This window comes from Manduca sexta, chromosome 21 (genome assembly GCF_014839805.1).
Source record: "Manduca sexta isolate Smith_Timp_Sample1 chromosome 21, JHU_Msex_v1.0, whole genome shotgun sequence".
NCBI classification, from domain to species: Eukaryota; Metazoa; Arthropoda; class Insecta; order Lepidoptera; family Sphingidae; genus Manduca; species Manduca sexta.
The window spans coordinates 12,386,218-12,508,133 of NC_051135.1; the positions used below are offsets into that span (position 1 = coordinate 12,386,218).

The 121,916-nt window shown below is 32.9% G+C and overlaps 3 protein-coding genes and 3 long non-coding RNA genes across 6 annotated transcripts; 3 read left to right on the forward strand and 3 right to left on the reverse strand.

Moving 5' to 3' along the window:
• Positions 1-4,771: 4,771 nt before the first annotated feature.
• Positions 4,772-12,800, reverse strand: LOC119190043. Its single transcript, XR_005112746.1, has 2 exons — positions 12,682-12,800; positions 4,772-9,749 (listed from the first exon to the last, which is right to left on the reverse strand). It is a non-coding gene; the product is annotated as an uncharacterized LOC119190043 (long non-coding RNA).
• A 30,184-nt stretch (positions 12,801-42,984) lies between these two features.
• LOC115447208 (zinc finger BED domain-containing protein 4) lies at positions 42,985-45,535 on the forward strand. Its single transcript, XM_030174200.2, has one exon. It carries the CDS (start codon positions 43,479-43,481, stop codon positions 45,162-45,164), a length of 1,686 nt encoding a protein of 561 aa, XP_030030060.1. The 5' UTR covers positions 42,985-43,478; the 3' UTR covers positions 45,165-45,535.
• A 1,691-nt stretch (positions 45,536-47,226) lies between these two features.
• LOC115447218 lies at positions 47,227-63,843 on the reverse strand. The gene is made up of 6 exons (XM_030174211.2): positions 63,528-63,843; positions 50,097-50,279; positions 49,142-49,372; positions 48,365-48,877; positions 48,007-48,228; positions 47,227-47,899 (listed from the first exon to the last, which is right to left on the reverse strand). Exons 2-6 carry the CDS (start codon positions 50,224-50,226, stop codon positions 47,688-47,690), a joined length of 1,308 nt encoding a protein of 435 aa, XP_030030071.2. The 5' UTR covers positions 50,227-50,279; positions 63,528-63,843; the 3' UTR covers positions 47,227-47,687.
• Positions 63,844-65,025: 1,182 nt separating this feature from the next.
• LOC115447312 lies at positions 65,026-82,128 on the forward strand. The gene is made up of 7 exons (XR_003938991.2): positions 65,026-65,464; positions 65,829-72,436; positions 74,559-74,791; positions 75,699-78,323; positions 78,465-80,591; positions 81,337-81,609; positions 81,743-82,128. It is a non-coding gene; the product is annotated as an uncharacterized LOC115447312 (long non-coding RNA).
• Positions 82,129-84,637: 2,509 nt separating this feature from the next.
• On the reverse strand, positions 84,638-86,074 carry LOC119190027. The gene is made up of 2 exons (XR_005112726.1): positions 85,510-86,074; positions 84,638-85,414 (listed from the first exon to the last, which is right to left on the reverse strand). It is a non-coding gene; the product is annotated as an uncharacterized LOC119190027 (long non-coding RNA).
• A 1,662-nt stretch (positions 86,075-87,736) lies between these two features.
• On the forward strand, positions 87,737-106,110 carry LOC119190098. Its single transcript, XM_037441156.1, has 9 exons — positions 87,737-87,764; positions 87,890-88,111; positions 93,688-93,810; positions 95,179-95,352; positions 97,062-97,235; positions 102,131-102,517; positions 102,968-103,243; positions 103,656-103,826; positions 105,309-106,110. Exons 1-9 carry the CDS (start codon positions 87,737-87,739, stop codon positions 105,515-105,517), a joined length of 1,764 nt encoding a protein of 587 aa, XP_037297053.1. The 3' UTR covers positions 105,518-106,110.
• The last annotated feature ends 15,806 nt before the right edge of the window (positions 106,111-121,916 follow it).

Sequence of the window (121,916 nt, forward strand, 5' to 3'; positions counted from 1 at the left end):
CCTGACACTAAATAAAGGTAGTTATAAAAAAATTATAGAAAAAGTGAGGCGTCGCGTCGCGTGAAATTTGGTAGATATGAAACACCAATTTTGTACAGCAAATATTCAAGAAGGGATGATTTATTAAAAGAAATAGACATTAGAACTTAAGATTAAAAATATTTATTAGAAAATCCATATCAATTTAATACAAAAATTACAAATAAAAAATCAAAAACAAAGAACGTACGTATTCAGAAGTGAACAACAACACTCTCTACATTATAAATACAGAGTCATTTTGACATAACTTTGGTAAATGAAACCACAACCTTTACTAACATTGTGCCAAAATTCATCCAAGTATAACGAATATTTCCAAAAAAAAAAACAGTTTTTCTTTTCTGATTTTTAGTCATTTTGTTGTATAGTGCGAACATAGCAAGCGCGTGAGTGTATTTCTGGCTGAAAGTTTGATGTTGCAGCGGCGTCGAATTCTCTTAGAGCAGTAGCAGCATTAAGGCGTGCAAAATTAAAATGACTTTAATAATATTTATTTTATTTGAAACTTACACTTTTTATTTTACGTATACACCTCAAGTAGCTTATTGTAAATTGTTATTTTCAAGAAGATACGTACGTGGATTAATTTAGTAACGCAATGTCAAAATGACCCTATAAACGAACACGATGAGGTCATTACATAAACATACCCGCCGCCACATTAAAAAGGTAGAAATTAAACTAGCAACAAATAATTATCTTAAATTGATTAATCTTCTGTTAAACTCTCATATAAAGTCCATCCTTGGTCCGGACGTACACAAGTGGATCATGATTATGTTGGTTGTCGCAGAACATAATGACGTCCTTGTTCAAATGCACTTTCGCTTTGCACTTCGCAGAGTTTTTCCTCGAACAGTACCAGTGCTTCTTGTTTGCTCGAGTAAATGTATAGCCGTTGAGCATCAAAAGGACACCGCCGCCCACCAGTTTGATGAGTTTCGCTTTAGCTGTAAGTAAACGATAACGTCAAGACTGATGTTAATACTTTACTGTTAATTGACTGCCTTGGTGGCGTAGTTGTACTGCATGCGCGGTACGGCAGCGCTCTGAGGTCCTGGGTTCCCAGGTCAGGAAAGGTGATATTTGGGATTTTACTGCATCAACCCAGAGTCTAGAATTTGTGTCCGATATGGCGATATAATCGCACCTACTTGTGCGCTATAAGTAATTTTCCCTGCCTTCTTGGCTAATCTTCGTTAAGACTGGCCTCCGAAGCGGAAATTCCTCCTCACCTGATTTTTTAAGCCGATTAAAAACGGGCAAAGTGATATTTGGGTTTTTCTGCTCAGTATCAGCCCGGAGTCTGGAATTTGTACCCGATATGGCGATAGGCTCGCCCCCTATCACATCATGGGACGGAACATACTTGGCGAAAAGTGGGTGCCCTAGTTGCGCCTCTGCATACCCCTTCGGGGATAAAATGCGTGATGTTATGTTATGTAAAAAACAGGTGAGGAGGATGCGCAAGGGTGTAAATATTAGAAGGCGGACCCTGGTAACAGACCAACAAACTCTAGACAGAAGAAGGTTTAAAACAACATTAGTATACTGAATATCTTTTATTATATGACACGGTAAATCAGTACCCAGTTCCAAGTACACCTTATTTACAATATTGCATTTTAAGGTTTTGAAAGAAAATAAAATACAGATGTTAATAAATTACTATATTCAGTTTATAAACCCCAACACTCTGATCGTTATATATATTATTTATTAATTGAGCTATCAACCTTTAATACTCTGGCAGCACAGCAACATAAAAAAAATAACGGTCAGAGTGATAGCAGTTACAAGTTGATATTTTAAAAAAATATATAAAATGAAAAAGAAGGGCCAGAGGGATTCCGACGTCTAAACGCGAGAAGGAATGGTCGTTATGTTGAAATAGTTTATCAAGTTCATTTCTAAGCCAGATTGGCAATTTCTTTTAAAATATATAAGTGCAACATAATTAAATACTTAATAATAGTGCTGGTTTCATTATTTGGAACGGTTGGACTGCTTATTACACATTAAATTATATTAAATCAGTCCATCTACTAAACCCTCATATAATACCCCTCCTTAGTGCGGACGTACACAAGCCGAGTATGATTATGTACATTATCGCAGAACACTATGACATCCTTGTCCAAATGCACCTTGGCTTTGCACTTTGAAGATTGTTTTTTCGAACAATACCAGTGTTTCTTATTTGTCGACGCAAATGTATAACCATTGACCATCAGAAGAACACTGCCGTTAGCCAAAGTGATGAATTTAGTTTCTTCTGTAAGAAAATAAGTTTCGTTTGTATTTTACAAGAGTTTATTACTTCAGTTAATACACTCATTGAAGAGAAAGCGCAAACCGAGCGAAGTCTATAAGAGTTAAAAGATGAACCCTGTCACTAGATCGAGATACATCAGTCAGAAGATTATTTTGACATTGTTGTACGCAGTTGTAGAGATGCATTCCAATCTGACGAACACACCGCCAACACGAATGTTTTTGCGTGGAAATCTGTTCGCGCGCCTCTCACAAGCCGCACATGGTCTGGCTACGCACTGCACGCGAGAAGACCTTGTGTACCGTCAGTCGTGATACCTCTTACGCAACCTTATGACAAGATGTATAAAGAGCACTCAGAAAATAACAAAGAGATCCAATCGTGCGAGTGTATACTTTATTCTTAATGAAAAATTACAGTTTTGTTTTAATAAGATAGTTTAGATATAGTCAGCAGGCATCATCATTACACTGGAGTTTAGACCACTGCAGCTCTATGATATATAATCAATCCTATATATTCAAAACGGACCTCCAATAAAACTTATTTATATTTATATACTTTGTTTAATATATTATAATATTTAAATACAATCATTATCTGAAACTTGTTGGTCTACTATACTTTAATATAAAACCCATCCTTGGTCCGAACGTACACGGGCGGAGGATGATTATGTTTGTTGTCGCAGAACACTATGACGTCATTATCTATGTGCACCCTGGCTTTGCACTTCGTAGCTTGCGTCCTCGAACAATACCAGTGCCTTTTCTTTGTTGAAAAAAAAGTATAACCATCTACCATCAGAAGAACACCGCCCTTGGCCAAAGTGATAAATTTCGCCTTTTCTGTAAGCAAAAGAACATAATTTATTTTTGAATATTTTGTGAGAATTAATTCTTTAAAGGCAATAGGTAGTAGGCAAAAGGTTTGTCTGAGAAGCAAATGCTAGACCGGGCGAAGTGGAGCTATAAGCCGAGTCCACCACTAAATCTAGATAATGTAACAGGAAGAAAACAATATAGAACAAAAATTGAATACTGAATTATGTCTTTAATTATATCAGTCTATAAACCATATTTCATAGTACATATAATTCTTACTTCAAAACATCAAATTCAATTGGTTGATCTACTGAACTTTCATATAAAGCCCATCCTTGGTTCGCAGATATACAGGCGGAGAATGGTTATGTTCGTTGTCGCAGAACACTATGACGTCATCGTCTAGGTGTACCTTCGCTTTGCACTTCGCACTTTGTTTTTTGGAACAATACCAATGTTTTTTGTTTGCGGGAGCAAATGTATAACCATCGAGCATCAGAAGAACACCTCCTTTGACCAAAGTGATGAATTTCACTGTTTCTGTAAGAAAACAAGTGTCAAGTCTATCTTTGATTTTCTATTAGAATTTATTACTTGAATCAATAGTTTCACTGAGGAGGACGTGCAAGACCAAGCGAAATGGAGCCATAGGAGTTAGACGGCAGATTCTAATAATATTCCAAGATAACCAGGCAGGAAAAAGATAGATAGAGGATAGTTTGTGAGCGTCCATCCAAAAGTGACGAATGCGCCACGAATGTGTTTACGAAAGGCTCTCGAGTGGCATGCGTGGAAATCAGCTGGAGGGCCTTCTGAGCCGCACGTGCTTTGACTACGCATCCCGCGGGAGCTGCGTTTCACATCCTGATTCAACAAAATTAACCTTACGGCAAGATATGTAAAGAGTGGAATAAAAGATCCTGAAAAATGCACCCGCGTAGCGTTCGTGCCCCAACCGAGCCATCAAGTAAAGATGCGCGGGAACATTGTCCATAAGCGTGACCGTTTCACTGATCCCCCAGTGGTGGTGGCGACAACCCGTTTTTTCCCCGCGAAAAAAAAATACTTTGACCTAATAAGAATTTAGATCGGTACTTTATTAATAAAAACAATTGTTTTTTTATTGTGGTGTGTTAAAACATGGATGCCAGTAATTATGTATTAACTGAACCGAAAAAGCATTTCATACGAACGATCAATAAAACTAATAGTAATAATTGCTTATAAATCTTATTTATTTACTTAGATATATTAATTTTGTTTAATATGTTATCTAAAATCTCACATAGAACCCATCCTTGGTCTGAACGTACACAGGCGGCGTATGATTGTGTTCGTTGTCGTAGAGCACGATGACGCCATTGTCCAGGTGGACCTTGGCTTTGCACTTCGAAGATTTTCTCGAACAATACCAATGTTTCTTGTTTGTTGAACCAAACGTGTAACCCTTGAACATCAGGAGAACACAACCGTTGACCAGAGTTATGAATTTTGCTTTTTCTGCAAAAAAAAACCTGATAAGTCATTCATGATTATATATCACAAAATATTTAGAGGCAATAGTCTAAGTGAGAAGCATGGCAAAGACCAGGGTAGCATAAGACATAAAGAATGATTCAGAACAACAATCGAGTATTCAATATCTTTAATCATAGTCTATAAAACTAGTTTAAGGATATGTAATTTTACATAAAATCATCCTCAATTGTTTAATCTACTTTACTTTCATATAAAACCCTTCCTTACTCCTGATGTACACAGGCGGAGCGTGGTTATGTTCGTTGTCGTAGTACGTTATGAGGTCATCCTCCATTTGCACCTTCGCTTTGCACTTCGTAGACTTTTTCCTCGAACAATACCAGTGTTTTCTGTTTGTTGAAGAAAAATATGTGTATCCCTTTAGCATCAAAAGAACGCTTCCGTTAAGGAGAGTAATGAATTCTGCTTTTTCTGTAAGAAGTTAACATTTATTGTTGTGATGTTTCATTCTTCATCTATTATCCAATTTTTTAATAGAATTTAGAAAAACTTAAATAAAATCTTTGAATTAATGACTAGCTTTTGTAGTACTAAAAACAGCTGTAATTTACTTTTATCATCTTTATTCTAAATCGTATATTTATATTAAAATGTACTAAGATGTTTTTATTACATAGATGCATAGAATAATTACTTAATAATTAGAGTATGCAGTTAAGTTCGACATTTCATGTTTTCTTTGTTTAGTCTGCATTTTTAATGACGTTTTGCAAATAGTCGTGTCATATAGTTACAAAATTGCACAACAGCGCACTATTTACTATAGACACATATGTATGTACCTGTACAGCTCTAGCAGCTCGCTTTGATACGGCCTGAGCGCCGACCGCCTCGTCGCCATGACAGCCGAATAAAATGCATTTATTTGTTTAAAAAATAAGTTACATAACGTATACTTATTACTAACGTATGAAATGAAACATTTTTGTCATTAACAGTTGGAGTATAATTTGTACATCGTCTTAAACACAGGAAGACATTTTATTTATAAAAATACAAAAGTTAGTACCCGACTAGCCGCGACAGTCGCTCAATTACCCTGCTTTCGTCTTGCCGGTATTGAGCTCGGACAATGTATTTATGTAATGAAAACATCTTAGTTAACATCCATATTTTACAACCTAAGTTATTATTTAACCTTCATGTAATATCCCTCTTTACTTTTAACGTAAACCGGCCGAGCATGAGTGTGCTGTGTCTCGCAGAACACGATGACGTCATTGTCCAGGTGCGCTCGCGCTTTGCACTTCATAGTTCTTTTTCTGGAACAGTACCAGTGTCTCTTGTTGACCGGCGCGAAAGTATAACCGTCTAACATTAAAAGAACACTGCCATTTGTCAAGGTTATATATTTTGCTTTTTCTGCAATAATATGTTACATTATAGTTTGATTTGTTATTGCAAAGCATGTAACCTGGTGGGTGTGTTGTATTTGACGTTGCGTAAATAACTATTCATTAGACTGTAAGAATATTTATTAACAGTTAAAGTTAAATCAATAAGGATTGACGTAACATAAACATCGTAATATTTATCGTAATTTTATCGTATACTTACGGTAAACATTTAGCCAAAATTGAGAAATAAGCGGTCTTTTGTATATTTTTACTCCAGGACGCTATTTTAGCCGTAACTGTCAATGACGTAACTGGTCATTACAGAGTGCTTAACGTATTAACAATAACAATGTTTTCAAAATTAGACGATACAAAATTAAAGAAATAATTACTACTGAATGTCTCGAGTCTAGACAAAAAACAGCCTTATATCTCCGATATATTCATTTAATTCAATTATTTTTGTAACTCACTTTGATATAAAACCCATCTTTATTTTTAATATACTTTGCACGACCGTGGTTATGTTCGCTGTTGTGGTAAACTATGACGTCATCATCCATGTGCACCCTCGCTTTGCACTTGGAGCCTCCTTTCTTAGAACAATACCAGTACTTTTTGTTCACTGGCCAGAATGTATAACCGTCTAGCATCAATAGAACAGTACCGTTGATCAGAGTGATATATTTAGCTGATGCTGTAAGATAAAATGGGAATAAAATTACGTCATTTTTCTTATCATTATCCTAAGAGTTTTTCTGAAACTTGGCATTCGCAAGACACCATAATAAAATTCTAAGTAAATTATTGGCCATTATATCGAAAATCTTTGATAACAATTTGGTTTTGCAACACGGCGCCTTAAATAAAAAAAAACTTAAACCAAATTATATTTTAAAATAAAAAAAGATTTTCATTTGAAATTTTAATTTATTAATAAGTTTTTAAAGTAAATCAAATTATACAGGGATACGATAAACCACTTCAAACACTTATATCTAATACTTCAATCTACTTTGATGTAATAACCCTCCTTACTTATAGTATAAGCAGGCGGAGGATGATTATGATCTTCTTTGCAATGCACAATGACGTCACCATCCAATTCTACTTTCGCATTACATTTCATGATTTGTTTACGCGAACAATACCACATTTTCTTTGTAGCTTTCCTATATGTGTATCGGTTCACCATCAGTAGTCTTAAACCGCTTATCAATGTGATGTACTTGGCCGTTTCTGCAAATAAATATATAATTCTTATTTCAATATGATTTTAAAAGTTTTTTTTTTTTTTTTTAATAAGAAAGGTAGAATGCATGCAAATATAATATACACTGATGAGGTACACTGCGTAAAACTCGAGTCGAATCCCGACTCCGTCAGCCTTATTCGATATAACAATGTAAATTCGTAACGCAGTCGTGTTGATCATGAAATTACCGTAGAATGATATTCTGTATGCCAATTTATATTATCTTAAATGCGACACGATGCGTTGCGTGCTTGTATCGGACTATCAAATTAACGTGAGGCAAAAAGAATAAGCACCCTGATGGCAACTGGGTTATATTGTGGTCATTGTATTACGAGCCAATATTTCGATAGATGGTAAACATCTGACGATCTTTGGAGCGAGTCGCTAACAAATATATGCCCCACACGAGTTTACCAACCAAAATCCCGCGATGGATTTCTTCGACCCGTTAGAGCTATGGGTTCTGTTAGGATGCCTGGTCGATCAATTACCTACATTGCATTGAAAGTTGCGGACACGTAAGAAACCACTAGTGATGGTAGGTTATTCACCAAGTTTATTACTTAACAGTTTCTACACCGATCCAGCAGCTTGGTCTAAATCCGAACTTTATTAAATTTGAATAACAGTGTGACGGAAACTTTTCATATCCGAGTTAGTAAAATAATACACGTTGAATCGATAACCTTCTCCTTTATTTGAAGTCGGTTAATTAACTTCATACTTTATTTTCACAACTCTTACGAGATATCTCTTGTCTTTCCATGTACGTTACTATAATTATACAAGCTTAGCGTAATTCTACTGCTTTAAATCGATGACTCCTAAGAAAATTGTCGTATCTGAAAAAATATCGATTTTAACTTTTAGCTTTCATTTTCTAAGTAGGTACCACTGGCGAAAGGTTCCTTATAACCAGATTCCTCCTAGCTTCCCTTTATATAGAATCTTATTATCGTTAGAACGATTTCTTTTTCTTCAAGTGCCTCTTCATTGTTGAAGGTTAGCCATCAGCTTCTTGTATTTATCTTTATCATTGGCTAAGCGGAACAGGTGTTCAACGGAGGTGATGCCGGTCCACTCCTGGTTGTTTCTCAAAAATTATACAATTTATTACTTAACCTGATAATCAAACTTCCTGGTCCGCAATCTATATAAGTGATTTATACAGTCAAGTTTTTGTAGCAAATGCTAACTAGGCTAATGGTTTTACGAAAATTACTAGGTTACAAACTCAATTTAAACCCAAAAATAGAAACAAAACTCACATCGTCTATTCGGATGTTTCTCAGTCACTATTTTTTCCTTCGCCCAGCGTGTCTTCCTCTCCACTTTGCCCATCATTATTAATTGTAGCGGCATATATCGTTCGTGCCTAAGCACGTCGCCGAGGTATCAGATATAGAACGATTTGCAGACTGCATTTATGAATATTAGTATCTATATGTTGTCGGGTTCCCGTTTGAAAAATTTCACATTTCGCCACTTAAGTATTATCAAACTCATTAAAAAAAAATGTTCATTTATTACCTTTTTTTCCCTATTGTTTTAGATACGATAGTTTTCTTAGAAGCTATCGACATTATATTCCCAAGATTGTATTTTATATTATATAATAATACATTTATAATACTAGTATCTAAATACATAAATCAAGTTGTAATAATTAAAATCAAATGATAAATGAATATAGCCTCCAGCTATGACTCTGGAATCTATTCGTATGACCATAGTGATGCAGACTTTATAATAGTATATCATGTATATATAGCCTGACCGGGAAAATATAACACCTCACCCCGTTGTGGTAAAATTTTGAACTAAGTTCTTTTAATGAAAACGTTAACTTTAAACCGTAAAAGTAAAATTGGTGACATAAAGGTAGCATTTTGTTTTCCTGATCAAGTTATAAAATTCGAATTCTTTTCTATATAGACGACTCAGGTTAATAAGAAGCCTTCTGACACCAAATCGGTTCAACTCGTCCACAGCATAGTCAATCTACTATGCCGCTGAAAATTGTACTGTACAATCCTGACATAAAGCCCAAATTTAATACTCATATTTATTTATTTATTTTATATTCTCCAGCAAATTATACATTAAGCTTACACAGGAGTAATATAACGATTGTCATATTCGATGCACAACCAACTTAAAGGACTACACAGCATTAATTAAAGTAATGAGTACATTCTAAACTTATATAATACTATAATTCAATTTACAATGATAAATCTACGGTGCCACTTTAATATAAAACCCTGCCTTACTTCTAGTGAACACTGGCGGAGCGTGATTATGTTCGTTATCGAAGTTTAGAATACTATCATTGTACACTACGACTTTTGCTTTACATTTCGTGCTTTGCTTCCTCGAACAATACCAGATTGTTTTGTTTGCTTGGGCGAAAGTGTAGCCGTTTAGCATCACCAGAACCCTTCCATTGGGTAGGGTGATGTAGGATGCTTTCGCTGTGGAAGATATATTGTATTAATACTCTATTCTGGGTTAAAAAGTTATTAAAACTTAATGCGATGTTTTCATAAACTATGAAATTGTGACGGAATAAAAAAAAATCTTAAAATAAATTTATTTACACAAAACATTATAATATAATATTATTAACAAATACAAAAATCTCAAAGTTAAACTTGCAACAAATAATCAACTATGCTGTATCCAACTTTTGTGCTATTTCAGAATTCAGAATATTGTATACAGATAATATGAAACTATTTGACAGTTGTAACAATAAAATAGGAAATGTACTTGATACTTTATACATAAACAATAATTATACAGTATTTATTATGCATTTTGTATGTATTTAAATTTATTGATTTACATATCTGTACTTTAGTTCAGGAATGGCATCGACAAATAATGCCAAAACTGTGCTTACCTAGTACCAAAGGTAGCCATAATAGGGGACCGGACAAATTTTCAGAAAGTGTTTTAAATTGATCATTGTGGATATAAATAGCCAAGAAAAATAGTATTTTGCACAAATAAAGCTTTAAAAGTACATAAAACCATGCCTAAATGTTAAATAGCTATAATTCCCGCGCAAACGCTACATTATGTCATTTCGTCTCGTGTGACGTCATACGTGGATAAAGCAACTTAACAAGTCTTGTCATTTGAACAGTGATTCAATAATGCCAGATTAGGGTTATTTACCCTAGATTTAGGGTAAAACAGAATCAGCAGGGTATTTTTTTTGGTAATTTTGGGGTAATTCTACGAGTTAAGGTATTAAAGCTATTGTTTCACGGTATTGTAATAAATATTGAGCTTAGAGAAAGATGTTTCATACAAACATTGTAGGCCATGAAACAATTATAATTTTTTATTCAACACAATTTTCGTGTACAGCTAGTTGTTCCTAATAAAATGAGATAATTAAATTAATAATTATTGAAGTGGAAGTGAAGAAAGACGTGGCGTCTGCATAGATAAGGATATAGAAAAAAAAAGTACCGAATTATTTATGATTGGTTTAAGGGTAAAATTTTAAATTCCAAATAATCCTGGGGTAAAGAGAAATTATGATCTGGCAACACTGCATAGACCGTGTTAATCTCAGGCAATCTCAGGTTACTGTGTAACAACCAGAATTCTATATAAATAAATATTCTATTCCATATCATGTGGCAGCGAAAACATAAATAAAAACATCTCATAACCATAACCTCCCTGGGTGTACAAATGATTTCATTAATTGAAATATTCATCGATTTATTTACCGAAACACTATTTATTATTTACTTACATCAAAGTGATCCTCACAGAACTAAATCGGTGAGTCTGCAGACATTCCGTCGTAGGTTCGTCTTGCTAACTGCAACCACTTTATTCGTATATCTGTTTTTCGTGGTACATCAATAAATAATTTGTTTGGTAAAGATATAGAAGTATTATTACATTCAGGTACGACGCACCAACGATATTTTTGCGGTCCATTATGATTAACGATTAAACAATCTGTAAACGTTAAGCTGGAAGATAGTAACAACGTCCCGTATAAATTAATATTAATTATTAGAGCAGTTCTGTGTCAAAAAACACATTTAAAGCATTAAAATAACCTGAGAAAATAACACAACGCGGTATGACATCCAGATGACGTCTCTTTGTTTACATTTTACCCACGTGTGACGTCATGCGCCGTGATTGGTGTTTCATTTACCGTAAAGAATAGACTAAAAATATTATAATTATTGTATTTTATTTATTGATTTAAAAATACAAATCACAACTCTTTTACAAAAACAAATATGAGATAATATTTTTAATATTACAAATTTTACTTTAAACTGAATTTCAGATTTTTTGGTAATACCTGTCCGGTACCCTATTATTTTCATTTTAACAAAGGCAAAAACGTGTATACACTTGGGCCTGAAGCCAAAATGCCTTCTACAAACTTTAGCAGTAATATTATGTATGGAAATGACACATCCTAGCAACAGACTGTTATTTAATCTTCATTTAAAGAGCTTGGTCGTAAATAAACAACCATGTCGCTACGTACAATCAACATTATCCGGTATTCACTCACTTTTAACGTTTTCAAAATATTTTTTAGTAAAGCCCGAGCCCTTTCCGACGCAGAAACTGATAAAAAAAACTCATCTATAATGCCCACATTAAAAGTACGAGGTCCACACCGCACATACTTCGATAAAACATGATGGACGTCTTCTTTAACTCCACAGTCGGAGCAATTTGGGGAGGCTGACGACCGCAAAAGATTTCTTATCTCATTGAAATATATCTTTTTTATTATTTATTTATTCATAGATACAACAATATAATTATTACATCAGTTCACGGCGGCCACTGAGCTAGGCTCCAGGCCCGTATCGCAGTAGACCAAATAAGAATTAATAATATGTACATACATTTTCATTAGGCAACAGAATCCGGTTCACATCTTAGTTATTATTAATGATAAAAAATAAATTTATACAGGGTCATTTTGACATTGCGTTACTAAATGAAACCACATACTTATCTACTTGAAAATAACACTGTACAATAAGTTACTTGAGCGATAGATGTAAAATAAAAAAGTGTAAGTTTCGAACAAATAATGATTAATAAAAAGTAATTTTAATTTTACACGCCCTAATGCCACTACTACTACTCTAAGATAATTCGTCGCAGCGACATCATACTTTCGATCAGAAATAATCCCACGCACACGCCATATTCGCATTAAACTACAAAATGATAAAAAAATCAGAAATCTAAAACCAGGATTTTTGGTGAAAATAATAGTTATTAATGGATGATTTTTGGTACAATGTCAGCAAAGGTGAAGTATATGTGGTTTCATTTGATAACGCAATGTCAAAATGACCCCGTAAAAATATATAATAGATGATCAAACGAACTTACCTGTACGTGAAGTTCGATCACTATTATATGAGTCGTTTCATTCGAAGATATAATTTATTTACCAAGTAGTCCCTTCATTCTACAGGCAACATCGCACGATTTTTTAGAATTTTTTTTTTTTTTTTACCCACACTACGTTTCTTCCGTCCTGTCGTTTCGGGATGGCTCATTTCGTTTAGAGTTTTTTTTTTTTTTTTTTTTATTATGAACAAAACTTCCGGGGTCAAAAACACACTTTATCCCACTCTTTGTTTTTGTAATGGGTGGTGAGGGTTCTTATATCTTCGAATGAAACGACTCATATAATAGTGATCGAACTTCACGTACAGGTAAGTTCGTTTGATCATCTATTATATAAGCGTCGTTTCATTCTTCAGATATAATTTATTTACCAAGTAGATTTTCAGAGAAACAAGTTTTGTTCAGGTACATCATGTAATCACAACCGATTTCTTAATGTAATAATTAACAATAAATTTTTAATACAATCAGTTCAACAACACTGCGTTTGGAAAATCATTATTGTTAATAATAGGGCGATCATAAAAACGAGCAAAAGTTGAGGATGTTTCAGTCCAACCAGCTGTTTTTCTAATAATGTCCACACTCAGGCCGCTGCCGCGGGCGGCTGACGTAGCAGCGTGTCGCGTGCTATGCGCGGTGAACGTGTTCACGTCTACGCCGCTTTCTGACAATACCTGCTTAATCCATCTGCTGATAGATTGAGATGTGGCAATTTTGTGGGGTTTCTTATAAGTTAATAATAGATTTCCTGCATTCGTTGTTCTCATATTTTTTGTGACAAAAATATAGTCTTTGAGAACTGAAGCAGGGCAAATATTTAAATTATCCCTGAAAAATGGTAAAAACAGTATTGGCTGATCTCGTCCGGCAGCAGAAGTCTTAATAATGTCTGTTATGGCTATCTTAACCCCACTCGAATCAAATGAAATATTTTCTAATTTAATTAATGAAAACGTTTGTACCCTGTGGGCTGTACAGAGTGCTAATAATATTACTAATTTTTTGGTAATTTTTTCTAAATTTAATTCCCGGTTGGGGTACCAATTGGCCACGTGATTAAGCACCAATTGTGGATTCCAAGTAAAGGAATACTTTGGTTTATTAGGTCTCAGTTTATACACTCCTTTCAATAATCGTTTTACACAATCATCTGTACCTACATTAAAGTTTAGAATCAAAGACAAAGCGGAGCGGTGACTGTTGAGGGAGCCATAACGGCAACCCTTATTAAATTGTTCTGTTAGAAAGGAGAGAACCGATGTTTTTGATGCACTAAATATGTCGATATTTCGTGAAGAACAAAACTGCCACCATAGTTTTAATGTGACATTATACTGTTTGATGGTGTTTTCGGCGAGCGAAGCCATCATGAGGTTCAATGAGCCATCCCGAAACGACAGGACGGAAGAAACGTAGTGTGGGTAAACAAAAAAAAAAAAAAAAAAAAAAATCTCTAAAAAATCGTGCGATGTTGCCTGTAGAATGAAGGGACTACTTGGTAAATAAATTATATCTGAAGAATGAAACGACGCTTATATAATTGGAAATACGTGCATGCAATGTGTGTGGGTGTGCGTATAAAAGCATCTTGCCTACCGCCGCAGGAACATAACATCTTACTACTCCGAGCTGTTGGTTTCTCCACCTTAAGCTACCTTTATGTAAAAACCATCACTATGCTTCTTATACGTGGGTCGCTCGTGGTTATGCTCATTGACCCAGTACAGCAGCAAGTCGTTGTCCACCTGAGCCTTCGCTTTACAGTTCTTTGACTGCTTCTTCGAACAGTACCAGTTCAATTTCGTGCTCTTCCAGAAAGTATAACCGTCCAGCATAAGCAGAACTCTGCCGTTCGCAAGCGTTATATATTTAACATTTTCTGTAAATAAAAAAAAAATGTACTTTAAATTATTTTATTTACAAATGTTCATAATTTTATTTCCAAACATGGCGTAATTTTCGAGGCACTGATGAAACGAATTTGTTATAAAATGACTTTATTAAAGAATCAAACTACACAATTAGACGCAAGGCGATCAGTTTTACTGACAGTTTTAACTGATCGCGTATACCTTTAAACATTTCAACTGATCTAAACATACATACAAGGTTACCCACAAATCTTTAGATAAGTACCACACGACAATTTTTTGTATACCGGTGGCGAGTGATCATGGTTGTTGTCAATGAAAACAGTTTCTGTCTCGTCGAAGTTCAAGAAGATTCTAGCCTTGCACCCCTTGCTTTTCTTTGAGCAGTAAAAATGCCTTGGCGTAGTCCGAGCGAAAGTGTATCCATCGACCATCAAAAGCCTTTTGTTCCCGTTTATGTTTATGAATTGTATATCTGTAAGGCAAAAAAAAATAGTTTTGTATCTACGTAATCAATGATGCTCTGTTTAATTAGTGCTAAAAAATATAAAGACTCATAATGACATTAATCAGTTTATTAATCCATAAACAATTAATGATAATTTTTTAAAAAATCTCTTACTTAATTTATATTAGTATTTTTTTTATCTGTCCCGCATGAACAAATCAGTTTTGAATGACATAAAGTTGTCAGTTTGATTTGATTGTAAGGCTGATGTAGCACGGTGTTAAAATTCTAAGTTATAAATGTCAACACATTAATAACAGCGAGATATTAGTATTACGATAATTTCTTTTTTAACTGTAATAAAATCTAAAGGTAAGCTATTTCGAATAATTAATTGCAAAAACATCACACATTTATCCCCGAAGGGGTATGCAGAGGCGCAACCAAGGCACCCACTTCTCGATAAATGTGTTCCGTCCCATGATGTGATAGTGAGCGAGCCTATTTTGTTGATTAATTAATAATAAGCCTTTTATTTCTAGCCAATTAAATTATATATTCAACAAATTTAAATTATATTAACTAAAACTAATTATAAAACAAGATTAGATAAAATTAATATTTAGTGTTTTTTTTAATATTTTGATTTTTTAATGAGTTGTGCAAGAACCCTTTTCAGGTAAAGGTCCCCTCCAGAGATTGCCATGCTTTCCTTTTGCTTGCTATCGTTACCCAGTCTCCACCAACTACGTGTGTGATTAATCTATATACAAGTATATAAAAATGAATCCCTACTTCCCTTGATCACGCCATCACGCGTGAACGGCTGGACCGATTTCACTATTTTTTTCTTTGTTGTGTTTGTTATTGTCAGGAGAAGGTTCTTATGATAGAAATAAATCATAAAATTGCGCGGAAAATTAGAAAATTTAAGAAAACTTAACGACAATATTAATTTTACATAACTGTCAGTGGTTTGAAATAACTGTCAGCGATCGACAGAATGCGCGCGCATACATAGTTAAGACAGGACAACGTCTGTCGGGTCAGCTAGTTAATTATAATTTCTAAATTAATTTAAATCTTGTAACACGAATTTCGATTCATCCAGAGATCTTCATATAGACTCCAGTTTTAAGTTGTTTATATAATGGCGGGTCGTGGTCATGATTTTCGTCAATAAAGACAGCGTCTGTGTTGTCCTTGTTTAAGAAGACTCTGGCTTTACATCCCTTGATCCTCTTAGAGCAGTGGTAATGCCTCGGCGAAGTTTTAGCAAATGTGTATTCGTTTAACATCAGTAACGTCTTATTTCCAGTAATTTTTATAAATTTGATGTCCGCTGAAAAATAAATGTATGTCAATGCTTTGCACGGTTCGACTGCGTAATGTTAATCTAGACATTTATATATATAAAAATATAAATGTACGTGTTATGATATTTTTATATACATGTAAGTGTATTTGTCTTTTTTTTTAAAGTTACTTTTATTTACAATTTATACATATCCTTAAAAGAAACAATGCATATAAAAAATGAATCACGCTCCAATAGCGAAGCTCAAGACCCAAGCCACCAGCTGTTGCGATTCAAAGTGGGGAATCCCCTCACAATTCGCGCCGTATCCAGCAATATAAGTGTATTTATTATACCTGACATAATAATTACGGTTCGGAAATGCCCATAATATGTTACTGCTCCCGGGACAATAATTGTCTGCTATAGAAAAAAGAGTATTACCCCACCTGGGTATCAAAGCTCAGGTCACAATCCATTTATGCTGCAAAGCGTGATTCCAAAATCTACTAAGGTTTACTGCTCCCGGAACAATCATTTATTCTCTGCTATAGGAAAAAAGAGTATTACCCCACCTGGGTACAACCAGGTCACAACCCATTTTGCAAAGCGTGATTCCAATATCTACTAAGTAAAAACGCATTATCGCTACCACCACCACTTGGAGGGTGAGTAGAATGGTTATGTTGGTTTCACCGGTCTTACGGCCCAATGTCGACACTCGGGAGTATTGCATCCGAGCGAGCATTGGACCGAGTCCCTAACCCCTATATACCCTACACCGGCATACCAACCAAAACCCGCGGTGGCCTTCTTCGGCGCATACGGGACGGCCCCGGGGTATCTTGTTGCACTAAGATAGCTGCACATTATTCTAAGCCTTAGAATGCATAAATGTATCAATGAAAATATCCTAGCAGTATAAAAACAAATAAATACAAAGTTATAATACCTTTATATATATTTTTCACGAAATAACGAGATTTTATCAAAACATATAAATGTTTTCGTAGAACTATAGGGGACCGTCCTATGCTTGATTTTGTACAATATTTTATATGTAACGGTTATTAATACGAAAAATAAGCTCTTCCGCGAAAACTGAATTAAAATTGGTTAAAAAATTAGCCAGTAATTCATATATTTAATATTGTAATGTGCAGAAGTGGGCGCGTTGTGGGGATATCGCTTCATCTCTTTTTTTCGCACGCGCAGTAATTCCCGATGACGTCACATATGGGTATTGCGCCTCTTTTCTGTTTCTTGTTACAGAAATTCCCCTCCCACCGAAATTCTAAGACTTATAACTTGTTGATTTTTTACCGCATTTTAATAATTCCTTCTGTGTTATAATATATAACGTAAATATTTGATAATAAGTAGTAAAGAAATAAAATGAATCCGGTACCCTTATACTTCCACAGTGTTATGTACGTTATCAGTTCGGTGTTAGGGTACAATTTAAGTCAGCTTAAACCAGATGCCGTTCGGAAGCTGTTTGTAGCGCGGCGGTTCATGATCGTGGTTATTGTTTATAAATACAATTTGTGTTTCGCGTTGATCGAAGAACACACGCGCCTTGCACCCCTTGGTCCTTTTGGAGCAGTAGTAATGCCTTGGCGTTGAATGCGTGAAGGTAAATCCGTCTACCATTAACAGTTTCTTGTTACCGATGATCGTAATGAACTGGATGTCTAAAAAAAATATTATGATTATAAATAATAATAAAAATTATGGGTTGAGAAGCTTAAACACTGGAAATTACTGACCTTCCCTTATCATGTTGACATTAAAATATAAATTGGAAATAACCACACTTAAGTCTAACTTCACCCACATACTTTTACACCTGAAGGAGTAAGTAAAGACGCTACAAATGCACCAATTGTTATTGCCAGTATTCCGTCCCGACACGTAATAGAGAGCGAACCCATCTGATACCGAAGACGAATTTCAGCCTCCGAACTAATACTGATTAGAAAAACCCATTATCCTGACCAGGAGATCGAATCCGAGACCTCGGCACTGCAGTCGTACTGTATCACAACTACGTCACGAGACAGTCAGGGTGACTTTTAATTCCCAGAAAGAAATATTCTATCTGAAGTTCTACAGAAAACTTGCCAAAAAAGTATTTCCTCCGATGAAGGGAATTTGACGAACGGTGATTAAAAAATCAATATTAAAAATAGTTATAAAATTTATTTATTTTCTATAAACAAACAATCCATTAATTTTAGTGGTAACTAGAGTAAAACATACCTACTGTTAAAACTTATTCTATAATATTTGGTAGGTTTCATAATAGGCTATGCCTTATTTGAGGAATACTAAATTATTACAAAGATTTTAGACATCGCTTAATTTAAATATGGCCAACATTTTTACTGAAAACAAAAACATAACATTAATTATTATGCTATATTAATGACAAACATCAGAAAACCATAAAAAAAACCGTGTAGTAAAAAAAAATCATTTCAGAAAATCAATGAAACAAGCCGAAGGCAGGGTAAAATGGCGCTCATTGAAGGACGCTTATGTTCAACAGTGGACAAAGATATAGGCTGATGATGATGATGCTGATGATGATGATGATTATGACGATGATGATGATAATGACTATGACGATGATGATGATATGAATAATCATTTACAGCTAAAAAAAATCCATAATTCATCTTTCTACAAAAATTACTAATTATATTCAAACCCGGAATATTGTCCCATCCTTCGCTCTGTAATATTTGCGGGTCGGAGGATGGTTGTGGGTCCCGACGATGGACTCCACTTTATTCATCTCGTTCAGTTTAATTCGAACGTTGCATCTGAATTTGGTAGCGGTGCAGACCCAGGTTTTACCTTTTTTTAACGTGAACGGGTACCCATTGCATAATAACTGTTTGCATCCCCTTTGCGATGTGATAATATCGATTTCTGTAAGTATTATATCGTTAGTAGTTAAGTTTTTATTGATCACTTTCAAAAAGGAATTTTATATTTTCAGTTTAATGTTATTTATTTGCGTTTCGAAAGATATTTGTCATCGATGTATAGGATTGTAAGATAGAAGTAAGTTTTTTCCTTAAGCCTTTAATTTTTTGAGTAGAATGTACACAAAAAACTACAGAGGCAGAAATAACATTCCGGTTTTGAGGTCTAAATAACAAAAAATAGTCGTTAAACTTTTTATTAGGGTTTTTATTTAATCCTAATTCTATCACGGCGGAGAAATTAGGCCCTTCAATAATATACCACATTAACTTCTGAACTTTACAAATATGCCTATACATGAAGTTTCTTTTAAAAGTTCCTTTTAATTTAATCCTCACGAGTTATTCTTTTTTTTGTATTTGCCTCTCCACTTGAGACATCAGTGCCGAGGAATGGAGTATTGTCAATTATTTGTAGTAAATTGAATTCATTGGAATTGGTTTCGGCTTGCAAGTTGCATATATCAATACGAAATGATGTATCAAGCAACCGTAGGACCAATTATATAATCATTTAATAACAAAAACGTTATCATCTATTCATAATAGACAAAAAGTTATTATTTTATGACTTCGAATTTCACCCATGGATATAAAAGTCAGTTTATATCCATGGGTTGTGTATTTTGTACTGTTGTACATTTTATATTATATAAATACATTTTAAATAAAATTTTGGTACTGATTAACATTTGTTTTATTACAATAGATTATTAGTTAACAACTAATGTACTGACAAACAATATTTATCAATAATACAATGATTTGTCTTTCAAACAACTTTAATCTCAAATGTTTTGGACAAGTTTGAATAAAGTTCATGTTTATATGGACTTATATCTCTTTGTACCTGCACGAGAAAATGAATTTGATCGAATTTCAGATTTAAGCTATATAATTTAACGTAATGAATACAATTAAGAACTCACAACTGTCTGTGTTTCACACGAAAATCGACTTAATATTTCATATTATATCCTATAATGTAAACATAAAATTAAAAATAAAGTATTCAATATTTCTTAACAAACAGTAAGGTTTAAACTTTACATCTTTATAATATGTACAGTCCATAATAAATTTTGCAATAAATTTAATAAATCCAAAAATATACATCTACCTCTATTGCACGTATCGTTCTAATTAAACATATTAAATTTTTCATCGCCAATTTCAAAACCTTCTTGAATATAAATAAAACATGACGGTTAACGACCAGCACGAAGGTACATCCTCGTATTTTGGCACCAACAGCACCAAATATACCGAAAAGATCTTTATTCAATATTCCGAACACCACCGATGATCTCAATTTAATATCTAATAGCAAACACTAGGATGTATTCATTATTCGGGCTCATTCGGAACCACTCGGGCCCACTCGGGTCGTATCAATGTGAGCTGCTAGGGCTGTGACTATATTAAATACTGCGCTGTTTTTATGTGCAATTTAGTTAGTCTATGACGCGTCTATTTGTAAAACGTCATTGAAAAAAACAGTTTCCGAATCGATTCTTGCTCTTACAATTTACAAGTCAAATCCGAACAAACGTGCCATCACTCAGTCTTATGAACGGCTTCGTGGGGTGGTTATGGGCCGTGTCCAAGCGGGTAATGTTGGCTTTGGCGTCTAACTTCAGTTTCGCTTTACATTTCTTATTTGAACACATCCAGTAACTGCCAGAGTTCTTTGAGAAAGTGAATCCGTCCACTAGGATCATATCTCTGCCCCTTTGCGATTTTACGATCTCGTATTTTATACCTAAAACAAAATATAAGGTCTTGTGACTTGCTTTTAGTATTTGAGAAATTAATGTTAAAATTGTTCTTCGGTTCACGGGACTCAATACTATACTATTATTGTATAAAATATAAAAATATCGTTATTCGTTGTTAGTTATAAAAAAACGTTACAAATAATTAATCATAAAGAGAAAATATTTTCAAAAATGTAATTCACAAATTTTAAATTCTCAGTTTTCGTTTTTCTTTACACAAAATAATATACTATAAGTCAATTTAAATAAAAAAGGAAAAAAACTTATAAACAAATAATATGATAATGAGTCTGTCTGTGCTAGACAAAAATCTACTATATCAATTAACCTTTCAACCATCGAGTCATACTATTTTACATATAAATAAAATACTGCTCCCATTTTAGCCAAGACTATTATATTCTTTAGTTACAAATCTCCTTATAATACTGTTATTAAACATTCTACAGTATAATAAAATATGTTCTAAACTACAGAAAACAGCAGGGTAAATAAAAATGCATTTAATACATAATGTTTTATTTGTAATACTAAAATTGATTGCAACAGATATGTTTAAGTATTCAATCATATATTATAAAGTGCTACCTACTTCTCTAAGGCGTGATAAAATTATTCCATAGATACTAAAATGTGAGAGAAATCTAGTACGACGTCTAATCACGTCATCTTATACTATCACCAGACCTTTTAAATATATATGTTATTATGTTGAAGGAGTTTCGGGCATATTTTTTGTTCTGACTTACTCGATATTTATCGTTATATTATGACTAAATTACACAAAATCAATATAAATTGTAGCCTATGTTTTATTCTGATCTATAACCAATATTACTGAAAAGTTTCATCTAAATCCGTTAAGTAGTTTTTTCGTGAAATAGGAACAAACATACATTCATCCTCACAAACTTTCGCATTTATAATATTAGTAGGATAGTATCAACAGCTACAATATTTTCATAAATAAGCAACTCGAAATATTTTAACGATTACAATTTGTTTCAAAACACTAAACAATAACTGCAATTTATCTCAACAGATATTTGTTCCCAGTGGGTGTATAGAGGTACTTCCTTTTTGGATGTATATGCACATTGTAAACGTATACCAATTGTCCTGTCTGATTAAACTTCAGCTTTGCCTTACATTTGGAGTTATTAGAACATTGCCAGCCAATACTCGACGCTCTGGAGAATGTGTAGCCGTCTAGAAGTATCAAATCATTGCCTCTTTGCGATTTAATGAACTCGTATTTGAACTCTGTGACAAAAATGATTATCGTGAACTTTCTGAAAATATTTCTCTTTAATTTACATTGTAAGTAATTATTAATTTAAGTAATTATTTAAAATTAATTTATTTATACTTCATTGTATAGACGTTTCAATTTTCTTGTATAAAAACGGTTTATAGAGATATCGATTTATTACATGCCTTATCACACAAAGAATACAATTACATATTGCATAGCGACACACAAGTTAGATTCATAAGCCACACACATAACCTGTCACACATGTCTTAATAGACATCATATCACGTCATCTTAAATTTTACATCATCACATCAGTTCAAGAAAAGATTTATTATTTTTTATTTGTTAAGGATTGCCAACCTCATTAAATATACATTTATACAATTACATACGATTACGAGGAAAAAATAAAACAATATTGGATCCGAATTCGCATAACAGGCAACCACAATATGCTCTAAGACAAAAAAAAGAAATTAAACAAGTCAAGATAAAAATGAGATCCATCGATAAATCATCCTATATACGTAAGTCTAATTCTATAAAGAAATTATTATTACTAAAATGCTATACAATTAAGTACTTATATTATTTCATAAATATTTTCTGAAATAGTTTAGTTCAATGAAAATAAAGATTTATGGCAAATATTAAGACTATTGTTTAGGAAGCGGCTGTAGAGGGCGTGATAAACTTAACCTAGATTTTCGCAAGAAAATGCAGCAGTCAAATATTATATAATAACTTATATGAATGTACCATCTTAAGTATATTTCGACTTAAGAGATTTTATATTGGCGTGATTTAACCTATCCTACAATAAGATACCTAAGTGTTATAGTTTTTTGTGAACATTTTCCACACTATTTAATAATAATTTTATAACTGGGCGACCGAACCACACAAACCTCTAGTTTACTAGTTACGTAGAAATAAAGTAAAATTGTAGTTTGACTATAAGGGGCCGTTTAAATATTACGTATCGCAATTTTTGAAAATATTTGAGACCCCACCCCCCATGTAACGCGCCGAACGTATATCTGTAACCCCCCTCCCTAAAAGTTACGTAACACTAAAGTGTCAATTTTTATATAATATTCACAATTATGTTACGCAAAGTACCGGAAAGGCGCTCAAAGACCTTTGTTATTGTTTTAAAATAGAAAAGTCTGTGTTACGTAACCCCCTCCCGCCCTGTAACGCATCGTAACGTTCTACAAGATCCCCGCTCCCCATCAAATTGCGTTACGTAATACTTGAACCGCCCCTAAGCTGCACTAAGCATTTCATCAATATCAATCAATCAGCCTGTCGCAGTCCACTGAACATAGGCCTCCAAGTGATCGCCTACCATTCCGTCATCCATTTCTTCAATATCCGTTTGAAAAATACAATTTAGTATCAACATTATCTCCCGGTAGCAAACACAAGGCTCTTCCTTTAATATAATAACAGCAATATTGTAAGTAGTGTTAAAAGAGTTAGTTTTTAAGGAAACTTAATTTGGTATTTTGATATATTTTAATACATACTTAATGGTTTCTTATATTTACAAATGTTATGACATTGAAATAAAACTATTTTGCAGATTTTATCGCGATCTGCCCCGTTACCACGAAAGCTGCAGTCTTCGAAACTTTGGGAGAAGATTATAATACAAAAACGCTATAAAACCACAAAATAGTTTCATTTAAATACATACTTCTTATACAACAGCAATCCATAAGCTGATTCAAGTCGGTAATAGTCGGTATCTTAATTTTCTATCATTCCTATTAATACGTTCCTGTGACTTTTATTAATTCGCCTGTCCATCTGCAGAACGTGGACTCCACTCTAGAAAATTCTACAACATAACATAATTACCGCGTGCTGTTAAGACATACTTCCTCCGCGGGTGAGTATGTTTATTATCAACGTATACAACTGTTCCCGCTGCATTTACTTTGACTTTTGCCCTGCACTGAGAGGTCTTAGAACAAGTCCAGGCAAAGTTTGACGATTTGACGTAAGTGTAGCCGTCTAGTAACATCATGTCTTTGCCTTTCTGCGATTTGATCATCTTGTATTCGTAATCTGTGCCAAAAACATACACATATTATACACTGACCCAAATATCACGGTAAATCAGTTATAATGGCATTCAAGCCCTTTTTATATATGAACAGGGTAGACAGAGATGTAATTTATGTCTCACTTTATTTAACCTTTCTCTAATCGTAACAAAATCATATTTTAAACCTATACAATGCACACACTTTATTTGTAAGGTGGAATATTAAAGGAAGTACAAAAGACAACCATATCAAATGTTTATTTTTTTAAATAGAAGAAAACCGTTTGTAATGAAAAGAAATAACTTATTTAAACCTGTTAAATGTAATACATTATTTATAATATTTAACATAGACATATTTTTTTACAAAACATATATCATAGCTCTAAACAACATTTATATCTACTTTTCGTAAAAGTCAGGAAACATACCATTAAAACTTTATATTTTAAAAACAAAACCTCATGGTATCAAAACGAAATTCCCATTCTCCGTAACGAAATATTTCCTTTTCGGATGGCGATGGGTGGGATCCTTGTAAACAATCATGCCATCATCATCGAGCCTCAACTTGGCACGACATCTAGCGATGGAGCATATCCATCGGTACCTGCTACAACTTATTTTGTGATAGGTATACCCGTCGCAGAGGATCAAGTCGTTTCCTCTCTTCCCTTTGATTATGTTGTAGCCTGTAATTTGCATATTAATAATACTTAAGCAGTAAGCTCAGATTGTAATAGTGAAGTCAGTCACAAAAGTAGCTGAACAAATTCAAAACATTAACTACAATCGATATTTATATATATATTTTTAAGTGAAACTTCTTCAGAATCGTTGTGATTTGAGATTCTATAGCATCACATAATGTCCACTACGAGTGACAGCATATCTTCTCTTCGGATGATCATGATCATTGTTCTTCTCTATTATTGCGCCAGATTTATCCAACCTCAACTTAGCCTTACACAGGCTGCTGACTGAACAGATCCATCGAGTTGTGCTGCTTTGGGAGAACGTGTATCCATCTAGGAGAATGAGATCCTTCCCTCTCTTCGAATTGATTAGTTTGTAATCATTATCTGTAAATTGTAGGTAAATTTATTTAGAAAGTCCAACGCCATATTGAATTCTCTGAAAGGTATTCTATGCTTATCTCCCTGAGATGTTGGATGTAAGTCTCAAAAGACACAGTAATATACGTTGGGAATTAAGGACGCAACCATTTTAAAACATTGGTAACATAAAATATATTTTTATGTCTTCCTTGAACTGGCAACTCTCTCCGCCTCGCGCCTTTTGCTCGCGGCTTCGTCCGAGTGAAGGAGTTTTCCAGGTTCTTTTTTTTCGACTTACTTGATATGTATCGTTATATTATGACCAAATTACCCAAAATCATTATAAATTGTAGCCTACGTGTTATTCTGATGTATAACCAATATTAGTATAAAGTTTCATCCAAATCCGTTCAGTAGTTTTTTCGTGAAAGAGGAACAAACATACATCCATAGATACATCCATCCTCACAAACTTTCGCATTTATAATAGTAGTAGGATACGCTTTTATATTTGAAACGTTCCTGGTTTGTTTAATTGCACCAGAATTCTTCAATATTAACTGCAGTCCTCTAGAATACCACTAGATTGGACATAAATAATTACACACATAGACTCACGTCTTTTATACCTGAAGGGGTAAGCAGAGGCGCAATTAGAGCGCCCACTTTCCGCCGCGTATATTTCGTCCCATAACGTGATGCCTATCGCCATATCAGACACAAATTCCAGACTCCGGGTTAATAGTGAATAGAAAAACCCAACATACCCGGGAATCAAACCCGAGATATCAGCACTGCAGGAATACGTCAGCTACACTAGTAATGTACGTAATTCCATTAAGTGACCTTCAGAAGCCCGAGATTTTGTGGTTGATGACTCATAAAGATTACAATTGGTACTCATCTTTATGGCATAAGCTCGGAAAGGAACAGCTGGGTCACCAGTAGTGTAACACTACTGAGATAGTCAATAATAATTTAAACAATAAAATTACTTATAATTACTCATTGACAATAATTACAAAGTATTTAAAACTTAAACAAAAATTAACAAACAGGCACTTTAGTACCAGAAAAAAAATACATTTAAAACATCTCAACACACTATAACATATAATAAGACCCATCGCAAGCGACATAGTAATTTCTTTTTGGGTGATTATGATTGTTGTTTTTAAATACAATGGCGCCCGTATCTTCCAAAATCAGTCTGGCCGCACACCCGGACTGCACCGAACAAGACCATCTACGTTGTCCAGCATGTTTGTATGTATAACCATCTAAGAAAATAAGGTCTTTGCCTTTCCTTGATTTCACAAATTTGTAGCCTTTATCTGTAATAGTTTAGTCAGTATTTATTTAAAATTACCTGAACATACGCTTAGCTTAGGACTTATAAAATCTCTAAAATGGAAGACTAGCATAAAAAGGCTTTTTGATGGGCCTCTATTATAACGTTTATTGATGGTAGGTCTTTTATATATGAAAGTCCGCCTGGGTAGGTACCACCGTAATATCTATTTCTGTCGCAAAGCAGCAGTGTGTAATCACTATTGTGTTCCGGTTTGAAGAACATTGTAGCCAGTATAACATAATAAGACTTAACATCTGATATCTCCGGATGGTGAGCGTAGTGGAATACAAAATACTTTGTAATTCAAGGTGTTGGTTGGTGTTTCTACTGTTTATGGGCGGTCGTATTGCTTACCATCAGGCGAACAGCAAGCTCGTCTCGTCATTCAAAGCAATAAAAAAAACCTAACAATAGATTACGATCATTTATATTCGTACAGATATTAGTGATGTGGTTGTTATTGTGGATGGAACGACTAATAAAACTATCAATTATTAATAAAATTTATAATTTCAAACGTAACTTACAGCAAAAAACGATATTCTAAACTAAAACAATCAAAATAATAACAACTCCTAAAAATTCAAATATCCAAACCAAAACTTTATCTTCCCACTGCTATAATAAGCACTGCTTATTATGTGACCAGGCAGAAATCACCGGTAATAATGTTCTATGTTTTTATTTTATTTTATCGTAATTTAAAATATATTTTTATTAATAAGTATAATCGTTATAATCTTCAGCATAGCATAAGAATACCATCAAATTATAATATATGAAAATAAAAGCATGTCATAAAACTATTCTTCAAACATTTTAGGTAGTCCTTAAGTTGTTCACAATGACTATATTATAATGTACCTATGTATATATCAAACTTAAATTACTGGTAGTAGGATATATTTAATATCCCCCCGGATTGCGACCACCGTACAAGTGTTAAAACTGGCCATAGCGGCTCACGTAAGTATGTCGCGTTCCGGAATCGGCCTGTGTATAAGCGAATCCAACAGACCAGCAAAATTGTGTCAACTACCGATTAGTAATCATCTCTCGTCAGTCGACATTCTATTGGACCCCACTCCACTTACCATCAAGGGCATCGGGGTCACTTTGTCGTGCCTTATAAAAACAAAATTGGAATTAAATATCTTTCAACTATTTCTATTGCTATAAATCAGCCAAAATATATTTCCTATGTATATAAATATTACAACGTAAAATATATGCCGTTCTTGGTAACAGTGTATTTCCTTTGAGAATGTGTGTGGATGTTGTTCATCGACACAATGATGCCCGAACTGTCCAGTTTTAATTTTGCCTTACATTTAGTGTTCACTGAGCAATACCAAAGGTTACATCTGACGTGGTAGAAGGTATATCCGTCTAGAAGGATGAGATCTTTACCTCGTTGAGAACGCACTATCCTGTAACCATGTTCTGTAATAATAAAATACATATTAATAATATCAGAAATATATTTTAAAGCCTTATACTACCGTGCTAAGCTCAAAAGTGGTATCTCAAAAAAATCTACATCTTGATTTTTATGTCGTCAGATTCCTATCATACCTATCCAATGAACTTACCTAAATAACGGTATATTGTTTAGAACTTGTTAAAAAATCTTAAAAGAGAACGGCAAAGTAAATCCGATAAGTTTGTTTTATCAGATTTCAGATAAAGCCGCCTTTGGATCCCCTAGATTAAATATGCGACGTAGCAACCGTCCAGTAGAGAACGCAATTTAAAAAAATAGACCAAATCCTGGATAATAATACAATGTATTTTTTATGATGAAAAAAACACAATATGAGTTTTATTCCGCGAGGACAACCATATAGCGGAAACTACGTACAGCACAAATTAACACAATACTAAAAGAGAAACAATAATAACTTCCTTCCTGTAACTTGGGGTCCTTCAAGAGGAGCAATTATGCAGGCCGGCATGACTGTGCCGAGCGTCCGCGGATGCTTGTATCTTTTGCCGGGCGACATTTTTTATTGGCTTCACTTCGCTTACCAGTGCAGTAAGCCACATTGCTGAACCTCATTAAAAAATTAAAAAATATATAAATTTTTCATTTCTGTAAAGATACTGATGATATAGGTCTCAAAACATAATATACACTCCGTCTTTGCTGATTGTGTAATTCCTAAGAGGAATTGGGTAAAAGGTATGTGTATGGTTGTTGTTTATATATAATATGTTTCCCGAGCTATCTAACTTCAATTTAGCTTTACATCCTGTCTTCACAGTACAGTACCAGTTGTCGTGGCTCCTGTAGTTAAAAGTATAGCCATCCACAAGGATGAGGCTTTTACCTCTTTGCGATTGTACTATTTGGTAAACATTGCCTGGAATTATGCAATAAATATAATATATGCCATCGATATATATGTAATACGTACTACATGTGGCGTTCGGAACACTCACTGTGTTCAACTGAATTGAACTGCAGTTCCTTCAAACTGACTTTAGTATGGTCAATGTTGACAGCTTGTGGTTGTGTACGGAGCGAAGTTCATGATATAAGAACTCGAGTCTAAATAAAAATCTGGATTTGAATAAAAAATATTAGTCAAATAAGTAAAATTATTTGTTGTTCAAGGGAATAAATAGGTTATAACAGTGACGTTTTGGTTGCCATTTTAGTTCAGATTTTGAACAAATAGTTTATGTCGACGTTCGTATCTATAGAATATACATCAATGATATATGCTATATATGGGTAGCTACTGAAATGTCTTAATTTTAGACTTGACTTACGTTTGTTAGCCTGATAAGGGTCGGCTTATACAAACACACCGGACTATTGCGTGAGCGCTTTAGGCGCTCGCAACCCTTGAACATTAAGCGACCATGCTGAAGGTAACCCACTAAGGGTTGCGAACCTCGGCTCAGGACGGTCACTGGGATGAAACATCAACGATTAGGGCTTAAATGTCTATTACTGCCGTTAAACAACATTGAACAATCACTACTGTGTACTAGTTAACAATATATTTTGGTTAGTGTACCAGGCATTATAAGGTTTAATATCTAATGTCACAAAGTGATGCACGCAGTGCCACGTAGTGAGAGATAGAGCTGATTTTCCATTATCAGATATTTTTTGTGACTGTTATTTCATTAGTCTAACAAAGAATGACAATAATAATTTGGCAATTTAATATCTGAAAATTATTGTTATTCGTTAAAATCCCAGGATATGTTCACTTTAAATGTGTAAATTAAAAAGAAATCCAGACTTTTTAGATTTATTCACTGTAATTACAATATATTATAGTTCCAACACATAATTTCATAACTTAATATAATATTTTTATTACATAATTAAATTTTAATTAAGAACAAGAGCAACGCAAATGTCATATAAATTACGAATTACGACATAATTATATTTGACTTTATGATCATTGTTTTCTAAAAAGCAGTCACACCTTAAAAAGTAAAATACAAAGTTAACTAGTAACAACTTAACTATTGCCATTTTCGTACTACGTGTGGATTTCTGACAAAGTTTTCGTATCTACATAACATTATAAAACAACAAAGAGAGAGCTACAAAGTAACAAGTTATTAAATTAAAGAAAAGTCTTCCGTAAAATTTGGTTTTGGCGCATACGCTCTTTTGCAGCTAAAGGGTCGGTATACTCCGTCGGTCGTAATAGTGTATTGCCTTTTGAAATGTGTATGGTTGTTATATGTAAATATAATTTTGCCCGAATCATCCAACTTTAACTTAGCCTTGCATCCCGATTTCACTGAACAGTACCATCGATTGTCATTCACGTGGGAAAAAGTGTATCCGTCTAAAAGAATGAGATTTTTCCCCCTTTGTGAACGGACTATTTGGTAACCGAAATCTGAAATGAGTAATGGTTATTATTATTCTTATTGCTAACAAATAGTAAGCTTCGTCGTGAACTGTAAGAGTAAAAGTATCGGTTTAAGTTAAAGCTATAATTGCCAAAACATAAGCGACGCTAAAATAAAAGGCATAAGCGCCAAACACAAATTCGATATAATAACGGTATTTGTATCATTATTACTATCAATGATGAGGCTAGCCGAGGGTTGAATATTTTATAATGAAACTAATTTATACACGGTTATAACAACCGTTCCTAAAAATCCTTTATAACAATCCTACTTAAAAATATGAAAGTTCTCAATTCGACATGTGCTCTTTTTAATATTTGTTAATTCAGAACATAATTTTTTATTGTCTTCAAAATTAGTAATCAGTATATCGCAAAATACGTGACATACATGGTCATACCTTTTGGTCAAATCGACTTACAAGTTTAATTTCTGTCCAACTGATTTAATTTATGTCCAATTGAAAGAGACTGTAGACCCGTGTATTTGATATAAATTTTAACTAGATACCTCTACGGTTCCAGAGAAAAAATGAACTTGATAGACAGTCTGACAAACAGACAGATGGACAACAAAGTAATCGAAGTTTTTTTTTAAAGATAGGAACCCAAAAAATGATACAATGATACAACGTAATGATTCTTATTTTTAATAATTAACACTAGAACAATGTAAATACAATTAACTAGCATATTATAATCGTAGTGTCTAGGTAAAAACTAGTTTTCCCTCCACACTTCTGACATATTTCCTCGGTCCATGCGTGTGGATGTTATAAAGATGGGTTATCACACCTTCGGAGTTCATTCTCATGTTGGCCCTGCATTTGTTCTTTTTTACGGAGCACACCCAAATGTTGAAGTTCTGGCAAAATGTATAGCCGCCGATAATGATCAGCGTTTTCCCTCTTTGTGACTTAATAATTTCGTATTCTATTTCTGGAAATAAAGATCAGTGTTTTTAAATTCACTGTTAAGTTAAAAAATATACTTATTATGTCTTTTACAAATATACATGTATATTACAAAATTAATCATAATGTTGAGATAGTAAAAATGAAAATTAAATTATGGCACTGCCGAAGCAATAATTGTATAAATCAATTTTTGACTTAGAGATAAAACACTCACTAGGTTAAAAAATATTTATTCATCAGGCTCATTACATCTACCATACGAATTTAAACCTTTTAGTAATTCAGGAACAACATATATACTATTCTTAATACCTAGTGCTAAGATACAGCTCATTCGTCTAGAATTGCTAAATGTACATAATTAAACATATCAAAAATTATCCACGCGGTAGGTACGTTATTTCTTTATATAAATCGACGAGAAACGAGCAAACTGCTCGCTTGAGAGTAAACAACAGACATTATAAACGGCAGAAGCATTAGCCAGAGTTTCGACTACTACTTTATTGGAAAATTCAAAGTTTTATTCATCATCCATTATATTAATACTAATGTCCCGTCTCGGCACCTAGTGAAGTTCCTCGGCGCGTGCGTGTGTTCGTTGTTGATCCTGACGATCTTCCCCTCGGGATTGATCCTCATGCTGGCCTTACACCTGTTCTTCCTGACCGAGCACACCCAGTGCCCGAAGTCTATGTGGGAGAACGAATACCCTCCCACCACCAACAACTTCTTACCTTTCTGTGACCGCGCGACCTCGTACGATATCTCTGCAAGACGTTGAGAATTTGTATATTAATGTAGTTTCAAAAATACGCACACACAAACAAAGGCGCAAGCGCGTCCACTTTATACCGTCCGTATTCCACTCCGAGATGTGAGAATATCGAGCATAAATTTCAGATTCTGAACTGATACTGAAAATGAAAACCCAATATGACATTCGCCGACACGGGATTCGAACCGGAGACCTCATAACAGTAGTCGTACTACGCACCCAATATAACTACGCCACCAGGCAATCAATATAATACATGCTAGTCTCTCCATTCATGTCGGATTGTCGTCTCACCGCATTATGGGAGTGAAGGGAAAAACAGGTGCACTCTCTATGCATCTGTTTATTGCGCACACACCCATGCATTATATGCCCTGCGTACCTAGCTAATCTCCATTGAGGTAAGCCACCGTGTCCGAAATTCGGCTAGAAGAGGATTCTTTGTACTTTTTTTTTGTTTTGAGTTTAAGGCACCTAATCTCTCGTCCAATTTGTAGAGACAAGCCTAGCTCCACCACTGTTCATCTGTGCTCATGAGTCCATGACTTATGCCTCTTATTATAACCCTTCTATAAACATCGGCATGTTCCCTTTCTCGAACTGCCTAACTGTATAACGTTGATAGAAGTTAAAATCAATTATTTAAGTAGGCGATAAAGGATTGAATGCAACATGATCTGTATTGAAACTTACATTACGCCCGCTCCTTACCAATAAATGGATTTTAGTGTAAAGGTTATAAAATCATCATTAAAGCCAGTATAAAAAACATAAAGACTGTAACTACATAATTATTATCTTCAATCTCAGTTATTCGCTTGTTTCCAAATTCAAAATCTGTTTATAATTTTTAACCCACTTCAAAAAAGGAGGCAGGTATCAATAAATCACCGACTCCAAAATTGGTAACATTTCTGACTTTTGTCAAAGTATGTGAGTATTTTTTTATACTGGCATCGCAAATGATCCCACCTGATAGTAAATGGAGTGGGGTCCAATAAATTGTCGACTGACGAAAAATGATTACCCCTCGGCAGTCGATACAATTATGCCGGCCTGTTGGAACCGCATAATTCTATGTAAACTATTGCTTGCTTTAGCGATTAAAGACAACATCGTGAGGAAAACCTGCATACTTGAGAATTGCACAATAATATCGAACGTGTATGTAATCTGCCAACCCCCACAAGCCTAGCGAGATGGACTAAAGCCTAAACCCTGACAGTAGCCAAGGACCGTGCCCAACAGTCGGACAGTATCATAGTATAGGGCTATTATTATTAATATTATATTTGGAAATTCGTCCCCTAAGAAGTCAAGTCAAAAGAAATAGTAATCAATAAAACAAACAGTATTAAAGTAACGGCCTTATATTTAAATAACATTTCATATCTCATATTAACTAAACACAATTTTCATTTCCTTAAATCATAGTTATTCCATCTTACATACATTTTTATTTTAATAGTATATTTTTCATAAGAAATTAAAATATAATACATAATATTTTATTTGAATTTGTACATATTATGATTCTAACTTAGGCTATTTAATGTGCGTACTTGAACATTACAGTAATAACCTGTATTTCACCAGCTGTCAAAACACTTTTCCCCTTGACAAATATAACAATTTAATTTGTTCTAGTGAAGCGACGGATTGATATTCTAAATCTTAGGTAGTTAATCTTAATATCATATCAAAATTAACAACTTCTACAACACATCACAAGGAACTAAACAGTATGTACCTTATTTATAAACACCTAAAACGTCTGCGGTCTGTCATACTGCAGCCCGGAAGCCAAAACGTCATTAAAAAAAAATACGAACAAAACCTCCGCCGAACTTACAAAATTATGCTCCTTCTTAATTATCAACGATATCAGGCCCATTTTATGATATCTCAAAGTCAAAAATATCACTAATAATTATCAAAGTGCAGTATCATTTTTGGTTTTTGTAGACGACAGCATTTAGGTAGCGGACGGCAGAATTGTTGTCCAATGTTTTGTCTCTCTTCCACTGACGCTAAATACCTTAAGCAAGTTAAGACAAAATACTGAATATTTAAAAAATAATAGTCAAAAATATATACATTACTCTTATTAAACGAAACATTTAAATAATTTATTCAAAAATAACAATTGCAGCACGGATGCCAAACATTGCTATTGGTGACTTTACTAGTATCAAAGATACGAAATAATAAATATACTGCACGTCCTAATATTATTTCTTCATATACAGAAAGTAAATTCAATTAACTACTCTGCTAATGTAAACGCATCTGAAAGTTCTTGCGCATTATATTGCTTCGAGAACTTGCTAGTGGCAAATAAAAATCAATTCAATAAAATAAAAATTAAACGGTATCAATGCACAACAAACTGCACTCTTCTTTTTTACAGGCGTAAATCCGTTTAAAGATTTCTGCCGGACTCGCCGGTATAAACCGTCCTACCGATTAAAACCCCGCCATTCGACTCTCTCCCTAATATCGAAGGTCGCAGGGTGCACAAATACATGCAACCGTAACCAACAAACTGCACTCTAGCTATTATGCTATACAGACGTGCCTAAACCTTCACATACATACCACAAGCCAACTTCATATACGTCGGTGGGTCGTGATTATGCTCAGTCACTGTGTACATGATGGCTCCCTGCCGATCCAGTTTCACGCGGGCCCTGCAGCCATAGTTCTTCCTCACACAGTAAAAGTTCTGCGAGTCTCCCTGCCTCGAAAACGAATATCGCCTGTACATGAGCGCCGTCTTCCCGCGCTCTGTCGTGAATATCTCGTATTCATCTGAAAGTTAAACGCAAATACAATATTTCCCACTCATATGTATTTCTTTAAAGTCGATGGGAGAAGGCCTCGTGGCTGTAGGTCTGACGCATTGGGCGTCTGACCAGATCCAAACCGCTCTTGACTGTACTTCTATTTCTTTAAAGTTGATGGGAGAAGGCCTCGTGGCCTTTGGTCTGACCAGATCCACACCACTCTTGACAGTTTACAGCGCCCTCCATACCACCAGAGACAGAAACAGATGGAGAAAGGTCCTTCGTGAGAAAGTGATACAGAAGGGACGTCACGACCCCGATATTGAGGAATACGACGCGGAGAGATCTTTCTATTTGATTAATTTCGTTGCGGGATAATGACAAATTAGTTTCCCCTGAGATTTGCCGAGCTTCACTCTTCGGTGTCATAAAATGCGTGCCACTGCTTGATGGCTTACAGGAGTTGTAGTGGTGGTTGTGAGGGCGGGAAAGTCTCACAAATACAATAACTTACACATATCGGTTTACGCTTCTTAATTAATAGTGTATTCGATAAGCCCACGAGGATAGCTGTCAGGGAAAAATATTTGAAAATACGGACTGTAGTTTCATTGACGATATTGCTCAGGTTGAATCCAAATTAAGATTCATTGTTTGTTCAAAATAAGTACGATAGAAATTTTAATGTCATCTAGTGATAGGATGTTTTAATAAAAGAGCTACTGCGTGCAATCTACAAGCCATCATGCACTTATGAGTTTTTTCTTTTAAAGAGACCAAGAAAGATAGATTTTGCATACATCAAACAGAATAGACACAAGATTTACAAAGGACATAATAGATTAAATAAAACATAAAATTAAACAAATTAACTTTTATTAGATTCTTATAGTATTTTCTGATTTGTAAATATCTTTACAAGACATTGTAATACATAACATTTTGAAACATATTAAGTACTTATTTAAATTTAATGAGCATCACAGATTCTAAGCGGCTATCGCCTTATTAGTGGTGGAAATAACTACCGAGATAGAGTTAAAAACCAGCGCTAATACACGAACACACCCCATTTTTAACAGATATTATTCAGATGAAGATAAGCAAAAAGGATTCAGCCCACAAAATGACACGTTTGAAATAGTGAAGATTAAAGTTTAAATCGTATTTTTAATAAGTTCAAATTGACATATTTTGACTAAGATGTTTTTACTAATGAAAAATATAGTCTATAAGACTAGAGCTAATTTGGCGTATTCGGCCCATTTTCGACCATAATGTGAGTCGAATCCTTTTTACGTATCTAAGTCCATTTATGATATTCCTGTTAATACAACAGGTTCTGTATCATTTTCTAAACGACATTTATACTTTCTTGTTTTTTCTTTCCATAACATCCTAGCTTTTCGTTTTTCCCGACACCTTTCATAACTCTTAACAGTTCCTCTTTGCTTCTTCTTTTCGTATTTCTTTCTTTTTTTATCTTGTTGTATCGCATACATTTCGGGATCGTTTTTTATACGTTGGTATCGTAATCTTTCTGCTAGGCGCTTTTTAGCTAGACTTTCTTCACGTGTCAATTTCCTATACCTGCGATAGCCTGTAAAGAACATGTGTATGCATACGTTGTAGTAGGGACTTGAAAAATAATATAATATCCAATGCCGTATAGGTTCATAGCATGGAAGTACCCAACTTTCAACTCGGGACGCAAATCTCAAATTTTGATACACGAGCAAAGCAAAAATTTTTATGTTGTCCCAATAATTCAACACATTACATAAGTACTAACATACAAAAGTGCGGACTTGTATTGAATCCAGAGGCAGCTACCTTCCCCTACTCGCACCCCCCCCCCCCCCGCTCATAGGTAAGCCCACGCTTCATGATATATTTTTTTATAAATATTATAAAGTATATTACCACTCTATAACCCGTTATGACTTGCGAGCTCGACCGATGTATCCAGTTTATACAGTCCGGCTTTGTTCCAGTCGTCGCGTCGGCCCAAAACATAAAGGTCGATAAAAATGGCTACAGTTTCCTTCAAATTGAAACAATGCTTGGACAATGCTGTTTAGGACAAATATGAGTAAATCCACTGTATTTTTTATCCACCCAGGCAATCTTTTACATAAGAGCGATATTTTATTCATTAGCATTTCATATACAATTATATATTGTACATAGAAAGACTTAATGCAGTAGGTTTTCGCTCTAAGTCAACCTTAGGGAGGCAGAGAAATAAACAAGGTAGATGCATCAAAGATAACTATGGCGGTATATAAATACAGCAATAAATATAAATAATACAATACATACAAATATCAATGAATTGTAAATATATTAAATGTAAACATAAAGTAAATAATAATACATAATATATATAGAATAAAGAAGGTGATAGTGGTAGTTAATATAACACTTATTTAAAGATTTCTAGGAAATATTAGATAGAAGTTTACTATAATATATTATGTGCTATGTTATCCTCTAACTAGAGAGACGGGCATTAAATATCTTAAGTTAAAAATTAAAAATATATATTTTTTTACATTACTTTAATAAGCATGAATATATATAAATATAATTATGCACAAACATTTTAACACAGCACAATAGTTTCCTTTTTTGGCGAATACAAAATAGAACCGTTTTTAAACTTTCGCTTATTAAGTATCGAAAGTAAACATCTATAAATTTATCGGTTTAGGATTTACTACATGAGTATATCTACAGTACAAAATACTTTAATTTCATTAAAAAAAAACACAGACCACAAAATTGCCTAGTTAGTAAAACTAAAATTCAAAAATGTTTTACAGTCATGAACGAGATCAAGATCTTTTACAAGTCACAAAATCAGAGGTTTGGGTACCCGATCCCAAATGGACTATTTCCATTAACATTTTTTTTATAAAAAAACTAAATATAAACCTGCTAAATAACAAATTACTTAGATATCGGTGTTTGAATGATAATTTTAGAACTTAAGCTCGGCTTAGACTATGAAACTATACATCGTACGTACACTTACTGTGTCCCCTGAGTATCTTATTTTGAATACGGGTGTCTCCGTTTGTGACATTAGTATGCAACCATATAAAAAATCCGCATCAAAATTAGTCAATTCGTATGAGTGCTACGATGTCACAGCGACATAGATACACTTTAAACTTTACCAACCCTCTTTTTTCGTCGGGGGTTAAAAACATAGAAGCTCGGTGTACTTATATGAGTGTACAATGTACAAGTCATACTCTAAACCAGACATTAAACACCAAAACAAACATTTTCTACCTTAACATTACGCTGGGTCACTATTACAAGGTTCTGTTATATTTGATGTGCAAATTGAAATATTATATATCACAACATTCTACATCTCCTTTATTGAAAATTTCCAATAGTCCCGAGACATGAATAAAGGGACAACCATGAATTATAGTCAAAATTTTATCAAAATAAATATTTTATCTCATTTTTTCAACATAAATAAAAATATATATAACACCTTGTCATAATTAGCCAGCGATTTATTGTAAATATACATTAGTAAACTTGCAATATATACTGTTTATTTTCGCCTAATCAACAATAACATAATGGGCAAAGACAGTAAATTCACAGACCTATGACTAGACACGACCTTAAAAATAACTAAATGCAACAACAATTTCATAAATATCAGCACTAGTGTTACTAGGTGATCCGATTAACGCGGGCCGTCCAGCTTTTCAGAGTTTTGGGGACGTATCCCGAGTTGCACCTGATCAGGACACCAAATGTCCCGATAAATCAATAAATTAATTAAAAATAATTAAGGTCAGTCGGAGGAAGTGCGCCATAAAATTTTCATAGCTGGATTCAATGCAAAATAATTTCTTTTTGTGCTGACTTAAGAATGTAATTTTATTAATTTAAGAATATTTGGTATTTTGTGATAACAACATATAGCCATTCAAGGAAATCGGACCATAAATTAATAATATTTTGCTCAAAGTAAAAAAAATGGTGGTAGGCGCACTTGCCTCTGGAAATGGGGTAAGTGCGCCTGTGTGAAAAAAAACGCCAATATGAAACATTATAAAGAAAACACTCACTTTAGTCCATAGAGAAATAAGTTTTACTCGCATTGCTCTTGGATAATTCTTAATCACTCAATATTATAACAAACTATGGCTGTCAAATCAAATTCGGGGTAAGTGCGCCATATATATGTAAATCAGGGCTTGAAAACATTTTAGAATTTTTTTTGATATATAATTTTTTGCTATGTTAGAGTTTTGTTGTGAATATGTTGGAATAAAAAAATGGTAGCCCTAATATAAAATCTATTTTATTTCTAAAAACTAAAAAAAAACATACAAAAAAGTGGGAATTAACAATTTTGAATGCATTATAACTCAATTACTTAGAATTTGGCCTTATGACATTTGATATGTTTTAGCTGCATTATATCCAGATAACGTGCCTGATCGAACAGTTGCAACCTATTCACGTAAAGTTGCTCTAGACCAAGGTATTTCAGTTTTTCTTTTGTAAAAACGAATTAACTAATACGCCCCTTTATTTAAGTCGACTCAAAACAAAAATACCTTGGAGTACAAAAAATCTGCTGTTAGGTATAACATTTTAATAATAATAATTCATATTAGTAAAACTTATTCTCAAAAAAGGTTGGTTATATATGGATCAGGGGCAAGTGCGCCATACGACTACTAAATGTGGCGCACTTGCCCTACTCGACAATTTTTAGGTACATTTTTTCGCATTGCTAAAAAACCCTTTATTTTAGTATATATAAATAAAATTCAGGCAGGAAGTTAAAATAAAAGGTTTAAACTATGTATTCACCTTACTGGTTTACAGAAATATGTTAAATATCTTGAAATATTTGATGTTATCTTTCACGGGGTCATCTCGGTTTACAGGTCTAAATGACACTTAAAATAAAATGGCGAATAAATCGTATTAAAATGAACATAGCCATTTATGTTTTTAGTGGAACTGTATTTCAGTTAGTAGCATAGATATAAGATTGCGGTAATTGTATAACATCAATAGTTTTCGATTTTTTTAGGGTAGGTGCACTTACCCCGTCGGCGCACTTGCCCCACCTGACCTTAAGTATTATGAAAATAATAAAGTACGCATCACATCACTAGCGCTGTATAGCGTTGTTTTGTTCTGTCGCTTAGACGCGACAGTACAGCGATCTGGGCTTCGATGTTAAAACAGATAATCAAATTAAAACCAATTTTAGCATGTCTTGCAGTATTTTAAGTGCGACCCGATCTACGATCCCGAATCCCTATTTGTTTTACTTTTTACCCCGATTTTAAACAAATAGGACCTGGCAACACTAATCAACACTCACATAATGTAATATTCAACGCATACTTAATTTTAACATGATTTCGCGACCAATCATCATACAACTTAACACCCTTTTCATACGATACCTATGATTCATATTTCATAGCCTTATGCTATATTTCACAAGTTCGATAATATAAAAAAAAAATATTTAAGTTACACGACCAATTCAATATCAACTTTGTACATAAACTACAAAGTCGATATTTCGACAAAAGACGATAATTTCACACCATTCATATGTTTCATATTATACAGATCGCGATTATGTTATAAATCTAGGACAAATTTCAAGTGCCGATTTTCAACCGTCAAAATAAAAGCTTTTAAATAAATATTCCACCCATTAACCACAATCCGCCTCAACAAAGAAGGCAAAAAAATCTTGATTTGTTACAACTGCAATTTAATTTGTCTGCGTCAATTTAAACCCAATAACTTATCTGATCCTCTAACATTTTCAATTCAACTTCATGTACGTCCCCGAAGCAGACACCATGTACCTCGGCGGAACGTGATTGTGGTACTCGTGAGCCCTGATGATAAGCCCATTCTTGTTCAACTTCACGCTGGCCTTACAACCGGTTGCCTTCTTGGAGCAGTAGAACAACCCTGGTGCTCGATTGTTCATGGAGAACGTATACCCGTTCAGCATTAGCAGTGGCTTGCCTCGTGCGGTTGGTATCATTGCGTATTTTACTGCAAGGTAAAAGAGTATTAGAAATAAATACACAACAATAACATACTCTAAACCACATATGAATGAAAAAAGATTGAGTATGGTCGGAATAGATCTATAACCCTTCTACTGATCCCCCAAATATAGGAACGGATTATAATTCTTTGAAAAACGTGGAGCTGTGGGTCCACCACCTGGATCACATTGGGAATTAATGCTTTACTAGACTAGACTAAGGTACGTAAAATGTCTACTAAAAGTAGCACGTAAACGCTCACTACTCGAATTAGGTTGCCATATTCTCCAACATTTCCTCTCAAGGATATCCTTGAAAGCTATTCTTTTACTATTACTATTTATACGGCAATCTTTTCTTTTCTTAGCTCTTATTAGTTCAGCGTATTTCTTGGAATCCTCTTTCATACGATAATAACGCATCTTCTCAGCTTCCCTTTTCTCTTCCAATCTTTCTTCTCTTGTTAGTTTCTTTTTTTTTACTTTTTTATACGTACTTTAATATGTAGAACTGAAAGCAAAGTGTTTGATTATTTATCGGTACAATTATTAAACAAAATGGGATTTCAAAATTCAACACTTACATTTGTGATGACAAACATTACTCAGCTCGGTGTAGTATTGTATAGACCAACACAATTCTAAGCACCTATGTTTAGTCTATTTCGTAGTGCTAACAGTGAGTCAAACTATCGTTGCGCATACGCATTACACAGGAGGCGCTTTGATTAATGTTATGCTACTAAATTAATTGATGGTCTGATACAAATGTCTGTCGCCAACAAATTTAAAGAAAATCACGAAAATGCCAGCTGCTTGTGTTCTGCCACATAGCGACACTTCATAGTCGCGTACCTATACATACTCACGCGATCTCGTCCTTAAAGGGCTATGCGGAGCCGCAATTAGTCTAGCAATTTTTCGTCATGTGTATTCTGTACTATGATGTGAAAGTGGCGATCACATCGCCATATTGGGCAAAAGTTCCACACTCCGGGCTAATACTAAGTAGAAATACCCATTATCACTTATTCGATGCGGGAATCCAACCCGAAACCTCTGTATCACAGTTATACCGCTGACCTTATTGCACTTACGCTAACGAGGCAGTCAAATCAGATTGAGATAAGTAGTACCAGATTAATGAATTAAAATAAAATTCCAAAATTGCCAACCCTATGCTTTAATGTAAACTGCGAATCCATTAGCTGAGTAAGGACTTATTGTTTGTGAATAATACGATTGTTACTTTCCCCCGTATCATATGTCATCATGATCCCAAAAAGTTATTTTTTCATCACTAAGTACCAACGCGAGTATCGAACTCGCTACTTGTTTTACAGACCGTTCATCACCCAATACGGAACAGTCGGAACATTATTGTAGCTGTAGAAATAGAAATCTAATCAAAATTACTGATACGAAGGAAACCGAACAATAATATACGTACTACGTACGATATAAGTACATCCATATAATTATGTTTTTTAATTTAATATTGCAGATTAAAATTGTTAATATACAATGTAATCCATTTTATCAGTAATATACCTTTCGCGGTAATATAAATAAGCCGAGTTTCAGGGAATATTTCGCGCACATTTTTTTAAAATTCATTCGATGCGGCACGACGGCAGACCTTAGCGGTGCGTGCGGGGCGGGGAAGGGGACAGACTGGTCCGCCGCGCCGGCCGGCCGCGTTTTTCCCGCGTTTCCCGCCAATAACTTATTTGCTTCCCTTTTTGACAGTTTGCGAATCGCGCTTGCACGGCGCACAACTAGTACTGTAACTCGGCATTAGTTCGCGCATTCCTGATCAGTTGTTTGTAAATACGATAACCACTTCGGAGTTCGTATTACTGTTTACTACGATTGAGTTATTATCTAGTGACGTGCTTATTAGGTATGTACTCTCCATGACGTATTTTAAGGACTCGAATCTCAAGGTGATTTGAAAAATAGACCAATGCTTGAGTATAAGTGTAATTGGGTTATTTACGATAGAATCTGTTAATAAGATTATTTACCAGTAAAAATAAAGTGGACAATGAGTAACCGAGTGCATACAAGCAAACGACGAAGTCATATATGGGACCATTTTAAATAAATAAACAAGAAAAGAGTGAAATGTGTACATTGCTTTCAAATAATTTGTGTCGGTGCGGTCATCTGAAGATTTGTTCAGACATATATCACGTAAACACAGCACAATAAGTATGACGCCGGTTAAAAAACCAGCTATAAAAATCGCTGAAACCAGCGGATACCATTCACCGGACTCGAGTTCATCTCGTTCTTCCACCATGCAAGTTGTTTCACCAACTATCTTACAAGGTACCGCAGACTTCCCAGCCATGGACAATAATGATTCAAAAATAAATTTAAACGTAAACTCATCCCTAGAGGTGGATCGCATACTGTTAAAAATGGTATGCAAAGACTATCATCCATTTGGTATCGTCGAAAAAGAAGGATTTAAACGGTTAATACAAGCACTAAATCCGAATTACAAGTTGCCAACAAAAAAAACATTGTCCAATCGTCTCCTGAATAAATACTATTACGAAGTTCGCTCGTTTGTAATAGAAGAAATTAACACTGCACAAGCAATTTGTATCACCACCGAAGGCTGGACATCTGTAAACAACGACTCATTTATAGATATCACAGCGCATTTTATAAACGAAGAAAACATTTCAAAAAGTTACTTTTTAGATTGTGTACAATATGCAAAAGACAATACAGCCAGCAATTTAACAACAAGTTTGCAATCTGTGTTTGAAACATGGGACATCCAAAATAAAATTGTTGTTATTGTCAGCGACAACACACCAAACTTAAGAAATGCTGTGAGATTGGGATGTTGGGAATCAATTGGTTGTTTCGCCCAAAAAGTAAATGTATTTTTACAAGATGCGCTGGGAATTAGAAACTTAGATGAGAATAATGCGACGCCTAATACAATCGCTGAAATAATTTCAAAGGTTAAAATTATAGTGCAATACTATAGGAACACTGCTCAAGCAAAGAAGAAATTAATGGAAGTAGCAAAAAATATTGGAATAGCAAAGTTTAAGTTGAAGCAAGGCTCTCCTATGAGCTGGAATAACACATATGAAATGTTAGACCAATTTTTAAAATTGAAAGAATGCATTATTTCTTCTTTGAGCATGTTGAGGGATGACCTTTTGCCATCTCAACATGAATGGGAAGTCATTGAAAGGGCAATGCCCATATTGAAGTTGTTTTATGATGTGACCACAGACATTTGTACTGAAAAATTAACACTTTCAAAAACACCATTTTATTATCAATTTATGATGAATCATATAATGGAACAAGATCAAATGTATTTCACAGAGGGTATACCTGGAGAAATTTCTCAACTAATCTGTAATTTAAAAGCAGAGTTTGCTAAATTGCAAGATCCTGAAACGGATATGATAACATCGGAAGCAACCATTTTAGACCCAAGATTTAGAAATTTAGCTTTCAAAAAGCCTGAAAATTATGAATGGGCGTTAAAACATTTAAAAGGCAAGTTAATATCCCAACAATCATACACATTCTCTCCAAAAATACTGTCTATATGGGATGACCTGGACTTAGAATATGCCTTATCCTTACCAGAAAACACCACAGCCCCTGGCATACTTGAGCTCGAAAAATACATGCAGGAGGAATATTTGCCTCGAGAAAAAGATCCCCTAGAATGGTGGGAAAAGAACAAAAATACATACCCACATCTTTATAAATATATGAAAATTAGATTATGTGTACAAGCTTCATCGGTTCCCTGTGATCAAATATTTGCAAGGGCAGGCCATGTCAGAGACAAGAATAGGTGCCGTCTAGGCCTTTCAAAATTGAACAAACTATTATTTTTGCATTACAATATGTGATTTAAAAAAAATAGTTATTTTCCTTTTCTATAGCTATATTCAAATGAATAACGCCAAAATAAAGCCACATACTAAAACTATTATTCCTAAATATCAATATTATCTGATTTTAATTAAATAATTACAATGTTATTATTGCTGCGCATTTGAAAATATCCCTGTTGGCAGATATTCCCCCATCTTTGATATGTAAATATCTTAAGGATATTCTTAAACAAAATATATTTTATTAATTACAATATGTGATTTTAACAAAATGATTATACAGTAATTAGTTAAAAAAAATATTGTTTGCTCACGGGTATTCGCCCATCTTTGTTATTTCTTTATTTGTTTTACTTATGCCAAAATAAAACTTTATTCAATTCTTATATGTAGTTTTTATTACCCGACTATGGCGAAGCAAGGAGGACTAATTTTTTTAACACAATGTATCTATCCATTTTATGTGCCACTCTATTATAAAGTACTTAAAATTATTGTCCTATAAAAATATAAAACAAGTGAAGTAAATTTCATTTATATAATATGAATTCGTAGCTATGCCAATGGTCGATTGTGGTGTTAACACTGATTATCGCTGCTCATCAAATGCATATCTATATCTATACTTTTATATAGAGCCGAAGAGTTTGTTTGATTGTTTGAACGCACTAAGCTCGGGAACTACTGTTTAAACTGATTTTTTTTTTGTGTTGTATAGCCGTTTCGCTATAACCAATAGGGGCGGAGCATCAATGAAAAATGTTTCAAAAACGGGGAAAAAATATTTTTGAGAGCTTCCTTTGCGTGCGCTGCGCAAATGGTTAGTTACACTAAAATCATGTATGAGGGAATAGGGGACCGGCCTATGCCTGATTTTGTACATTATTCTATATGTAATGGTTAATAATACGAAAAAGAAGCAATTCTGCGAAAATTGCATAAAAATTGGTTAAAAAATGAGCGAGTAATTCATAATTAAAATATTGTAATGTGCAGAAGTGGGCGCGATGTGGGGATATCGCTTCATCTCTTTTTTTTCGCACGCGTTGTATTTCCTGATGACGTCACATGTGGGTATTTCGTCTCTTTCCTGTTTCTTGTTAATTACCCCTTCCACCGAAATTCAAAGACTTATAACTTGTTGATTTTTTACCGTATTTTAATAATTCCTTCTGTGTTATAATTTGTATTATGTAAATATTTGATAATAGTAAAGAACAAAAAAGAGTCCGGTAACCTATTGTTCCCCTTAAAATGTTTTAAAAAAATGTATTTTATCGCATCAGCCTGCATGTTTAAACTCGATAAACTCGAAAAAGTACGCAACGGATTTCGATTAAATTTGGTATGGAAATAGTTTGAGACCCTGGGGAAAGATATGTCCTACTATCTACTACGGCTACCTACTTTCTATCCCGGAAAACCTTTCACATCGGCGAAGCTGCGAACAAAAGCTAAATTATTAAAAAAATAATTGGATATTATTGTGGCAAACACCACCATAAAAAAAATATTTCTCAAATTCGAGAGTATAATAATGGAATGCCGGGTTAGGGTGTTGGAATATGCCCGATTTTTCAGGAAAATGCCTGTATAAATAAATAAGTTGTAAATAATAAGTAAAAGACAAAAATAATAATTATAAGTATTTATTAATCAAATATGTTTTTTCAAGAAGTGTGATATTTTTAGAGACCATAATTTTTCGTATAATTGGCTGTCTCAGATCGATACGCAAGGTTGTCTAAATCTGAATGTGGTAAAGCCGTGTCATAACTTGGTATTCCTAATTGAGAGATGATTAGGGGTACCAAGGCCTTTTTCTATAAGTGCAAATTTGTCCATACGAGATTAATCGTTTTATTTTTTTTATTATAACCTCGAGTCGAAATCGAAGGTGTAAAATCAATCGGGAGTTCCGAAATATCGGGAACGGTATACCAGCTCTGTAATATCTCATTCATCAAATCATAAGTTTTCACTTAGGCACATTTTTTCAATTTTATTTTGATTTTACGTAACTCAGCTTTTTCATTTTTGACAACTGACAAAATTATTCCTCAAAACACATCAGAAAAACAAAAGAATAAGAGCACCGTTTATTAAACAAAAACCATCTGTCAGAATTTTCAAATATTATACAACTAAAACATGTTCAACGGTAAAGTTCTATTTACAAAATGTACTTCATGAAAATAATAAAAATTAGGAGTTTCATCGATAACTCGCATAACAACACACTTATCTCACTAAATATAAATAATTTGCGAAAACTAAACTAATTAGCAAAGTTTTGCCATTTTTACATTTTTTTACACACAGGGTTAAATTGTAATTTCTAAAACAAGCAGAAGTCCAGCTATTACTTAATAACAAAAAAATGTAATACACCATAATCTAAGTAAATTACAGACTTTATTTTTTTTAAACTTGAAATAGCATGTTACATATTTACACTTTTGTTAGTATTCAGCGCCGCTAGATCTATCATTTAAAATGTATATTGAAATATTGAAAGAATATAACATTATCATCTAATTATTCCTCATGTTCTTCCTCCATGCCCACGACAAAGTCACTGTCGGCGACTATTACAGACTCAGTTTCAATGGAAGTTACACCTCTGTGCGCCTCTTCGACATGCTTTGTTAGCATTTGGGAATTGTCACCACACAGAATGAACTTACTACATATCTTGCATTTGTAACAACCGTGTTCCAGCACTTCGAACTCCAGTTTAATTTCATCGTCTGCAAATATTAACAAATCTTATGTAATCTTGATGCATATTTTGAAATTGATAAATATTTTTCATTTTTAAAAGACTTTGAACGCCTTTAGCAGCACTACAACTTACCTATATCTGAATATGGAATTTTCTTCTTCTTACAATTGTCATAATGTGGCGCGTACTTGAGTATAAGCTCAAACTGCTGACGATGCATAATTGAAATATGCCTTTTCAAATTTGCAACACTCTTTGGGAATATGACAATATCTTTTTCACAAAACATGCATCTGTATAAGTTATCGTCGATTTCAAAAAAGAAGTTCCAAAAACACGTCTTATGTTTGCTTCCTGAAATATTTATTATTTTTATTATTAAATAATTTTAATATTACAATAATAATACATTCTTAAATACGTTGGAATCAACAAAAAAATCTGCTTTTATCTACATTTGCTTACATAAAACATAGCTTGGTCTACTTACGTGCTCCTGCAACATCTTTAACACAGAGCTCCTTGATTTTTTCTTCAATATTAGGATCGGTTAGAGACAAAGTTACAAATTCTATAGATTTGTTTAGAATAACATCACTATCATCCTTAAAAACTTCATCATCTACTAGCTCATTTTCTGTTTCAGGATCGGTTTTGTCCGAATCAGTTACATTTGTCTCTTTCCTTTCTATTTCATTAATTAGGTGATCAGTACTAAGCAAAGGATCATCTGAATCTAAATCTTCCACAAGATACTCTATAACTTCGAATTGTCCAGATTCTATTTCCTTTTTTTGTTTTTGTTCTTCTCTGTACGCTTTCACTTCACGTTGATAATAAAATGGATGTTTCGTACGGACATGTCTTTTCATGTTACTATTATCACCAACAGGCATTCTAAGTACTTTATGACAAACAGTACATTCACAACGTCTATCATCAAGCCTTCTAAGGAATCGTTTGACCCAACCTCGCCGTGCCCAGGGACGACTCTCGGAAACATCTAAAATGTGGGCCACCATTTAACACATTTCGTACACAGATACAAATATATCTTCAAATATTACAGAATATTAACTGTAAATGATTTTGAGTGTATGATTAGGAAAATATTGTCATTTAAAAGATGCTAAGTTTTGGTAATAGTTATTATAAATACTTAGCTTATCTACGATTATTAAAATAAGCATTTCCTATTGATTGATACATTAAATCACTAATAGTGTGTTTGTATTTCACCATACGTAGGTACTTAAAAAAAACATACCCTTCGCTGGTGGTTTAACCTCTTCGGAAGTCCGCCTTTCGTTTAGATATTGTCTGTAAACGTTCGGGTGTTTTTTCTCCAAATGCCTTGACTTATTGTGCTTCATAGTGATGCCACACACCTTGCATTTACACATGTTAGAGCCCATATCCTCATAGTATTCCCATAATGAACTTCTTTTTTTTCCGTCGAAACATTTACGGATTCTACGCGATTCCATAGCTTCTTTTACTGTTAGAAATGAAAATTGTAAATATTTGCGTAATGTTAATCGATACACTTCAAAGATTAACCAGGTTTGGTACTATAGATTAGCAGAAAATCAATGTAATTATAGTTTGTTGTTGCGTTTCGTGGAGTTATTTAAATAACCAGAGGCTAATATAATCACTTTCATTCTCACAATTATTTGTAGCCACGATAGTGTTCACGAGTAGTGCCGATCACCTGACGCTTGACCCTCTTAGCGATCTTTAATATTAAAAATAATGCTGGTATATTTTGAGATTTTATTTTAAAAGCTGAAGCAACCCTTACCTAGTTTATGCACTCAGCTAAAATGTCTTTTCTTGTTTTTTTAAACAGGTTCTCTACTGGTAGTAGGTCTCTCATATGTGAGTGTTCGCCTGGGTAGGTACCACCGCTATGTCTATTTCTGCCGCCAAGCAGCAGGGTGTAGTCACTGTTGTGTTCCGATTTGAAAGACTTTGTTGCCAGTGTGACTACTGAACATAACGGGACATAACATCTCACGTCTCAGAATGACGAGCGTAGTGGAATACCAACCAATACTTGGTAATTCAAAGTATTGGATGGTGTCTCTACTGTTTATGGGCGGTCGTATCGCTTACCATCAGGCGAACGGCAAGCTCGTCTGGTCATTCAAAGCAATAAAAAATAACAGATTTTTATGCTATAATTTCGTTCAATGTATAAATTTGCATTTAAGACTTACGTTCTTTTTGCCTACGTCTGTGTAAATTCACTTCTTTCTGCCACTGTATGTAAGCCTTAGGGTGGACACATCTAAGATGGCGTGGCATGTTCCCGTACATTATTTTATCGCACAGTCCACAACGAACCATATTGTCTTCCACGTCTTCAAAGAACCTCCAAAGGTAGCTCCTTTTGCGGCTGCCTTAAACATAAAAATATATTAAATTAGTTATGTGTTCGTTGATACCTTTTTTCTTGTAGGTTTAATAAATAATTACCATTTCTATCGGTATAGCTATTTTACGTTCTTTTACAGGGTGACTTGAAATATAACGTATTTCCAAATGTACGTACATACGGTCACAAGTAATCGCTTCTATAATGAAAAACCTTTCCGGAACACAATAGCTTTTGAGCAATTTAAGATTAGACTGAAAATAATTCAATAATAAAAAATCTACTGACTGAGATTGTTTTTTTCCTTGTTTTCTAGCACCTATTCAACATTTTAGTTTTACATAATAAACAATAATATGTTATAAATCTCCTATTATAGACTCTTGTTTTTGCATACCACAAGCAAACAGTACCGAGTGTAACGCGGAGGTGTACTGAGTTTTAATTACCTCTACAATCGTCTATCTCCGACGAACGCTGCTCTCACTGCAATCTTAAAATTTCATATATCTTAAATTGATCGTAAACTATTTAGTGCGGTTTTACTAGACAAAATCGATTGCTTTTGACGCAATCAACATGCTCTTAAGGAATACGTCATATTTCCAATCACCCTGTATATTACGTCAATTTTGAAATTTACGATACGTACTTCATTTCTCTCAGAATACATCACACAGCCTTTGAGCTATACCGTGACGTCGAAGAAATATTAGGTCTTTATATTAAAAAACGTACACCATAAAAATATTTATTTTTACACAATATGACAGATTTAAAAATATTCTTTTGGAACATATTTTAAACAAATAAAAAACTGCGAACATTATCTGATTATGCAGTTTACTTGAAGAAAAATGAAAGGAAATTACTAAGAAAATAAAACAAACAATAACGCCATAAGAAGTTTAATTTAAAGTTTAGAATTCAAGCGAAATACCTTAAAATATAATACTGAGTATTTTATAATATTAATATTGAGTATTTTAAAATTTTAACGTATTTTTTTATTTTTAAATTTTAACGTATTTGCCATTACAAATATAATAGTTAGGCGGTGGGTGTGAATGATCGAACTTGACATCTGGTTTGCCATCGGGAAACATCTTTACTCGCGATTTACAGCCAGATTTCACACTTGAGCAGTAGTAGAACACGGAATTATTTTTCTGCCAGTACGTATAACCGTTCATCATCAGCAAATCTTTGCCACGCGAGCTTGGAATGAACTTATAACCGTAATATTCTGAAATAAAATAGCGGTATCAAGTATACAGTTTGAACGAAAAGTACCTATAAATTTTGTTTTCACACGTATGAAATCATTTTTGATGAATTTATATTTTCTGAACTGCTTTGGTTTCTAATTAATGCTACGAGAAATTTATGCGACCGAATAATGCAGTCCAAATACAAACATTACTTATATTTGGGATTTCATAGAATTTGGTACTTCCTCAATCATCTCAAGGCGACTTCAATACGATTCTGTCTGAATCCTGGATTTAGTTTGGCCTAATCCAAACAATTTTGAATTTTATTCGCTATCTTTTGATTAATAAAAATCAATTTAAAAACAACTCCATTTATATTCCGGAAATGCATCTTCTGTACATTAATATTGCAAACATTTAAAACGATATTAAGTACCAAAAAATTATACACCGTTAATTTATTCACTTTCTTCACACCTTTATAAAATCATTGCAGTACAGTTTAAAAAATAATACAGCTCAGAATAAAATTTATTATTATAAATATATTGCAATTAAATACGTTGAACATTATTAAGTACCTGCTAATTTAAATACTAATTTAATTAGAAAACAATAAATAATAACAGATATATTACTATACAACGAGTGTAACATGTTTTTACTACTATAATTATAGAAAGAAAACATCCACCCAAACTCTTCTATGCTATAGATTTACATTACCCTCACGGACAATTGCAATACGCAATCCTAAATCACAGGTCGCTAAGTCCAGCACTCCCGTTACACCTACATACACTTCGCCGAAAACAGTGTTCTTTTAGTCCGACCAACCACGGCTGCCCACAAAACGTTACCAACGCCATCAATAATCTGAAATTACAAGCTGTCTTGATAACCCCAAAATATTCCACGATAATTCACGTAAAACATCTCACAATGCAGTCAATGTATTTATCCCTCGGATCAGAAGCCAACATGCAATACTGTTTGGCTGGAAACGTTGCGGACCTCGATCGAAGCTATTCATCCTGAGTCTCGCATACAAGAGACCTTAGTACCCTACAGTAGCGGAGAGTCTATATAACCCGATTTCTGTCGGCTTCACCTTCCGTAGAATTTATGTAGAATCTAATTATCATTAGAACGATTTGCAAACCATATTCATGCATATTAGTACCTAAATTTTTCTCAGGTTCTCTTTCAGAAAATGTCACCTTTCGCCACTAGTACCCTACTGTCATGGGCGTAGGTAGTCGTTTTCCATAGAAGACCTGTGTCCTAGATAAAATGACTCCTGTGTACTTGCAGATTTAAATTTTAGTCGTTTTACAAATTTATAGTAGTAGTAGTTTGCCTCAACATTTGTGAGTGGACAGACCATTAAGGAGCGTACTACCCAAGCCCCCTCTAGAAACATCTATTAAATTACACTTTCATGTAACCCCCGCAGTCCCAAACAACCTGTTTGGGTTCATGGGTGTGTATTTTAAAGGCGAACAATAAACCCTGTTTGATCTTCACATTGGCCTTACAGCCCAGCCTCTTCCGTTTCGAACAATAGTATATTCCGGAGGTACCATGCTGCCAGTAAGTATAGCCGTTGTATAACAGCAACCGACTGCCTTGTCGATTGAATATAAATGAATATTTTCTACGTCCTGAAATTGTAATTTTAGTTATTTTTTATCGAATTAGTCTAGTACTTAGTGTGAGAAATTATGGGACTCTCATAATATTACTAATATAACGATCGATGCGAATAATGAGGTGACAATAATTAATTTTATCTAGAAATGAAAAAAAAACGAAAAATGATCTTACCTTCTAACCAAAAATTAAAGAGATTAGATACAGATTGCAGACATTGTCAACCTCCGTGGCGGTGTTTGTGATTAAAACGTAGAGTTACCCGCTATATAGATAGTTTAACTAAAGCTGGCACGTTCATAATACATATTATACTAATACTATACACAGTGTGTTAAAAGATGTTCCATATAATTAAAGGGACAGATATGTAGATGCAACAAAACAACACCCTATAGTTTTTAACTTTATTGATGTGTGATTAAAGCGTTGTCATGACAACTCCCGTATGTGTGGACACTACACAGGCATATTTCATAAATGTGTTGTACGCGCCAGCTTTGATAATCTATGCCAGTTCTCAGCACATTTTATCGTTATAAAGGCATACAAAAAACAATAAAACGATCAACATACTATATTTCTCAAGCTTTTAATGAAAATGCTATTGGAGTATTTACAATTAATGTATAGGTATGGTATCCTATATCTTAAACATAAAATCTAACTGTGTACTTTAAAATATTGTCCTGATGCGAAAACATATTTAGGTGGCGCGTGAGTATGAGCATCAGCTATGTTTACTATACGGCCAGCTTTATCCAACTTTACACGAGCTTTGCAACCAGAATCCTTCTTCGAACAGTAGTAATGTACCGTATTATGCTGCTGGGAGAACGTGAAGCCGTTAACCATCAACAACGGCTTCCCTTTCTTCGTAGGTATGAAGCGGTAATCATAAACCTCTCTATCTAAAATTAATAAAATTGTACGTTATATTGTACGGAGTACGGTAACAATTTGTTTAGCTACTTAAACAGACCAGGGGCCTTATTCTCTATCTCGCACGTTATTTTAACAGTACGTAACAAGCACGTAACACAACGCATCATGTTTAGGACTATAGAAATTTGGCTTACAGAATACCATTCCACGCACATTTCTCGAAGATAACATGACACGGCCGCGTTACGCATTTACACTATCATACAGAATAAGGGCCCAGTAAGTAAGTTCGTCCCTAGTGGTACATCAACGGCTACCATAAATACTCAAGAAGCTGAATTATCATGAGTAACCTTGTCGATCATTTGTAAAGAAATAGCGTTTTGGGTTAACCAAACAGCAATTTCATAGTTGTGCGAAAAATATTTTTTAGTTCTTCAGTCGTATAAAATATGACCATAGTTACTGAGCCAGTTAATCCGTGTTGTAAAATTAAATGAGTGCAAAATGGCCATCAGTTTCTCAAATTGTTTTGATATTAAAAAAAACTATTCCTGTAATTAACAAGTCCAACATAATAACCATTAGAGTAAAACACAAAAATATATTTTTATATGAAAAATATTTATGAGTATAATTTCATAACAAACACTACAGCCGATCTAATAATGACTAAAACAAAGAATCAACTAAAAACAACGATAAAAAAATTACACACTTTATACTGTAGATCCTTTATTTCCAGGTAAATACTAACACATAAAAAATACAATAATTATTAAATTAATTGGATAGGATATAAAAGTAGAAGAAACAATTACTATACCACTATCATTTTACAAATACTATCATAAATAACCTTAATACAACGCCGACTAGCAATATAAATGTATTAGAAAAAATATCTCCTGAACATTATTTAAAATTATTATGACTACGCCATGTAGTATTATTGTGGAATTAACACGGATGCTTTAGAAATAAATTATAATTGAAATAGTAATGTAATAATAATTTATCCAATCGATCATCAAATAATAAAGATGTGGAAAGTTGATTAAAAATAGTTAGTACACATATTACCCCTACTTTAATCTTAGCTGCCTAAGATGAATGCCTCATTTTAGCACAACACAGGCTGATATGATATAATATAAAGCTATCCTAAAAATATTTAAACCTTCACATAAACATAGGAGGACCTTACTTATACAATTAAAATACACATAATAAAAACATTCAACTCTTTACTTTAATGTACCGTCCTGATATTAAAGCATATTTTGGTGGGTCGTGCGTATGTTTAATATCAGAAACTATTATCTTGCCCCATTGGTCGAGTTTCACGCGCGCTTTGCATCCATTGTCCTTCTTCGAACAGTAGAAATTCCTAGCTTTGTGCTGGGAATACGTAAATCCATGCAACATTAGTAAATCTCTGCCTCGCGGATTTGGTATGAACCGGTATGGTAAATCTGAAAATTTTAAAAAGGTTAGGAACTATAAATCCCTAAATGTACTTCCGTGAAGGTTGCTGGCACGCAGTTATTTAAAAACAAACATACTGTATATCGGTGTTGCGTATATGGAAACGTTTCATTATTATGTTATAGGTTGACGAGGCTGTATGGGCTAAAACTCTTTGCTTTCCCAATATAAAGAAAAATATATATATCTTATAGGTTATATGCAATCTTCTTGCAATATGGACTGCAAATTGCGGCGTCATTTTTGAGCGATCAACACACTTGCATGAACGGAATTTATGTATTTTAGTGTCCATTACTTTGTCGTGGTTTAATGAGACAAATAAAATGATTAACCTTTAGGTAAATGTTTCTTTGTTTATGAGTACCTCCTTACCTATTAGTTTTATGATTTAAACGGACAAAAAAAAACATCAACCAGCCAATAAAGATATATCTTCTTTTTTCTACTGATTTATTGATATACAATTATTATGAGATAGATAAACAAATTTATTGAGCAATATATTTCATTTCAAAATTAACATAGTCACACATATTGACTAGGTAATATTTTACACATAACATTAAGAAAATTAATATGAATAATTATTCGCTGTATGTAGCTCCGCACCTTAGCTTAAATATGAATTATTATAGAATATAAAAAACAAATATGTAATTAATTTCGTAATATTTTTTGCAGCGACGAGTTTTCGTGACTTTCATTTGAGGCTTCGCAATTTTAAACGTGTAGTTGGAAAACGTACGCATTTATTTACTATCAATAAAATTACCAAATAAAAACAATTTAAAAAAGCTTAAATACATCCCAGGTATTTTATATCTTGTGCCCATTGTGAACTCCGGTATTATGAATCTCATGCTCTGCACACAACGAAATATGTGATAATACTGTTACAAAGGTATATTATAATATTATTACTTACAAATTATGCATTATCAAAATACATATCATGAGCATTACATTGGTATTACATTCTGAATTTACAAATCTTTGATACATGATACAACTTAAGTACAATCCAAAAACGAATATTAACTGTCGATACTTAAACATTTCATTGATTTCGAGAATGGCTTGCATTACTAGTAGTCTATTAAAATGATTTATGATATTTCGTTTTAGTTTAATTGATTTCTTCCGATTTGAAAAAATAATACTATATTTACAGACAGTTCCACAACTGAAATGAAAAAATGTATAGTCTTCAATTATTTGAAGATCGCAACCAGTCCTATCCCAACTGAGTGCGCCTGTTCCCTCACAACTTGACATACTGCCCCTCTACCAGAGCGTACCTCGGTGGTTCGTGAGAATGGTTATCACCATAACTCACCAGCGTACCATCTGCGCACAGCCTCACGCGCGCCTTGCACCCATAGTCTTTCTTCGAGCAGTAGTAATACTTCAGCTTATGTTGGGAATACGTATAACCGTTCAGCATGAGCAGGTCCCTGCCTTTCCGTGGGTTCGGAATGAATCGGTAGTGCATCGCTGAAAATCGGGGAATTATAAGATTATGCCACATCACAAGTTTTAATACCTTGTTTAGGAGTACTCGCTTTCTATAAGGTAAAGCGCATAAGCCAATTATGTATTAACATTTGTGTGTATATAGATAACTTAGGCCCAAAAAAAGTAGAATGCTTTAATAAAAATAAATCCATGTGTAATAAATTGGCTTAACATTTCGATTTCCTTTAACATAGCATGCACACTGCGACGCAATGCATGCATGCATGATGCAATTTGCATCGTTTGAAGATATGTTACGACAAATGACGATATATTTCATTATTAAATAGTACAGTACGGCTATAAAAGCAGTGATGGAAATCTTGACAGTCTCACCATATCTTAATAAAAAACGCCGTTTGGTGAAACAAACCTTACATGTAAATCATAAATTATTTTTTTGTATTATTGTAGTATTTACTCCATAAATCATACTTATTCAACGAAGCACTATCTTCCACCATCCCTTTAGTTTAAATTTAATTGCAGTAGAAGCCCGATTAAAATTAAATAAAAACCTAGTTTTAATTTTGTATCTAAATATATTTTCAATATTACGCAAAATTACGGTTTTTACACAGCTATACGAATCAACACACGCGAAATAAAAAATATTCAATACAATACAAATCTATAAGTACAACTTTATTATAAAAAAATGTAAAACACAATAACTTATAAAATATAGGCAATAAAATAGATAAAAAAACATTGGAGCGTTTTAAAAAAAAAACCTTGCAGTAGAAGTGGAGTCAAACTAATATTAAATAGACAAGATGGGCAGTTCTATTAACTAACGTGACTTTCATAATTATAAATACTACTAACTAAGATATTATTACGATATGAGTCTTAAAGCAACGGTTCGTCATATTACAATTAGTATTCTACCCTTATTTCATACAATCATAGAAGCCACACTATACGATGGACAACGTATACAAAACCTGTACAACCGATATGAAAACGTCGCTATGACCGAGTTTTAACGTTTAACATCTCAATTGAATGGTAGTCGCAATAAATATTCGGATGAAAAATATATGACACAGTATCAGTAAATATGATGCATAAAAGTTCGAAAGCTCAAAATTGCTATCAACATCGAGTATCTCACACATATTTCCCCATAACTGAAATATGCGTTACAACCGAGGTATAAAGTGCAAAACGCCGTAATACAAACCGAACCTCAAAACGTAACATTGGTAATGATAAATGGTCAAAAATATTTACAAATTCATTTCACTACAGTGCATTATAATGTATAAAACAAAAATCTGGTTCAAGCGAGTAACGACTGTTTTAAACTGATTTAATATTTCCACCCTAAACGGTCTCCATCATTTAGCCAAAGGCATATTATAACTTAATATACTTCCCAGATACAAAAGCATACTTGGGCGGCTCGTGTTTATGATCGTTCCACGGCATGAGTGAGCCGTCGTCTAAAATTTTCACTCTAGCCTTACAACCGGAGTCCTTTTTGGAACAGTAATAGTTTGTCGTATTACGCAATTGGGAATACGTGAAACCCTTATACATTAGTAACTGCTTGCCCCTCGCTGTTGGTATGAAAGTGTACGTGAGATCATCTGAAAAAAAAATATAATTATAAACTGTACCTTACTAAATAATCAAAACTACACATTGATTTCACAACCTTCGAAACGCACATCAGATGACTCGGATCTATGCAAAACAAAAATGAAGATAAGTTTAGTTTAGCTCGCATAGCTGGGAAAATAACACATAGTACATAGCTGAGCTTACGTAATTTGCGCCTGCACACAAGTATAAACAAATATCTCGGCTGTTCGAGCTATGTTACACTAACTTAGCTCAGTTTCAACTTTGGAGTCTGCAACCCGCGTAAAACGAATTAACGCCATTACAGACAGATTATATCTTCGCAACGACAAACATTTAAATCACCCACAATTATTTGTATCTTTAAATATAATGCGAATGTCCTTCACAATTCCAGATATCTAAGATACAAATCCACCTTCATTCACAATCATACTTAAAAACTTTTAAGCCGTTTTCATTTGTTAATTTATTTAAATCGCTAATATCACGAAATTAAATATGCTAAATATAGGTAGCATTACGTACTGAAATCTGCACCATTCTATCATAATTCGAAGGTACAAGTACCGAAAGAAAAAGGTGCAAATAAATACCACAGCCTTAAATTAAATACATCTTCCACTTAGGACTTCACGGGTAACGTAGAAAACCACTCTATTCTAATTTCTATTCTAAGTGGGGTGAAGATATTTGTGCATCATTGTCCGCGGTGGGTGCGTGTGGTAGTAGTCAGCACTCTCGACCGCACCAACATCGTCAAGTCTCACCCGCACACGACAATTCCTCGTCTGTTTCATCGAACAATTGTTGGTCATTTTCATTTGATTGTATGTGTAACCGTTTATCACCAACAGATGTTTGCCACGCGGCGTTGGTACAAAATGAAAGTCACGGAATTCTGAAATATGTTATTTATGTAAAAATGAAACTACAGTCTATGAATCTTGTGTAAAGGATGCTTTTACAAACTATGATAGAACATAAAATTGGTGACTTATAATGTTACTGTTACAACCTCTTATTTTGGTAAATGTTAGGTTAAACTAGTAAATCTTAGGATTTATCAACATGAGATGCTAAATATCAATAATGCCATTTTAACTTAATTTCATTAGCGTATAAATATTTTATCCTTTGTTTGAATTACCGATCAGTCAACCTCTTAGAGGGTGCCGATTTTTTTTTGATAGAACTGAAACAAAAATTGGTGACCTATACGCAAAGGAGTTTTATGTTTATGTTATTGATTTTACAGCCTCTGTAACACAACTTATGATAACGGCTCTAAAACGAAAGACCAAAAGTTTATTTTCTCCACATGAACACAAACGTCGATTATTTTTATCATATTTGATCGTAGTACAAATGTCATACGCAGTACATTATTTTTAGGTCAATCATCATCATCATCAGCCGCAGGATGTCCACTGCTGAACATGGGCCTCCCCCAAAGATTTCCAGATCGACCTATTGGACCCGGCCCGCATCCAACGTCCTCCTGCGACTATTATGAGGTCATCTGTCCGCCTCGTGGGTGGACGTCCGACGCAGCGCTTTTAGGTCGATACAAGACTTAATTTTATTTCGAGTCATAATTATGAATTTGAATCAATCCGCTTTAGTTTGTAAATTATCTATTTATGATGGCTAGTTAAATAAAACTATTAATCCGTCTTCATTTATAATTAATTATTATTCGTCTTGGTTACAGTTTGACTAAATGCTAAAAGTGAAATATGCTAGTAAATATTACAATCTCCAATGCTTTAAAAGCATTCCACCAGGCACGTAACTTCAAATTAACTAACCATTTCAATGAAAAACTGTATACGTACAAAACCATTCTATTCCAAATTAGAGTGTAGATATTTATGCAATGTCCGCGGCGGATGCGTGTGATTGTAGTCAGCACTCACCACCGTGCCGGTGTCGTCGAGTTTCACCCGCGCGCGACATCTCCCCGACTGCTTCTTCGAACAATAGTAATTGTTGCTCAACTTCATTTGAGAGTATGTGTAGCCGTTTATCACCAACAGATGTTTGCCATGCGGCGTCGGTACAAAATGAAAGTCACCGAATTCTGAAATTATTTTTTAAATATCTTTACAATTTAAAAATGAGACCTTTGTTTACAAATGATGTATTAAAAAGCTGCTTTTATAAACAACGTATTCATCAACTAGAGTTCTACATAACATCACGCATTTATCCCCGAAGGGGTATGCAGAGGCGCAACTAGGGCACCCACTTTTCGCCAAGTATGTTCCGTCCCATGATGTGATAGGGGGCGAGCCTATCGCCATATCGGGCACAAATTCCAGACTCCGGGCTGATACTGAGCAGAAAAACCCAAATATCACTTTGCCCGACCCGGGATTCGAACCCAGGACCTCAGAGCGCTATTGTACCGGACATGCAATACAACTACGCCACCGAGGCAGTCTTCTAACTTCTTCTTCTAACTAGAGTTCTAGAGAACATAAAATCAGGTATATACACATACATTGTATATAGGGTGCTAAAATCATTACCCCCCTCGCTTTGCCGCAGTTGGGTAAAAAAATATAAAACTTGTTCATTTATTAAATTAAATATTTTCAAATTCCTACAGATGTATATATATCTATAAAATCGTTTCAAATAAATATTGACTTGAAATCCATAACACATTTTTAAAACAAAATTTAAGTCAAAACTTTGGTAGGAACAAGGAACATGTTTTTGACTATGACTAATCCAATACTTTATATCGCTCTGTCATACCAACATTATTTAATGGACTCATACTATTAAACATATTCATAATTTGATTAACGTCCCATCATCTGATGGCACAACATACTGTTTCTTCGGATGTTGATGTTCAAAAATATATTGTTCAACATATCTTGCTCTTGGCGTGAGCTTCAGCCTGGCCCGACAGTCGCCGGAAACTCGACGGAAACAATACCAATTGAGACTGTTCAACATACTAAATGTGTAACCACCCAATTGTAGAACAACTCTTCTCGTATTGTGCATATGTTGGTTAGAATGAAATGTAAGATCTAGTATAAAAATACTTCAATATACATTTTTAAATTATTTAATGATTTAATATTTTTATATAAAAAAATATTAAATGACTATATATTCATCTTATGAATATATAAAAAAATATTAAATGATCAAACATGCCTTTTGTTTGGACATATTAAAAATTCTCACCTTTTCCAACTGGGACATATACAGAACCTGTAATTTCATGAATATCTTTATTACCAAAAGTAGATTGTAATTATTTCAACAAACATTTTCATTATTTTTGGGTTAAAACAAATAAAAAATCATTAAGTGCAGTATATTTTAATTTACTAATAATATGGCTAATAGAGATAACTTTTACGTAATAAGATCTCCACCTTTTACCGTAATATCTACTCAGTTTAGAAGACAATTAAACATTTTAATGTATGGTCCAAATATTTAAGATCATTGTAGGCGGTCCGTTTTAAAAATTTGAGCTAGTTGTAAGTAGAGTATTCTTCAAATGTAACATACATACTGACAAAAGATATTATGTTCTTCAAGCGTTGTCATAATTATACTCATCTGCTTGTAATAAATTTAATAAAAAGACAATAAATATTGAAATCATTTATTAAAATATAATATATGTTTTATTAGCAATCATAAATGTAATAAAATACTACATGTGTGATGTTAATAAGACAAACACTCAGCTTATCTGATGGTATGAGACACAACTGGATATTTAGTTAATTAATTCATGCACAAAAGCAATACCATAAGTTTTAAAAATTGTAAGACATTGTGTAATATAGCACTGGGCTCTTAGTCATGAGTAATTTTAAGTTACATATATTTTTTATGTTTATTAGAGATACCATTAAATAACACATACAGTTCATTTTTTAATACAAATCCAACAAATTTTCATGGGTTGCGAGTGCCTAAAGCCCTCACCTAAAAATCTGGTGTGTTTGTATAAACTGGGCCTTACCAGGCTAACAAACAAAGGGTCATGTTAAAAACAAAAAACAGTGTATGTTTACACTGTAGGTATAGTGCACTGGCTATGACTTTTCTTATATCCTTTGAAAGCAGACAAGCTAACAGCCCACCTAGTGATATATGATTGCCGACAGAGAATGTCGGCAATTGTAGGGCCATAGCCAAACTGCTCACTGTAAAAACTTTTTGATCTGAAAATATCTTGAAGAACCTTCCAATTTATTGCAAAACACATATTAAACATGTTGTATGTAATATAGTTTGTAATAAAAACAATAAATAATATGTGGAAAAATTATAATTGACTACATAATTTGAACTTGTGTACCGAGCATAAATATTTTAAAATACTTACCTTTCTTAATTACATGTATATTAATGATATGAGGATTGACACAAACCTCATCTTAAGTACCATTAAACGCGTAATGCAATCTATATTGAATTTTCCCTCCAAAACTTTTAAGCAACTGAAAATTGCTTCATCATATGAAGAAATACACTTAAATTAAATTCCTATATGAATAGATACAAGAACATACATACATCAATGTTTTTGACATATTTTTTTTTATATAACCGACAATAAAAAAATATTATAGTTAATATGATAAAAGATTATATTTATTACTAGACCCATGTTAGATGTATTCGTATAAATTTCAAATACAATTATTCACCACAATGGTCACAACTAAGTACCAATACTAATAATATTGATACAAAAACAATAAATAATACTGCAGAAGGAACTTCAATAAATGATATTGCTGAAAAAAATTACAGATCTCCAAAATATCAACTGTACTATAAACATACACCCAAGTTCGTATTTTCTTCCTAAATAACAATAAATGTTATGTAGACAGAATGAAAATAAACAACATGCATTAGTTCTATGTACTCACCGATACCGCAGCAACTGGATACATCATAGTGGTCAGCACGCTCACAAAACACTATCACTCACTCTGTATAATTAAAATACACGAAAAAAGCACTAAAACACTTAGAAAAACACAAAATATCACAAAATATTTTTAGGTTATAATAACTAATATTCACAACACAGGTAAACATAGTACCCCACGTCCACAACTGTACAGTTTTTTTAACAGCGCTCCCTCATACATTGTTTCGAGACTCCACGGATAAATAATTTCGCGCGAAATGTTGATAATTTTATAAAATATAAATAAAATATTAATGACATATTTGACACAAGCAAATGTTTACAATGGACTAAAGCATAGCGTACATAGGTACACAGCTTTGCGTGGCGTTGATCGCATTTGGTGTTAATTAAAGTGTTTTTATGTAATCAAATCTGATCTTAATTTATGTAATAAATTCCAATCTTTTAAAATCTTTTTTTTTATAGTATTAATAATAATTACATTTTACAAAAAGTCTGGAAAACATATTTGATAGGTGTATTATTTTTAAATTCATTGTTTCGTTTTTCTTTCATTAAACAAGTATAATTTAAGTAGTTAGTCAGTATATTGTTTGACTTTTCCAATTAAAATAATTATATAAATATTATAATACGTATCATGTGTACTAAGCTTAAAAGTTTCATTTTTATTTTAGAGGCCATGCACGTTGCATCTAAAAAAGTAGCACGCAATAACTATTTCAACTCTTTACGAATTATATCATAACAAACTTGTTAACGACTGCTTTATGTATTTAAGATAAACCACTCACAATTAAATTATTCGTGCTTCAATCGTCGTATTCAATGGAACAATCCAGTCCATGACAATATTATATCATCGTGTATGGGCCCTTTAAAACTTTATTGTGATAAATTCACATATAAATAACGTTAAATGTAATGTACATCTTTCCGACAATACTATTTTATGAAATTTAAAGCGTACGAACTGCTAAATAGATTTGAATGCAATTTGGCACACGGATCGACCGTGAGGCTTCTTTTCATCCCGGAGATCTTAGACCACCTAGAAAAGGATGCGTCATGTGCGAATCAGCAGTGGCACGCATTTTATGACACCGAGCAGTGAAGCTCGGCAAATCTCAGGGAAAACTAATTAGTCATTATCCCGTAACGACATTATCAAATAGAAAGGTAGGGAAGAGTTGGAACAATTAATTGTCCACTTCCATCCAAAAGCATTATAGTTCGCCTTATGTATAGAAATAATAGCCCTTAGCTTACTATTGTAATTGGCTTTCCAACTTAAAGCCCTTTGTATAACTAATTGACGTCAAAGTGGGTAGTTTTTTAAAAATAAGTAAAATATTTATTGTTATTTTATCAAAATCCAATAAAAAGTTACCCGGAAAGCTGGTTTTATTTTTATGCGTTCAAAAAAATGAAAAAGCTTTCTATTTCGTAGTGGTTTGAAACAGTAATTTATTGTGCGTACAGTAAAAAGACTTGGCAACACTGGTAACGAGTGTGACGTTTTTGACGTTTCCTCGACGCTTGGGATAACCTAGAAATTTACTTGTTTATTTTGTTTAATTGTTTGTTTCATATCGAAATAGTGCGTTTTTTTATGTCATTCGTTTCGTTTCTAATTGAAAAGACTTCCTTGTTATTGTAGTGTACTGTTTTAAAAAGTTCGTTTCAGTGATATACCGTTATATAAATAACTTGGTTCGTTCTCAATCCATTATGATTATTACTCGGTTTTCTTGATATTGTCGATAAAATTATCATATTGGCCCATTAATAAGAATATTTGTAAGTGAGAAGTGTGTTTGTTTGTGTTGTGGTTGTGGTTTGGTGAATTTAGTTTTGACACAAGAAAGTTTTAAGTTGTGATCTCAGTGACAACAAATATTGAAAGGATGAAGCAGACTTCGCGCTCAGGTATGTACTTATGTAGGTTTTATATCCATAGTTTCTATTAATGTATGGTAATGTAATCCATTTTTAAATACATTACTTATCTAGAAAAACATGCTATCTTGATGTATACATTACATTGGGGCTAGTTAGAGATCATCAATAACTCAGCATATCAATAGCCATTTATAAAATAATTACACTTATAATTCAAAATAGTCTCCAATTTGATTCCAGGATATAAAAAGGCAAGCTGTCTTTTACACCCTTTATAGTAAACATAAAGGTGTTTTTTTAAACATGTTAATATTAAGTGAGATACTAAAACATTCAATAACCAATCATATGGTCCTGTATAGTTATATAATAATTATTTTTTTATTTTCAGGTAAGTCAAGCCACAGTTGCAGACTACAGCAACATAATTGGTAAGTGATTTGATTTTGTATAAATATAAAAATATGATTTTTCTTAAATAATGGCTGCACCGTTTTAATGGTTTTGCCAATGTTGAGTAAACAGATTGATAATACAATAAATATAAAAAGATATTATTCATGGTAATCAAAACCAAGGTTATCATTTTGAGTATAATGCATTATATGTAGTTTTTTTATACTTAAAATAATTTTATGAATGACCCTTTATTTTATATTTTTGATATATTACGAATTTAATTATAGTATTTTTTTAATTAATAATGTTTTTCTAGTAATGTAATTAAAACAGATTTTTTCTATTACCTTTTTTTTTCAATATGTTGTTTTGAAGTGATTATTATTTGAACATAGTCCATATTTTAAAATAGATGATAGTATTTAATTATATTTTTAAGTTCTATTTTTAAGTATAAGGTATCAAAAACGGTTAAACTATTAATTTTTATATGGGGAAAATGTTTGTATGCCAGATTATAAGGTAAGTAAAGAGAAATCTGGTATTTCAATTTTTTTTTGTTCTGGTGCAACCAAAATAGGATTTTATATCACTAATAAAATATAGAATAAAGTGAACACATAATATTTTTACAGGTGATAATATTTATTTATGTGATATAATCTAATTATTTCATTTGTGATTTTCTGTGTTTGCAGCAAATGTCTCACAATTTGTGTGTATACAATATACTTGTATGTTACATAGAGCATTAAAAATTTTATTGTCAAGTGGTTTTACTTTAATAACCCATTCTAAAGCAGGTCTCAAACTAGGAAGATGATATTGGATGCAAAATTGAGACTTGAGCACATAAGAATAAGAGCTTTCACTGTTATGTCGTCGATATCCCACAAGGGCTTATCCATGAGCATTTTAATGTTAATGGAATTCTGCAGATAATTTATTATGATCACCCAGACTTGGCACACTTTGGAGTACTTTACCGTTTCACAGTATTCAGTTTCACTGTCTTATTTTATGTTTTAAATAGTTAATAATGTATTAGGTTTACATTAAAATAAATTTATTACTGATACAACAGAGTGAAATTATTTCCATCTAAATTGGGCAATAAAGATGTAAGCAAATATATAACCCCTGATTTTGTCTGTATCTATACATATACTTGTTTAATAAAATAAATGAAATCTTTGTAATGTAATGTCATTATTTTATATTAAGTAATATATTATCCAAAATATTGAATTGTTGCTAATGTAAATTAAAACTACTCAAAACATATACAAATAAGCTAACATTTTTCAGCGAAATATGTTAACACGATACGTGGAGCTCAGCGCATTCTCTTCAACAATTATATATTTAGGCAGCAATGCAAGGCGTCAAAAGAAGGCATCAAGACATGGTATTGTATTGCATATGGAAGGTTTCAATGTCCATCCGTACTGAGCACAAATAACTTGCACCATATCATACAGATCAGGGGTAACCATAACCACCAGCCTCCAGAGATAATAACAGTTGCTGGTGGAACGGTACTTCAAACAGTGATACAAGGTAAAAGAAAAAAACCAGGTCCCACTCCAAGTCCTAAGACTAAAAGGGTAAGTATACAATTTCTAAAAAGGAATGCAAGTACATAATCTAGGGCAAGAGTTAATTTAATGAAATGATCATATGTAGGCATTCATTGCCGGATCTGTACTTGGGATCCGAGATAAAAAAGCGAGCTCCTCACACTTCCTGACGTCTATTGTGTTGTGCTCTTTAATTATCGACATTTTGTTTTATCAGGCTAATGTTTTAGAAAGTGTTTCTGTGAGCTCTTGTGATGGCTGTAAACTGCAATATGCAACTTCTAGAGTTTGTGGGTCAAAAAATAACATAAAAATGGGTCAATATTATACTTAATATAAGAAACATTCTGCTTAGTTGAAAGTCTAGCACTTAATATGTTGTTTGTTAATTGTGATATAATTTTGTTTAAGCTAAATTACTACCTATAGCTGCTTTTCATTTTAAGTTGTGATACAAGTTTTTAAATGAAGTATTAAACTTTTAACTCAATGCATGTTTTTAATGAGTGTATGTGATTTAACAAATCTCATAATTTTAATGTGTTTTTAAAAAAATGTTGATGTGCAATTCATCAGAAGCTTGATGAAGCTAGTATTAAAATAAACTGAAAAGTAAAATAGTGTATGATTTTAACTATGTCTAGAAGAATTGTGCCATATTAATTGTTGTGATTTTTTAATTTTAAACATTTTGTTACTATTTTTTATATTTATTTCTATTGTTTTTAGCATCTTAAGTCTGAGTTATGTGTAAGTTAAGAAATGTATAATTTTTATTGCATCATTGTCTAGAGTTTTACTAATAATGACTTTAAACCATTTACCTCCATTATCAGTGTTTTGAGATACATGATTTAAGTATGTGACAAAATATAATATTTTAATATTTAAACACCAATCTTCAATAGATTATATATTTTTGTATACATCCAGCAATAGAAGTGGATATAATAAGGCTTAAATATTGAAATTTGAATGCTGTTCTACAATGGAGTTAATGAAGTTAGCATTAACTGTGATTATTTACTATAAAATAGCATATAATAATGATGTTTGCAAACTCATTTTTTATCAAAAACCAATTTTTATCAATAACTCATTTTTTTTAACAAAAACTATTTTTTTTATCAGTAACTCATTTTATATTAATAGTTTCTGTTATACTTACTAATGTTAAAAATCGGACAAAAACGATCTGCAGTGCCAGGTCATAAAATAAACGGTATTTTTAATTTTATACTATTGATGTGACACACATAGTAATTATTATTATGTTTAAGTAATAGTTTTACTGTTCTTTATGGAATATTTAAAGGCATCTCATTTGCCAAATATGGAAGTAATATTGTAGTATCTGTACCTATTAGATAACTAAACTATATGTTGTTTGAATAGAGTAAATGTGAAATACATTTTGAAATATGTATTTAAAATATTGTTTTATTTCTCCCAATGTAAATATACTATAAATGTTTCATCTGCCTATTATGTTTGATATATCAACAATTGATTTTGGGTTAGATTCCCAATCGAGTAAGTAAAAGTTAGTATGGTTTCTCGGGAAAGTTGCTTGGAAATGGTATATCTACTCAATACCGATAGACCAACACCGCATCATGGTCAATATGATTTTTTCGACTTGTAAATTCATGAGTTTTCTTGTCTTTAACAAGGTGTGATCTTCTTATAACGAATATTTGATGGTACGTAATAATATAAATTATTTATATATTTTCAGAGGCTCTCATTATACCTTCAAGAAATAAACGCGGTCACGGTATGGTGTTGTTCAGAGGTTACACATACTCTTGGAGAAATTACAAAAAATACGGCAATTACTGGACATGTTCTAGTCACCATAAGAAAGGTTGTAAAGCAAACATCACCACAAACGAATCTGAGAAACCCTTTGAAGTTACGAAGTTCAATGCTGTACATAATCATCCGCCTCCGAAAATTAAATTATGCCCCGATGTAGAATATGTTGACACTTAATTTGTATATATTTTGTTATATTATATTTAATTTATGATGAATTAATTTTCACTTAAAGTAAATGATATTGATTATACTTAAGTGTACATTTAAAATTTATTGTATATTTGTTAATAAATTTGATGGTGGTTAATTTTAAACAATATACGTTAGAAACGAATTTTTACGTCTACATATGTGCAAATTTAATATATTGTTGGATTCACAAATTTTCAAGAACTCACCGTTTTTTCTACTGAATCTCGATATATGAAGAAAATTGATTGTTTTTAGATTAAGTGAAGGCAACAGTATATTTTTGTTTTGTAAATTCTGAATAACAATACGGATTTGTTGTGGGCCGTATGTTTTATAAAAGTAGTTCATAAGTCCTAATTTAATGTACAAACATGTTAATTAATTTACATTTTTATACAAGGTGTTGGTTTATAAATATAATTTAACATGACTGATGAAGTTTGTTCAATTAATAAAGATTTATATGAGTCGTTTATAAAACTAATTCTCTTTCTTCCCTAATATATGTACTGGTGTTTACTGTTCATCATAATTTTCAATTCAACAATTTTTGGTTTATGACTAAGTATCTGCCGAATACAATAAAAAAGATAAATCGCCATAATGGGTAACAGTTTTTGCTCGTTCTATTACTGGCTTCCGACTTTGAAAATTCCAGCGTCAATCACGTTATGTTGTTACAGGTATAGACTTTATAAAATCGAAAAAAGGTAACAATTTATTAGTGCACAAACAGTACACGTATGCCTTAAATAGCAAGAGTAAGAACAGAATGACTTGGACCTGCTCCTCTAGGTGTTCTAAAAAGTGTAACGCTCTGGTCGATTTGAATAAAAATGGGGTATTCTCGGTGATTAACGGTGAACACACCCACGAACCACCGGTTTTCTACCAAAACGAACGTGGAGAGTACATCAGGTTAACAAAAAGGAGACTCAGTCAGCTCAATCAAGAGGAAATGGAAGAGGAAAGTATAATCGAAAGATTAGAAGATGAAGTATAAATCATTCCTGACATGGACGTGCTGAAGGTTGTGTCTTCAGTGGTTATATTTAAAATAATAGTTTTAGGTCCAATTTACCATTATATATAAGAATATATGTTATTTTAAAGGGGTCATAAGATGTATGTTTTAAATATACTTAAACACAATTTATTTTTTGTTACTTAATAGTGTTTTATTTCATTTTCGTTTTTCATCTCAAAGAAGTTTAAGAAATCATTTATAAATACATACATAATTGGATAAATTAAATAATAAACAACGCTCTGTTTTCAAACAGCGTTCTTTATTTATTAGAGAAGGTGAATTTTATAAAAGACTCGAATTCTGAAGTACTTACCTTTCGATTTTTTTTTATTGTTATATTTATAAACAACAAACTATTGGTGCATGTAGCATACAATCTTGATCAACCTAGCGTGAGGTTTTACACTTAAAATACATCTAATTGGGCTTAGCATTAGCTATCTTTCTACAATTACCAATTAAAACTAAGTCTCCATTATTGTACGAGTTAGTTGCCAAGGTCATCATAAATTCTTAGACTATTTCCAGGCCTAGCATTACAGTCGAGCCGTGGGATGCCAATGCTTTATTACCGCAATCACGTGTTCAACATGAGTCATTGCACCAAGAGAGATAGGCACGTCAAATGGTACTGCTCATTGAGGACGGCAAAGGTGTGCAAGACTAACATTGTGACTGATTCTGATGGTTCAGTGGTCAGGCTAAGCGGCTGTCACAACCATAAGGCCAAGACAGAAAATGAAAGATTATTCTAGAAACGAGTGTTTTAATGTTTACAATCAGCAGATGTCGCGAGTTCAATGGGTTAATTTTTTAGCAGTATCTACTGATTGTGTTTCTTTTCTGCCATTTCTTTCCAGCGATGGTTGGTGCCTATAAATTACTTTTATGTGTTTCTGTATGTATTATGCCTGGTGTTTTGTTTTGTATTATACTTTCTGTGAAATAATGTAAGACAGCAGCTAATTTAAAAGGAATATTAGGTATCACGGAAAAATAAATATTTGATCAATTTATTTTAAGTACTTATTTAATATAAGACACCATTTCTTTGTCAAGTAGAATAGTTTTGTAAAAATACCAAAATACCTTCCTAATTACAGTTATTTCACAGGTCCGGTGCTTATAAAGGCGAAGAAGAAAGGAAAATACATCCTCCTATACAACAGCTTCACTTACTCGCGTATCACGAAGTCGAAGAAAGGAACGGTTTGGAAATGTACTAGCAGTAAAACAGACGAATGTAAAGCTACCGTTACCATAGATGATAATTTGAATGTTGTTGGCACCAAGGGTAGTCACACGCATCGAAAACAGACGCTAGAAGCTAAACCTAAACACGTATATTTTACTACTCAATGACAGTAAATTCATTTTTTTCATATAACCGTGTCCATCTTATACCATTTTATAAAAATGAAATAGTTTAGTTACTGAATTAATTTTACGAGTGGCCTATAAGTGACCTTTGACGACGATTATTTTCTTGTACGCCAGAATCCACGTTCTGTAGATTTTTTCGTTTGACAAGTAATATGTGTGTGATGAGTGATCTGCCTTCGCAAATTACTCGGGCCGGTGTAAAATAGATTTAAATTTGTCGCGAAATGTCATTTCCGGAATATACATTGTGCGTAATACATTTATATTTTCAAAGCATCAAAATATATTTTTATGTTTTTAATTTCTTTCTTCTTTTTATGTTTAATGGTCATTGAGATTACACTGTTATTGAAATGCCCTATAGATTAATTATATCTTGATTCTTGTAAGTGAATGCTTCGCTTTATTTGATTCGCTGATGCTTCGTTATCATGATCTTTGTGGATTGTTTGTGCATTGATCAATTTTGTTTTAATCAACACTGATTCATTGTTAACAGCATTTTATTTTTAATTACTTAACAATGTTGGTGTGACTAACAAATAATATTAACCTGTTTCTCTGTGTAAATCCATTTTTATATATTACCATCAGGTATGTAAGGATAAATATGTATATAATATCGTAACTATTATTGATAGAAAATCCATAAATATTTTATAAAAAATGTCTTAGACTTATTATTTACTCAAAGTAATATATATTATTTCATATTGATCGTATAATGTGCTAGTAGTGTACTTAAGAAACTTAATATTAGTATGATAATTACGTAAGCGGTATAAATTAATAGACATATCCATAATAAGCGAATATATATAAGGTCTAAAACCTTTTTATTATTTTTAAATAATTTAAATACTAACAAATCACTGACTAAGTAAGAATCTTTAATAAATCACGTTGTTCCGAGCTTATGGACGAAAATACTTCTTTACAATTGATGGTACATATATTAAACACAGATAATGTTTAATACCATGATTATTCTGGCACAATATACTGTTCCGTAACTCATTTTTTTGTGATAAAGTTGAGTGAAAATTTGCTTTTCAATCAAATGAAACTGTGAAGGTTGGGCCATTGACTTTTGGTATAAGTTGTCTGTTGGTTAAAGTAGTTTATACTATTATAATAGTTAAATATGCTTAGATTATGTTTATTTGCGAAACACATTTTTATTTTCTACCTCAGGTAAAGAAATGTATATTAGAAGCATTACATTTTTTAAAGTGTTTCAAATGCTCGTAAGAAGTGCCAATTTTCTATTATATATGTCTTATTTATAATTAAATGGTCTATTATGGCCTTTAGAATATCTTTAAAAGTTTGTTCGCTAGTTCTCTTTAAATTTAAATTTGATTTAATAGAAAAAAAAACAATCGAATTAACTTCTTATCTACCGTATACGTAAACTTTTAGATATTTTACATATTATTGTGTATAAATAATACTGCGTTTTCCAATCTCTACTAAGAAATGGGTGCTAGACCAATTTTACGTTATTGATTCCTTATCATTGTCAATATTTTTCATTCATCACCATTCCCACATTGCATTACAAATTTAAATTAGGAAGATAACATATTTCTTTGTATAACAATATTATATTTAAAAAAAAATTGCTCTATGTTTGTGGTTAGTTTTTTTTTTGGAATGTGCAGTCAAAGTATTTTTTAATGTTCAAAGATTCATTTGTGAGTTAACACTTGAAGGGATTTTATGAGGCTTATTAGATACTTTTAGACGTATTTCAGATATTTCAATTATTGTTCAAAAATTAGTATATTGAGTAGTTGCAAAATAATAAATATAATTATCAAAATTTCATTATATTGCGCGCAATAGGAACTATCTCGGCTGCATTTACGTATTAGAATAAGTATAGAATATTATGTCTGTTAGTTAATCAATGATATATTTTGAAAGCTTTTTTTTTCATATTAAATGTGTGTGAAACTATATTGCCTTTAATTCTAGTACATCAGCATCTATTAATTCTAAAATGTTTTTCTTAAAACATAAATGTTTCTGTGGGTCTTCAAATTAGATGCCATCTAAAAAGATATGAATCGTAAAGAAATTCTAGCAAGAAAAAGAAATAAGGATAAATAAAGATTATGAACGTACTAAATGTCATGCAACGTAAATATAAATATTTGAAATAATTAAGGTAAAATAAAAAGTATTAACGATTTGGTTCCTAGAGATCAGCGATCCATAAAAAGGAATGGATTTGAAACGGTAGCAAATATAGAAAGCTAAAGTCGATGCGAAATACTTTTTCGTTAATTTTAGTTTAAGGTTTAACCCAAATAGACAAATAAACGCGAAATATTTTTTCGTTAATTTTAATTTAAGGTTTAACCCAGTTTACGCATACCTATTGGCACAAAGTAGGATGCCGGTATTAAATGCACAAGAGAAAATATCTACGCAATGTTATGCACGAAGAGCGTTGTGAGATGAGTTGTAGCAAATAACGGTCACGGAGCTACTTGTTTTGCTTCAATTTGCTAATAGATGGCGTTTCGTACGATAATTTCTGCAGTGATTCTGTGCTGGTACATGAATAATGAAGTCGCGTATTGATATTTATAATAGTGTATACATTGACTTGTCTGTAAACTATCGCATCACGTTTTCAAAAACCTTATAATTTATCGTATTAGATCGACACTCAACAGTTTAATTCTGCCCTTGCTACATTTTGCAGTACTAGTGGTGACGGCGGTGGACGGCGCGCCACTACTGATCGTCCGAGGCTACTCCTTCAACCACCCCACACCAGTAGCTGGTGGCGAGCGTTGGATCTGCTCTGGGCGCGTCCGTTTCAACTGTGGTGTTTACGTCCTCGTCAACGATGATTATGAGCTTGTCAAGATCACCAAAGAGCATACCCATAAGCCGCCAGTATACGATAAAAATGCTGATGGCCTTTATAAATTGGTAGGCTAGACTGTTTAGATCTAAGTGGTTAGAATCGTTCATTACATTGCTGTGAAAGCGTCATTTAAGCTAAGGGTAATTTGGAAATGATTTTATTTAATTTGAATGTTTCAGAAATTTAATAAGCATAATAAATTATTTATTGTATAATGTATTTTCCGCCTCAAGAAGTTTTGGAAAAGTTTATTTTTTGGTCGACATTATTTGAAAATCAGTACAAATCCTTTTATATCATTTTTTAAAAATAAAATCAGAAAATAAAAGGAAAAACACGTCATTACCTGTTGACTTTAGGCTATACTTATAATTATTTGAGATAAATTGAATTAAGTCGCAAAAATTAAGTGATAAAGTGGTTTAAGTAAATGCTGTCCTTTAAAAGTATGTATTTTCGTATAGATCATAAATTTTGGCCGAACAGGGTATTGGTAAACGACATTATCAGTATTACTTCTATAAAGTGTTGTGAATTTGAAATTTTCGTGATTTACTGTTTACCGTAATTTATGTAGACTTCATTTAGTAATTATTTTAACTAAGCTATAATAGTGACAAAATCAACATTCAAAATAGATTTAAAAACACGCTATGTTCCCCATAATATATGTTCTTAGTGTCATAATGTTAGAGGCTTAATAATTTTACCGAAATTATTATTGTTATAGGTAGGGCTATTATAAAATAAAGTAACTACTGAATGTGAACCGAAAAATCGCTCGTAAGCTGTATTTAAAATGTAAAGTTGTATTATAAATGGTAAAATTGTTATCGAATTAAATGGTATTAAATCAATGATTACTGAAATACTTTAGACTTACATTTTATAATAACTAACGTTTAAAGGTGATTATAGGACTAAGGTTTTGTTTTAACAGACCTAAATCTAACTGTACCTTTTTGTCCACAGATAAATTTAAAAATTTTAATCCCATTCGGCACCGGCTTGATAAAAGAGATGGCCCTAGAGCGAAAATAAGGAGACGGTGCGTGGGGTGCTACAAAATGTACTCCACCCTCCACGGCAGCGTCAAAGCTAAGAACATGACCACGAAAGTGAACACCTACTGCTCCCAGTGTCCTGGCGAACCTTATTACTGTTCCCATTGCTTCCTCAAGAGCCATGGCTATCTCCTCCCCCGTCCTACTCCCTCGGTTGCTCTGAACGTGCTCAAAATCGAAGCACCGACCGGCGACGCATGAGTTTAGTCAACACGTATTGCACATTAGTGCGCTACGAAATTTTTTCTTATTACACCGGGAACACACATGTACCTTCAATTCTATATGTTTTTATAAGGCATTACTATCACTCGTCCATGTTACTTAGTGTTTATGCAATAGAGCGTGATTTATTAAAGGTTACGTTTGACTTGTAGTTAATTTTATCAGGTCTATCGTTGTGCTTCCTACAATGCTAGTTTGTTTTGTAGTGACGGCAAACTTTATTATTGGAATTTGTTCAAGGGGTTTTACATATTGATCTGTATTTTGTTAAATGAATTAAAATTAACAATGAATTTTGTTATGATTTAATGAAGAGTATACTATTTTGCATTTTTATTTAGGTGTGGAACACGAATTGTTTGCACAAAAGTGGATATTGTCTTTGTAGCTTAGTGTAAGAATATTGGTAGCTGCATCTGTATAAGCGTCTGGGTTTTAGTGTACTTAAGAGTCTGTATAAAATAATGATAATTTTCTTGATGTTTTTAATGTAATTTGTATGTTTTAATATTGAACCGACTGCGATCAGCTTCTGTATGTCATGAGATTAAGAGATGAATGTTATAAAGAGTTAAATATTTAGATAGGATATGTGGTGGGTATAAGAATTATTATTCGTAGTTACGATTTATTATTGTAATTAATATTATTTATTAGTTTAAATAAAATAACTATACTATCTAAAATGGCTTCTTTTTTCATTACCTACCTTTCATGACGAAATTTGTAAAATATTTTTTTTATTAGAAAATGAACTTGCAAATTTTATGTTAATGTATTGTAATAGAATTATGTAACATTATACTATTAAAATTCTTTTTTTTTGTTAGTGTAATGTTAATTAAAATATATTAAGTATGAAATCATGTTTTACGGCTGTAGTATAGCTATTGCGAATTTTATTTGTATTTATAGAATTATTGGTAAATTTTAAATTAATTTTATTCCCATGAATTATGTTTATTGAGATAAACTGATAGATACTTATCTCGATAAATTAACGTAGCTGCAGTTGCGAAGTATTGTAGAGTAGATATGTAATATTTAGACAAATCTGTATTTCGTTAGCAGCGGTAGTCCTAATCAGAATAAAGTGGGGTTGCCTTTCAGATTTTTTTCTTTCAGATAATTTTCCAGTGACTATTAGTTAAAGCAATTGGGTTAGGATATTTGGCCACTTGATGTCGTAACACTTAGCACCCATTTTGCTTTACTCTAGGACTACCGCTGAAACCTTAATATGCACAATCTGCTTTTCTAGAATATACTAGGGTTTTATTCTCTGCAGTTACAGTAATCTCTCTCTCAACGGGCAAAACATTTCTTATTGTAAACGGGTACACGTTCAAGAAAGAGTTTGGTTTGAAGAACGGAACACGATGGAGTTGCAACGAGCCAAGCCACACCAAGTGCAGCGTTTATATTCATGTTAACGAGAAATTTGAACTCGTCTTCATGGCCAATGCCCATACCCACGAACCGATATTGTGCCGCATGTTCCAAGACAGAATTATGTAGTACTTTTTCAATTACCTTTGATTATAAATAATGAGAATCATTAAGAATAGATAAGGTTTTTTTATGTTAAATTTGAAGTTCAAAACTTCATTCGAACGTCTGTTTTTAATCACAGAAAATCATTGAATGATTAAATTTATCAGCGCTTTATGCTCTAGCATAAATTTGTGTCTTAACAATTTTGTATTTATTTTGTGTCTTCTATTCATAAAAATAAAATTTTATGGTTTAATATATAACCATTGTATTCATTTGCTTTGTGTTTCACGATCCAGATTACTGCTTTATTTTATTATAGCAGATGTGACCCATGTAAGGGCTGTCTCAATAGGGGAGTATTACACCATGGATTTGCGAGCACATTTTATGCCATTGAATTTGTTAAAATCGAGCATATTTATCTTTAAAACACCAAACTTTGTTTAATATAATTTGTTATTATACAATTTTAAATGTGATGATATCTTGTTGACAGCTCAAAAGGCCTTGAAGAATAATGAAATTTTCACCACAATCATATACGAGGAAGGAATATCTGGCATAGACCCTCACAGCGATAACACGGCATTATTCGTAGACTCGCGGAAAGGGAAGACAATTCTCCAATACAATGGCCATAGATACAGAAAGGCGTATAAATCCAGGAACGGCACTCGATGGACTTGCTCAAAAAGCAAAAACTGCACAGCATTTCTGTATCTGAACGATGAAGATGAAATCATAATGGCTCATCAGAAGCACTTGCATCCTCGTCCTGTGATATTTGAAAACGTAGACTCAGAGCAGCATGGTGAGTTTATTGTTACTATTAAGTTTTTTTACCACTTCTATTTCGCTTTCTCTTTTCATTCTTTCTTTCTTCTTTTAGTTTAGTTTTAATATGGTTACCGAATTCTTGAATTATGAGATGTATTTTGTTATGTTGTAACAGATACAGCAGTCGTCATCACCTCTCGCAAAGGCAAGGAGATGTTACTGTTCCGTCAATATACCTATCGGAAGCAATATGACAAAGGCAACAGGGCTCGCTGGGTCTGCTCTACCCTGAAGAACTGTCACGCCTGTGTGTTTACAGACAGCTCTAATTACATCACGTCGGCATGCGAAGATCATTGCCACGACCCACCAAAATATTACATGAAACCAGATCATATACTCGATGCTATCAGAGAACCTATCATACTTGAAACTGATTAGTTGACGGTAGTTAGGAAGATTTCGGTGTTTATTTGTGTTAAGAAAATAGTACATAAATAGTAGTCCTTGATTAATGTGTTGATAAATCACATTTAATTACATTTGTATTTTCTGGTAACTTTTGTTATGTGGTTCCTTACTATTTTCTTAACATGAACTATTTGACTCAAACCAAGAAATAGTACGAGAAAATTAACATTTTAATTTGTTTCTTTTCAAAAACCAGAGTACTACTTATTGTATTTTATTGTAAACTAAGTAATATTGTCATACACCACTCAATATGCAATTTTCTGTACTTTATACTTCAAAGTTGTTATTACCATATAACAGTGAATTTTCTGTTGGCATATAGTACCCCTATAATAATTATATACTATAATTTTTTTTTTGCAATGAGTTTTGAAATTTTTTGTTTTACATTCATAGTAAAATCAATTTAAAATGTAAAAAATTCGTAATTGTTGATAGAGGAAGATAAAATAAGCTCATCGATATATTCATTTTAAAATCATTATCAAGTGTATTGGAGGTGTTTCCATTTTGTCGTTTATAACTAACAGTAAAAGGAATAAAATGTATTGTATGGGAATTTTTTAACCGACTTCAAGAAAGGAAAGTTCTCAATTCGGCCGTATTTTTTATGTATGTTGCCTTAGAACATTTTTTTTATATATTTAATGAAATCACCAGTTTGTATATTATGTTTATACAAAAGGTTAGTAAATAATTTTTTTAATATAAAATGCTAAGGAATATTTTTTGTACTTTAAGAAGCATGGAATTAACAATTTTCGGTGCATTTTCATCATGAAATTAACGAAACAATATTCAAATGATAAAAAAATTTAAACGATTACACTAAAGATGACATATTCCAGAAATATTATCTTTACTGTTCTGTGTTGTGTTTATTTTTTTCTGTTTATACTTATATTTTAAAGAGGAAAAGTTTGTGAGTTTGTTTGAAGATTTATAGGGGCTAAACTCTGGAAGTACTCAACTGATTTCAAATTGCTCACTAATACGAAGCTAAATTACTTCTGAGTGCTATAGGCTTTGTATCCCGGGAAAATATTTCACCCGGGCGGAGCTGCGGGCAAAAGCTAGTGTATTATAAATTACTAAAAGGTTGGCGAGCCATTTTTATGTAAAAAGCGATTTAAGTATTCGTCTTAGTTATTTTGTTTCAGAAACTACCATGATTTTGTAGTGGTCATGTCTACGTATTTTACAAATTATAACATGTCCTTATGAAATTTTCCAAATTAAATATCAGTGTGCAATAATAATGTTATTTTTTATTACATTTTCAAAATAAAGTCCTACATACTTTCACTGGCCTAATTAAATAAACGTACACTGATTTAACTTTTGAATCTGTTGCTTTACTATAACAAATCCTAATAAAATTAATCAATTCTTTAAAAAAAAATGTAACCAATAGTTACTTGGAATCTTAATACAAAAAAAATAAAATAATCTTAAGCTGGTCTTTTCCCTATATGATGATTTTACAACAGGATAAAGTCAAGAGAATCGCAACGGAATAAAATCGTCTAATTCATACGTCTAAACACCCAAAACAATGTTCGCAGATTCCAGTGAAGATGATTTTGCTGACCCGAAAACAGCATACTTCGTAGAAACCTCCAGAGGTGGTTTGATACTCATTTACAAAGGGTTCCGATACAGGAGAGAGCATAAAGTAAAAAGCGGTAGACGGTGGGTTTGCTCTGTTAACAAATACTGCAACGCCTTCCTCACCTTGACGGAGGACAACGAGATCACCAAAGTCCGTGCCAATCATAACCATCCGAAAACACCAATAAAGATACGTTTGTGATACATAGTATTTCTTGTAAGTACCTTTATGTACTAAGTACTTTCGAAACGTGGTCAAAGATCAAGTTAGAATTACTGGCATGGCTTGAAGAAATGAAGTTCTTGTATATTAAATATACTTATCAAAGTAATAAAAAATATTACAATAAACTCGTATTCACTGAAACTGACCTGTCCTCTTGTATACCTTAAGATTTTCTCTCTATTTAGCAAAAAAATATTTACGATTTTTATGTTTACGCAAATGTTCGACATTGACATAAAATTATTTTTACAAGGCGGACAGTTAGTGCTGTAAAATTTTTGAAACGTCGGAAGAAAATGATAATAAGTATAAAAATCGTAAAAATTCGTAATAATAGTTTTATTTTACGATACTTATGGAATAACTTATGTTCTATGTTTTGAAGTCAGGTCGTTGGTCCCTCACACCGTTAGAGTGCAACTCAGTGACATGTTAGTCGTGGAGACGGCGAGAACCGGTTTTCAGAAACGGCGGGCTAGATTCAACGCCCACACGCTTCCATTATGAAAGGCGATAATGTGAAAATTACGTTATAGATATCCAATATGGAGACGCATATAATTTATACATACATAAGTACAAGTATATGAATACCTATCTTAACCGGTCAATGTTACAGAAAATCGAGAATATTATTGTAAACCCAAAAATTTACAGTACACATTCAAGTAATAAATCGCAGTAAAAAAATAATAATTTTAAAATTGGGCCTAAATATAAAAAAAAATATTTTCAGACGACAGTGACGAGGATTACGATGAAAATTCAAAGGACGTGGCTATATTCTTGAAAACGCATAGAGGAAGCATGTTATTAAAGTTAAATGGATATAAATATCGTAAAACATATAAAACAAAACACGGGACACGCTGGGTTTGCTCGTCGAACAAGTATTGCTCAGCCCACCTGGTCGTGTCGGACATGGATGAGATCGTGGCGGCGTGCGAGGTCCACAATCATAATAAAACTAAATCTGCGAAGACTTTGGCAAAACCGCTTGCAAAAAAAGGTAATTTAACAACATTCACTTACACAATAAACTATATTTTATGATGAAGTAAATAAGATCTAAATTTATTGAGCATTTGAACCCCATTTAAATAATATTGCTGATTCTACCATCTATTTCTGTTATGAAACAGAAAAGGCAGTGCTGGTGATATCTCGCAACGGTAACATCAACTTAATACATAGAAAATTCGCCTATCGCAAGAAGTACTCCGGGACTGACAGAAGTCGATGGGTATGCGCCACGGAGAAGGCTTGCCGCGCCTGCATATTTGTAGACAATGATTACCACGTGGTCTCAGGCATTATGGACCACATGCACTCACCCCCGAAGATTCATAAAAGCCTCTCGGACCTCCCGCTATTAGATGAGAAAGGGAACAAAATCAACAAAGAAGACATATACAAACGTGATGAATCAAATTGAAAATTTATGTTTTTCTTTTACATTTTATGTTTTACGAAATTAAATGAAATTTTAATGTTTTTAATGTGTTAAGTCTATAAAAGGTTATATACAGATCTTGTTTTATTACAATTGACACTCTTAGTAAGTATGTAGATAATAAACAAACACAGGAACTCCAGTAATGTCAAAAAAAAGAATCAAAATTGATCAGAACTTAATCATAGATCTACTACAGTTATGGAACATTATGTAACTTGGCTATTTTGCTTGCTGTCTCTTTGTACTGTTTTGTGGTAAGTACATTAGCTTCTACCATACCAACTGTGCATTTTTCCAAGATGTAAAAAAGTACATGTCGGCCTCAGTCGTAAGAACCGCAAAAAATCATGTCAATTTCATTCTAGTAAAAAAAAAAAAGAACTCACCAACGGACACACTTTTGATATTAGTAGTAGTACAAAATATGTTTTATGTTATAATAATTAATGTGAATAGTATTCAGAGACTGATTGTCGAAATTGCTTAAAATATATTATATGACGGTTCTAAGTGCATACCTAATCCTTAAAGACAGAATGCGGTGCGTTTTATTTATTGCGATAAGTATCGACTCACTCATGGCGCTGAATAGTGATATCATCGTTTAGCAAATATTTTTATATGCCATATCTTCTGTTGGAGCTCTGTTTGGATTTGGTAAGGAATTATTTCGAGTACAACCTTACAACGATCAAAGAAATGTCTGGTAAACGGCCAATGAAAGAGAATTTCTGGTTGAGAAATATTCATAAACTAAAAATGTTAACGGCAAAGAATATATTATTAAGACTAGGAAAAATTGTTGCGACAAAAAATTTCAGCCCCATGAAATGCCACCAAAAATAAACATATAGCATCAAAGAAATTGTTTGATATTATGAAATCGCAATAAACATATTTTTTTCTTTGATAAAAGTACCTAGTGTAAGTATGTTTGTTAGAAGTAAACGCAGAATAACAGATTCAGTTAAAATTTGGCACACGGGTAAACTATGTTTTGGATTAAAAAGCAATTTATGTAAGGTTGCCTGTGTCCTGTTTTAGGGGCTTTAGTAATAGGAAAGGTTTTTTACACGGGAGAAGCCGCGGGCAACTCTTAGTCAATAATAAAAACAGTTAAAAAATATAGAAGCCTACTTACTACACGAGTTGCTAAAATGCTTGCCAATAAAAACGATACAACCTTCCGAAAACCTAGATCTAAAACCTACCAATATAGTTGAAGTAAGTCTAGATAAGTCAGCTTACATAATTTGAAGAGCATCAAAGTCTTTGTAAGGTAACGTCATAATTATTATTGCAGTAATTCAAATGATGTCAAAACGAGGCCGCCCGCTCATAATGTACAAAAAGTATACTTATTCCAAATATCCATATCCTCTCAAGAATGGTTGGAGGTGGTACTGTTCCAAGGTGAAGAATTGCAGAGCATACATCCTGACGACAGACGCCAACCACTTAGTAGCTGTGTCTGGAAAGCACAACCACGCCCCGCCCGCAGAAGACTTCCAGTTGAGAATACCGATTCGTCTTCCAGTGGGATCTTACTTTAATTTGTAATAGGCACAGAAAAATATCACTTTAAATGTCTTCCGCAGAATAGAATTCTATCAAGTGCAATGTCACTTCTCAGAGGCTTTAGCATAACTGAAGCAGCCCATACAAGACACGCGCTGTTCAGAATGAGAACGCAATCTGCACATTTTTTATGTCTACCTATGTAAATTATAGTGTGTTAGTGGTCAATTACCACAAAATAAGATATTTGTATTTGTTACTTAATGAGATCTTTCTTTTGAATGAATAATCTACATAGTTCCTTATATCCTAACAAACTATGTTTATTTTAAGAATTAAAAATAAATTATGTTAAAAGCTATATAAAATATTGATTCGTTTATTTGCAGCATTATGTTGTAGTGGCAATGTTCAGTTTTAATTTATGTAATAAAGCACTTGTATATTTTAGTAAATTATTAAACTAAAAATATATTTTTAACATGTTTTATTTTTCAAAATAGCTTTTTAATTCCTTCTGACATGGTTGCGAGACGGGATTAACCAGAAAAAAAAATGGTTTGAGGTAAATGCATTAAATATATTTAAAAAAAATTACATTAATTTATTAATTAAAACTATAAAGTAAATGATGCAAAAAAAATTGAGGTAGAAGAGTATTACACTTCAGTCTTAATATTTTATACCAGTTTTCACAAGGTAATTGAACATACTACATTAAAATAGTATACACTTTTTAAACATAAAGATCTTGATTCCGTCAAAAATTATGTATAAAAGGATACAAATTTCCAAATATGTAAGTGATATTTATTTTTTTACATTTTTAATAGCTAATTCACATTTTAAACAAGTAATTCTCTTACACCTGATGCTAAAAAGCCTTAACACTAGAAGACTGTAAATAAAAAACACTCAAATATGAACCAGATAATTGAAATTATAAAAGCTGTTACAATCAAGCATTCTGTAACTATTTGCTTTTCTTATCCAAATGTTGATGTAAATTACTTAATGGGTGTCTACATCTTTGATCAGAGTAAATAAACATACTTCTGTAATGAGGTATTTCTGCATATTCCCATAAGATATGGATATACAACTTATAATATGTATTAATTATAAATTAATTATCTTAGAATATTTACCACCCCTGTAATTCTTAAAAAAAAATTTACCACAAATATATTACCTTACCCGCTAAATGTAAAATAAACATTTTTAATTTTAGGTCTTGAGGTAGAAATGATAAATCAGTCTTATAATTTTATCATGAGCAGAAAAAGCTGAATTGAATTACAATATTTATAGCTAAAATAAATTAAGTACAAATACAAAAAAAATTCAGTCCCAAATGTGTTATTTGATTTCTCTACTAGTCTTTTATCAGTCTTCATTTTGAACATCAAAGGTTTTACATCATTTCAGAGTACCAAAACTTACAATCTAAACTCTTAATATATAACTATATGCAATTCATTTAATCTTAATTTTGTTATCCTACCAAAATGAAAAAAAAAGTATGAATTTGTAACAAATAATAAAAATTCTTTATGGTATGATTACTTTTAAATTAGCCTCTACATTTAAACAACTTTGAAGGAGCCATCCTTGCGCCGGTAGAATCCTGGAGGAGGATGATTGTGGTTGTTACGTACCCTTTTGATGAGGTTTCCAAGTCTGTGCACAACTGTTGTGACATCAACATGGCAGCCAGTTTTAGTACGAGATGTACAGTACCATTGTTTCTTTCCATAAGCCAGTTTGTTTTTTAGACGGAATGCAAATCCTTCGTAGACTAACAGCAAGCTTCCTTTTCTCGTTGGAATGAAGTTTGCAACTGAAAATATTATTTTTGTTAATAAAAGGGATCGAAACGACTTGCCTTATGACTATGATAGGTGCAATAGGTCAATAAACTATGCTAATTCTTACAAATATTCTCAAAACTTTTGGCCCCTTCACTCTTCTGAGGTAACTCATATCCCATGGAGATAAATAAAACGAAAGGAAAAATACATAATTATATTTATTTACAGTAACAAACTTTTATATCAGTGACTTAGTGCTAATACATTTTAGGGCCTCTACAGTCATTTATCGGCCGTGGTATTTTCGTAACAATTACCGATTCCTAATAGTGTTATTAAAATTATAATAAAATACTTTCTAAAAACAAACGCGCGCTTTCTTAACCTAAACAATTTCACAAAACAACACTTATATTTAATAACGCATACACAACTGTGTAATAACTTGCATAATTGACCGCAAAACTGTTTTATAAAGGTATTATTTATCAATACCTTACTAGCTAATTAAATAAATATGATCTAAAAGTCTAAAGAACTAACAAAATAAAGCCACTAGGTATATACGTCATATTACAATGTTGCATGTTGCAATGGTAAATTCCATGCTATAGATGGAAATAGCTATGACAAGTTCATTATGAACAAACGAGATGGCAATATAGAGTATGTTACAAATATGAGTTCTCTCATGGACATGAATCTGAACTAAAATTTACATTTCTAAACATAATATAAAAAAGCGTCACGTGAAGTGTTGCCAGGGTATTTGTCAAAAGTAGATTTTTGTTACCCTGACGTCTAGATACATTGTAAATCTGTGTAAATAGACACTTGTGGATTCGGGTTTGAAATAATTTTACTATATTTAATTATAAGGAATTTATTTACAGAGCTTATAAGATCGACAGATATTCATCATAAGAATTTCCTTAAGTTTATACACGTATGTCCTATTGATGCTGAAGTTGTTGTATGTACCTATTTCCTTTTAAAATTTAATATCGGCTAATAGAATAAAATTAAAGCTCTGAATCTGTACTATTATTATGTTTCTAATAAAATTTAAAGTTGTAAACGAAGAATTATATTTTTGTATTGTAATATTGGTCAAACTAGTGATTAAACGTCACATTTGATGTGCCGTAGGCATGAAATGTCATTGTCAGATATTTGTAAAATGTTTTGTGAATTGTGAGGAAGGATGAAAAACAGGGATTTGTTTCTTCGATATGCTTTATCTGGTCATATCTAATTACATTTATCACGATTTAATTATTTGTGCTAAGTAACATATTTTATGTGATAACTGAAACTGAGTGTTATAGCATACAAAAGATTTAAATTAAAAGTTTGGTTGTGGTGTGAGTTAAATAGTGTGTAGAGTTTGTGGCCCAAATTGAAGGTTTTCAATTAATTAAGGATTGTTGGTATTGTATCAGTCTGTAGAAGTGACTTTACTGCAAATCTATATTTGTGTAAACAATTCTTATATACAACATTGTTTATAATTTGTAAATTGTATAATTATTTTAAACTCATGTGTATTGAAAAACATAGATGAAAATAATTTTTTTTTATAAGGAAATAGTCTGTTTCCTGCTATAATCTTTTAAAATTATTTAATAATGAAACAACACCATGTAGTATTCTTCTGTGGTTCTACTAAGTAGGTACTGGTGTTAAATAAAACATAATAATGTGTAAATTTATGTATTATTGTAATTCCGTTAATTATCAACACATATTTTTCGTTATCTAAGGTAAATTTTAACATAACTTTACATAATGAACAACATACTTCTAAAATTAATACTACAAATACTCAAACTGTAGATATAAAATACTTACAAAAGTGTAAGTTTCATACAAAACAATACAAATAATTTTTAATTTTACCCACCTTGATACCGCTACTACTCTAAGAGAATTTGTTGCAGCAGCAACATCATATTTTCAGTTAGAAATATACTTACCATATGCACACACAATATTCATACTAAACTACAAAATTATCAAAAAATCAGGGGAGTAAAATTGAGGTTTTTGGTGATAATATTCCTTATCCATGGATGATTTTTGGCACAATTTTAGCAGTGGTAATAATTTATTAATGCAATGTCAACAACCCTGTATATAACCTTATAGAAATTCCATGAAATCAAAAGTAGGTACTATTAAAATTACACTATGCTAGTATAGTGGATAAAAAATTATGGAGAATACACAATGTTTAGCATTAATAGGCTTTTGATATAAAATATGTATTAATTGTTAAATATTATAAAATAAAATTAAAATGTAAAAAAAGTGAATTTCAGAAACATTATTTCTCACAACCTAATTAGAACATGATATTTAACTTTTCAGGAAACCAATGTATGGCTCACAGAAACGTTTACAATTAAATATTTAAAATTAATAGTGTGTTTATTTTCCTTCCTTCTATAAATATTTTGTTATAACATTGTTTTAACGCATTATAAAAGTGGCTTTATTTTCAGGTATATTCATAAACACAAGAGGGAATTCAAAACTGTTCATTTACCAGAACCACACATTCCGATTTATGTACAAAAAGGCATATGGAAGTCAGCTGTGGTACTGCTGGTATTTCTTCAGCCGTTGCTGTCCGGCAAAGCTGAGGATTAACAATGCAGGGAAAGTTACAGAGAGCATCGGAAGGCACAACCACGACCCTCCTACATGTTGGATGACTCCGGATGGTAAATCGTACAGCCTTCCCCCCCTTCCTGATAAGGGTACATCGTAATGTACTAATAAATAAAAAGTATTGCAAATTTGTGTTTCACTGCCTATTTTAGTTGTGAAATGAACGATTGCCTCTTTTGAGATTTAATTTGTGAGCGTGTTCATTGTTTTATGTAAATTAATTTAAGTTTGTTAGTGATAATATGTCTCTACAATGAAATTGGAAGTCTTTTTTCTGGCAAATTTTTTTGCTGATTTCTTATTTTCGTATATAATAGATCAATTTTTTATTGCCAACAAACTTTTTGATTTTAGTCAACAAACCTAATTCTATTATGGGCATAATTTATTATATATTTGCACCCTAGTGTTAAAATTATAATATATAACATAAAACTTGTTTTAATATAGTTATAAAATATATTCTACTTATGTTAACATCTTATTGACATTTATTGTGCATTTTTAAATGTTATTTTTACATGTATTTAAGTGGCTCCAAGACACTTTGCTTAAGTTATGTACTATGCCATGCCTGTAGTGGATTAATAAAATATGTTCCTCAGTATAGATGTGTAGTTATAAGATGATAGAAATATTGTTTGAAAATGTATCGGGAGAATTGTTGAATGTAACAAGAATTACGTCTCAAATTCTGCTTACTGTTGTATTACACTGCATTTCGGATGACATATAATATACTCACACACAAGTATAACACGTAACATAGGTAAATACATAGATATAACTTTTCATGTCTAATCTCATAAAATACTGAATGTATACTGCTGTGCAGGCAACGAAGCATAGTGCTATGCAAAGTTTGTAACATGGTAACAATGTGGGATGGATTTTCTTTAGAAAAATATATTTCAATTTAGTGCTATGCTGCGCTGCTTCGCGAACGCCAGACTTCTTAAGGAAATTTGGGTTTTACAACCCTCTATATTGAGCATGGATTTAAAAGTTTTTACACAGTAGTTTATATGGATGTTTGTCTTCACATTTTATTGTACTGATCCAGTTAAAAATATAAGTGGTATTGTCGCTTCTGAAACGGTACGTGAAATAATATTTAATACAATTCCATTAACTAAATACATGCTACAGGTTTTCTTGGTAACCAATCAACACTTGTTACTTAATATATTTAAATTTCTGTACCATATCCCGTCGACTAAGTGTGAATGGTCATTTTAATTCTGTATGTATTGAGTTAATGAAGCGAGTGGAGAGGATAACCAAAGAAAAGTGGGTTGTGTGGTGATATTGGTAGAAGTTTATATAACGACTGATAGAATTTAAAAACGAAATCAGATACCGACCCCACCTAAAGAAATGGAGGTAAAAATTAATACTGACTGTTTATCTTAACTAAGAAATATTGTTTCCGGAGCGATAGTATATTGTATTCAATCTAGCTGTAATGTAAAAAACCCATTGTAACAGCTCACCCGACGTATTTGATAACTTATCGTGTATCGTGGAATTACTACGATAATAGTGATCTAATCTCGCGCCTTGACTGTCCTATATTCTTATCCAGGGTTGCCTTACATTATATATGGTAGACAAACCCTGTAGTAATTAAGGTTTTTGAAAGCATATAACTACATATTTCAACAATTATTCGTGCAAGAGGAAAAATTTTCTGAATCTAGGTACTTAGGTACTATTGCGTTGTTTATAAACGTTTGTACGACGTATTTTAAATTAAACGGTTTTTTAAGTGTTGTCGGTTATCGCGGGCGTGTTCCATAAATCGAGTATAATAAAGCGATTCACATAATTCACATAACATGCACGACCTTCGCAGTTGAGTCCCCGCTTTGTTATTCTTCCCTTATCGTTTCATACAGTATATTTTTGTTACGCTCTTTGATTAAATATAACTATCGATGTTACAATGAGGGTACCCTATTATTTAGGCATACTTTTTGAAAGTGGAAATTCGTTTTTATTTGTACTGCTTTAATTTTTTCGCGCGAGTCTGTAATTTTTAAATGTGATTTGCACTTTACCTATACGTTTCCGTATAAGTTTTGTGAAATTGAGAACTTATGTGACTACTATGTGATATAATTAAGCATACCGAAGGCGTGAGAAAGATCAACGGGTGTTATTTTATTTTATGTGAAAAATGATGAATATTTGATATGAATTGTGCCCCACCTCCCTCCTAATATTTAATACTATTGTAAAACTTATGCGTTCCGTATTGTATTACAACCAAATAATATAAATTATAAGGTTTTAAATGCATCACCATTTTTTTATTTCAAAATTGCGTAGTATAAGTAACATGGACCTTATTTTGATTAATGGAAAGTCTTTTTTTAAACATAACTCTACGTTTGTTAACCTGGCAAGGGTCGGCTTATACAAACACACTTTACTAACCATCAGATGCTGCAGGGAGCACTGCAGTGTCCATACACAAAAACTACCAATATAATATTTTGTTTTACTAGTTTTGCTGTTTTGGTCGCCTTTTGAACGAACTTCTGTGATAAAATAAATCACAAAAGACCACTTGATTTATACGAACAATAACTAAATCACTGGACAAGTTTTGTAGTTATGCTGACTTAAGTAAGCGCTTTAGGCGTTCGCAACCCTTGAAAATTAAGCGACCATGCTGAGGGCAACCTCCTAAAGAGTTAAGAACCTCGGCTCGGGACGGTCACTGGGAGAGTATGAGACATCAAGAATAATGGTTGCGCGTAGTTGCAGCGAATTAACAATAAAGAAAAGAGATGTAATTTCGTTGTAGTACGAGGTGTGACACTCAGTGTGATAAACGTTGATTCAATTTATTAACAAAGAGCAAGACTGGTAATCTGAGAAGTTACTATAAGTTTTGTATTTGCAAACATATTACTATATTTCTTTGAGTATTTTTCACAATTTTGAAGTGTGCCATGATGGTGCTTTATTGTTGATAACAACTTTATAGGGTATAAGTGTCCCTTAATAGTAAAATACCACATAAAACCTTTCGAGGGAAACATCAGTTGTACCGTTCATGATAAGTTCTTGTCAATTAGCCTCTTGAGTTGTAGAAATATCTTAATCGGGGTTTCGTCGAATAGACATTAACTACAAAGATAGAAAACACATCGATGGTGATGCTTGAAGAATGGATAATATCTTCTGAGACTAATGCTGCTGTGGTAAACGAGAAGGCAGTATGTTATCTACACCTGGAGTTCTAGTAGCTCTGTTTACTTCTTCAGTGTTATCTCCTTTTCCGGATTCGTTATGGTGAAATCTGTAGTAAGTGTAAAAGTATTGGTCGAATTAAGTAGTTCGATAAAATTCCTAGTTTTGTAATTTCCGTTCTGCTATTTTGATATTTCATGCTGAAGATCCAATCTCTTTTCTGTCAGTATTTTCTTGTCTTTTCTTAATGCCATTGGCCGTCTAAATACATTTTCTCCTAGTCTCCGCAATCTGGAAGCATGGCAATCTTTCGCACGTTAACTTTAAATATTTTGTATATTTAGTTATGCCTCTTCTAACACTTCTTGTCTTTATGATCGTTGCTATTACTTTGGCTAAGTTTATCAACATTTTTTATTGTGCTGCCCATTAATAATATTGATTTATATTGCGTATTCTTTCTTCTATTTATGATTCTTGTACTGATAAGTTCTTGTTGAGTGTTTATCTTGTATGTTGACATCTTTTGCTTCTTCCATAGAGTCCTTTAATTATGCTTCTAATTCCTTTCCTTGGTGGCTTTGCCTTGAAAGATCTAATCTTTGTAGATGTTTTTAAGTTGAGTTTTATTCTCAAAATTCTATTATTGCTATTTATATTCAGCATTTACTGTATGTAAACTTTTTATAAATAAAATATTTATATATGACTACTAAGTGTAATGAAGATACAAAGGAAGCAAGGATTTTGGTACCATCGAAAATACATATGTACACATACTGAGGTAGGAGTTAACTCCAAAATAGTATGGTTGTAAAATTTTGTAGACTCGCAAGATTTGATTGATTTATTAAAAAGTTAATTAGTGATTTACAAGTATAATTATTTGAAAGGTAGGTATTAGGTACCCGATTCAGTCCTATATTCGCTTATTTATTTTTGTGAATACTTTAAGGTATTCACTTTGCAGGATGGCCGATTTTACGCGCCGCTCTCCTAGCCGATGACATTGGCCGTTTCTGGAAATATTAGGCTGCGCAGGCAGACTGGCAGAAGAGAAGCTTTGTCACGCCACGACTATTAAATTATTTTCTCTGGTGGCACGCAGTAAAAAATTTACTAAAATTATATTCTGTATTTATTGCGAATATAATGTTTTACACTAAAAAGGGCGTTTCACAATTAATTGGTATACATATATGTTAAATAAAGCTGATTACATTCAAAAAGTCATCGACACTAATATTACCGCATCCTCGTCGAAACCAGGCAACACGATCAAATCATGGTATATAATGATGATCTATTGATCTTTAAGATGCAAAGATATGTTGCCATTCCGCACTACGCGACTATGATTAAAGCTAAAATGGTAGGATTTTAGTCAGTAAGATGGTTTATACCGGTGCGTCCTGCAGAAATCCGTAAACGGATTTCTCCGTTTTTAAAAAAGTAATAAAGGAGGTCTGTGCCCAGTAGTGGGGACTTTAAAGAGAGTAGAGAGACTTTAAAGGTATTCAAGGCTGGATAAAGGCATTATCACGCCAATATAGACATTAAAGTTAAGGCCCACGTAATAGGGGTGAATTTAATGCCATTTATAGGGCTCAATACGCCGAGTTGCTACTGAACAGGAAACCCAAGATCACTAACTGACCCGGGGTTCAAACCAAAGACCTGAGATTGTCAGTCGTACCGCAATACGACTACTAACGATGCAGTCGACTTTAAATGTCGGGGTAAAATAACTCATTTCAAAAGCGAAACACCCTTTGAGCGTGTGGCGACGCAATGCGAAGCATTCACGACGGATCGATAAGAGCAGACGGCGTTGTTGGCTCAATTGATATTATTCAATCGATGGTTCTTCGTAATAGGACCGCATTCTGTCAAATAAGCACAGCTGAGTATAACTAAAGTGGTCGTTGAAAATTTTTGTCAACTGTTTCACGTTATGTGTATCTAATATGCTTTCCTCGTCACTTATCAATCTACTTTTTGTCTGATTTACTCGTAGGACTTCTTACTGCCCCTAATTATCAGAGCCGCATTTCCGTCTACATTTATTAACTGTCTCAGAAGACAATGAATTTAACTTTAATAATATTAGGAGCGAAATTTGTGAATAAGTAAATGCAGAAAGCGCTTAACAGTTTTGGAAGAAATGACACATAATAGAGTATATCCTAGATTAATATATAAACCACTTTTTATACTGACAAAATAAACAGTAACATTTTTATTCTGTAAAAGAACTGCGCGGGCGAAGGCGCGAGAAACACCTAGTGTTTAATAATACGATCGCATTACTACATTACTATCATAAAAAATATTCTTTGCATGCTGTTTTAATTGGTAATACAAACAAAATAAATTGTGCTAATATGACCCCAATATGTGATAATTAAAAGGGCCTTTAATATTACAGAATACATTGTGTTAGTAAAAGACCAAAGTTATATCCCACATCCGCGGCCGCCGCGCGAAGACCCACCGGAAAGGTTGGAGGGTGGACTAAAAAAGCACGTGATAATGCGACTATACCTCGGAGGCAAGAAGAAAATGCCTCAGCGATTGTGTAGAGTGTGTAGCGCGCACCAAAGGAAAAGCCTGACAAGTTTCATATGTGCCTCCTGTGGGGTATCATTGCATAGAGGAGACTGTTTCAACAGATATCACAGTTTAGAGAAATATTGAAATAAATATTTTGATTAATATTTCTGCTATTATTGTTACGCTCACGAAAAGAATTAAATTTTATTTAAGAATAAGAATTGCCAACTATAAATAGGGGCAAAGCGATAGTGCGGCCGATATCTTGTTCTTTTCTGTAGCTCTGTAGTGATGAACTTATCCGTCACAGAGCTTGCAATAAAGACCAATCAAAATTCTATAGTTTCTGGCCGTACTATCTGTGTATCTCTCTCAAACTTTATACCTACATTCAATCTCAGCTCAAAAGCTACAGTACATTGTCTTCTGTCTAAATAACAATGATGGATAGTTTCGGCACAACGTGGTCCAATTAAGGGCGGTGTGCGCTACACTGGGTAATTTTTATTCAATTGAAAATTAAGTTGGATATTGATTAAAAAACCATTACTGTGGAATTGGTCATGATTGCTGTCATGTCTCGAACTCACCGAAGAACTGATTGATCTCCAATATTACAATGATCTGTACAACTGAATGATGATTGAATACTGTTGCTAAGTAATTCCAGTCTTCTATGCGTCATCGCAACTTTTGCCAAATACATGTTAATAAGAGACTTTGTTTGTTACAAATTTTTTATTTCGAGTATGTAAAATATTTGTAATGATGGATGACGACATCGACTTCTGTATGGATCAATTTTGTTACTTTACAATACCCTTTTTGAAGAAGGTTTATTAAGTCGTCGTCTTCGTAAGCTAGGAACACTTCAGTAATATCAAACATTTCAATTAGGGATAGAAAAAAGAAAAAATATAAACTGAGAAGCAAATTTAAAAAAAAGATATTCAGTCCTGCGGCATCTGAGATCCCGGAGAGGCAAGAGAGGCGTACAAGATGGCTTGTGAAAATAGACCGCCCTGGGAATAAATCAAGCATGAAATGTTATATATGTTTGAGAACGGTTTGTGCTCAATGTATACGAACAAAATTGTATTTATGTAAAATATGCAACTAAAATATTTAAACAGAATTTATACAACATAAATATTTTTGTGCTTTTATTTAATTTACTTAATTGGACCTTAAAACGTTGTTTAGTTACGGCAATTCCTTCACAAAGTAATTTAGGAAATATGTGCAAAGATATAAAACAATATGTAAGAGACAGGAAAAAGTTCATAACAAATAAAAACGACGCATTAACCCCTTTTTGAGTTCTTAGACACAATTCTAATAAATTCATATATTATTTGCCTTTCAGAGCTTGTACGAGAGTATACGAAAAGTGGTAGACCAGTGTTAAGAGTAGGAGCATACAGATACATAGTGCACATTATGTCCGGGCGAAAGATCAGTTGGCAATGCTGCAAGCAGAAGCAAATGGGCTGCAAGGCCAGGCTCATAACCTTTGACTACGTCATCATCAGGAGTGGTGGTAAACATAACCATTAAAGTTGAATTTCGTTAGTAACCGATAATTTTTTTTTAATGTTCTATAGTCTAGGAATAATTGAGTTTTTTTATATGTTCATGTCAAAGTAACTTCTCCACCTGGTGGTAAGTGGAGTGGCGTCCAAAAGGTAATGAGTGATGACAATCTCTTGCCTGCCGACATAATTATGCAGTTCATAACTGGCTGCATAGTTGTATAAGGTGTAGAATAATTAGATAGATAATCGAATTCTTATTCTAATGTTCTTAAAATTAACTGTTAGTGACTCGCTCGGAGTGTAATCCTCCGAGTTACAACTATTCATTAGATTTAATTATTTACTGACTACCTGAAAACTGTACTTGATCTATGATTTAATTCAGAGTCCAATTTAGCTATTAGATATTAGTCAGCTACCAATAGCAATGTAAACTTGTTTCTATAGTCTAAACAGTTTTATTTCAAAGTGTAACGTCGAATAGAATTGTTATCAGTGTAGCTCGTTTGCGTGGGTCGTTATTTACGTTAGTTCCTACACTTGTTATCGCGGTGGTAGACCTGCGTCATTCTGTATCGGCGCGGTCTAAAGTCCGTGTGTACAAATAATACCGAAGGTTTTCCTCGGTGGAGTTTATCCCGTTCTCACGACATTCAACTGACATCATACTGACCCAGTACTGTGGAATACTAGCAAATGGAATGGTTTGAGGATAGGAACAAGTTTCGACGTCTTCTAGTATGTAGAATAACTGGAATGTTAAAGATTTTCGATTTAATTCTGTTTAAGTAATAAAAAAATATCTTTTAAGTTTGGTTACATTTTCGTTTTTATGTATGTTTAATTAAGTTTTTTTTTATTGTCCTTTGTATGATTCTGTGCATAAAAATATAAATTAATAGTGTCTTTTATTTACTTCCTTGCAACTCATAAATAATCAATTTTTATTAATGATGTTTGAATATGTACTGAGAGTATGGAAGCCTACTTAAAACATAATAAAAAGATATCCCCGAGATCAAATATAATTAAAAAAAAAGACTTTTGTTATAAATTATGTTGGTTCTGTTTCTTTAGTAATACATATCGATAATTATCTATCTATAGTCATCTTCTTAACTTGGTAAATGTATTTATACTATACAGCACTTTATATAAAAACCTCTCCTAGAACACTGCTTATAAAACAATTTATGAAATGTTTGGCGTGGCGTGGATTTACATTAAAAACTATTATTTTCTGGCGTAACGTATAATACATAATTAATTTATCAAAAGTTGCACGTCACGTCATGTAGCATGGGTGCCTCCTAAGCTAATCACCAGCTGTACTAAATTAGTTGGTTATCTACACAGATTTTGTGATGATTAGCTAATTACCACGATTACTGGTATATAAATGGATCATAGAAGTCTCGATTGTCGATTATCTACGAATCACTACAATTTTTTCGTTTTTTTATAGCCAAGCTTTGCCAGTCAAGACCGAAATAGGTAATGGGTATCTTAGCACCGAGAACCTGGCGGTATGTGAGAGAGATGTGTTTTCCAAGTTCCAACTTGTATAGTGGAACTTGGAAAGAATTGAACAGATCATTTCGATTAAAACTATAGATTTTTATCGAAATTATCTGTTTTATGTTAATAAATATTTCTCGCTGGATAACCTGACTAAGAGACTTATCATTACACTTCGTATTAAATTGTTTTTCAGAACTTGTACAAGAGTACACGAAGAATGGTAGACCAGTTTTAGTATTGAAAGGATATCGATACATCGTTCACGTCATGGCAGGACGGAAGATCAGATGGCAATGCAGTAAGCAGAAGCAGATGGGATGCAAGGCCAGGCTAATGACCTACGACAACGTCATTATCAAGAATATTGGTAAACATAACCATTGACGGTGTTAATTTTTTAGTAAATAATCTTCAGATGTCGAAATGAGGTGTTTTTTGTTTTATTTTTATCCAAGCACGTCAAAGTAACTCCACTGCACCTTTTGGTAAGTAGACTGGTGTATGGATAGGACATCAAGATATAAGAGATGATGCCTTGACATTTTATGCTATTGTGTTTGAAACTGGTACAACACATATTCTTAAATCGATTACAATTCATAGAAAATCGACTATTGCTGCTGTTGTTGTATCGATAATGTTAGTCATCGCTCCCTAGAACTTGGTAAGTATTTCAACACTATTACATTTCGCTGCGGAAGCTAGAAATCTACTGGAATAAACATAGGACTACATTAAAGATCCTCGTGACACTGATCTGGGTGCTCGTTAAGATTAGCGTGGTTGCGTCGATATTTTTTAAATTCGCAAACACGCTAGACGATCATTATACATGATACGGCTATCTTATCTACTTCTCTTATCTGACATTTGATTAACTTGATGATGAACCTTTACTTGGAATGATAAATCGTATCTTCTTTTCTTATCTTTATGAAAAATAGGAAAAAGCCCCGTGAGTAAACGTTGCTAAAATTTTAATCATCGATTGATCATTTTTAATCTAAGAATCTGTAATGGCTTTCAATTTGTAATTTTTTTATCTCTATTCGAAATTCTTGAGATTTAATTAGCCGACTGATAAAAAAATTAACTAACAATGCTAATTCTCAATACCTACTAAACATATCAATAACCGATTTCTTGTAACACAAACTTTGTTTGATGCGAGGTGAATTGTAATTTAATACTATTATTTTATGGTGAAACATGTAAATATTTGATACTGATAGACACAAAAATTATGTAGATAGGTAATTTTTTTTGGCATCACGTTTATATACTTAGGTATAAAAAGGATTGACTGAGTAGGGACAATATTGACAGATTTATTTTGGAAATATTTACATATAATAATTTACTGTTAAGCGACAAACTCAATGTTCTGTTACAATGCTAAATTCAATAATAGGTGCAACCGAAGACATTTTAAAAATTTTGTAGAAATTATCAAATATTGATATACCTTAGGTAGGTAGGTGTATTCAATATTTGATATAGGTAGGTATATCAAAATTATCAAATATTGATGTACCTACCTATCAAGGTAGGTAGGTATATTTAATATTTAATAATTATTACATCATAAGTTATACATCACGTCATGTATCATGGGTGACTCATAATCTGAATACCGATTGAATTATGTTAATTGGTTATTAAAGCTATTTTGTGATGATTGGCTTGTAACCATGATTTGGGAAAATAATTGATAAACGATATACTTTATCGTATCAAAATCAGATATTTTGCTTCGAGGTTTTGGCTTCCTAACTATAAAATTATCTGCAAGGTTTTATTACACAACGCTAAAAATATGAAAGTAATTAAAAACATTACATAGTTACTCCAGCAAGACAATATGTCGCCTGCTGGGGATATTGAAGATATGAAAAGAGAAGTTTCTGTCCAAGAACGCCTACATTAAAAATTCGCCGTCATTGCCAATAATTTTGAAAATCTAAAATTTATCTATTGTTTTAATGGCCTAATTTTGGTACTCAATACTAAAATAAACACTTGACAAAAATGACAAATTGTATTAAATAAATAGCATTACGGACCCAGTGGTGAGTGAAGGAAGCCGTGGGTGCTCATCGAAATGATCTAAACATTGTTATTGCATGCTTTCACGGTAAAGAAACCATGAAAAACCTCAATTTTAAAAGTTATGTGCGCATCGACTTGGCAATGCCTATGAAATTGCCAAGTCCATGACCAGCGGGAGTTTACCACAGAATATCTTTGTTGCTGTATTCTGAACCGCTTAGCATCAGGCGAACCCCTTATCCAACGCTTGCTAAGACAATACAAAAATATTTTGCTGTTGTGTGGAGTTACTGTTCCAGGTTGATTCAATCCGCTTTAGGCAAAAGTGGTAAACCATAGTCTTATTCCTCTTTATGGCGTTATTTATTATTAAAGAAGCGGGCTGCAGGTCACCCTCAGCATCAGGAGAGTATTATATTATAAACAAAGTTGTACGTACATTCATTTAGATTTTAGCTAAATTTCAATTGGAGGAAATGCTTATAGATCCGTTAATAAGAATCTAAAATAATTAATACAGGTTTTATTGGTGGTAAGTCAAGTAATTATACAGCAGATTAAAATAAAAAAATGAATAAAAGAAACTACCATACCATATTTTCAAAGTTAGTACAAGATAATTGAAATAATCATTTTAAGTCCCAACAGCGTTTTAATTCATCACAAAGAAACTTATTATAATATGTATACTAATGAGCCGTAATTAAAACAGCTGCATTACGTAGTTAGAGTCTCGGTCAGAGGACTGAGCAGTCCTCCTTATCAAGCAATATGGTCTGATGTGACGTCATTCGAATTAGGGCGTGAGAGCGCGCCAAAACACTTTTCGATTGAGTGGAATATATCTTTTAAACACTACTAACGCCATCTGTTGTAGTGAGAACACAATAGGGCACTTTTTACCTAAATTATTTTAGAGACATTTTTAAGTACCTATCTATTAATACTCGATCAATACTAATAATTTAATTTGTTTTAGTTGACGCCGAATTCATACAATTGAGCAATGGGAGATACCTTCTTTTACATGACGGATACACCTTCTGGAAAACGAATCATTATAAAGCAGTAAACAATAGTATTCGATGGTACTGTTCCTCGAGAAGCCGAGATAAATGCGCAGTTTCTCTTTTGTGTGACGGAAAGCACATTCTTGAAATAAAACATGTTCACAATCATCCTGCACCTAAGTTATGGTTGGATTCCAAAGGACGATACATAAAATATGCACACCCGTGTCCAAGGAGTCGCAAACCTGAGTTGCGACCGTTTCAAACTACATCAAACATGGGAATGAACCCATTGTTATTTAAAAATGTTCGATTTCTTAGGAGTCAGTAGTCTCTAGGGAATATTGAGTAGTTTTGTTTTATGTCTTATAGCTTTATAATGTATTAAATGGCAGAATTAGAAATTTAATAAAATTCATAATTAATATTTATTCTTAGATTTCTATATTGTATAAATTCTTGATTAACTTAGTTGGTGTAAGTTAATATGGTGTGCGATGTTTTAGTAATTTTAAGACTAGTAGCGTCATCTATTGAGTGGCATTGTTTCTCTAAGTAAAAGTGGCGTCATCTATCTTATGTGCTGCAAAACTCTGATTGCAATATACATAATGGAAATATTGTGGTATTTTTTTATTGTAATCAAAATAGTAAATTATGATGAGTTCTACCTACATCGATAGTATAAATATTTCTATTTATTATTGAGAATATAACCTCATGGCTGAACTGTAAACGCACTTCCATAAACGTCAAAATGACATCTGTTGCGTCACTGGGCTAAATTGTGTTTTCCCACGTTTATTTTTATTTTTGTTGTATTAAATATCCTTATTTCTTATCAACTACTGTGCTATTTATGGATTTAGTATAATTGTGAAATATGTCTGACAACAATAAGTATTTTAGTCGAACTGAACAAAGAACGTGGAGGGCAATATTTCTGTTGTTTTGATTGCAAATAGAGGTTCAATGTCATTTAAGACGTGTTATAGGTATTAACAGGGGTTTTAAATGTTTCAGATGACGATATAGTGCAGTGTGTACCGACCAGGAAAGGGCATCAGATATTGTACAAAGGTTATACTTATGTGTTCAAAAGTAGGTTGCAGTGTGGAGCTGAACAGTGGATTTGCTCTTTCAGACAAAAAACTGGATGCATATCGGTGATAAACATGCAAACGTACGGTGTGGAGGTGGTCAGAGACTTCCACAATCACAAAAAACCAATGTTTTGCGATTAGATATTACAATCAAATTTGTATAGTAAAATTAAATCATCACATTCTCTTATTGGTGTTGTACTGCATGATATGATATTAAAAATATAATTATGGTTTTAGTAAATTATGTTTTTATATCTAATGTTTGCTATAAAATAACTAAAAAAAAATAAAAACAATGTTCATTGTATGCCACTGGCGCCATGAGTCACTTGGCTTGTAACTACATCTCGAGACCCAAATATTAACTAAGGCATAGATCTTTTGAATTATAAATATCCCATTTAATTGATATTAAGTTTAAATTTTCCAGATTGCTTTTGATTAGAGTTGTTTTCTGTCTTTTGGTGTAAAATCTTATTCTAAATGTGACTGTAGCCTAACTTTAGAGAGAAATTAAATTTGAGCAGCTTGGCTCTAATTTTATGGTATTATATAGCTATGAGACAGAATTTATTAGAAATTTGATTGAACTTTTATTCATAAAATTATGAAATATTATGTATCTCTTAATTTAAAATTTTCATAGTGGTCTGACAACAGCAATATTTAAATATATTTAAAAAATGACAGTATTAAATAGATATTATAAGAGCAGCCAGTCTTGTACAAAATAGAATATTTTTTAATAAATCTAAAAACAAATTTTGTTTTTTATTGAATTTTTTAGGAACTACAAATAAACAGTTTAAATACATGTCTTTGATTCAATGACTAGAATCTTGATTTCTATAAAATTCCCTTAGACTTTACTTCACTTACTTTTAAAGGTATGACAAATTTTGTAAGTATATTATAAGGATTTCCTTAATGATTTCTTATGTTAACTAACACCGCGATAGAATCCGAAAATTAGTTTAATTTCAAGGATTTCCTTATTTATTAAGAAATGAAAATCAAATGCATTACTTAAGTATATCTAAAATTAGTAATATAACATTAATAATGCATTAAATTAAGATATCAAATATTATTTACAGAAGAACAGTTGCCAGAGTGGGCTTCCATTTACTACCTTAAGGACTTGACGAAAGAGAACATAATGAAATGCAACCTCTGTGACATCATCATCAATGCTGATGAGAAGTCTCTCCTCCTCTTAGACCACATCAAAGATAAGCATAAAGAAGTGTTTGATGTCCACAAAGATAACCCAGAAGCAAATATTGGGTTTCGCATAGAGTTCCTGCATTTGAATGTTATGAAAGACGAGGAAGATCCTAAATCAGAACCAATTTTACTGGGGGAAGTGTGTGAGACTACCAGTGAGCCACTGGTGAAGGTTCCAGAACCTGCTACCGACAAGGATGATGAGGTCAACACGCAGTATGTGATGAATAAGAAAAAAAAGAAGAAGGATTCATCAGGTTAGTTGTTGTTCAATATCTTCATAGGCATACATTTATTTCATAGCACTGTCTTTACTAATGCTTACCGACATTCATGGTGTAATGTTTGTTGATGAACTTTACCTACCTTCAAAACCCTGTACAATTGTTAGAGTGAGTAATAGTAATCTATAATTTTATTAATCTCATTGTTTTTATCACACTTATTCTAATCCTAGTGGATTTGAACCAAAATCCCAAAGGTCTTTTTTCCTATTATTATACCAGGACAGTAATACCACACATTATAAATAGTTTCATCAAAATCATAAAAAAGTAAATGAAAGAGGAACTTGTTTATCAATTTTACCATAAAATAACTGGAAATGATATATATTTTTCTTCTGTATTGTTTAAGTTGTCAATGCACTGGTTGCATTGCGTATCCATATAAATGCATAGACTTATGTGTATATCCTTTCATTCCAGAAGCACGCAAGCGCAGTTGGGTGTGGAAATACTTCGACAAGTTGAGCAACATCATCTACCGTTGCAACTTGTGCCACGTGGTGCTGTCCATCAAGGGCTGCAACACCAACAACATGAACCGTCATGTGCGCACGCGCCACCCCCATGTCTTCAAGAAGGAGATCACGCAACGCGACACTTCAGAGAGCTTTGACCTGAGTAGCGAAGTCGAGACTCCATATGCAATTAAGACCGAAGAAATTTATGCGAGCGACAGGGATTTGGAAGATATGATTGGTGAGTTTTACTTTCATAGAACCGGGGCAGAGATTGTATACTTGATGAGGTATTTAACTATCTCCGCCATGAACAGCTAGTGTAACTGAGGAACACAATATGGTCTAAAGCCCTTCGACATGGCCCATTCTGTTGAATCATATAATTAAGGCTGGATGGACGTAACATGCAAACATAGTCACATTATTATATAGATGGTATTTTTGGAACGTATTTCTAATAATTTGGATTTGAAAGAAGTTGACTAAACCCTACGACACCTTGAATTCTTTCAAGGTTATTTATTGTGTAATAAAATATTTTATTCCATCGTAAATTATAAAATGCTTGAGTTTTACCCAAACGTTCCGCATCATAAACAATTTAATATTCGTCATTGATTTGCTAATGTGACATTTCGAATAATTTCCAGAGAGCACGAACCAGAAGCTGCGCAGGAGTTGGATCTGGTCGTACTTCGAGCGCGTGTCGGCCGCGCAGGCGCAGTGCAAGCTCTGCCGGCGGCACATCACGCACGGCGGCAACGCTACAGGCAATATGAATCGACATCTCAAGATGATACATAATAAGACAGGATATCCCGGTATGTATATTATTCTGATTCGACAACTGATAAGAGACACGAGCAGCTTGTGGCCAAGCACTATACTGCCTCGCTAAGCGTTATGTCAGGGAAACCTTATTTCGAGATAATCGAATTTTTGTAAATGTAGTTTTATAGTTTTGTATGTAAAACTGAGATAGAGAAACTCTTTTAAGGTTTTTTTTTAACAAGATCTAAACAAGATACCTTTATTTAGGTAAGTTCATTGGATGGGTATTTCTTTAAGCTATCTGACCGCATAAAAATAAAGTTTTTTGAGATACCGCTTTTGAACTTAGCACGACAGTATAACTATCCATAAACAACAAGCAAGACTTTAAACATTTTCTATTGATACAATTTTACTTGTCTAATGGTTATTATAAACTATTAACTGACGGCATTAGTGGCGTAGTCTCAATGAGTACATCTTACGAATAAGACTACGACCGCGCCGAGGTTCCGGGTTTGAATCCCGGGTCGGGCTAAAAAATAAGAGCGACTGGGTCTTTCCATCTTAAAAAGTACCCAGTCGCAGCTCGGAGTCCGTAAGTTGGTATGATACCCCCGTGCCACGGAAAGCACGTAAAGCCATTGGTCCTGCGCCTGATCTCTCTCCGGTCATGTCGGATTGACGTCTCACCGGACTATGAGGGTGAAGGAATAAAGAGTGTACCTGTGTATTGCGCACCCACTTGTGCAGTATATCTCCTGCGTACTTATCTGATCTTAGTTGAATTTGGCCGCCGTGGTAGATTAACATAAACAGAACACAATCGTAAAATTGAGAAAGAGATGGTGCTTGGAAAAAGTTTTGTACTTAATGATTAATGGCCATGTGCTTGTATTCTGGTGACCGTAATACTGTTTATTTATCAGGATTCCGTCTACAACATGCTTTATATCTATAGTAATATTTTGTAAAAATTCGTACTTACTGTACGCACAATTCACAAAATTCTAATGCAGTCATCATCAATCATTTCTTACATCCGATCTATAAGCAAATAATTCAGGTTCTTCGTTCCAATATGGCCAAATTTTAATAACATTCAAACCAGTGGAACCCAATCTGAAATTTTTATGTATTTTTGGAAAAAATCACAATTTCAGCATCAATAATGCGTGCCTCTATTTATGTAACCAACCAATATAAAATAATAACTACATACATACCTAGTATCACGCCTCTATTCCATAGGGGTAGGCAGAGATTATAGATTGCCGCTTTGCACGATTCTGGCATACTTTACTCGCTTCCTCCTCGTTCACCAATCTTTTCATGCAATGCCGCCGATCCAGGGTATTTTGACCTGGCCTATACTAATAATGTCAGATAACATTTGTAGGTTCGGTGATGTCCACCCTTACCGGCTCTTCCACATTAGCTTTATATATCTTCTTTGTCAATCTCCTATCATCCTCTCCAAACACCCAAACCACCTCAGAAAAAAATAACTACATTCCAAATAATTCCAGTAGACGATAAAAACGACACGTCGTGGGTATGGAAGGTGTTCGAAGCCAGCGATGATGAAGCATACACGTGCAAGATCTGTCAATTCCGCTGCATCAAGTACACCAGCGAGGAGCGCAGCGTGTCCTGCATGCTGCACCATCTCAAGCTCGAGCATGGAGTGGTCTCCGGAGACCAGATCATCACCGGGACCGAATGTGATGATGAGCACTGATGATACCTGCTGGTCTCCGTCACCGAGCCAGGTTACTGAGGCCGGAGGTGTGGGGATGGAAACTTCTCGAAATCCACGTAGAATGAAAAGGTATTTTTTGGTTGCAATCGAGATAACGACTTGCTAGCGTCATTTCGTTTGATGATTTATATCTGAGTAAATAAAGAGCAGTATATCTGGTCATTAATGCCTCAGATGGTCATAAGCAGTTCTTCACGTCTTGAAGGTCAATTACTACATAAGACTACTGTAGGAAACATTACAGAATATCTATAGTAATTAAACTATCTTCAATGTTCAAACTGGAGTAACATGGCATATTGATTACTGCTTAAATTAGGAGTCTGGATGTCGCTGGTCTGCTCCTGCAACTTGAACCTTCAGTGTCATGACTCATGAGTCATAATCGTGTGACTAGTGTATTTACCTTGAGGTAACAAAACTTAAAGTGTATAGTGTATAATGCTGTATATACCCAAACATGTTTAAATGCTATACATAATATTTTAGTTAATTAACAATGGAAATGTAGGTGAATAGTCTAGAATAAGTTTTGCGTATTTTGTTAGTTATCAATAAATTGCTTTTCGAATTATTTGTTTTATTTACTATACGTTAAAATATGCAAGAGTAAAATGAGATAGAAATAACGTGGAATATAAATAGACGAAGCAACTAATATTGTTATAGATAGACGCATTTAGATTTGATTGATTTCTAAATGGAATTGATGGGAAGAGGTATTTGTTCCTTGAAATATGAAATTCGCTGAACGAAATGAAAACAACCTAACTATGAATAGGTCCAATACTTGGTGTACTATGGCTTCATTTTGATTGATAATTGCAGAAAATATAAACAAATGAATTAAAAGGCCAGGTTGCAGTGGCGAAAAGTCCATACAACTCTATTACTGCCGACTTCCGTAAATGATGTAAATCTAAATGAAATTAGAACGTCTTGCAGATCGCATTTATGCATATTATTAGTGTATAATGTATCGGATTCATTTTCAGAAAATTTCACCACTCGCTATTGGTAGGTTGCAAATAAAACACAATTACAACAGGACTAGTTATATTATAAACATCCATTACATTCAGTTATATTAGTCTATAAATAACCTTCACAGTAACCTTAATGGTTTAAAGTAATCCTCAAATTATACTGGTTGTTTTGTCACTTTACCAACAATATTCGTTTAATTAATTGTTATAAGTCTAACACATGTATTAAGTTAATCATTGGTTAATGAGGATGGTAAAGTTACATTTAAACATAACAAATGATCGACCGTTTTGAATAAATGATTCCAATTTTAATTTTCGAATTCCGAGAATGAACCAATCAAAATAAGCCATTTGTAACCATGTCAAATAAAACTGTTCTGATTAGTCCATTTTCGAGATGAATCGAATTGGGTTCGTTTGTTGAAAAGGCCGTTGGAGTGAAAGAGAGAAAGAAGTTTTTAAGTTGAGTTTAAAGTACATTGCCTTGCTTAAATTTATTTTTGGCACACCAAACAACTATAAACTTGGTACAAAATTATTTCTGTTGAAAATTGTATTCACGTAATTCAAGTTATGTTTAGGCCCAATTCAATAAAATATAACCTATTACTTATCTAGGTTTTTATAAGTATAGGATCACAAAAGGTAAGGTGTTCTGATATTTTTGCAGTAACATTAAGTGACGCAAAATAAAACAAATTAAGGTGGTAGCTCAAGGTCCATTTTCATACATTTTGTTTCGGCTTTAATCTGGGTAACTAAACAAGTATTGGCAAGTAAAGAATTTAAATTCACGTCTAGTTAGTGATTAGTTCTCGCAGTTGAAAGAAAAATGTCAAAATAATTAATAATCATGGATATTTCGGCCTTTAAAATTTAATATGACGAAATTTTAAAGGCAGAAATATCCATGATTATTAATTATTTTTACATTTTTCTTTCAACTGCGAGAACTAATCACTAACTAGACGTGAATTTAAATTCTTTTGAAATGGACCTTGAGCTACCACCTTAAGTATATTTTTATACCACCGCTTTTCACATGTAGTACGTTTACATTCAATTCAAAATATCTTACAATAAATAAATACTTCTGACTTGTAATTTTCGAAGCTCTAAAATTCTTGATCCTTTGAATCTTTATCACATAATCTAATTTTATAAGAAGTTATTCAAACCCGATACAGCAATATTTTATTCAGTGTAAAATATTTTAATAGTTCACCATTATTGGATTTCGTGATAAGTATTTATGAAGATAGATGATTGATTCAAATTATTTGCGTTCAATATTCATATGTACAACGTACATGGTATTTGATATGTCATTATCTATAGTTTAATATTTTTGCTTTTAAAATATTTTACACTATGTACTAGACAAGACAGTAAGTGGTGTAGGTTAGTACTTATTTATTTAATTAAATATTTTAGTCCTGTATGTCTCAGGCAATGCTGGCCATTTTGTAATATATAACAATGTATAAAGCTGCGTACAAATGAGTCTGATTTTATAATGATTTCTTATGTTTTCTCGAATGTTAGGCATTGAATTTTTTTTATTTGCGGATTTTATCTCGGTTTTATATTATAATTTTCAGTTCGCGCCGTGACTACGAAGGCTGCAGTCTTCGAAATATCGCGAGAAATTATAATATAAACTCCGCGAAATAGTTACATTTCAGAGTCTGTGTGTATCAGTCTGTGGAGTTATAAAATGAAATCCATCAATAGTTGTACATTATCATGACATTCTCAAAGGTCATGGCAATATACACTCTATTAATGTCGATACAAAGCATTTTCTCAAATGTTAAGCTCGTAGGGTAATGTGATATATAGCTAAGACGTACTGCGATTCGCAAATGCTATATTTGTCAATCATACTTCGTCTAAACGAAATAATATTTATAATCTTACACAGATTTAGCAAACTCCATACAGATACCAGTCTTACTTATAAACTTGTTTTAGCGTTAAGAGGTGATTAAGAATTGCTAAAATAGCTGTCAAAAACATCACCGGTTCCTAGTTTAAGCCTTATTAAGAGGCAAGATGGCGGGTTTTGACTTCAGCTGATCGAATAAACTGTGTTTTAACTAAGCATAGCTTTGGAAATTTTTATAAGTAATACTGTATGTGTATATTCTCCTATCCTGCAGGAAATATCTACACAGTGTTCACGACTGGCCTCGTTACTGCAAAGAGAAGATTGAAACATCATTGTAATGTTGAATATTTTTACTAGTTCTACAATACATTTGGCAATAGTTACTAACATTAAATTTACACAACCACTTAAACGCTTACGTTACACAGAGGTAGGTATCCAGCTGTACAGGCGACATCAATGATTCAATATGTAATCCCAATGGGTTAGGTTAGGTTAGGTTAGGTTAAGGCTGGGCGGTAGTCATAAGACACTTTCACACTTTCACACCGCGAAAAAAAAACAAAAAAAAAAGTTAATGATTTAATATGTAATCCCAATGAGTTAGTCAGGGTGCGCAGTGGCGGTCTTAGTGGACTCGAGGCCCAGGCGAAATCAAAAATACAACGCGTTACCCTGGACGGCGCAAGAAAATTCCCCTGTTTTAACAGTTTGCTTTGTAAGATCGTAAAACGTCCTCCAAAGAACCGCGCGCGAGGTCCCGGGCGGTTGCCCGGCTCGCCTCCCCTGAGGTTGCGTATCAACTTTGTTAAACAAATGCAGTTGGTTAATATCTGATGGTTTTAAGATCCTCATTATTTTTTAAAAGTCGGTAACAATAAAAAGATCATATTTTATACATAATTTGTCATATATAGGTTGGAATTTAATTCAGTGTTTTCCCGAAACGTATGCACTCAGTCAATGATATACAATAAATCTACAATACAAAATACGAAAAAAGAAAATGGCGACAAAATAATTTTACACTACAAAAAATTCTGACTTTGCTGCTAGTATTTTTTAAATTTTGCTATAATTTAATAAATGCTATAATCTTAATGCTATAGATTTATATATTTTCCTACGTACATGAAAACAGTAAACTAAATTCCACCGTATATACCATTATGCTTCACTTATACATGCACTATATGGTATATAGTATCTATATACCCTTATTCTTTCATCATTGATGCAACCTGTACTTAACAATAAATTCGAATATATACACTAATAATTTTACGAATATCATATTCTATACAAAGTTATTAAAACAGATAATATGTTTACAATTAAAATTGTCATGTTTGATTGCTTAACAAGTAAAAACCCTGTATTGATCCTGTTAGAGCAAATTTGATACGTTATAATATTTTTGACAGCTTATAATTTGTTTATTTCAAATCGTAAAAAAAAACAGACAATGGACCGTTGAGGAACCAATTTGGCTATAGTGTTATTCCTATAATGTTATTTTTCTTGCTTTGAATGACGAGACGAGCTTGCTGTTTGCCAGGTGGTAAGCAATATGACCGTTCATAAAAAGCAGAAATACCATCCAACACCTTGAATTATAAAGTATTGTTTGGTATTCCACTGCGCTCGCTATTCAGATACATGAGATGTTAAGTCTTATGTCCATTAGTTACACTGGCTACAATCCCTTCAAACCTGAACACAGCAGTGACTACACACTGCTACTTGCAAATAGAACATGCGGTGGTACCTAGTACTTACCCAGGCGGACCCTCACATATGAGAGACCTACCACCAAAAATATGTCCAGCATCTACGGTAACATCAGGCCCAGCCCGTTGGAAATATCCTCAGTTCCTATTTTGACTCAATACCCTAACAATTTGCCAAATCTATACAGACTACAAGCTGTCAAAAACGTCACTTTAGTCAAAACATGCGACGTTTAAGCGAATAAGATTTCATGCTTAACATTATGAGGTAATATCAAAGATACGTACATTATTGCTTGATTATTATTAGTTTTATTCCTTTTCGCGAGGACGGTAACTATTTTTGATATCAGTAACATGATTCCTTAATTCATTTATTGCAATTCGATTACGATTTTGTTTATATTTACATAATACTTTCTACTTACAATATTGTTCATGCCACTATTTTTGTACTATTTTTTGCTGCCTTAAATGTTTTTTTCATTCTAAAACGTCGATGCATGAATATCATAAGTAATATCTTAAGTAAAAACCTCTGCCCAAAGGAAAGCTTAAACATAAAACATATTTTTCCGACAGAGACTTAATCTAAGTAACCATTTCATCTTAAGAATTTTTGGTAACATTGATCTATATTATTCATTATAATATTATGTCTGTATTCTTCACTACGGCAACATTTAAAAACAAACATTAAAAATAATTTAATAACATAATAAGTCCCAGCTTTAATTTTTTTCAAATTCCATTTTAAAATTATAAATCAGGGCCGGATTAAGTGTTTACACGGGGGGCTTGGGTCCGCAATTGTGTGTGCTTTGGATGTAAACTATCCTGCCTCTGTAAGTATGTAGCGCCGCCTTGCACCATGGCCCCCGGGAGCATCGCCAGCGGATCTTGCCGTTTCTGGCACACCCGTTGAATCGGAATCTGTAGCCGCCTACATTGATGCCCATCTTTCCCTGCTTGCTGAGGCAGTAGGACGCAAAACAGTCTATCCCCGTCCCGATGAGACCAACTGCAACAAATATTTTGTTTAAAATCTGTTGAATGTTTCTTTTAAACTAGAAAAGGCAAAGGCTATTTAAAATATTCGGCTTAATATTAACACTTATGTATTAGTTTTGGAATGCGTCTGCACTGAACAAAATATTATTGACATACAATTTAGTTTGTCAGTTTCTGAAGAAAATTTACACGCTGTTTTATTGGAATAGGTACTGGACGCGATTGAAGGAAAGGAAAATAAGAAGGGATGTCATTGTGTGATAATAAAACGGCAAGATCGTATATTACTTTATCCAATATTAAAGAGGCAATATAAAACAAATTTTCTATAAGTGTAAAAATATTTATTTTCCAACTAAAATTGCCTCACCTATTAGAACAAAAAATATAATAAATCAAAATATTTAATTATAATTATCCACATATTTTTTTGTCATTCTTCATCGTTACCCTTGCCTCAATTTATTTTATTGACAATTAATGGAGAAAACATACAATCATATTAACCTAAACATTAAACTGAGATCGCATGGCCTCATAAGGGTTTCATTATATTAAGGAGCGTGTAGTAATCTTTAATTTTGCAAACTATTTCATACGTAACACTATATAATACCAAAAGAAACTTATTTGAGAAAACATTAATATAATAGGGCAGATGCCTTTCACATTGCAATATACGTACAGCCCTCGAGGCCTTTTATCCTGGATACTACTACCTTTTAGGGTAAAAGGTCTTGAGGGCGAAATCCGATGCGCTGGTGGGACCAAATCCGCTCCGCTCTTAACAGCAATATGTACGAAGCAATACGTTGCAGAGAACCGGCACCATTGGCGCAGTATAGTCCGGAATAAAATGATCCGTGTAGGAGGTCCCGACCCTCAGCATTGAGGATATCGCAAGAAGAAGAACATACGTACAGCAGTGGTCAAGGTTTCATATAACTCGATGCCTGCCTTCTCTTTATGTTGAATTTATGTCGAATTATCATTAGAACGATTAGCAGACCACGTTCATTAATATCAGCACATATATGTTATGTGCCCTTTCGGATAATGTCACTTCGTCACTGACAGCATTTTTAATGCCGTGGTTGCAAATGATAGTATTTAAAGCATGGGTTGACGCATAGGGTCGGCTTCTCCGGACAGACGGCGCAGAAGAACCTGCTCTCTCTCCGTCGGGTTTGCTTGCTGCAGACTCGACATCGGCGTGTCGGCGCCAGCTTCTTATCGGATGGCGGCAGATAGTCCAGATAGTGGAAACCTGAGCAGAAAGGAGTTTATTATACGTTTTAGAAAAGAAAGAAACAAAAACCATTTGGCCATTCTTTGGACCAGATGGCTAAAAATAATAGGTATACACGCAGTAGACAAATATCTAACACCTGATAATAGGCGTATTGAAAGGGTTGGCTGGGTGGTCCGTGCCCACGCCAGAATTTCTTAGTGCTCTCCCATAAGATGTTGAGCCAGTCTACTACTATAAACTTTTAAAACGATCAAAATTATCAATTCCAATTATACGGTTTTATTTTAAGTTTTTTTTTTTTTGTATAGTACACAAGCCCTTCGGACAATGACTAGATATGCCTATGCACCTGACTTCAATAAACCATACCAAACGTTGCCTTCAAATCTATCGTAAGATTGCACCAATCAAAATAAAATTAACATGACAAGTTTACAAATTATGCATCTTCATTGTTTGATTTTGGAATCCGACATTATAGTTTGGAGTTGTTTATTGTAATCGGTCTTAAGACATGATGGTTACATTATCTCAAATTGGGTAGCTATGCTGTACACATTGCCTACAGAACGAATATGCCGGTTTGTAATACCAATAGGAAGGTTGTGCACTCGTATGAAAATTTAAAATTAATATATTCCTTACTTTGTGAGAATATGAATGAACTGGTCTAAACAACAATAAAAAAACCAATTGTATTTCATTTTTTGTCTTTATCATATACTGTAGTCTATACCTTAAACTAATTTTGGAAAGAGTAATACCAGTTTCTTGCCCGTTCTTCTCTGGTGAGAACTGCTTTCCAAACTGGTGGTAGAGTTAATATTGACGGAATCTAAATAATGTATAACATTTTACAGGTTCAAATAAATCATTTAATTTCACTGGTCTACAGAAACTTGTCGATACCAATTACCTTTGATAATTGCGATTTCCAAAGACACAAACGATCTCCTTACCTTGTTAAACCTTCACCTTTTAAGACTTACAGGGTATTCATGTTTTTTTTGTTATATATTTTTGAGTAGTGGAGATCTTTTAAAAGGGAAGAAAATAAGGTAAAAGTAATGGGTCAGATATTTTAAAACAAAATATATATCGAATCAATGTATTTCTTCATTTATCAACAACACATATAAACGTCTATTATTTTATTGAAGTGTAATTATTGCTATTTCTTGTCTTTATCATATACTGTAGTCTATACCTTAAACTAATTTTGGAAAGAGTAATACCAGTTTCTTGCCCGTTCTTCTCTGGTGAGAATTGCTTTCCAAACTGGTGGTAGAGTTAATATTGACGGAATCTAAATAATGTATAACATTTTACAGGTTCAAATAAATCATTTAATTTCACTGGTCTACAGAAACTTACCGATACCAATTACCTTTGATAATTGCGATTTACAAAGACACAAACGATCTCCTTACCTTGTTAAACCTTCACCTTTTAAGACTTACAGGGTATTCATGTTTTTTTTGTTATATATTTTTGAGTAGTGGAGATCTTTTAAAAGGGAAGAAAATAAGGTAAAAGTAATGGGTCAGATATTTTAAAACAAAATATATATCGAATCAATGTATTTCTTCATTTATCAACAACACATATAAACGTCTATTATTTTATTGAAGTGTAATTATTGCTACTTACATCTATGAGATGAATTAGATATGACAATCACAATTGGATTAGGAGTTACTGAACATTGCATTCAGATTTCTACTCTTTGACTTTTTTATAAATTTCAATGACCAATTAGTCGTTATAAAATACAATTTAACACACACACATCACTCATTTATCCCCTAAGGAGTATGCAGAGCGCACCCAGGACACCCACTTTACGCTAAGTGTGTTCCGTCCCATGATGTGATAAGGTGCGAGCCTATTACCATATCGGGCACAAATTTCAGACTCCGGGCTGATACTGAGCAGAAAAACCCAAATATCACTTTTGCCGACCCGGGATTCGAACCCAGGACCTCAGAGAGCTGCCGTACCGCGCATACACCGAGGCTGTCTACAATTTATCGACATCAAACTAGTTTCCACAACAATGTACTATTAAACAAATTTTTGAAATTATTTTATCCGTTCATGTCAAAAGTCTAAAGTGGGTCGGATTGTTGATCCCCAAACACAATTTCAGATTTACAAGTGTGAGGACGAAAATACTCGTCGTTGGACAAAACCACGACGCCGTCGAGGGTCTTCACCATGGCCATGCATTTCAGAGATTTCCTATACTTACAATACCACAGCTGCACCTTTTTCCTTCGGTAGGCATTATGGGCATTGTACAGATGGTCTCTATAATGTAGCTTTGGATAGGCATTGCCCGTAATATATACTAGTTGTGCTGAAAAATAAAAACATATTTTTTATATATAAAACCTCTGTTTGATTTAAAAGTTTTTGTGCAATGCGAATTAACTATAAAAATGTAATGTATGATTTTATTTATTAAAATATTTTCCTTTCATATACAATTAAAAATATCAGTTGACAATGTATAAGAAAGTTTCCATAACCTCAAGAAAGTATAATTTTTTATACTGCGTAGACCAATTTCAGAACGTATAGCAATTAGCCGTCGTCGCGTCGCAAGCATCGTGTGTTACTAATTATGTCTATATCTTTTTGCTTTTAAATGAATAAAACAAAATATAGTTAAAATATACACGTTCATATATTGTAAACATTTCAAATTATGCTTAACAAACTTAAAAATATCAAAGTTATTTTTGTTCTGAAAGGAACTGGCACAAGGACCATACAAAATCAAATAAACACTCAATAAAATTAATAGAAAACTAATACGTATTCTTATTTCTTGTACAAAATGTTAGTCACGGAAGACTTAAAAATATTTTATTTATTTAATCTATAAAATTAAGTATTTACTAAGCATACTTACATATTTGCAAATACAAAATAACCCCTCCTTTCACTTAAAACTAATTTACTAAATATTCTCGAAAATGTTTTAAAATTATATTTAATATTCAGTTAGGAATCACATTGCTTGAAATTATTATTACCAACACAGGATATGAATATTGAAAATGTCTAGTATTGTAAGTATATTATGATATTCTTAGGGCTGTCGAATATATAGCGCAGCGCAGTGCTGGAGATTTTTTACTGTCAAACTATTATCGACATTTTCTTCATTGAAATAGTATTCAAAATCAATTAACACAGCATTGTAATGCAATTTATTGGTAATGGATTTTGAATATTATTTCAATGAAGACAATGTTGATAATAGTTTGACTGTAAAAGACATATCCGCGTTTCGTTACGCCATATATGCGATGGCTCTTATTGTTTTAAGGTACTCTTCCATTGTCACAATTAGGGCGAGTACAATCGATATAAAAAGCATGTTCTAGTATTTTCTCACTGGATAATTTATATTCTCAAAAAAAAGGCGGCAAACAGGCAATTGAATTCTTAAACATCAACAATACTCAACTATGGTACAAAAAAAAAATGTATTTGTAATAGAAAATTTTTATAAACAAGACAAAATGATTTATGGACGAACAAAGGGGTTAAAAGTTAAAATTAAAAAATAATAACATCAAATTTCGAGCTGTCGGTGCATTTTGATTGGTGCAGTTTAACAATTCTACAATACGTGGGAAATTTGGACGGCATTAAGTCAAAACAAAATTATTTTTAGAGTCAAACGGTCCCAAAAATATAAGAAATAAATAAAATTTCCTAATGCACCATACAATTCACAAAAAAACTTTATAACATTAAAAAAAAAAAATTAGCGAACCGATTTTTTTTTATATCGATTATTATTTTAAAAGTGTGTATATTTAGTATTAAAATGAAATTTTATTTAAATAATAACACGTTCTAATATAATGATTGCACTTACAAATGATAGGATCAAACTTTATTTAAAAAAAAAATGTTTAAAAAAGCGTTATATTATTTCATTTCATAATTCTATTTCGTGAATGAATTTATGACTAGTAATTTTACAACAACAAAGAAATAACATTTATAAAAAGTTTATAAGTTTTTGTTAAGTCAAGAAAAATAGGCATTAACTGTACAAATAAATATTCCAACTTTTACTTATATTATATCTTTTTTGTCTTAGGACCTTTTTTATTAATTGTTCACAGCAAAGTGAGCATACTGCGCATTGTAAGTCCGATGTTCTTATTTATTAATATAAAAAATGTACTTGTAATCAAGTACAATATGGAATATCTATTTTTTTTTTTTCAATAGTCGCTATGATTATGCCGGCCGGCCTCATAACGATACCATTATTATAAATTGCAAAGGCCGTGTATTGCTGTGTAAGATGGTATAGATGACGCGCATAAATATATACACTTTTGATATATAAAATTGTATGTAAACAATAGTTTCAATAGAAAATCAGAAAAAACTCCAAGAAAAAAGACATTAAGGCCCCACCCCGAGCAAAACGGTGCGCTAACCATATATTTAGAAGCTAAATATTTGAAATTTATAATAAATATAGAAAAAAAAAAATAACTTTTATACAATATGTCATCTTTGCTTTAAAAAAATATCTTTTTTTATAATATCGACATTGTTTCACTCATTTCGTAATATAAATGCAACTAAAATTGTTGACGCGGATCTTGTCTTAAAGTACGGATTATTTTTAATTTGAAAGACACCACTCTAGAAGACGTGAACATAGATAATTTAATAAGGAATATTTTGGTAGTTTAAATTTTAAAGCGACCCGAAATAGATTTTTTTTAACAAATAATTCGCAAATCTTTGCATATTACCTTTAACTCAGGCGCCGTAAAAATATGGAAGGAAACTTCAAGGCCGTTTGCTCGAGAGAGAGCCTTAAAACCCAGTATCAGGCAAATAAACATAGTACCCTATGTCGCAGTAATATACAGACGTACAAATACCGTATGACCGACACAAATAATATACAATGTAGTATTAAACATCAATTGTCTTGAGACAACAGGGTTCTCTGATCATTATTAAATTATCCTCGAGAGTCCCAGTCGCTCCAGGTTCGACCCGCGATCTTACATTTTAATAGAATCCTGCTACCCCAAGGCAATGGTCTCGTATGATTGGTAAGAACAATCTTAAACAACTTTTCATACCAACTCAATGATTGTGCATGTCAGTAAGCTTGACGATAACGTTCCCTTCAGTGATGGCGATGGCGCGGCACTTGTTGAAGCACTTGGAGCATCGCCAGCGCGTTCTGCCTTGTCTGCTGACGTAGTGCCTCATGAACCGGTTCTTGCCGATCATAAGTACGACTCGCCCGTTGCGCTCCGTGAAGATGGTTGCTTGCGTACCTAAAAATGTTGCGTGTTGTAGCTAAAATTATATTGAATAAACCAATATATGTTATAATGGGACCATTTCGTGGTCCTATTTTAATAAATAGAAAAGAAATTATGGAAATCGGAATACAAATCTCGGAGTAATTGACGTAAATACATAAAAAATACATGAATTAAGAAAATATTTTTGGACGTTGCTTAAAGAGGATAGAGGTTAGATGTAGTTTTTGTATATAAATATTATTGATTTGGAACTCTTCATTTCTTGTATGAAATCTCCCAGTAACAATATCCTAGTCATTAAATGATTTAAAGTTATCTTAGTGACAAACAAAGCCGGTGGAGGAGTTTACATAACAACAAATATCGATATATTCCCTTCTACTTTAGATATCTGTAAAATATGTTTGTGGTAACTGATTACTTACCATTGAAACTCCCCAATTTCCTTATAGCAAAGTTTTTATAATTACAATTGTATAGTTGACTTTGAAGTATATTCAGTAAATCAATCATACCGAATTTTCTTTAAAGAGAAGACTGGTAAATATAATAATGAAATGAGTACCAGAGAAACATCCATTAAGACACATTTAATCATCGAATTACAACAAAAGCATTTCGCTTAATTAATATAAAATAATGATTATACTATGGAACATAAAAATACTGTCAACGTCATCTACTTTCAATTTAATGCACTGAGTTTTTTTATCTATTCCTGAGAACGTTCAATCTAAAATACTAGTAATTGCTTTAAAAGGGAAATAAACTTATGCCTTATGTGTAAATGCCTAACTAGAATTAAGTCTCTTTTAGTAGTGATGAAAAAAATAAATAAAAAAAACATTCAACTTCATAATATGATTGGATGAAGTAGATGTTGTAGTCAATGAAGTTCAGATCTAACGAAATGAAGGTTATCAACTTTGCCTAAATAAATTAGACAAAATAAGTCTTTCGAAATCAATATTAAAATTATTTGTAATTGCAGCTATGTCTGTGGAGTCCACGTTAGTCAAACTTACACTATCTTCACTATTGGTGTTGTAAGAATAAATATAATGTCGAATATATATAAAACATTTCTGCTTTTGGTATTTTCTTCAACGTTTAAGTACTTTGTCATTCACTTTCAGAAGGACTATGAATTACATACACGTAGTTGGGTAAATGACATTTTCTTTAAAGGTGGACGATATAAGATGAATAATTTCAAAAGCCCTGGTATCATTAATTCATTTATATATGCCTTTACAAACTGTTAGTTTTCCTGTTTTTACAAATCCTGGCTTATTTGTAAAATGTCAATAGCTTTGGCGTTCTCTGGTCGGAACTACATCTATGGCACTATATTTGAATGTGTAAACTCACGCATATTTTTGATCTTCCTACATATTTTGATTTCTTTTAAATAAACTACGCCATTTTTATATTATTAAATGTCGAGAAAGGTACTTATTTAAATAAAAAAAGGGATGGAAATTTTACTAATTGGCGATCATTTGTAAAAGGATTCAGTTTGTAAAGGCATGAATTATACAAAAACAAATTACTACGAAAGCTGTTAGAATTAAAACTTTAAATTCATTATAATAGAGACACATATAATAAAGCAATGGACATATTAGTGATAATTGTATATGATTTATAGATGAAACAGTAAATTTATAAAATAAATACGGCCCTCTGGCTATTTGTAATCTAAAATAACAAGTCTCTTTAATAAGAGCACCCGATTCTAATCTATTGTGATTATCATCTAACGCAGGGTTTCTCAAACTTTTGGCTTCACGAACCCTTTTAAAAGTTTCCAGATAGCAGATAGCAAACCCTTTAATTATAATAATAAAATAAGAAATCATTTACTGTCGTTTTATTGAAATTTCAATGCGTACTATTTTTATTCCAAAATTCTTGTTAAAATATGACTTTTTCTAGTGTATGATATGATCCTCTAAAAAAAAAATGGCAACACTGGTGCCAGAGTGAGCGACGAATTTACTATATAGTCGCGCGTGCGCCGTCGTCTGTGCCGCACGTGCCTGCTAGTCATCAAGCCAACATCCCGTAAATCTTGTCGCTAACCTCGTACCATCGAATGACAAACCCCTAGGAGTTCGCAGATGCCACTTTGAGAAACCCTGATCTAACGCATTACGCTAAACTTGTCTTATAAATGACCTAAAGCGGTCAAATATCACTAAATATTAAATATTTGTAGCTACGTCATCACTATTATTATTCTGAGGGGCATTCAAATTAACAAGTTCTTCTTGACCTACATCAATATTAGGTTCTAACTTGTCCAAACCCAGGTCATTCGTAAAATCGTCAGTTACATTTATAAATATATTATCTGTATTGAAATCGCTCGTATCCAAATTCTTATTGTTAGTTTGTGAATGTGTTATCACAGGAGCTGCTATCGATGACACAGATGGCAGAGAGTTGCCATTATTAATATCATTCTGAATATTATTCAGAGGATCGTCTAAATGTGAATTGTAATCTTTATCGTCATTAGTCTCTAAAGGTAACGAAGTGAAGATAAAGTTCTGAACCAAGGAATTCTGTTGTTGTTGGAATTTCTCCAATTCTAATTCTTCTCCGTCTGACAATATTTCTATTGGTGCTTCATCTCTCACTACTTCTATAACGTCGTCGTCTGAAGCATTATCTTGGATGGTATCTATTGCAGAACAGTTTGCGTTCACTTCGTTAATAACATTTGTGGTTACGGTGGTTGTAGTGGAACTGGTAGCCGCTGTTACGGTAGAAGTGACAGCTGTGGTAGCAACAGAAGTGGTCGCAGACGTCGTGGCAGAAGTTGTGGTAGGATTTGCTACGTCCTTGCCTATAACAAAAACAAACTTCCAACATTACAAATGCGTGTGTACTTCATTACGTCTTACAGAATATGCGCATAATATTAAATTAGATACTAACATACAATAAAAAAGTATTGAGCGGAATTAAGATTACTTTATTCGAAAAATATATTATAATTTCATAAAATATCCTTTAGGATAGGTATATAAGAAAAAAATCACATAGAAAAAATATTACATAGAGTATGTACAAAGCATTTACAAATACACGAATAGAGATAATATTTTTGTATATTAGAACAACGACAGTTCAACCGGCAAAATGTTAGCCCTATTAGTACGTGAATCTTTTAATTGGACGAGGTTTGAACCTTTCATAGACAATGCTAATTGCGGGGCTGAATTAGGTTCTGAATTTTCTAAGCATTGCTATAGACTGCTAATAAAATGTGCGCAATTAATCCCATGCCCCTAACCCCTAAAAGAAGTTACGCTACATTAGACAACACAATACCAATTCACTCGGGAATTTACCCGCAAAATTATTAAAAGTAGTTTGGAAAATATTTTGCCATGTCCGTGATAGGATTAATGCTTGAGAATTAATTTTTGCTCTACATTTGATAACTATTATGGAATAGGTTCAAATACGGATCAGAGTTCTACTATATTATGACCTCTACCAGTTTACGGACATTATCGGTTAGAGTAATTATAATTAAATTTTAACTATTATTTAGTTGTGACAAATTATTTGGTTTGTTGACATGTTACACTATTGTGATTATATTTTGCTTTTGAGTACTTGCAATTCCGCTTTAACCATAATAATTAGGGGAATTTTCCTAACAATTTATCGGTTTTAGTCATAGGCAGATATTATCTTATTTTACTCTTATATAAATAATATATCATTCTTATAATCTCTTAAACGTTTAACTTAAAAAATATGATAAATTTCGAACGTGTAGAAGATAAAAAAAAGTATATAGAAAATACTCTAAATGAATAAAATGAAATAACAAAATACTAAATATCTAAATGTAACCTTTTAGCACCTGATACCAAGTGTAGACTATAATAAATTCGTAAAAAGTAACAGTAATCTTAGCCTAAGTATATTGGACAGAGAGAGTCTCAGAATTAATCCGTATATTTTAGTTAACGGTTACAATAATGAAACACAAATAATATGAACTGCCTCAACACTCAACATCTCTAAAGTCTTATAGTTTACGTGCTCCTTGAACAGATTTTGCCTAAACATCTATTTTGAATCTTATTCTATTGTTACGTTATGGTTCAATTTTGTAATCGTCTATTTAACGCTATGGTTATGCTGGTTGCTGA

What these genes read in the sequence shown, in the direction of transcription:
- LOC115447208 (XM_030174200.2), top strand. Translation starts at nt 43,479, where the DNA reads ATGACGCCGGTTAAAAAACCAGCTATAAAAATCGCTGAAACCAGCGGA.
- LOC115447218 (XM_030174211.2), bottom strand. Translation starts at nt 50,226, where the DNA reads ATGGTTCGTTGTGGACTGTGCGATAAAATAATGTACGGGAACATGCCA. An exon ending in CAGACGTAGGCAAAAAGAAC is followed by an intron (nt 49,373 to 50,096) that starts GTAAGTCTTAAA and finishes CATTTCTAACAG; the next exon opens with TAAAAGAAGCTATGGAATCG. An exon ending in GGTTAAACCACCAGCGAAGG is followed by an intron (nt 48,878 to 49,141) that starts GTATGTTTTTTT and finishes CCCACATTTTAG; the next exon opens with ATGTTTCCGAGAGTCGTCCC.
- LOC119190098 (XM_037441156.1), top strand. Translation starts at nt 87,737, where the DNA reads ATGATATTTAACTTTTCAGGAAACCAAT. An exon ending in CGTCATTATCAAGAATATTG is followed by an intron (nt 97,236 to 102,130) that starts GTAAACATAACC and finishes TATTATTTACAG; the next exon opens with AAGAACAGTTGCCAGAGTGG. An exon ending in TAATAAGACAGGATATCCCG is followed by an intron (nt 103,827 to 105,308) that starts GTATGTATATTA and finishes TAATTCCAGTAG; the next exon opens with ACGATAAAAACGACACGTCG.